We start from the raw sequence: 144,179 nt of genomic DNA on the forward strand, positions 1-144,179 counted from the left end.
ATATATAGTACCATATAGATATCAAATAAGCTTTAAGGGGTTGTTATATAAGGGCTTTTTTGCACCGAAGGAACCTTTTCATAGTCCCTGAACTAATTATGGAATGACCCACTTTTGGCGTTTTTGCACTGCAGGAACTAGGTGCGATTTTAGTACCAGACTGCCTTTTTCGATAACCAAATTATCTCGTACTCCGGAGGAGGGTCTAACCAGCACAACTGGCACTAACTCTGATGTACTGTAAGTAGACATTGATTGGCCAGACGCGTTCGAAAATGGCCTCACCCGCCATGATTTAAAACGCCGTGCAACATACTGTAAACATTGTCTACTTATTTCGAAGTATGATGAACTGCAATAAATGTACAGATGTTGAAATCCAGGCACTTGTAGCAAATGTAGTACTGCCAGTTGTCTTTGGAGATTCTTAACCCTCCTTTCCGTTCCTTCAATCACTTTACGTATACGTTTACATTCGATGTCCATTATTGTGAAACCCGCAAGGCGCAACAAAAACATAGCTCCGATCTTCTTTGTTGATTGTTGTTGAACGGTGCGCCCAAATGACATTGCCATCGACCGGCTTTCATCACATCCTAGTACACACGGTCAGTGCGAATGCAACCCTTTAAATGGTACTGGGAAATAGTTCATGCAAAATCGTACTGTACATTTAGTTCTGGAACTAAAGTGGTGCGAAAAGCCCTATAGAAGTCATGTTTACATGTCATATACATGTCCAGTGGACCCTAAAATGTATTTGGATTCTGGTGTTGCACTCAAAAAACCTCACTGCATTAGATCAGGTGTTCACAAGTGTGCTCGTATTTGACATATTTTTATCCAAACCTTCTTTGAGCCTTATAAATATAAATATATGTTTGTCTTAATTGAATGTTTGTGTGGAAAAAAGTCTTTACTGTATAATATTTGTGAAATATTATGACATAACATAAACACTGATTATTAATATTATCTGATATTTCTAGAAATAGCCCATATATGTGATATCATGTTTATGAAAATGAAATACATTATTACAATGTTATACACACACACACACACACACACACACGTATCTATCTATCTATCTATCTATCTATCTATCTATCTATCTATCTATCTATCTATCTATCTATCTATCTATCTATCTATCTATCTATCGATGTGTGTGTGTGTGTGTGTGTCTCTAATTTTATAAATACACACACACACACTCATTAACTTTACTTTAAACAGCTTTAACCTTGTGATTTATGTGACACAAACATCAATCAGTGATCCACCCTTTGAGGATTATGGAAAATTGTAGATCCCGTTACCTGTTTGTGTATGTGGGTGTCTTTTGTAACTTTGGACCTGGTATGTGTTGTCTATCTAATAAATTTTAATGTGATATACCATGGTTTTCATTTCTTCTATCTGTATGTATAAACCTCTGTGCAAGTAACCCCACCTAATAATGTTTAAAGGCAGACCAATGTTGAAGATGGTAAAGTTCAGCAAGAAATGCTAATTCTGTCATTTATTCACTCTCATAACCAAACCAGTGTGATTTACTGTATTCTGTAAACCACTAAAGAGTTTTGCATAGAATGAATGTGAATGATGATCAGGGGAAGCTCAAGCTACAGATAAATAATTTTTCAAAATACATTTTCAAGCTGTTGCATATCTTTAAAATACTTGGAGCGTAAGTGCACATAGTTGTCACTTTTATTATGCTTTTAAAAATAAATGCTTAAAAATGCTTTTACAGTCACCATTCAGTTTAATTGTATGGACAATAGCAGCATGAATATTCTGCTAAACATCTCCTTTTCTGTTCCATGGAAGAAAGAAATGTCAGACAGGTTTGGAACAATAGGATTCATTTCTAAGAGATTTTTCCTTGTGACTTCTGTCTCTTTGTGCTTTGCGGTCCGTATGTGTAGTATTAAGAAAAGGAACTGAAAGTTCACAAAGTGGAAGGAAAAACAAAGATATAATATGGTTACATCAACAAATTTGTTTACACTCCAGTCACGCTCCCCATTAATAACTTCAGTCAACACACATGCACACACACACACGCTGGCACTATGTTTACTAATGTAAGCGTACACACACAGAAGGTTCTGGCTGTCTGGAACGACTCCGTATCTGCGGCAGGAGCACATGATATTTATGGGAGTCATCATGAGGGCCAAACATCCATTAGAGCTGAAAGAGCCGCTGCGAAAGCAGGCGAGGGCTCATAAAATCGAGATCAACTGAGGATTTAGCCTGGATAATAAACAGGTTTTATTCGGGGAAATGAGATGCTGAAATTGAAGCTCATCTGAGGAGTTTTCTTTAGAGGTTATTTAGTTATTTTGCTTTATGGGTGTGTACTGTATGTGTTGATTCAACAGTCTGCATTGACATGCAAACACGTGCGCAAGCACTTTACACTCTGGCTAAATCTCTCCTAACCAAAGACTCATGCCTCATGGGAGGAAAAGAGGAAGCCAGCACAATCAGCCTCTGATGAGTGGTGGGCTTTTGGAGGGAGTTTACAGTTAAACCAGTAAGCCACCAGTCTGCCCACCTGCCCCTATGCCCCCTTGGAAAAGAAAGCAAAGAATAGCCAGTAAATAATAGCTGTTTGAAGCAGGGGAAGAGTCGGGCTCAAGTCATTATTTGGACAACTGTGACTAAGGGTTATTCTGTATATCTGAGTGCATGTGGATTGTACCATCTGGTGAAGATAAAAGGGGTGTGGTGATACAGTCTGCTCTAGACATCCAGTCATTTCCTCTCTTATTCATGTTCTTTCTCTGTTTTCCTGCTTTTATCTGTCATGCATCAAAAATGGCTAAAAATCCCCCTTGTGCATCACACTATGATTTAATCATTAAAAAAGCCTTTGGGAATATTTAAATTTGAAAAAGGTTGAAAGAGGTTTGAATGGTTTTGAAAAAGGTTTGCTTACATTAAGTATTAAATAATATATTTATCAGTCAATGCATTTAATCTACAGTTTTCTGTTATTAAATTTAAGCATAATAAGATGGTTAAGGGCAAAACCAAAACATTTATTGCCCAGTATCCGTGACCAGCCACAAAGACATAAACCAATTTGTTTTTGACAGAGTTTTCGTAAAAATTCAGATTCATTTTTAATTCATGAGCCCCATAGGATGTTGAATTGAATGACAGGAAGATAAATTTACTGAATTGCTATATATACATACTCTATTTTTGTAAATAAGGCATAACAAGACTAGACTTGGCAGATTTTGCTAGAGTTCTTCTTCATATTGTTTTCAGATAGATAAAACAGCATCAAAATTTTGAGTAAAGTATTTAATAAAATGAAATGTATTAAATATAATTAAATATTTTACTCATACAATCTGATGTTTCTAGAAATACCCTGAAAGTTGTTACATATATGATAGCATGCTTATGAGTAATTCATACTTGAAAAATTAAATGCATTGTTAAAAAGTACACTTAGAACAGTTTTTTAATTAGTTTGGCTTTAATAATGTTTTATTCTAATTACATTCATATTAAACATTTAGTTACATCAATTCAAATTCAGTGCAAAAAAATAGAAATGTAATCAGAATTTAAATGACATCTAATTGGCTGACGGCCCTGTGCATATGCAGTGACATATGGCACAATTACCACAGCATCTGTTGCGGGAAAATATACTCTTGCAAACTGTCCTGGGATGGTGTATGTATTGTGTGATTACAGAATCCTGTTGAATAATTGATAGTATTGCGGCCAGGTCACTCGACAGTGGATGGAACTGGAGATCAGTCCGGTTCTGAAGAAACAGTGCACGCAAAGGGCAGTTGCCGTCAGTATGACGTTGATGACCCACAAACTACTGCCCTAACCTAGCAGTTTAACCCGCCTGCTAATTACCGTGGCATTTGGGTTCACCATTGTTATCACATCCCTGCGACCATTAGCCCAGAGGGACGCAAGGAGCACATGTCTGAAATGACTTCTTTCATTTCATCATCTCGCCGTGGCCTTCTCCGCTCATTCTCCTTGACCTCTTCTGTTACATGGGCTGTCCTCCTCCTCCTTCAGCCGTCCACCACCTCCTCTGGAGAAATGATGAATAATACATCAGGCTTTACATCATAGTTTGTAAGGCGACAATGTTAGCATGTCAAGGTGCGGTATTCGATCCGCTCTTCCAGTGACAAGATGGAATATGTAGGCCGGTATTGGTTTTCAGCAGGCACGACTGAAATATTGATGAGGACTGAGGCAGTTTTTCCACTGTGGTTAAGCTAGTCACCAGCCACTTCACCCTTTCCCCATCACTTGATACAGCCTGCCCGATCCTAGGCCACAGCCTGGCTACCATCAACGAGAGGGAGTGAGAAAAGAGACATTTTCCATCTGCTGTGAAATTAGAGCAGCTCATTATGGCAGAGTGCTCGGTGTGTGTGTGTGTGTGTGTGATGTATCCAACATTTCATTGCGTGAGAAGATGACAGTGAGAGGGACGATTCCCTCAATTCCACACCTGGTTTCTGGTGTTCACGTTGGATCAGTGATCAATGGGTTGGATCGGCGTTCGGTGTAACCCAAACGGCGTTACGAGGGATCACTAAAACCCCTCTCAGTGGAGCAGATGACTCAATGCAGCACTTTCTGAATAAACCATGACTCCAAATGCTCTTCAATAATGCAGAGATCTTCTGTAACACATACAGCCGGGAGAGCGCAAGGGTACAAATGTTGGATCTAACTTCGCAGACCTAGTTTAGTTCCACGTTACACTAATATCCTGAATGAAATGCAGACATTAAGTAGGGCATGCTGGGGGTTTCTTTCTTTCTTCGTTTACTCACCATCATTTAGAGTGGCTATTTGTCTCTGAGCCAGTTCAGGTCACTCCTCACTCTCTTTATTTCCATTCCTCTTCTCAGTCTCCACCATTTAATGCAAGTATTTGAATTGCTATATGTGCCTGCATACAATGAGTTAACAAAGTACAAAAAGTAATCACAAGTGTATTTATGAAAGGTTTTGTGGTCCATTGGAGCCCGGGGCAAGTTGTCACACTATTGACTCCAGTTAATGTCTCTCAGGGGAGAGTTATTTTTGACAACATCAACTTGACATGTCTTGGCTACAAAAACCTATTGAATATTAGCAGTGCATGTTCTCACAATGGAAACCAGCAATTAAACAGCCTTTGTAGACAGTAGAAACAATTGTGAAATATAACAATTTGTAATAGCACAAATTTAAAATCTTCGTTTTGGTTATTTTGATTTGGCGAAATCTGTAAAATCTATATAGATAGATAGATAGAGATTTATATATATATATATATATATATATATATATATATATATATATATATATATATACATGTGTATGTATGTGTGTGTTTGTGTGTGTGAACTATTTCTAAAAATGTATATTGTTTATTTATTTTTTGGCCCTCAAAATTCCTTGCTTTGGTTTTCCTGTGATTTTTGTTCTATATTTTCACTGCAAGCTAACAAGAGCTGAATATATTTGTGCATGTCACAGATGCTGTTTACTCAAACCGACTGTACTCGAAGACTGTACATTTTGTTTGTTAGATGCAGCTTTTGTTTGGACTCTCCGAGGCCAACTCTGTGAAGCACAAATCAAGCCTGGCGCATGAATTAACAGCTCGTCCTTGTAGAATAAATTCCTCCAGCACTTGCACAGGAGAAAATGTCTTGCTGTTCTTTTAATATGTCTCCACTCACACACCATGGAATTAAGTTCCCTCCGCCAGCCCCGTTTGATTGATTTCAAGGCCTCTCTGTAGAACAAAGTGCTTTCAATCCCTTGTAAGGAATATGTTCCAGCATATCTGTAGTCACATTTCATATTCAGCCATTGGACCGTAATGTGGGATGATTTTATTCTTTTATTTTTTGTGTGTGTCTAAAATTGTCAAGGCTGAAAGACACTGCCATATCTTATTTATTTGATTCCTTTACAGGAAGTTTACATTTAACATAAAGTGTGCCGGCTGCAAGAGAAAGACTTGTCAAAGGGTTCTTGAACCATAAAATAGTTACAGTGCTGTAAAATTGCGTTGGAATGCAAATGGCAGTCTCTTCTCACCTGTTATCTTGAATTGCATTGCATTTCAGGAAAGGTGATAGTTTGTTGTTGTTTTTTTACAATGGAAAACTCATTTGATTACAGCTGCTGGCTCAAGACCTAACCTTTAATCTGTTGCAGTCTGCTGTCTTCAGCATACAAGGTCTAAACCTCAATTAAAGTTTAGCTTGTGTGACTTAATGATTCCCCAATGGAAAATGAATGGTGTTTATCGCAAATTCACAAGCAGAGACCTGTGGCACATTTCCTGTATGCAATTCTTCAAAACTGTGCATGCTAAATCTATTACTTAATCATAAAAAATATGTTTTAACAGTTAAGTGGCAGAAAACTAACTTTATGGCATTTTGCAATGGTAGGTTTTCAACCAAAAGCTGAAATAAGTATGAAATGTTTCTGGGAATCTGTGCATGAGAAGGTGTCACATGAGGCGAAACAACCAATGCCCTCAACTTTGTGTCTTGCATCACTAAGTCGTTTATGATCATCCTTTTGGATGTGGAGGTACTTAATAACTGTTGTACATTTTCTTTGTACATGCTGATGATCTGTTCTGATAGATATGTGATACTGAACAGTATGTTTAGTGATGCTGGTGCTGCAGAAATGTATTTTTGCTTTAAATAATATTATATGAATGTTTATATTAAATATGTGATGTTGGTATGATATATTGATTAAACAACAGAAAAGAAAAACAGTAAGTTCTACTTCTTAAGCATCAGTCAGCTGCACTATTTTAAAGAAATTTTCTGTTTCGCTAAAAGTGGTCGCCTAAAAATTGATAGTTACTTAGTTTTACAAAAAAAAATATTTTATATATATATATATATATATATATATATATATATATATATATATATATCTTATATCCATGACCTGGACCATAGCTTAAACAATGTCAATTCTCTTATAAATGTGAGAGTTAGAGCTTGGGTAGAGTGTTGGATTATGTGTGTGTGTCAGAGAGAGAGAGAGAGAGACAGAGAGCAAGCTACTCCCATAGTGTCTGCTTTCTATTATAGTCATTAGCTGAGATGGCAGTTAGACCATGCTCACTAAGTAAATTCTGCCTTTGGTGCCAATTAGAATAAATTATCTTCATCTGTCACAGAGGAGGGAGGACGCTTCTTGGAATGATGTGGAATCAGTTTAAATGGTCGACTGATTCCGTGGGATGTGAGGGTGTTTAGAGGGAGAGGAAGAGAGATGAGGATTTTTATTCGTTTTTAATATTTCTGTTTCACTAACTATTTATTTGTATTTCCGTTTTAGTCATTCTATTTAAACTTACATGAGTATTTCAGTTAGTTGATAAGCCAGCATTCCAAGTTTTTTGAGTTTAGGTTTTACATCTACTATAATTTTATTTTATTTTATCTTATTTTATTTTAATTATTTTTATTAACAGTAACAGCACTGAAATGAGTAAGGCTATAAGCAATACATTTCTAAGAACTTGGCTCATGTGTTTTAAACTTTTTTTTTAAAAATGTTTGTTTATCATAAACTATTCAGCATTGACGCACATTCTCTGTCAAATTCTCTAATAGATCTGTCCATCACAAAATATTTAATTATTTATTTATTTATTTTTTAATGGGAAAAAAATGGGATAGGATCATGAGAAGTTTTTGTAGTATTGAATGTTGGCCATATTAAGCAAAATCACAATGGGTGATTGGTAACACCACCTGTCATTACTGTGGCAGGTCGGGTTAAATCACCTAGAGAATGTTTGTGCAGAATATGTGGCAAAGACCTGCACTATTTGCCTCAGATATACATTGATCATCAGCCAGCTAAAAAATTATATTATGGATTTATTAATTACATTTTGAATATGGATTTTTTTGGAAGTATCATGACAGGAACTATTTTCTCAATTCCCTTGCAATTGGCAAGTGTGTCGGAAAGTCACTTTGAGACCTTGTGTGTAAATAAAGCAGCAAATATAGTTTTTAGGGTACTAGTAGTAACTTCCTTTCCACTGTGGGTCCAAGCCAGTCTAAACCCCACAGTCTGCATTGGCGCAATGCAACGGAAAAGCATCAACACTTGTTCTACCATATCATCATGATACTCCATGCCAGTGCTACTGGTGATGATGTCATTGCCTCTGGGGTGCTTCTGCCGATCTGTCAGTTTGTGCAGATTTCCCACTTTCTCTCCAGCGAGGAGAAATCACTAATGACACACACTTGGGTTGAGAACGGTTTTGTTCCATTTGAGGAGATCATTCAAAGTTGGGTTCATGGACTGAAACGCACCCCTGCATTTCCATGCATATTATTAGAGCTGTGATTGAATTCATCCACTAAGCTGATTTTAGTCCTGCTGTGCAGAGAGGAGATTGTGCGTTGCGCTTGCCACTTGCCTGAAGTTTTCTGCTATTTTTAGAGAGGGTGAATTGTATGTGTTCCTTTATGGAACAGTGTGCAGAATGATGGATAAATTTCTTCACTTACTGAGGAAGAAATGACACCACAATCTCTCCATCCTGCAAAGCCTCCTTATTTAGAAGTTGCCTGCCAATCAAAGCAAAGAGTATGTGTGTTTGTTTATTCCTACTTTGGGGTAGATTTGTACCAAAATTTGAAGTGATCTAAATTTGACAAAACCTCATTTTGGGGACATCGTCACGTAAAAAAAAAAAAAAATGTAAATAGTTTTTATTTTTTATTTACTTAGTTATAAAAATGAAACATTTTTGACTTAGCGATATATAAAAATAAAGTCAGTAAAACTACACATATTTTCAAATAATTACCATTATTTGATGCACTGGGTAACAAAATAACAACCATTTTAGATTTTTCCAGTAATTACTAATCTAGATTATTAACCCAGATTGTATTAATCTAGAAGTCTTGCTCTGTGATGGTTTAGGATATCCCAAGCGGCTACCTCCTGCTTCAAACTGAAGGTCTGGATTTCATTGCAGCTTTCATTGGTCAAGGCCAACTACCAATCACAGTTCATTTGGTTCATCGCCACGTTTCAAGTCATACGTATTTTAAAGATTCTATGCTGCGGACTTTAAATATTTGACTAACATTTGAAAATTCAGCGTTTAGTTGATCCTGATAAGCACGTGTCGTCACAGTTGTAAAAACAGCAACTTTCTTCTTTCGTGAGGGGTTTGGTGCCACATTATCTTTGTTTCTAGGCGTAATATTAAAGAATGTGACACACATGTCTCGTGGAAATCCTGTGGAATTCAACCAATCCAATGACGACTTCGACACTCCTGAAGTGTTTCCACTTTTGTGTCCCATATGCATCAAACGATGGTCTGTGGCTGAGACTAACAAGGAAGTGACTAAAACTGCAATTCATCGACTTGCCGCTGGAGACTGGCTCCAAAAGGGAGTCAATCCTATAAACTACCCATGTTAAAATGCCCAACTTTACAACAGAAAAAACATGTTTAGTGCCTGGTACAAAAAAATTACTGTGAGGAGGGTGAATTTTTTTTTTATAACTCATCCGTTTGAATTACATTAAGCCTTAAAGTTCTGCTTAATTAAGGGCGTGGCCACTTGAGTGACATGTGGAATGCCGCTGCTGACAATGCCATCGCACTAGGTAGGCGTGGCTTCAGCAATCAGCTCCCGCCTTTTTGGCGATTTTCTATTGTCCGTGAGTCGCGCGGTGATGTGCTGCCAAGATGGCGTCGGCCCGCTCTGCAAACTTTGAGCTTCAAAACCTCTATTGAGGAGTCCTATGGGTGGCGTCACGGACACTACGTCCATATGTTTTTACAGTCTATGGGTGACGCGCTGCCAAGATGGCGACGGCCCACTGCGCACACTTTGCATTTTTCAGGATATAATCGTGTAATGGTTTTTATTGTGAACCACAAATTGTCATTGTGTGCCTTTAGTCTATTTAAATAGTATTTAGACTAATTATCATAGTTTAACTTAATAAAGTTATAAGTAACGACAGTACTTGTTGTGTTTTTTCACCTTACTGATGATACTGATACCAGTAAAAAGAGACAGATAGAGTGTAATTGAGTTTGTGTGATAGTTTGCACAAGTGTGTGTGAATGTGTGCATGTCCACTGCGGTTTGTCTTTGACCTGATTGCTGAAGTGAATTGTCAGACTGCGCCATTGGCTCTTCTAGCACTCTGTGGCGCCCACCTACTTTTCCAACTTCACTACAGTCAGTTGGGACAGTCTGACTTTTTCTCCCCCAATTCAGATCTGGGACATGGAGCTTTTTGAAGGCTTTTGAAAAACTGTGTGATTCTAATCCAATATGTGACCATTTGATTTAATGTTTTGTAAATTTTTCCACAATCCCAACAAAATATTCTTTCAAAGAGTCTTCACTGGTGTGAAGTTAACTGGAATGAAAAACAAAATCTCTGTGCTCTGTTTTTTTCCATGTCACTGTAGGGCCAGACCCCCCACTAAGTGTCTAAATGGTCCCTTTAAATAAACCGCAGTGTTTAACAGTCTCTAAATATTCCTCAGCTATGTGTTCAGAAAATAGGGCCCAGTTTCTGGCGAAATACAATTAAATTAATAAAAAATAATAATAAAATCTGAGCTATTTCTATTTTATAATCACCATCTGTTGTCAAGGTCAGTGATACTATTGTTATCCAATACTATTTTTAATTTTATTGTTGCTCATATTGCTCTTAATGAGAATTTTTTTTTTTTTTTTTGATAATTTGTGTGTTTATATATATATATATATATATATATATATATATATATATATACATACATGCATACATATAAGTGAAGATTATCAGTGAATAATGGTTTAAAATTTAAACTAAATTCAGAACACAGTGAATTAGTCATATTGTATTGTTTGATAGTGTGTGTGTATGTGTGTGTGCTTTTTTTATTTTAGTCCTCTTTAAGCTTGACACCCCATAGTCACTATAAGCTGTTATAAAAAAAAGTTAATTTAATTCTTAGGCAAGCTACTCTATAAGTTTCACTAGTGTATGGTGGATGAATCTAAATAACACTGGCATTTGCATTTCTCCGAATTGCAAGGTAATTTGAGTCTCTGGAGTCTAGCTCCAAGCTTTTGCTCAGTCTGTGTGATCCGCGTGTAATTCACATATCGCACATGCAGTTGCATCACAGACTGCAGCAGAAGTGGAAAGATCGGATTAGGCCATGGCATGATGTCATTGTTGCTACCACTGCCCTCCGCTTTGCCTAGAAAACCATTATGGATGTAGCTGAGAGTGCTGGCGTAATCCTGTGACGTGTGTTTTTGGGGAGCATGTGTGCTTCTCTTTAATCCCAGTGTGTATTAGTGTGTTTGTAATCTGCTGTGTGTCTATGTGCTTGAATATCTGCTTTGGTCCATTTGTTTTCCACCTCTAAAAAACTTTATGCCTCATTTAGATGCTTGTCCCTGTATTTTACACCTTTCTCTTTTTTTTTTCCTTTCTCCATGCAGGTGTGACTGCTTTTCCCAGGTGTCCATGAACTGTCACGCTGTGAATAGTAAAAAGCTCTCCATGTCACCTATGGAAAATTGATACAATCCTTCTGTGAATTGCTCCCATCCTTTTGAAAATTGCCTTAGACGATCAGAGATTTCTCTGAATGTAGAGAGAGCTACTTGCATCTGTTTTCCCCCTCATTGTTTGGCAATCACTCCTTATCAATGTCAGCATGAGCTGCTCTCCTTTGAGTTATGTAGCATGTCAGAGTTTTGAATGCTCTTAAAGGCCCCATATACTCTTTTCTGTCTAGCCATTAATTTTCCTTATGCATCGCTGCATATGTCAGATGTGCCACTGCACAGAACAATTGTCTGTGCAGCCTCGGAGCTCACACGTGTTGTATCTGTCTTGTAAGAGGAATGATTGCTTGGAAAGCTAAAACAGAAATATAACTACTCATTCACCAATTAGCTGCTCCTCATTATGCAAAATGCTAATGAAAAAGAGCCTTTTTAAACAATATTGAAACGTCTGGTTGGGAAACTCTTTTATCATAATTTAATCCGATGTTATGAATAATGCATGTTTGTTTATTGGAATGACACTTTTGGTTTTAAAAGGTTTTTATTAGTGCATTATTTTGGGTAATATTGAAATATTTTAGTCTGTAAAAAAGAAATACAGTACTTTGAGTTTTCCAGGTAGGTCTAGCAGTAATATTTAGATAAATAATTACTACTGAAACTATACTAAAAAATTAAATTCAACAGCAAAATAACAGTGGATAGACTTCATAGTAATGACAGCAGGTTTATTTAGCCTGCTGTCGCTTTAAGACCTCATGCACGAATCTAATATACTGTTACACATGCGTTTTAAATTCACGAAATAGTATGCATACCGACTATGTTTAATATAAACCAACTATGTTTATGTGAATATTCGCCAAGTTGGGCATTTTGACATAATTTTGTATGTATTTGGCTGTTTATGTGCAAAAAGGTGCAAAACATAACTCAATTCTGTAGTTGCGCACTGTTTCAGAGGCGGCTTTATGTGCGTGCAGTGCTTTGGGCGAACAGAAAACAGTCTATAAGAGAATGTGTGAGTACTGTGCCGAATTCTCTTTTGGATCTTTTTGCGCTTGAATGTTTAAATCGGCAAAACTTAAAAGCATATGCATCTGTCATTGCGTTGTAAGTGTGGAACCGAGTAGAAGCATGCACTATACCCTGCGAAATCTAGCGCTGAAATTCAAGTCCTGCTCTGGCTCCTCTGCTAATTCCTCGACTGTGAATGATCTGAGTGGCGTCCCTATGATGTCAAAGAGATGCTGCAGTCTTTCCAGGGATTGTTTTTGGTGTGGCGACCCACCACAGCAGAAAGAATGTAGCAGAAACAGTGAGTATTATTATTATTATTGTTATTAAATGCAAAATCATAAATACTGTTGATGTAAAATGACTATAAATAGAAGATATTCATTTTTATTAATATCTTATATGTGCATTATTTTGGGTAATATTGCAATTATCTTGCTGCTTAATTATTTTTATATATTATTATTATTATTATTATTAAATAAAATGTTAGATACAGTTGAAAATTGTAATTACTGTTGACAAATTTCATAACAAAATAGAAGATCTTATAATAGTGTAATAATCTTATTTGTGCATTATTTTGGGTAATGTTGCAATATTTTGCACTGTAAATATTAAATATTAGTATAAATTAAATATTTAATCATAATATAAATCACTTTATACTTATGCCTTTTAAAATATTAAATAATTTTCCTTTAAAATGCACCACTCAGAAACACAATATTTTTCTGTTTTACATTGTTTCTGTCTATAGTAGTTCCCCAGTCTTTATGGCTTTGTGTTTTTTTGGACAGCTCTGAGGTGTCTGTGTGTAGTAATGTTGGAACATTTTGACTTTCTTGTGGTCATAAGCAGTTTTTTTCTGTGTAAAAAACTGAGCCAGTGGTAAAAACCATGATGTCATATGTTTGCCCGCATGTGTTTGGAGGAATGGCACAAATGCGATGATGTCAACACAATACTTGTGTGTGTGTGTGTGTGTGTGTGTGTGTGTCTGTGTCTGTGTCGTGTGTCTGTCTGCAATTATTTGTTCATGCATGTGTAAGAGAGGGAGTTTAAAATGATGACGTAATCAGAAATACAGGGAATTGCAGCTGTGTGCTGATTCTGGGTGCAGAGTAAAGCAGGCTTAAGTTATGTCATCCGCTCTGCCCTGCTCTCTGCTCTCCTGTGAGGATGCCACAAGCACACACAGCTCTGCTCTGGACTGAACAGCACCAGAGAACACTGTGTGTTTGTAGGGGGTGGGGAGGAGGTAGTCATGCATAAACAAGCATTTACTATATTATTATGATATATCTTGAAGTAGTCTGCTGATATTCAGTACAGCATTAATTATATTAATGTGTGTGTATTTGTGTGTATATATATATATATATATATATGTATGTATACAAATGTTTTTTTTTTTGTTTTTTTCAAAAAAGTCTATTGTGTATGAGTTAAAAGCTGGTTTCAGTAATATTATTTCAGATACATTTGCATATTAGAAGGAATTCTGAAGGTTCATGTGACACTAAAGACTGAAGTAATGGCTCCGAAAATTCATTGCCAACCCAAGGAATAAAAATTGTATTTTAATATGTATTCAGATAGAAAATAGTTATTTTAATTGGTAAAAAAAAAATGACACAATATTATGTTTTGATCATTTTGGATCAAATGAATTCAGCCTTGATGAGCAGAAGAGACTTCTTTTAAAAACCTTTTTAAAAATCTTACCAATTTAAAACTTTTGAATGGTAGTGTGTGTGTAAATATAAATGATTAAAACAATTAAATAAATATAAATTTGGGATTTAAACTCTAGTTTAAAATTAAGATTTTGAAACATTTAAAATAAAAGAAATGTTTTGAAACTACATGAATAGAATTATATGTATATAATACATATAAACATTCTATTTTATATGTGTGTGTGTGTGTGTGTGTGTGTGTGTGTGTGTGTGTGTGTGTGTGTGTGTGTGTGTGTGTGTGTGTGTGTGTGTGTGTGTGTGTGTGTGCGTGTGTGTGTGTGTGTGTGTGTGTGTAAATATCTAATAAATATCTATCTCAATAGATATTTAATAATAAAAAATAAATATCTCAGATTTTGCTCTAGACCTTCAAAGATTAGTTTTTGCTGGCCGTGTGTTTTTGCGTTCAGCTGCAGCTTTACAGCCGACATACTCGACAGCTGAATTTAGCAAGGTTTGATGTATAATTTAATTTGTAATATTTTCTCTCATTAGTAAGTTTGGTCACCAACCTCATGATTGTGGTCATGTTGAATAATAGTAATGTTTTATGTATTAGATGCTGATGGCTGTGGCATACTTCCCCAGCAGGCTCTGTAATGAGGTCTCCCACAGTTGCAGTTGCGTAATTATTCTTACACTTTCATGGCTATTTATGGCATATTTCTTCTCCAGGCAATCTGTCTCTCTGATTTATTCATCTCTTCTCAATACACCTGGGGTCATTTATAAAACTGAAAGGAAAAAACACCAATATCATCTGACTGGACAACCGGTCCCTGAGATTGATGTCTTGTTTAAAAGGGATATTAATGTAACTGCCATATGAAAACTTATTTCATTCTGCCGGTTAGACTATTATTAATGTCTGTTTACATAAGGAGGGTTTTTTATTTGTTTCAACACACCATTGGGCACAGAAAAACAAAACCATTGTAGAGAAAGAGCTTTTTCCTGTCCCATCTGCAGATTATCTGGAGTATTATGAATCATTTATGAGTTGATAATTAATCATCTTCGTATGAAAAACCAATTCACTCCAGCTGGGTTATTTGGACTTGGTTGTTTGACTTACAATGCATTATGTTTGGCTTTTAATTTCATAAAATAGCCTTTTTTTAGTTGTTTTGCATTCATATTAAGTGCATTTCACGAGTATATTTTATCAGCGCATATATTACATTAGCATATCAAACTGCTTAAGCTAACAAGAAAATCCAAAGCTTTGCCTAATTTTGGAATATCAGGTTTATTAAAAATGCTGCTGAATTCATCATAAATTTACCATCTTCAAATGTTTTTTGTTTACATTTGCTCCCCTGGCAGTCCAGAGAGTATTTGTATTTGTATTCATGTTCAGCTGTTTTTATTAGGATGACCGTCTGTATTTTACAACTCGTTATAGGCTTGATCGTTTTTTGTTGCTCTTGTCAAGTTGTACGCCACTTTAGCTGGCCTGATTTACCACAGACACTCATTTGTAATGACAAATCAAGATGGCAGTGATAAGTACGTCCCCGAACCTCTGTTTGACCCTTCCACTGTGGATTAGGAGAGAGAATCTGCGTAATGGCTTTCTCATCTCTGCCAAAGCCACACATAATCAAACTGCCACTTATTCATATAGATATTTACAAGGATACTTTTCAAGTTTTCTACAGACTCCAAATCAACCTCCCACACTAGCATAAAAGCTAAAGCCACTGGAGCTGTAACACAAACCCCAAAGCTGACCGAAAGGTTTTATTTGTGTACAGAACGCTTGGTGACATTTACTAAGGGTTCTGGTTGGATATGGCAAGATGAACGGTTCACTTCAAGTCCTGCTTGAAGTATTAAGTGTTACATTCATAAATGGATTGGAATACAAATTTAACATTATGAGGGGAGTTTTTGGGGTCTATGTCTCAAGTTTGCCAGGGAAACAGCCAAGCTCCAATGCACCCAGCATTTATTCAGAAAGGACTATAAATACCATTGGGTAAAACACCAAGTAGGTTAGCTCTTTCTTGGTGTGTGTGCATTTGTGAATGTTAATTGTGGATGTAAATGTCTATAAATTTGCTTTGAAACTAGTTTTTCTCTGAAATGAACAAAATTGCTAAATTCTGTCCAAGAAATGGCATATAAAAACAACAAAATAACACATACAGACTGAACCAGTGTCATGATTAAAAGTATTTAAATAGTTGTTTGTTAATTAAGATAAATCGGAAATAAAATACAAACATTAGCTTAAAAACTTAATACAAATGTAAAAAAATAAATAAATAATAGTATTAAATAAATAATTACTAAAATTACTAGCTAACAAATCGCATAATCAGTTCTGAAGTGATTCATGATTCACTGAAATTAATTTTACTTCTCACCAAGAATGATAACTACAAAGGTAACTATAATTACAATTCTATTAATGTCCACATCAGCACAGAATATTCTGTTTATTATAAACTTGCATTGTCGTTTTGTCATCTATCACTTTTAAATTATCCTCATCTGTAAGTCGCTTCGGATAAAGGTGTCTGCTAAATGGATAAATGTAAATGATCAGATTATTGTTTCTTTTCTTTTTTTTTTGTTCATTAGCAGGAAAAAAATGATTCCAACGATATTGTTCCTCTGTTTTATTATTGTTATACAGGTGCATCTCAATAAATTAGAAAGTCGTGGAAAAGTCCATTGAATTCAGTAATTCAACTCAAATTGTCAAACTTGTGTATTAAATAAACTAAATGTAGACAGATTGAAGTAGTTAAAGTTTTTGGTTCTTTTAATTAATAAGATTTCGTTTCACATTTAACAAAATCCCACCAATTCACTATCTCAACAAATTAAAATACTTTATAATATAATATTATAGGTGCCAAATCTGGCTGGAAAATGAAATCAGCATCTTCAAAAAGCTGGTCAGCAGAAGGAAGCATGAAGTGCTCCAAGATTACTTGGTAAATGGGTGCAGTGACTAGTGTTTTCAAAAACCACAGTGGACCAACACCAGCAGATGACATTGCACCCCAAATCATCACAGACTGTGGAAACTTAACACTGGACTTCAAACACATTGTGCTATGAGCTTTTCCACCCTTCCTCCAGACTCTAGGACCTTGGTTTCCAAATGAAATACAAAACTTGCTCTCATCTGAAAAGAGGACTTTGGACCAATGGGCAACAGTCCAGTTCTTCTTCTTCTTGGCCCATGTAAGATGCCTTTGATGTTGTCTGTGGTTCAGCAAATTCCTTGACACGTCTGTGTGTGGTGGTTCTTGATGCCTTGACCCCAGCCTCAGTCCATTCCTTGTGAAGTTCACTAATATTCTTGAATCAATTTTGTTTGACAATAAGGCTGTTGTTCTCCCGGTTGGTTGTGCATCTTTTTCTTCCACACTTTTTCCTCCCACTCAACTTTCTGTAAACATGATTGGATACAGCACTCTGTGCGTTTGCGGCTTACCCTACTTGTGAAGGGTGTCAGTAATTGTCTTCTGGACAACTATCAGATCAGCAGTCTTCCCCATGATTGTGTAGCCTAGTGAACCAAACTGAGAGGCCATTTTGAAGGCTCAGGAAAGCTTTGCAGGTGTTTTGAGTTGATTAGCTGATTGGCTTGTCACTATATTCAAATTGGTTGTGATTGTGAATTGGTGGGTTTTTGTTAAATATCTGCCAAAATCATAAAAATTTCAAGAACCAAAGACTTAAACTACTTCAGTCTGTGTGCACTGAATTTATTTAATTGACAAGTTTCACAATTTGAGTTGAATTTCTTAAATAAATTAACTTATTGAGATGCACCTGTAGCTGTAATATGGACTTTCCTGTTTTTAGTAAATTAGAACAATAATTAATACTTTATAATTATCATTATTGTTGCAGCCATCGTCCTTGGTGTGAGCATGCTTTAAATCTGTTATTGCTAAATTACTGTTATTGTGATATGGAAACTGTTAATGATTTCCACATCACCAGTATAATCATTGCAAGTGTGTTGTGTATATGCAGCATCTTGCCATGGGCAATGGTTTCTTGTGGTTTTAACGCAGCATAGGAAAGTTATCCTGGAGGTGTTTTCCAAAATATAAAACAGTCTTCTGACTTGTTTCCTTCATTCTAAAAATCTACTGTCAGATCTGTTTAATGTCAGTGAGAAAGCAGTTAGCACCTAGACAAAGAGAGAGAGAAGAAACATTGCTCACAGTCTTTTTTTGTCACCTTTGGCCTTCAGACCTAGTATGTCAAGCTGTGGCCTGTACTGGTGTGAAGGATACGCCTGTTGATAAGTGTCAGTCGAGAAGCTCTGACAGCCGACATGTCACTGTGATGTAAACTTAAATTACCCCCCCCCCCATCGCTGTCACACCATCCATATTCATCAGTTTGGTTTGTACAGTAAAAAAATCATTTTGTAATAAGTATTTTGTCTTATTTTAGTCTAGCCATACTAGACCTACTCTGTGTCTACACCGGACACGACAGTTATCGTGTGGTGCCACGCCACATCAACTAAAGACTGTTTACACTGGACGCGACAAAGCGACCGTTGCAAATCATTAGAAATTTCTGTCAGCACGACATAAATACAACGTGACAGTTTACTGTCAGGGATTTGTGGTACCACACCGTGCCTTTCAGCGCTGCATCACTGATTATACTGAGTTCTATTGACTGATCTGGGCCTATATATAATGAATCTCTATAGTATATTGTTGCGCCGCAGCACTAGCATCCGTTGTAGACACGGTGTTGAAATTGTTAATTGTTTTATCTTACAAAGATTCATGATTCGGGCACACCCCCTAACTTCACATCCCACCCCCTACCTACCTCGCCGATGTCACAGTCCATCGCGATGTTTCACTGTAGTCAACGTCCGATGGTAAAATGGTAGACATCGCCCAACCCTAATATCTATAGCTAAATCGATCTGTTTTCTGAGAATATAGCTTGAATTAAATAAACATATATACACATAATATATATAAATATATATATATATATATATATATATACAACAAATATATACATAATATATATAAATCTTTATCTAAAATCTCTTCAGAATATATAATGGAAATGAAATAAATATTTTACATTATTTACTTAAAGAAAATGCTTAAACGCTTTTTCTTATGCAATGTTCTTACACAAATATTTTAATGAAGTTTACTTAATATAGTGAAATGTACACTTAATCAAAAATTGGCAATGTCTTGACTATATACTGTTTTCATGTGTGTATGTTTTCTGTTTATGAAATTCAAAATTGCAGTGGGTACACCAGACTGAGGGCTGATCAAGCCATTTGCCAATCAATTATTTACGCCCTCTTGGAACACTCTAATTCATCCTTTTTTGCTAAATGCTATGGCAACACAACAGGAAGAGTCCTGTAGCAGAGGTTTTTTCTTGAAGAGGGAAAAGAGCATCTCAACCCAGATTACACTCTTTCTGGTATAATCCCGTGGTCCTCAACTGGTGGGTAGCAAGCATGTCCAAAGAATAATCTTAAATTATGATTAAAAATTAGTTAAAAGTCACTGGTTTAATACTTTGGCTGCTTCTGTATATATAAATGTAAATGCAGCCTTGGTGCACATACGAGACTTCTTTCTAATGTATTAAGTATTATTGAAATGCCAATAATTATTTTCAAATTACTAATAATGTATTTTTGAATAAATCAATTAATCTGGACTAATAAAAGAGCGTCATAATTTCTTGACCACTTGGATTAGACAAGAAATAAAACCATCCATCTCATATTCATTCAAAATCATGTTTAAAGTTTAATCGTTTGTTAATGTGCATTTGTGTATGGAGGTGCTACTCTAATGCAAATGCAGTTCTGATTTTATTAAAAGAAACCTGGAAAACTGTTCATTTCCAATTAGGTGGATTTCAATTCATTACGATTACCCATTCCAACATGATGATTACATATTCAGCGTGAGCGCGTGCTCTGTTTATGAGTGTACGTGTGAAATCTGCTGTCTTTCAGTCCAACAGCATCATCCTTTGAGTCCATCACAGAAACACCTACATAGAGCAAACTGTGCCTCAAAACATGCCCACATAAACAGCATTATTATTTATCCATTGCAAAAGCCAAGATGGATTTTCATAAAAGAAATATTATAATGCGTGCATACAAAGTTGGCCTCAAGAAAGAGCGACAAAGAGTATTAGTACGGCAGAACTGATTGATAGGTAGAATGAGCGGCTCTGACATTAAACCCCCAAGTGAAAACTCAACCCTGCAAAACATTTTTCCCAGCATGCTTTATGCACACCTCAAGGGTGTTATTTTACAGGTGCCCCACTGTTGGCATAAACCCATTATCTCCAAGGAGTTAGAATAGAAATTAATATTGCCATGCATTAGTATATATCAGATTAAATATTTTAAAATTCACAGCACAGCTCATGCTAACAGCTAACACAAGTCATTTAACCTGTCATGCATGCATAGATTTCTCTCCAGACATCCTCAGAGAGCTTTAAAATTGCGCATAGATGATTGAAAACTCCATCGGAAGTGACTCATAAAGGCTTGAAAGCCTCTTTTCCAATCCACATTCGCACAAATGTGTGCCTGCGCAGTTCATTGTGCACCAATGATCTGACGTCATGTTTCCATGGCTCAGTGTCAGGTGAAATGGGAGCCGCTCCATCGGAACACTTTGGTTGTTGTTTGCTGTGCATTCGCACGTGATGCCACCTCAGATGGTGTTCGGAAAGACACACAGTCACACACCGTGGAAATGTTAGCGACACTGTAAACCTTGCCAGCATATTTGCTTCACTTGTGAAAGACGATCCGAACACACCATATTACGTGTTCTACCCAATCAGAAGCTTCGTAAAGCTTTGTTTCATTATGTTCCATACACTTTAGAGACTGAAGATATTGGACACTGAATCTGATAGGGTGACACAGGATAAGGCATGAATAAGCTAGAAGCCAATTTATAGACTTAAAATAAAATGTATACCTTTTCTGAAGAAAGCGAAAGAGGCGCATACTATGCTAAAAAATTAATTAACTTATTATTTATTTTCTATATAATTTAAAAAACGAAAGTGTGTTATTTTATTTTTTTATTTATTTTTTTGTTGAGGATTTTCCAACTGGGATACAGGATTTGCAGTTCAATTAGGAGTTAAATTAAATGTTTTGGTTGCATTTCTGAGACAATTATTTACTGCTCCTATCAAAAGAAGAGCAAGACAAGTGTAAAATGAATGATTTAAAAAATATCATGTGGTGTAACCATCAAATAGTAAAGTAATAATCATCAAATAAAATAAAATACAAATGTACACATTGAATATGAATACAGTCCTTTTTTCCCAGATTTTTTTAAATCATGAATTATTCATAAATAAATGTCCTTTTTTTCACGTGTACCACATGACATTTTGCAATAATTTTGCAATAATTTTGCAAATTTTACTTAAGGTCTTCTTAACGATAATTTCAACCATTTCTCAGATTATATCAGGACACTTACCTTATTCCCCCTTCAACTATATCAAAGTTTTCATGCAGAAATTAAAAATATATGTATTCAAGTGATTGCATGTTTAAATTGCATTTTAATGTATTTTTTGAATACATTAATTGTTCCAGAAAAAAAATAGTGTCTCGTCACTGACCAAATTGCATGTCTGTGAATGTAAGAATTAAAGTAGGAGACAAAGAGTCTCTTCATGTTGAGCAAAGCTGCTGATGTTTGCTAAAAGTCAAGCAGTGATGCCTCACCTCTAATCCCTCTAAATATAGGGACCCCTGTGACATCATCTCAGTCTCTCCCATTTTCTCTCTCCCTCCCTTGCATGCGTAAAGGCGCATTAGCTTATCTCCTCAGTGATGCATCCTCAGGGATTCATCTCTTAAAATGATGCAATAGCACAGGGATTTAATAGTCTGCTAGTCACAGTGCTATCAGTGCCTGCCGTGCAGGGACACGGTGTAAGTTATTAGCCGCTGACTGCATGAACAAACCTCATCGTTTTACTGTTCGCTTATTTATTTGTTTCTCAGCGATTGGATTTGATGCATTGGTACCAGATAAAAAACGGGGTCGGTGTTAAGCTCTACCACCCTTATGGGTTTCAGGACAGTGTGTTGAAAAAACCTTGGCTGAGAATAAAAAAAAACTGTGTTGATAGAATGTCATTAAATAGACCATAAACCTTTCAAAACAAGTGTATAATAAGCGATTACATAATAGCGCAGGACTTGTTAGTTTGACCAGATGGAACTGTTTTTCATTATAGGCCTTAGGTGGTGCTCCAAGTATACAGGGCCAGGCTTCTGCTAATTTGAGACATGGTTTGAAATGTTTTGAGCGGAAAATATTGGGAGTAAGTGCAGCCGCTCATAAAAACCTCCCAACTACTGTATCAACAGCACACGCCTCACAGTCCGCTGGAGAGTATTTGCATGTAAAAAAAGGAAATGCTTCAATATATATTTTACTGTTATATTTGGTCATGCACAGTGCAGTGTTTTTGCATATTTGTAAAAATATTTAAAATAGACACTTTATTTTTTTATCTAAGTATTTTCAGGTCATCCAAGATGTAGATGAGTTTGTTTCTTCATCAGAACAGAAATTTAACAGATTACCTGTGGGCCTCTGCAGTGAATGGGTGCCGTCAGAATGAGAGGTGGTGTGATGTGGTACACTGACTTGGGCTCTACAGGAGAGTGACATGTCCCTAACTGACCTGGGAACAGTGGATGCCTGATATCATCACTGTGTTTAATTCACACAGAACCCCTGCTCACCCAGCCGTTGCCATGGCAATGTTGATGTAACATTCCTGTAGAAAAGTTCAGCTGAAAAGAGGAAGTGTGTGTGCGTGAATGATCCAAAGGGAGGGCTGAAAGATATTGCATCTTGAGGCAATGAGACGGGAGAACAGAGTGCTCTGAGACAAAAAGAAAGAGGTGTGTGTGTGTGTGTGTTTGTGTGTGTCTGTGTGTGTGCAGACAAGGAAAGCTACATTTCAGATTCTACTTTAGATTTCAGCTGTAAAACACAATGACATTTCATTAATAAGAAACCACACAGATATGTGAAATCAATGCATGTGTGACATTTACATAAGAGGGAGTGTCATACAATAAAAATAGGTCACCTTTATTTATGTAGCACTTTATACAAGATAAATTCTTTCAAAGCAGCATTTTACAGTATTAAACAGGTTAGCAATGTAATCAGTAATTGCCAACTTCATCAAATATAAGAAAAATCCAAATTCTGCTGTAAAGCAGCTCTGAAAAAACAATAGTGTTACTGTTCAGTTCCTGTCACTGCATTGGTGTACAAGTGAAGTAATTCTAAATTTCTCCAAATCTGTTCCAAAGAAGAAAAAAACTGATTACATTTTCAACAAATTTACATAAAATAGTGTTCCTGTAGCTCAAGTGGTAGTGCATTGCCCCAAGATCGGGGGTTTGATTCCCCGGGAACACATGATAGGTAAAAACTGATAGCCTGAATGCACTGTAAGTCGCTTTGGATAAAAGTGTCTGCTAAATGCATTAAGTTAATTTAATTAAATTTTAATTTTAAAATTTTATAAAAAATAAAAATTGAATTATGCTCTATATTAGTAAAAAAGAAAATTATGTTTCCTTTCAATTAATATAGGGCATAATTAGATATGCTATTTTTTTATTTGTTTATTCTATATCTTATATTGGTTAAATCTTGACATGACAATAGTGTAGAATAATTAATAGAATAAACAAAATAATGTTTGCCTTTGTCATATTGACAAACACGATTGCAAAAAGGACTTCTGATAGGCTTATGATCAATTATTTTGAACTTAGGTTAGGCATTAAACAATATATTGACTTGTATAGACAATTTTTGTAATGTCTATTAATGCTTTCATCTGCAACAATAAAACAATGTGCTAAATTAGCTTCATGTGGGAGCTTGAAACTGACAGGTACTGAATAATAGCTCTATTCTCTTTTCAGAGCTGCTTTACAGCAGAATTTGGATTTGTTTTATATTTGGCATTAAACTTGGCATCACTGATTGTTACCTGTTTAACACTGTTAAGTGCTGCTTTGAAACAATTTATCTCGTATAAAGCACTGCATAAATAAAGGTGACATGATTTTTTTAAAGCAAAAAATACATGATTTACTGATTTTTATTGTATGACACTCCCTCTTATGTAAATGTCACACATGCATTGATTTCACATTTCTGTGTGGTTTCTTATTAATGAAATGTCATTGTGTTTTACAGCTGAAGTGTAAAGTAGAATCTGAAATGTAGCTTTTCCTGTCTGCAGTGCTGACACATGTCCTCTTTTTCCTTCAGACACACGCACGCACGCACACACACACACACACACACACACACACACACACACACACACACACACACACCTCTTTCTTTTTGTCTCAGAGCACTCTGTTCTCCCGTCTCATTGCCTCAAGATGCAATATCTTTCAGCTCTCCCTTTGGATCATTCACGCACACACACCGTCCTCTTTTCAGCTGCACTTTTCTACAGGAATGTTACATCAACATTGCCATGGCAACAGCTGGGTGAGCAGGGGTCCTGTGTGAATTAAACACAGTGATGATATCAGGCATCCACTGTTCCCAGGTCAGTTAGGGACATGTCACTCTCCTGTAGAGCCCAAGCCAGTGTACCACACCACACCATCAGGCAGAAATGTTCCACATGATATGTGTTATAGATACACAGATTTTTCTCAATTTTATAATAATTTAAAATAATAATTTTAATAATAATTTTTATGTTATGGTTGATAACCAATAAATGGCACATTATTAAAGTTCTAAAAAAAGTTTAACTGGCACTGTGTATTGTCATGTCCACTTAAATATTTATTTCTGTATGTATATAACTTATATCCGCAGTCCCACAAGCATTTTATATTTTCAAGGACATCCTTGCATATTTCTTTGCAAATGTGCCTTTATTATTAAACATGCATCTCTACCTTGCCTACTTGATTGCTTTTGAGAATTTCATTCTTTGCAAGGACCTGGCAGAATTTTTTTCTTCATCTTCATCTGTAATATAGTTACAATACCCATGCGCTCTCATGCGCTGTCTCTCTCAGACAGGCTTCTTTCACTTTTTCATTCACACTGACACACAAGCTCTGAAGGAGCTCCTCAGTGGCTCTGAATTTCAGTTTGCATTGAAGAAAAAATAAATAAATAAATAAATATTCCACCCAAACAATGAAATGAAAATTTGCTGAAAATTTACTCCCCCTCAGGCCATCCCAGATGTGGATGAGTTTGTTTCTTAAAGGGGGGGTGAAATGCTTGTTTTCACTCAATATCCTGTTAATCTTGAGTACCTATAGAGTAGTACTGCATCCTTCATAACTCCAAAAAGTCTTTAGTTTTATTATATTCATAAGAGAAAGATAGTCTGTACCGATTTTTCCCGGAAAAACACGAGCGCCTAGAGGCGTGACGTGTGGGCGGAGCTAAAGAATCACGAGCGCCAGTAGGCTTTTGAGTTGAGAGCATGTGGAAGCTGTGACACAGATCCAGAGGCTGAAATTTATCAAGAGCAGCATCAGCAAAGGCGGTATGCTATGTGGTATGTACTGAAACTGTATATATTTGCTTAGCGGTTTTGGAAAATGACTAAGTTCCACTTTGTCGTCTTTTTTTTTTTTTTTTTAAGCTGTACATGTGGAAAGTGCAGTTTGATGACAACATCGCATGTTGTTTACTTGATGTGCTTACGCGCTGATAGCTAAGTAAACAACACAGAGATATTTGAAGCAGTTTTACTCGTGCAGTTTGATGACAACATCGCATGTTGTTTACTTGATGTGCTTACGCGCTGATAGCGAAGTTAACAACACAGAGATATTTGAAGCAGTTTTACTCGTGCAGTTTGATGACAACATCGCATGTTGTTTACTTGATGTGCTTACGCGCTGATAGCTAAGTAAACAACACAGAGATATTTGAAGCAGTTTTACTCGTGCAGTTTGATGACAACATCGCATGTTGTTTACTTGATGTGCTTACGCGCTGATAGCGAAGTTAACAACACAGAGATATTTGAAGCAGTTTTACTCACTGCATGCGGTTCCAACACACGATCGTGACCCTTTTTCGTTGTGATTGCATTATCCTTAGGAAATAAACGATGTGCAAATCCAGCGTCAACCTGGGCCTTGTTTGTAAAACAAGCATCTTCGAAATGCAGGGGAACAAACACAAACACTTGCACAACTCCGTTGATGCTCTGTAAAAATAAACTCCATCCACTGGTCCCTTAATGCTGTTTCTCTTTTGGTAATCTGTGCAGGGTTGTCTTGCCCTGGCAACCAAAAACACACTCCTTTTGTGACATTTCGCGACGCTCTCGCTCTGATCAGTGATTGTCTGTGCTCAGCCTCTCATTGCTCTGCTATACGGGAGTGCGCGCTCTTCCGGCAGACGCGCCCTTAGCACCCATATAAGTAAATTCCGCTCCATCTAACATCACACAGAGCCATACTCGAAAAAAACTTTCAGAAACTTGTGACAAACCGGAAGGAGTATTTTTGGAACAGAAATACTCCTTCAAACATACAACTTAATTTTTGAAACTTTGTCCATGTTTAGCATGGGAATCCAACTCTTTAACAGTGTAAAAAACTCAGTATGCATGAAATAGCATTTCACCCCCCCTTTAAATGGAAATTTAGCATTAGATCAATGGATGAGTGAATGGATGACAAACAGCTAATAAAAACATCACAGTAATCCACATGACTCCAGTCCATCAATTAACATCTTGTGAATTCAAAAGCTGCATGTTTGTAAGAAACAAATCAACTCTTATTCTGACGGCACCCATTCACTGCAGAAGATCAACTGGTGAACAAGTGATGTAATGTTACATTTCTCCAAATATGTTCGTCTAAAGAAGCAAACTCACCTATATTTTGGGTAGCTTTAGTACATTTTGAGCGAATTTTCATTTTTGTGGGTGGAGAATTCCTTTAATGCAGCACAAAATGCTGTGTAGGCAACTGATTCTACTTTATGCAGATGTCAGTTATTAACACTACTGTGTCTTTTGGACACTAGTGTTAGTTATAATTAGCTCTGTCTGTTTGTAATTTGTTTGGTGGTTTTCAGGGAGTGCCCTGTGCGTGTGTGTGTGTGTGTGGGCATGTTTTTGTGACATATCAGGACACAACTTTGTATAATGACATGGGTATGACACAGGTATTACCAGGAGAGGGTGACTTATGAGGACATAACCCATGTCCCCATTTTTCAAAACGCTTATAAATCATACAGAATGAGGTTTTTTTTGAGAAAGTAAAAATGCACAAAGTTTCCTGTGAGGGTTAGGGTTAGGGGTAGGGTTGGTGAAGGGCCATAGAATATACAGTTTCTACATTATAAAAACCATTACGCCTATGGGATGTCCCCACTTTTCACAAAAACAAACGTGTGTGTGTGTGTTTGTATTTTGACAGTATCAATACACACAGACTGCCAATCAGTCATTTACATATCAGGAGAAATCACATGTATGTCGTATCAAATGCTCATGCTCAGCTCTTTTCTTCTGTTTCTTCACAGCAGGTGCATGCATATACACTCACATGCACACGGGTGGTACATGTTGCCTGCCTACCATGCTGGGTTTGAGATGACTGTTGCCATTCATGTCCTGCATTGACTCCTCTCACCCTGGGTTTTTTTTTATTAATATCTCAGACACCGTATGTTTTCAGTTCGAGGGCTTGTTTAATTTTAATGAGCCTCAGGCATGTGTCTCTTAGTTATTTATAAAATGATTTTTGCTCACAGGCATTACAAACAGCACCAAATCCCATATCAGTATTCCTTTCTTTCTCTCTCTCTCTCTCTCTCTCTCTCTCTCTCTCTCTCTCTCTCTTTCTCTCCCTCCTACACCTGCATTTAAAGAGGCAGATGGAGTGTCCTAGCTTGTAGTCTTTGTTTATTCTTGATAGAGTTAGATAGATTCTTGAAGAGGTTATGAATTATTACAGGTCGGCTAATATTCCAACAAATCATTCACAACTAAAGCCAAACAAAAAGTGTTTAACAAAATGTGTAATGCAAAAAATTTTTTTTTTTACATAATACATTTACTTGATATAAAATTGCATATGCTAATTAGATGTAGTTCAGTAAAATCTAAGAGGTGAAAGTCATATAAATAGTTTTCTTTTGTTTAAAGAATAAAACTAATATATTTAGTGAGGTTTATGCTTTAATCAAGTAAGAAAAATAGAAAACATAATTTAACATATAGAAATCTTATTTTAAACAGTTGTGCAGAAAGAATTGTTTGTATTTTTATTTATTTATTTTTAGTAAATGAATCTGTAGGTTTAAATATTTCATTTGGGGCAAAATGAGAGACGCACACACACTCACAATCAGCTAAAAGTTTGGAATAATTCAGATTTAATTTTTTTTTTTTTCAAATAGGGATGGCAGGGGAGCAAGTGTAAGAAGAATAGTAGGTCATTCTAAAGACGTGACACTTATTTTAAGGACTTGTGACAAAAGTAACTGCACGGTGAACCTGGGGATTTTATTAAAACATTCCATTCTACTTAGTGTTATGTTTCCCAGAGACTTGATCATGTATAAAGTGATGAATTGTGAGATATTAAAATAATGCCTGTGTGCTCAAAGTAGGTTCCATCTTGCTGTCTGCAGGTTTGTGTGGAGGAACTGAATCAAATTTAGGTCAAGATGGTTGAATGATGGTGTCTGACCCTTCAGCTGTCAGGCTCAGTCACTTCAGATTAACACACGTCTGTTTAATATATTTTGCTGATAATAGCATATTCTGTCTATATGAATGACATGTGTAGGATTGTAGAAATATACTGTGAGTGATGTAGACAGGGCCGTTGCTAGGAATTCTGGGCCCTGTGTACTGAATTTGCTACAGGCCCCCCTCAAAATCATGTTCAGTAAAATGTAGCATTCAGGGTTGAACTGGGGTTCCAAATTGGCCTTGGAAAAACCAAGCCCATCTGGCCCACAAATTCCCCCTTAAATGTTTTGTTGGGGCATAGGGCCTTAAATTAGAGTAAATAAATGAATAAATAAATCAGGACAGAAATGAATACTGATAAATATTACTGAATTCACGACAAATGCAACAAACTTAATAATGAAATTATTTATTTATTTATTTATTTCACATAATAAAGCACTTGACAGTAAAGCACTGACTTTGATCTAGACTGTTGGAAAGTTACTGCTAATAAATTCTGTCATCATTTCCTCACCCTCATATGTCATTCCAAACGACCTTCTTCTGTTGAAGAATGTTACCAAACCATTTTGGTTACCCTTGATTTCTACATGGACACAAATTTCTTAAATGATGTTCCACAGAATAAATAAATTTCCCCTTTTCCCCCCACTAGAGATGCCCCTGGATGTGGATCTGCCCAATATGGTGAAAAAAGATAATTCAGCTCTGAAGTAAAAACCTAACTTCTGACAAATATTATATCACTGGTTCTTTAATTTGTTTGCTTTAAATATTTTAAAAATGTAATACCTTTTCGACTCAATACAGTACCAAAATTGTTAATCATATGAAAATAAATAAAAAATATCCTTTAAATCAAACATTTAAAATTGATTAATATTATTATAAAATGCTCATCCCCAACAATATGCAAAATGGTTTACATACGGTTTGAGTGTTTGGTTTTAAAATGTTTTGGCAATAATAATCTTTTTTATTTTATTTAAATATGTATTTTAATAATTGACAATGAAATAAATATGCCTAAAATATGCAAAGTAATGAATACACAGTTTTAATTGCGCAAAGGTTATTACAGCTAAATAAAACAAAAACCACAAAACAATAACATTTAACTGAATTAATTAAATCATTTAACATTAAAAAGTAAACAATTTCAGTTAGCTGTCCAGGCAACATTTCTTAGTTTTATTTAGTTTAATTTTATTTACTAAACTAAAATGAAATGAAAACAGAAAATATAAAAATAAAAAGTAATTCTAAATATGAATTAAAAATATATATTGTAATATCTCAGTTATACTAAAACGACCTTTTTGTGTCAAGCAACCAATTAAGCTACAGGGGCTACAGTTTTGGGAACTGTCTTGGGAACTATCTTTATAGCCTTCAGCAGTTTTGATTCTCTATTAGCCCTTCCATGTCCATTTCTGCTGCTCCAGTTTCCCAGTATGCAACTGGAGTTTAATTTAAAGCCATTAAGTTCAAGGGCATTGGCCTGCCAGAGTGTCACCTCCCAACGGTCACTGTCATGAATCATATGAGACCTTACTCTTATCATAACCAAACAGATTGATTTGGGATGTGTTTGCCAGCCAGGTGAATCATGGGTAATATTAAGAGATTCATTCTTGTCGTTCATTAGTGATCTGTCCCTCAGTGTTCAGCCCTGTTGCACAGCTATGATTCATCTGGTGGAGACGCAGGGGAAAGGGTCATGTGACACATAAGGTGACTGCACCGTCTCATTTAAGCATGACAGCTGAGAAATTTTGCTTTGGAATTAAATTTGGAAGATAAAAAGGAGCCTTATTCCCTGAGTTGAGGTTTGATGGATGGGGCAGTGGTGGGCAATCTCTTAACACTAAATGGATCTCCAGGATCAATTTCCCCCAGGGTGACAGAGTTAACTAATCAGTGTATGCAAGTCTTGATTGCATTTTGTGACCAAGTTTTGCCACAGGGGAAGCACAGGATAGGAACACGTTCACTCTGGGACCCCAAGCGAGGGCCATTATTGCAGTACTTGTCATTTCAAGAGCAACACGTCAGAATGTTGAGTCTATGACGCTCTATTGAGGGACCGGTTACTATATGGTACAATAAAAAGGATATACACATGCAGCATGGCCTCCCCACTGCACAGACATGCCACTGAGTTGAGCAGACAGGATGCATCCTCCTCTGACCTTTCTCTTAATCGCTCCCCTCCATATTCGTCTCTCTCCTCTCCCAGCTGATCCACTGTGTTTGAAGTCGGACATCAGAAGCCTTGAAAGCTTTTCCCATCCTGTATTGTTCATTTATTCATTCTTTTGTTTTTCATTATGCATTAACTCCTGAATGCGTCACCAAAGTGTCCAAACTGCTTTGCGCAAACACGCCCCCACATACACACTTACTGTCATGCAGGGAACACTGTCGGGACAAAACTGAGGAGCAGTAAACTAACTGAACTTTTTCTGTAACAGGCTACTTTACCAGCTTGTAGAGTAACAACCAAGTGCTGTATCTCAGTTCTTAATGTCAGAGCTAAAAGAAAAAAGACACTCTCCTAATCTGTGATTTCTTTCTCTTATATGCAGTCCTTGAAAGTCTGATTCATTCTAGTGAATCAGTTCATTATAAATGGTCCTTTCTTTCGCATCTAGCCTTGGAAATTCTGATTAGTTGTAGTGAATTACTTCATCCTTTTAAGGTCTTCCATCTTATACTGTATGTAGTTTAAGAAAAAAAAAACTGTTTCATTCTAGTTAATTGGTTCATCCTAAATGGATTTTCCCTTTCAAAAGTCTGAATCGTTCAAGTGAATTGGTTCATTCTAAACTGTTCTTTTCTTTCATATTTGGCGTTAGAAAATCTGATTTATTCTAGTGAATTGGTTAAACCTCGATGGCTTTCTCTCTCATATGCAGTTCTGGAAAGTCTGAATGTTTTTTTTTTTTTTGTGAATGAACACCTTCTTTCCATTATATTTAGTGCCGGAAAGTCTGATTCATTGTAGCGAATCAGTTCATCCTAAATGGACCTTTTCTCATACTGTATGAAGCATTGGAATGTCTGATTCATTTTAGTGAATCAGTTAATCCTAAATTGTCCTCCCTCTTATACTCTATGTAGAGTTGGAAAAGTCTGAATCATTCTAATGAATCGTTCATCCCAAGTGGACCAAGTGGAAAGTCTGTCTGATTGATTCTAATTATAATCGTTCATTTAAACAAACATGATTCACAAGTTGAAGTTCTTGTGCAATATATTAGGATTTTAACTCAAGTATGCAAATCATTGTGTTTTATTGTATTTATTATTGAAGTTTGATACTGTTCCCCTAACTGAGAAACCTGTCCTTGTCCTTTTTTTATGTCTCTGATATAAAAATAAATTATAACACATTGTTTCAATATAGTTTAGGTAAATACTTCTTCAAAATATGATTAGCTTGTAGCTCAGTAAGTTACACTTTCAAAGTAGTTTCCATAACAGTGCCTTTAAGTTACAGATGATATAATATGAAGGTGTTATGTCTGAGGGTACCCCTAAAGGTAAAATTCATGCATTTTGCTGAGGGTACCCCTAAAGGTAAAATTTTTGCACATTTTATCTGGCACTTTACTCCACGGAGACTGAACTGATTCTGTCTCTGCCATCTGGCCAGTTTCTGTCCATCCAAAGGATGTTTGCAGGAGCCATATTACCCAATGCCAAGACTTATATAATCACCTGTACCAAGATAGACAGTTGGTGTATCCAAATAATCAATGTCATATTTTCCTAGATTTTAATATCTATGTATTAATTTATGATTATGATTATTGTAATAATCCTCATAATTGAATGCATGTTTAAATGAGGCGTTTTAGGAGGGCGTGCACTTTTAGAAAGAATATCCCTTTGGGTTTGAGACTTTAGTCTTTGCAACTTTTGGGATCTTATCTCTGCATGAACAGCTTGTCACACTCCAAAGAAAAAGGAAAATTAGAAAATTGCATCATATGACGCCTTTGAAAATTTTCACTTAATCATTTCACTCTCACTTCATTTGTTATTCCTTCTTCTAAAATTGATCTCTGACATTTACTCGACTGCCTGGATCACACTGCATCAGTGATGGATCATTCGTTTCGTCCCCACACTACTGACTCGAACGATCCATGACCTCCTTGCCACAGCTGTGCTCAGGACGTGCTGCCTGAAATGAATGGGTGTTTTAGGGGGTGTGAAAGTTTTACTTAGATGGAGCCAGTGAAGGGGGTGGGCAGTCGTACCTGCTGGTATCTGAGGGTCCTGCCTCGTGGGTCCGCAGCATTCCAAACACCTGTGTCTCTGAAGATAAAATTCAGCAGAAACACTTACAGTAAGTGTTTTTCCATTGTTTGAATGGAACACCCGAGACTTCTTTCCATGTAAAAGTAAACATTGTCTCTCGCTCACTAGACAGATGTACAACACCCCTTGCTGTTTTATCAACGTTAGGCCAAGTATCTGTCTACCGGTTCAAATTAAGAAATACAGACATGTGGTCTTGCAGTAAGTTTGCAGATAAACCATGCGCTCACATCAAGGCCACTCAAGAGTCTGTTACTCTTCCTTGCCAAGCCCCGGATAGATGATACAAATATCTTTTTCTAAACTAGGGTGGTCATTTCCTTTTCTTTATAAATTATAGCTGCCTCCATTTCCTGTTTTTAGCCGCTTGGACCTCACGTTCATTTTTTTCTATTACCTTTTACGTTTTTTGAAGTTGAGAGGAGATGAGGTCGTGGAGTTTTTCTATCCCACTTCATCCTCAGGTTACTCACCGTTCTCATTCATTATTTGTTGACTGTTTTATAATGAATGACCAGGTACAATGCGCACGGCTGCTGAAGCCACCATCAGCCCTGCCTCACAGATCTCTGACCCACATAGAGATGCGTACATCACAGTTGAAGATGACCACAACAGCTCGATTTAATGAAATTTCCAAGTGGGTGGACATTGGTAATTTAGTGGATGTTTAGTCTGTGCCTACTCTCAAATGCCATTGGGAATGTGTATAAGGAATTCCTTATCCTTTATGAGTCAGTGTCCATTTTACACAGTGTAATGCATAGCTGCGCAATTAACTGTAATACTAATATATTTAATTTTGCTACATTTAACATCATAAGATTTTAACTGCACTATAATCTCACAGATAATGGTTCCTTTTTTCCACAGTACCCTGCACACAAGACTGCGTCAAGTCATCTTCTTGAGATTATAAGTAGTGTTCAGAAGGTTGGTGCAATCGTTTAATATCCATTTTTAAGCTGTTTTACCATCTATCTATAATTAATATCCAATAAAATATTTTCTGTGACTATTACCCATTTTTTATGTGTTATGTATTTTGCAAGATTTATAATCAGGCTATGAGGAAGAATTTTCTATAGTTTAATTCCTAAAAGGCTCAGTTAAAAAAAAAGGCAAAAAGTGAGATCAGTAGGTTTACAACTGGAACGAAAGGTGTGCTGTTATTAGATTGCATAGTGACTATTCTGAGTGGTTACATAACTGTTATTTTGCAGATGCTGAAGGTGAGGTCAACAGAGACAAACAGAAAGAGCATTGTGGAGGACAGAAATGGTGGCGCTCAATGTAAGATGAGGAAGATGTTGATTTGGATGCATGCTTGATCTACAGCGAGGACTAGTGTCTGCTGGGACACATCATTGCATGTGTCATTTACTGCAAATCTTCAGCTTAACATAGATATTGTATTTTAAAATGTCTTGTTTTCTAACTTTTTCTATGTTTTAGATTCGATTTATTATTTCCACAAATAAAGATAAACAATTCATTATTGGTTAAACTTCTTTAGGTGGTGGGGGTCAACCAACCAATCAAGTCACTCACCTGGAAGGGTTTTTGGTGGGATATGTTTTGAATGTAACTAATCAAGTCACTTTGCTATAAGTCTTTTGGACAGGATAAATTTTAAGTTTACCTATTACATTTTTTTTTGAAGAAAGTCTGTGTGCTCAGCTTTCTGATTTGGGGGAGGGTTTAGTTTCACAGCAACCGATCCAGTTGAAGGTGAGGGAAGGGTACAATGGCACACAGGTGTGAACACTAGAGTGGAACACTTGTCATGTCAACCAATGGCCACTGCATGGAAGAATACCTTAGTAACATACATAACATCCAAATTGGTATATATTTTGCATTAAACAGACTATACTGTGGTATTTCCCAAATGTGATGCCTATTTAATATGTCATGTGGTTTTTAATGCAGGTTCATCTTATTTATGCTGTAGAACTGATTGTGAAAGAGCCACCCTGGCTGTTATATGTCCTCAGAATCTCGTCTCTTGTTTACTGTTAACTCCACTGTTGTGGAGAAAGAACAGGTTTGTCTTCTTTACAACAAACACAGAAAGAACACAGCCATCAAATTCTCCAGCTGATTAGCAGCACTCGCCTTCCTTACAAACAAGATTTCTGCCCTTATTTAGGCCTTTCTTCAAGCCGTTTCTTCAGGCAAAGCTCTGGGTAGTGTAGTTTTTGCCGTCTTTCCACAAAGTTTGACAGGCTGGAGGTTCTTGTTTGACAGGAGGATGTAAATGACCATTGGATTCCAGCTGGCCTGCATCACACAGCCAGACGATCAACAGAACGGGAGCTAGTTTCAGCCTGCGCCGTTTACACTCACCATCGCCATGACCAAGTGGCAACATTATGGCTTCTGGGGGTTAGTGATGGAAGAATGTGTCAGTTGTTGCTGTGAAGCATAGTTTTTTTTTCCATCATGTACAGTACATAGACGCTGCTACTGGTTTGAATAACCAGAATAACAAATCTTTAGTCTTTTTTTTTTCTTTACATGATTTTTCATTTGCACAGCAACCAAAATAATATTGACACTTAATGTTTTGTGACTATTTAGGCGTGAAAGGAAATGAGGAAATTAAGTCACAGATATTTGCTGTCAAAAAGGCTGGTTTATTTAAAACTTGTGTTGCTTAATGGATATTAATGGAACTGACCCATAGTATCTTTTCATTCGGGTGTTAACCTGAAAATCTTTTCTCCGTGTATGATGAAATATGTTTAACCTGTTTTAAGGTTTGGCAGTGACTTTCCAAACAGGGATGTGTTTTTTTTGTTGTTTTTTTTTGTCTTAGTGCTTTTACACCTTCAGGGTGTTTAGGCTTGTGAAATCTGGATACATCGTGAAATATAATGGAAGTATTGGTGAAGTATTTTCAGAATAATTAAATTTTATATATATATATTTACATTATAAGAACCCTTATTAAGAACCCCTATGGCAATATTTATTTTATTCTTTAAAATTCTCGAAATTACGTCTTCTTGCTCTTAAAATTTTTTATTTTAAAAAGTTGAATCAAAAAGAGACCATTAGGTTTAGCAACTTTATGACATCTGAACTTTTTTGCCATGTATGACTCAAGATGCCATGTAAAGGACAGTGATTTATCATTCCCCACATGCTGGCCAAGCAAAACAAAAGGGCATATACAACAGAACCAGTATGGTGGGTTTACAAATCACCACTGGCAGCCTACGTCTGTTTCGATGCCATCAGGTTACCATTATGAACATCCCAGTCCAATTTTCTGTCCCAGAAGATATGATGGATTCTAACAATAACCAAACACTGCAAAAATGCTATTATTAAATATAGAACCCCAATCTGAGGATGAAAACAGTCACCCATGCTCTGAACTTACTGCACTCAATGCTGTATACAAATAAAACAGAGTAAAGTATGTAAATGTATGTAAAGTGTATGTAAATGAAGTAACTGATACAAGGAAACAAAAGCAAAAATAGAATAGCAAAGAAAAGCCAGCAAAAAGGGCATTTATAGTGAGTGGGGGAAATTAAACCGGTTACACATCTAAGATTGGCCATGATTGCAGTCTAAATGTAAGAAAAAAAATATTTATATATGGGCTAACATGAAAGTATCTTTTAATAAACTGCTCTCAGTCATTAGGTTTATTTATACCCACAGTGCCTGGGTAGCTCCGCCCACAGTTAAATCCCATTGGTCTAAAATCATGCTCCTCATAGATGTATACTAAATGGTTTGATTGCAAGCGTACCGAGTCAGTTTCTTTTTCTGATGTGGGTCTACACTGTTTTTTATTTTTTTATTTTTTTATCACAAGATATTATAATGGCACAATAGAGTGCAGATATGCTGAGGGTTGGCATGATTATAGTGTAAATTCAAGCTCCAGTTGACTGTATTCTCTCTTTTGTAGTAGAATCGCTGATCCTTGCTTTGTTTCATTCTAAGCTCTGACTGGCCCATGAGATCACAACCGTTGAGCATCGATAGGAAAGAAGCTACAAATCTGAATTTCTGAAGAAGAATGAATCTCTTTTTAAAGTATAGGCCATCGTTTGGCTACACTAGTAGTCACTTCTCCTGTTCCAGTGGTCAGAGGTAGGAAAATTTCAGCTCTTAAAATGGTTGTGGTCTAGTTTCAGTGCTGTACCATTTTTCACTTCACTTTCCACTTTCTCCCTGCTCTGTTTATGGGTTAACCACATGGTTGCTCATTCATTCAGCACAGCACAGTGCATGTGAAGCATATGTGTGCCTCAACACTGGAGTTAAACAAGTTGATTACAATGGCAAGGTGTGCATCACAACGATGTAGAGATTCGAAAAGTAACACTCCATCATATGACTAGAAATTGAGAGAATTGTAACTTTTTCTGCAACAAGCTAAAAAAAAGTGCAGTCACATTTACAACACCTCTGAGGTCAGGAGGACCATTACCTGTTACAGATGAGGGGGCATGTGTTTGTGTTACTGGACTTTAGGGTGTGAAGGCCCACTGTATTACCCCATTTCCTCTTCTTCTCTTTGCCCTTTTGGCTCACATCAGGTATAAAGTCCATGGGAAAAGGAAGAGAGCGAGATGAAAGGGCGCCTAGTTCCCACAAGAGCTGTTCCGATTCACAACAATCCATAACTCACTTAACCAGTTCAGGTCAGTCAAGGGTTTGCTTTATTTTTCTGAGTTTTTTAACACTGGAGCCAGACAGGCAATTTGCTAACAAAACAAGGTGAAAATGACACATTAGTACATCTGTTTCAAGCAATTTGGTAATACAGACACTGCCAACCTACAGGCTCTCCATTTAAACATAAACATATATATATATATATTATTTATATATATATATATATATATATATATATATATATATATATATATATATATATATATATATACAGTATTGTTCAAAATAATAGCAGTACAATGTGACTAACCAGAATAATCAAGGTTTTTCGTATATTTTTTTATTGCTACGTGGCAAACAAGTTACCAGTAGGTTCAGTAGATTCTCAGAAAACAAACGAGACCCAGCATTCATGATATGCACGCTCTTAAGGCTGTGCAATTGGGCAATTAGTTGAATTAGTTGAAAGGGGCGTGTTCAAAAAAATAGCAGTGTGGCATTCAATCACTGAGGTCATCAATTTTGTGAAGAAACCGGTGTGAATCAGGTGGCCCCTATTTAAGGATGAAGCCAACACTTGTTGAACATGCATTTGAAAGCTGAGGAAAATGGGTCGTTCAAGACATTGTTCAGAAGAACAGCGTACTTTGATTAAAAAGTTGATTAGAGAGGGGAAAACCTATAAAGAGGTGCAAAAAATGATAGGCTGTTCAGCTAAAATGATCTCCAATGCCTTAAAATGGAGAGCAAAACCAGAGAGACGTGGAAGAAAACGGAAGACAACCATCAAAATGGATAGAAGAATAACCAGAATGGCAAAGGCTCAGCCAATGATCACCTCCAGGATGATCAAAGACAGTCTGGAGTTACCTGTAAGTACTGTGACAGTTAGAAGACGTCTGTGTGAAGCTAATCTATTTCAAGAATCCCCCGCAAAGTCCCTCTGTTAAAAAAAAGGCATGTGCAGAAGAGGTTACAATTTGCCAAAGAACACATCAACTGGCCTAAAGAGAAATGGAGGAACATTTTTTGGACTGATGAGAGTAAAATTGTTCTTTTTGGGTCCAAGGGCCACAGGCAGTTTGTGAGACGACCCCCAAACTCTGAATTCAAGCCACAGTACACAGTGAAGACAGTGAAGCATGGAGGTGCAAGCATCATGATATGGGCATGTTTCTCCTACTATGGTGTTGGGCCTATTTATCGCATACCAGGGATCATGGATCAGTTTGCATATGTTAAAATACTTGAAGAGGTCATGTTGCCCTATGCTGAAGAGGACATGCCCTTGAAATGGTTGTTTCAACAAGACAATGACCCAAAACACACTAGTAAACGGGCAAAGTCTTGGTTCCAAACCAACAAAATTAATGTTATGGAGTGGCCAGCCCAATCTCCAGACCTTAATCCAATTGAGAACTTGTGGGGTGATATCAAAAATGCTGTTTCTGAAGCAAAACCAAGAAATGTGAATGAATTGTGGAATGTTGTTAAAGAATCATGGAGTGGAATAACAGCTGAGAGGTGCCACAAGTTGGTTGACTCCATGCCACACAGATGTGAAGCAGTTTTAAAAAACTGTGGTCATACAACTAAATATTAGTTTAGTGATTCACAGGATTGCTAAATCCCAAAAAAAAAAAAAATGTTTGTACAAAATAGTTTTGAGTTTGTACGGTCAAAGGTAGACACTGCTATTTTTTTGAACACACCCCTTTCAACTAATTGCCCAATTGCACAGCCTTAAGAGCGTGCATATCATGAATGCTGGGTCTTGTTTGTTTTCTGACAATCTACTGAACCTACTGGTAACTTGTTTGCCACGTAGCAATAAAAAATATACTAAAAACCTTGATTATTCTGGTTAGTCACATTGTACTGCTATTATTTTGAACAATACTGTATATATATATATATATATATATTATATATTATAATTAAAATCTGAATATGATAGTAATTTTTCAATTAATACACTATTTGGCCTAGGTGTGTTGATTTATATAGGCCACTTTTTCTATGTAAATTTGCACTAGACTTTTGAAAGGAATATTCTGGGGTCAAAAGTTGACATAAAAATGACATAATTTGTGGCATAATACTATGACAAAAAAATAAAATAAAAAAATCACACTTTCTCTACAAGACAGCAAATTTGGGTTACAGCAAGGCACAAGTGAATGGGACCAATCCAAAAAAATATTAAATAAAATACAAACCTAATTAGAATTTTTTTTAACATTAAATCACATTAATGTGTATTGTTATATATATGTTAGTGTAAAAAAAGTTACTAAACATTTTTTTTGCTAAACTTATATTCTCCCAAAAAAATAAAAAACAGACCTCATTTACTTGTTTTGCCTTGCTGTAACCTTGATTTTGTCTCTTTTTAATGAAAAGTGGGATGTCAAAATAATTTTTTTGAGCCACACATTCTTTTCGACTAAGCTTCACTTGTATTGAACCCGGAATATTCCACCCTCACTCTAAATATCCATGGTGGTTAATTGACCTTCTTTGAAAAGGCCTTCTCCTTCCATTACACAACATACACAAACACACTCAAACATGTCAGATCTTTACATGGAAATAGTTTGGTTTGGAATCAGAGGATATTGGGGCACTTCTGTAGCCCTCGGAATTAGGGATGTCCTCTCATATATATACGCATACACACTGGGCACTTCAGGTAAATTATTTTTTGCAAGTGGAAACTCCCCCCCAACCCCCCAGAGGCCCGGCAGTCAGTCCAGTGCTGACTAAGAGCGTTGTCTGTGTTTTTGACCCCAACATGCCCCCCCCAATCCACCACACACACACACACACATGTACACACTGTACAGCTGTAGTCTTTCTCCACTGGGCCATACACCTCTGAGCTCCTGCTGTAAATTCCACTGCAAACACAAACATACCCCTGCTGAAAGTGGACTAACATCTTTCTTGCGGCCTTATTTTTCAATGTTATACTTTAACATATCCATAACCCCACCCAGGATGCAGTTATACTCATTGACGCATCATCAGACTCCATTATGTGTGCTTTGCGGGACACACTTTGAGCGAACGTTATTTCTACCCTCTCATGGAAAATAAGCCAGCACTGTCGCTCTGTCAGTGAGGGGAGTTTATTGTTGACTTAATTGAGGAGTCTTACACCACACAAACCCCATATTCACCCCCATGTAGTATTTCTGAGAAGACACAATTATTGTAATTATAGCTGACTGATGACATGTTTGGTATAATGAATGTTTCTCATTAAGTTTCTCTAACCCCAAACAACCTGCCCCAATAGAAAACCATGCCTGTTTCCCATTCTGCAGCAGTAGCAGCGTCTGATAGTGGGAAGCCCATATTTATAGGATTTAGATCATTTGAAATTGAAATAACGTGTCTTGCCAAGAAACATTGCTTTAAGTTATATGTCGTCTGGTATTTTATTATACAGTGGCCCCAGAAAGTGTTTGGGCACAATTTTATTCAATTAGATAAATTATCAAACAGTGTGGCATTTATTATAAAGAAGATATGCTTATACAGCATAAGCATTCTTGTCAAGCCAAATATGAAATAAAAAGAAGTTTGTACGTTTTTTGATGTATCACTACAACAGTACACTACAGCAGTACATATGGAGTTTAATATGCTTCTTTTATTCTTCCGAGGCTGCATATATTTGATCAGAAATACAGTCAAAACAATAATATTGTGAAATATTATTAAAATAACAGCTTTCTTTTTAATATATTTTACATTTATTCCTGTGTTGCCAAAGCAGAATTTTCAGCAGCCATTACTCCAGTGTTTATTGTCACACGATCCTTCAGAATTCATTCTAATATGTCTGAAATATTTTGAAACATCAATGTCTTTACTGTCCCTTTTAACCAGTTTAATGTTTCCTTGCCGTGAAAATCTTATTGAGCTTAAACTTTTGAACTGTGACATAACTTTTCATTGTCAAACATCAGTGGAACATGTGACACACTAGCAAAATGACTCAAAATCGTGACGTTAGTTTTTAGAGAGAACCTTTAATGTTGTTTATTTGGATGTGTCATTTTGTTGGATATTTTATCTACACTGATCTACACGACCAAATGTATTTATTTCAAGTTTGGCCTAAGCATCCATAAACCTTTTGAGGCCACTGTACTGTATGTATATTATTATAATGCTAAATATAGTCTGACTTCTGTCTTTTCTCTCTGCTTTCTCAGTCTTTTTTGTGTCCCATCAGAATGAAGGAAGCTCTGCGCTGACATTGTGGAAAAAGCTGTAGTAAGAGCCAGATTTCTGGAGAAGGGAGATTGGTGAACAGAGGAAGTAATAATAGCGTGTGTCCTGACTGATAGGGTACTGGACCCTCTTGTGTAAGTCTGTTAATGAGCCATTTCCACTGTCCTTTCACATTGATTTGAGTCAGCTGACATTCCGTGACAGCTCTTTTGTCATCTTTTGGAGAGTTTCAGCAGTGACACAGTAAAACTGTACTACAGCTTCATTGGCCGTCCTGAGGAATTTTTCCTGTCAAATAAGTATTTGAGACCCAAGAATGCTTTGTTGTTCACTCCGAACCGCTTTTCAAGCAAACACTCTTATCTCAGATCTTAATAAAAGGCAACACCGCCACAAACTTCCCTCTTCTGACATAACAGTTTGTGTGGACTACTGTCCAGCAAGGTCTTACATTAGTATTTGTGATAGATAGATGGATCAACATATAATTATATAAACCAACTATCTATCTATGTATCTATCTATCTATCTATCTATCTATCTATCTATCTATCTATCTGTCTGTCTGTCTGTCTGTCTGTCTTCTGTCTGTTTTAAATTTTATATATATATATATATATATATATATATATATATATATATATATATACTAAAAAATTTAAGAACTATTACTTATATTTCTAAAAAAAATTATAATAATTCTGCATATTTTTAATAATTGTGTATAATCAATTGCATATTTTTGTGTAATAAAGTATTTGAAATACTAATTAATTATATTACATCTTAAAATAATAATATAATATTCAATAACTTTTTAATTAATTGTATGTTCATTTATGCAGACAAAAATAGAATATAGTATTATATGTTTTAATTATGTATTTGTATTAATGTTAATATAATTTAAAATATAATGAATACCAATTAAGCTGTAAATTTACTGTACATTTTCTTGTGGTTCTATGTTTATGGAAAGTCCAATGTGCATTTTAAATTTTAAAACATACCTTAAAACCCTGAACTTTAGTGAATTGTTGAACAAACTGTATGTATTTGTGTATAAGATAATATGTTTAAGGAATAAAATAAAAAAAAGATGGCTGCACTTGCACATCTGTGCGCTGCTGGGACATCTGCTCAAGGGCCAGGCGTCACTTTGTGCCACCGATGAGAGAGGCTCCAAATAAAAATCTCAGAAGTGGAAACTGGAACAAATAAAAATAGGATTCATGTCCTCTCCACTTCAGAGGCTTTGGAAGTCTGAGAGGAGACTTGTTTGTCAGCCTCTTGTGTCTAAGCAAGGGCTATCTATTTGTTACTTTTAAAAGTAAATATGGTGCAAACTAAAGCAGTCCGGGCTAATACTCCAGAGATACCTACAGCAAACATATGCATCACATGCTCCACATTTACAAGCTGCTTGCACTAAAGCTGAGCAATGCACACTAACACCTCCCCTCCCCGCACCACACTATCTGATTGAACATTAGCAAACCTTTGAGCCTTTGCGTAACTCAAGTTAAAATTACATGGTCTTAAAAAGTCGAAGTTTTGCCGTATATCAAAACCCAATGCTTGAAGAGGGTCTTGTGTAGTGATGTCCTTCTTGTTAATGATAAAACCCATTAGGTGGAAAGATCTTGTCTGTTTTTTCCCCAGCAGGTTGAACAGCAGTCCTTGTGTGATTGTAAATCCAGGAGCTGTCCTGGTCATTGGGTACCCAGAAAATTATAGCTACTGGATGGTGAAGAGTCTATAAAGGGTTAAACACAAAGGTGAGAGCATGAACCTCATCATAGTGGAATGACTGCCTAATCAGCAGAATTCCTTAAAATCAGAAAACCTTGAAGACACAGCAGTCACCAATACCTGAATCATAACACCCTACCATCTGCATACTAAGCTAAGTTTTATACTCAATTTAATTGAAATAATAATAAATATTATTTAACAGTGTGTGTGTACTGTGCCTAACAAATACTAGACCACCACCCAATGTAAGATTTGTACCACAGCTTCCCTAATCTAAAAGTATTGATGATTACCATATTTTTTAACCTATTTTAATATATATATATATATATATATATATATATATATATATATATATATATATATATATATATATATATATATGTGTGTGTGTGTGTGTGTGTGTGTGTGTGTGTGTGTGTGTGTGTTTCTGTAATGGTTAATTCACACCAGTATGTCTAAGATCCCTTTCTAATGCTAAAATATAATAATATAAACATTGTTGGGATTTAATTGATTAAATATAAATGTGTTTATATATATATATATATATATATATATATATATTAGTCACATATGCAGTCACTTTAAATAAAACTCCAAATGACTGCGTGTAAAGGTTAGTGGAAAGGTATCAAAAGAATGAAAAGAATGAAGATTGTGATGCGGCTCCTTCTGAGACCTTCATGTGGAAACCCACAACATAGTTCCACTTTTGGCATCATCTTTCAAGTGCACCATGGTAAACAAATGACAACATTGGTTACCATGGCAAAAATGAGGCAGTGAAGAAAGAAACCACAAACAGTAAAGGGGATTTCTCAGCACATTTTAGATGTCAGGTGTGAGAAAGCAGTTTTCTGGTAACATTGTGCAGTTATGAATTAACAAATTATGAATATATAATTTCGGGTAATTTAACATGTTTAAAATATTTAGCTGCTAAGTTTGCTGTATGTTCTCTTATCTATAGCCTGGATGCTTTTACGTTTAATTGACAGATCATTCACCTGTACTGTAGTTGAATTAGAGTTAGGCAGTGGTTTTGGAAAATTAACTGTCTCATAATCAGTAATATTTAATCACATTTGAAATAGATTAGATCAGATTGTTACACTGCAAGACTTGCAGGAATCCACCCGAGAAACAGGATATGCCATGATCTGTATCATGATTAAAGGAAGCTGTGGTCTCTGTATGCAAAATGATAGATACCACAGCAACGTAAGAATTTTTATGTTATTACAGATTTTGTTTAACCTAACCAAGGATTTTAATTGGCCACTGATACATGTAGTCCCTGACATGAGGACTTGGTATAATGTTTGTCACACAGAAATGCTCCGGGCTTGTACTGCAATTTTTAAAGAAAGATGCCAGACTGGTTGCTAAAACAAGTGCTTCAGTGGACAATGGGTTTGATGAAAATACACAGAGAGAGAAATGCTGGTGATGCAAGTTCACTCCATTAACATGATAAAGAAAGAACAGAGGATTGCACAATGTTTTGCACAGTCTGTCTGGTTATCTTTGTGATAACCTCAACCTGATTCAAATGACCAACAGTGCTATATTAACTAAATGACAAATGTTTAATTCATATTCTTGGGAAAGCGAGCATCCAGGCTGCAGAAAGCATTAATCCGGTTCAGATCAGCTGTAGCAAGTTGTTTCTACACACTTCGAATCAAACACACATCAGAATCGAGGAGAGAACGGAAAACGTCATGGAAAAAATGACGTCAGGTTTAATTAGCCGGCGGGGAAGACTTGTCCGTGACTGTGGGCGGGGATTACAGAGCCGGCTCGTGCTGAAAGCGTGTCATTTCTTAAGTTAAAATAAATCACGAAGCGGAACAAGTTATTTTACTCCTAACCGCTTTCAGGAACATCTTTATAAATTATGTTAATGCAAGCAAACGCTGGGCAGAGAGTGCGCATAGCGTGATTGACATCTGGTCTCAGCCAATGAGGATCCTCCTGCATGTCAGCGGCCGTCCTCCTGACGCGCGTCACATGTCTCAAGCGACGCGCGGCCGTGGGAGGGATTTCTCTGCAGATTGGAGGAGCTAGATAGACTGCAGAGTGAGTCCGAGGGAGACCGAGAGAGTGAGGGGGATCTCTGAGGCACCGTTCGGAGAGCATTGTGAGGGTAATTTCACCATTTCTCACATGCATGTTTGTGTTACTGGCGCGTTTCAAATGCACCGTTTTATTTCGGTTCCTCTCCGCTGACTGTCTACATTCACCGCGCTGTCCGTTAGCTTGCGTTATTATCAGCTAGCCAAATTGGCTAGGCAACTCCTGCTAGTATGTAGCAGGCAGAGAAAGGAGCAAGAAGGTAACCAGGCTGCTGTGCGTTTTTAACCCACACCTGCCTTTTGTCACTGCAAGGGGAGGGGTGTGTGGAAAATCAATGGGGTTTTAATGTACCGCACCATGTTGAGATGCAGGGATGATGTGTAGTGCACGCTGGAAAGTTGCTTTTTACGTATGAAGCTTGCGAAATGTTTTCGACCGCACGCTTCGCGTTTCTACATATACGATGACGCGACACCGCTTATGTTTTATAAATACTACTAATACAATAACACGATTTTATTATGAAATAATGATATAAAAAAATAACAAATGTGCTTTGTATATTTAACATCCTTTACGATATATATAAAAAATGAGCTTAAACATTTTATGTGTTTTTTTTGACACGTTATCCTAGACAGCGTGACCCTAATGCTATTTTAAACGCCGTCAATGTTTTTTTTGAAAGCCGCCAAATAAAAGGCTCGCGCTTGTGACCGTTTACAGATCCGTTGACTGTCGTTCGTGGGGTCCCTGCGATAAGAGCATTATAACTCAGGTGAAACTACTGTTTTTTTATTTTAATTTCTGACACGAAGCGACAGTTGATTGTTTTACATTGCGTTTCTTGACGGTTCGCTCTAGCGAAATGCGGCCAAACGAGCTAACGTTAACTTGTTTCAGCTAAGCGACGGTCTCTATCAGTTTGACGGTCGGTGACTTGTGACTTTAGCCGGGTGTTTTTAGGGTTTTACACGAAGACTACTGTTTTGAATTGCGACGGAGACCGTTTCAGTTTTGAGAAAGGTAACATATGCTGGTCTTGTGTCATAATCAAGACCAAACCAGTAACGTTACACTCCTTTTTGACAGGATGACTTGAGATGAGACCGCTAGCAGGCTAAAGCAAAATGTATGTGAAGACGCTTCAGCTGTCAACTTGCTTTTGGACCCGTTAACCTCATCTGCTCGTCATTTATCGCATTTCGATGCGTCTTTGACAACAACCGTTTAAGACAGCGTTCAAAAAGCTTAAAATGTCACTCTGGTCATCGTTTAACGTTACTCCCCAAATATTGCTCAAAACCCGCGTGCCTTTCCATTCACTTTCATTGTATGGGGAAACTGGCTGACTGCACTCCGTAAGGTGTGTGACAACATTAGGGTAAGTGATTTTCTTGCGGTTTGGGTGAACTGTCCCTTTAAGCTTGGAGCGTTCGTGTCAACAGTTGTAGTATACAGTCCTAATTCCTCCTGTCGTGTGACTCGGGATGAGGACTGGAACAAGCGCTGTGCGACACGTCAAATTTGCCTTCATCGTATTTGAAGGAGCAGATGTGCAAAACACAATACTGCCAACCTAATCGGCGGACTTTTGTCTACTGTCTGCCTAATGTGTTGAAACTGAATAGGACACCTAGAATTTCTAGATAGACCCCGGTGTGGTTTAAAAAGCGTGTGGGGTCTGTTACTCTTTGGCGTACATCATTCGCTGCCATGTTGCTGCTTTTGCTCAAGCTTTTATAGCTCCTGATAAATACCTCGCTGTATATGACAACAGTGTTGAATTTGACCTTGAGTCTACAGTTGTATATTCCGATTTCTCTAACTTGATTCGTAAGGATGTATTTGTAAGTGATCTTCACAAAATGCATTAGGCGTACATTGACCTTTTTTGGTGTAGATCAATACCCAAGGGGTTTGAGTTCTAAAATGTGTTTGTAAGGAACGTGTGATGTCATTCCTGAGAAAAAAATTCTCCAAGACAAATATGGAGTACCCTAAATACTGTCAGTTTTGAACAAAATCGTAATCATTGCAATTTCTGAGCGTCAACCTGTCTCTGTTAAAAGAGAGCTTGGCCAAGTTATAGATTTAATAGCTTGTTTTGACCAAGATACTAAAATGCAATAAAATATTCAGTTTCTAGTGCATTATAGTAGAATTGCTATTAGGTCACAGTGGGAAGAAGCCTGCATTCAAATGACAGTTACAGTTAGTATTGTCATGTTTATATTTTAATATATATTAATAGTGTTATTTTAGCATCTTTTAGATGCTGCTATTGTTATTAAATATTTAGTGTAGAATTAGCCCCCCCCCCCCCCCATTTAGATTTTTTATTTTAAGTTTAGTAGTTTTCTTATTCAATTAATGATTATTCCCCTTGAAATTGTGATTATTAATTACGATTATCACAATTTATATTGAATGATGTTTATACCATCGTGATGCTAGTGCATTAGGTCTGGACCAGAATATACGATTATTCAAATATTTATTCAGTGGGTTGGCTTTCGATTTTCAATTTTTTTGTGAATTTTTTTTTAACACCTGTCATCTCCCATGAAATGGTTCTTATTCGCCCTTGAATACGAGTCGCCCACGAGTGAACGTCACGATTCTGTTCATCTGGAAGAGGAGACAAAAATGGCCGAATACCTCAGCTGTGTGGGAGCACTTTAAATTGAATGAGGTCAAGACAAAGGCAGTGTACCTAACATGCGATTTGAAACTGGCCACAACAGCTGGACCTGTGTGCACGAGGAATTTTGATGCGTGTGTGAATGAGTGTTGGTAGAGTGTGCGAGAGAGTTTGATAGTCTGTGGGCAAGAGTTTGACAGTGTGTGCGATAGATAGCTTGATAGTGTGTGAAAGCTTTAATAGTCTGTGAGAGGTAGTATAGTGGTGAATAAGAGAGAGTTTGATAGTGCGTGTGAAAGCTATGATGGTGTATGTGAAAGCCCTTAAAGTAATGTTTGATAGTGTGTGCGCAAATAAAGTTTGAATGATGTCTTGAATGGCCTTTCATAGATTTGAAACTGGCCTACCACAACAGCACACAAAGTTTGAAAAATCATCTGAGGTCTGTAAGTAGTATGCCTATAGTCTATTACTGGTGTCAAAAAAAGAACTGCTTTTATCCGGCTTGTTTATCAATAATTTTTCAAATGATAAAAACTTGCACTTTATTTGCTTTGAAAATACTTGCTAATACGGCAGTCTTAAAAAAAGTACAGTAACCCGGCCTAATAATAATTTGTCTATTAAAAGTATTGCTCATAACAGACCTGTGTGTTTTGTATCACTAGTGCAGTGTCTGTTGTCGGAGCATATAAGCCCTGCCCGCACTGTTCTGTCATTTATTAAAAGTTTATTCATTCTGAATGTGTCGCGTGTCCATATTGCACCAAAATGTGACGCTGCACTCCTTTGGGTCCTCAGCAACACACCCGCCATGCGTCAAGTCGATTGGATGAACACTTCTTGACAAAAATTCAAACGGACAGACAAACACGATTCTTGCCTTTCTTACACCGTAAGACATACCATCTTACACATACCAAAGCCTTGAAACTCGAAAAACGGTATTCGGACCAGCCTTTTTATTTTTATAGTATTAAGCCTCAAATGTCAACTAAACATCGGATCGATTTCTTCTTTAAAATTCGACCTATAAAAAGTAAAAATATGAATGGTATTATGTTATACTAAAAAGAAAAAAAAAAAACTTAAATGATAAATTGCTAAATTGAACGATTAAGTAAACATGGCATCCATAATTGTAATCGCGATTAGATTAATTGTGCAGACCAAGTAAATGTGAATGTTTTCCATGCTGACTGGAATGGAAAGATGGTAACTTAGCCCCTCTCTCTAGTATTGTTTATGTAAGAGGCCACTGCTTTGGTGTCACATTAATCTGAGGTGACATTCAACCCCTCATAAGCTATTATAAACAGCTAAAAATAGAGTGCTGTGCTATTAAGTAGTACATTTGTATAATGTTGCAATTTAATTACTCTAGCATCATGGTTTATGCCTTAATCAGACATCAATGACAGAGATAAAAGTCATCTTGGGGGTAAATCAGCTTTCGGTTTGCAATATAAATTAGGGCTGTAAATAAGAACAGTGTACACCGTTATTTTCTCCAACCTCTGATGACTGGGGTAAATTACCACCTTCAAGCGGATGAAGGATTGCTGTTCAGGCTCTGTTCTCATTAAAATTTGATTTGCAATCAGATTTATTATTTGTTTTGATGCAGTCAATTTGATGCTCTAAACAGTTAGTGAAATCCCATTTCCCCACAAAGGAATGTGTAAGTGGTACTGTGTGACTGCTGCTTACAGGTGCTGTCTTTTAAAAAGTGTGCATCTAAATATGAAATGGATTGTGTTTGGACAGAAACAGAAGCTTTAGTCATGTCAGTTATGGACACATCCATTCACCAAGTGATGTTCAATGAGTTAAGCAAATGTAAATTCTGAAGCCTCATCAAGCCCATTATCCCATCACTTTAATGGTTTGAGTCATCCCTGATTTACTGTGGAGTGTCAGACATGGAGGCAGGGGTCGGAGCAAATGGCTGGCTTGTGTGCTGTGAATGGCAACCATAACAATCAACTTAAAGGCTCCTGTTTTTGAAAATCACTTCTTTAGATATGCTGCCTTAGGTCCTGGTGAGAACATAAAAAGCACTGAGCTTTTAAGTATGTAGCTGTTTGCATGTAATATTTTTCCCTACTGTGCTCATCTAAGAAAACAGAATTAGGACCCTATGAAATCTTATTTTTTCAGAAGTTCTGTTTTCAGTGAAATTTTTTATAAATTCACTTTTAAAGGTTTTTAATAATAAAAACGGATGTATATTCTATAGAATTTATTTAACTAAAGTGAATTTATTAAATGTTAACACTTATAATATCCTACGAAATGGTAATATTTTCTGTAATTTAAATTTCCATGTTTAAATAGAAGGTGAGGTTTAATATTCACAAGAGGTTGCGTCTAGAACTGAATACTAAATAGATATTTATTTTGTTTTAAAATAGTTCTTTTATAGTATGAATATGGTAGCATGAGTTGAAATTAGAACGTACTATATTCGTCATGATGTAATTGTCATGTGACCTACCAGCATCAATTGCGTTGCTTCACTGAAAATCACAAATCCTCTCCAGAAAATACATTTTTTTATGACTGGATTCTGTGATTTGTATTAGTGTTTTTGTATCACAGAAATCAAAGGGTCCTAGGAATATAAGGTGTTTTATATTTAATGGGCTTTTTTGATTTTGGAGGTGTCATTTAGCTTCTTCTTGTGGAGTTGTGCTTTGTGTGGTTGAGTGGGCAGCAAGCCGGTCGGCTGCTGTGAGTTGGCTGGATCAGTGTCTGAGGGTATAGTAGATGTGCCCAGTTGGTGGTGTGAAGTGGCCTTAAGTGCACTGAGCCATGTAGCATGAGGAAGGTGGGGTGTCTCTGCATTGTACCTTCCACAAAGAAATGGCCTGACCCATTTCAGCAACAGCCAGCGAGGGGGATGGGGAGTGGGCTGTCTGATACTGCTAAAAATACCCCATTACCTACAGCTCCACTGCAGAGGGATCCCTGGAATCTCTGTCCTTGACTAGCATGAAGTTGGCTTGTACAGTATAGGGTCTCCAATTGCCAACCAAGACCGTAAGGGTTTTCCTTGAGGTTTTCTTGCAGCTGCATTCTACTGCTTTCATATGCATTGAATTCTGTCATAGAGGAGTTCTCAGACCTCATGTGAACTTGCCTATTTATTCACAGGGGCATATATAAGTGTAGTTTTAGGGAGGATAGAATGGTGGCAAAATGTATGGCATTACACCGTACTATAAATGCAGGTTTCTTTGTCAAAAAGATCATATAATTATATATGATTACACAGGCACTGGTCTAAAACTGACCTATAGTTTGTGTGGCAAGGGTTAGCATTACAATTGCTCAACCATATTGCAGTAACCGTTAGTTTAAAGATCCAATCACATTGATTTTCCACTGTTGTGATGTGACCTGCTCTGCATCCTGAAACTGTCACTGCACAGAAAAGATTTGGCACGTCCCTCATCGTGGTCGAGCAGTCGCTCATAGATGATAACTGGAAGAAAAAGAGCTTGAATGTGCAGGACAGAGGTTATCTTGCTTGTAACCTGCATGATGAAATGCATACCATGGTTGCTTGAGATGACAGTCATTTCAGGAAGTTCTGTTAAACCATCGTTGTTTTTCAGACACATTTTAGGACCAGTTGTTACTTCAAAAAGGAAGAGCACAGTTAGCTGTTGCAGTGTCAAGCTGTTGGGCGTTTCCCTTTTCACTTCCAGTTTTTAAAAAAGATAAAACCGAGTTTGTTTACTATGACGTGCTTGAGACTATTTGCCAATGCTAATTATGTATTTTATGGTACTTATCTTTGGTTGTGCAGGAAATGTTCATAAAAAGTCCAGAGTTCCTGCACCTGGAGAGTAGTTTTAACTGAAGATTTGTCTGCAATGTTTATGACATTGGCTGTGGGAGAAGTTGATTGCCCAGCTGGTAGCCTGTTACGGAGCAGCATGCTGTTTCACGCTCTGCATGTGCTGCCGCTAGTAAATCAGTCTTGCAGGGCTACTACACTTTTTACTTCTGCTTGTAGAGAGAAAGAGTTCTTAACAACACCTTCTCATCCTCACAGTTTGAATTTTCACAAACTCATGCTTTTGACCTCTTGTCCTTCTTAAACCTGTTTAGAACATCCCTACTGCTGATATTTCTTTATTATAATTTGATGATTATATAATATAATATTACATAATATAATTAAATCTTGCTGATAAAGGCAAGGACAGTGGAAGTACTGTCAGCCCTACTAGCTATTGAAATGATCCCAGAAAAGCTGTCCATTGGGGTCAAATGAAGTCTGATAGTATGTTATTTGGTTTGAGGGCATGGTATAGAAATAGATTTTTCTCTTCTGTTTGTGTACATGAAAATATGGAACATCATAGATTAACATTGTCCAAGCAGTCCAAGGTCTCATTGGGCGTATTTACATTGCCACACAAGTGTAATCATTTAATTAGTATTTTTGTTCGATACTTTAATCCGAAAGGAATTGATCTGCATTCATTATATGTAGGGCTGGGCGATATGGAGCAAAAAATATATCTCGACATATTTTGCTATATCTCGATATACGATATATATCTCTATCTTTACAGGAAAAATAACCCCCAAAAAACTACTGCAAAAACAAATATGGCAAATACTACATGTTAAGGGGCCTATGAAACATTTTATTTTTTTCTTCACCATATGTTTTATTGTTACCTAATTCTGTGTTTTAGCATGTGCAATTATTTAAATGCATAAAAACAACTTAATTAGTTAAAAACAATTCTTAAAATAGCCTTATGTGAAATGTTTTTTTCCCTTCAGAAATTCTGTGTATTTACATTTTTCTGATTATCAAATGAAGGCATAAAACATTCATTTAATTTATCTTTTAATTATTTAAAATTAGGCAAACTTTATTTTTTGGTAAACAAAGGGGATTTACTATTAAAAATAAAACATGGGAGAAATGTTGTGTGATTATTCCTTCGTTTCATTTTAATAGTAGTAGCAGTGGGCTATCTACATTCTGCTGTACAATAGTAATAGATTTCTGTCAAATACTTTTATTTTGACGGGTTTACCTTTACAGTTCTGTGTATGTGATACCACAGTCTATGATGTGATATGAGCTAGTCTTACTCAAATCAAACGGTCAGATGCTCATGAAGTGACTCTCAGTGCAGTTCTGGAGATGTTCCTCATGTGTTCACGTGTTTATTTAGAGAGAGGAAAGACAATGAAATCAGCGCGAGCGCAAGCGTCTCAGCCGCGTGGCGTGTCGGTTTTTAATTCGGCTCCCATGTTAACAGGTTAGAGCTTACAGACCGCCTGCGTGAGACGCGCGTCTCAGGCGCGGCTCGAGCCGCGCGGCAAACGCTTGCTTGCTAGAAATAGAACCGACGCCTATTTTTACCGCGACACGCGCGCGTGTTGGAAGCTTTTCCAGGCTAAATATAATAGGAAAATGTGTTTAAATGTCATTTTGTACACAAATACATATGATTTCCTGATATTTTGATATTTGAAAGTCCATAGGTTGACATAAATTCAGATATAAATGTAATAAAAAAAATAATAATAATTATCGATTTTCAAATATTGCACCTGTCAAACATAATCTATTTCGTCCTTTATCAGTAGGCGTAGGTGTAGGTGTGTAGAAAAAAGTATATATTGTTGTAATGAAGACTTGAGCCTGGTCTGTCAACGGTCTTCCTCTACAGCAGCAGCGCGCCAGCGCCGCGTCAGACACGCTTCTGGTGTGTAAAGACACAGAATCCGCCACGCTTCTGGGACGCTTCAGACACGCGGCGCTCACGCCACGCATCCAGTGTGTCACCGGCCTAATGAATGAAGGCGCGCTTCTGCGCCATTCGTTAACACAGACACACAGAACATGCAGGATTCATATTTAAATAGACTTTTCCGGGTTAATATTTGCAGATATTAGTCCATTTCGCGATTTGATGTAAGTGCATGACCGACTTTTGATTAATTCATTTAAAATTTGACCAATTCCGTGACATTCCGCGTTAAACTGTAAATTCCATTTTTATGACTGGATTCCGCGATTCCGTCCGCGTTTCATTGGGCCCTACAGTAGACATCTGCCTGCCGTTCGCCCTACGCCTTAAAACTGAAGTATCTCCATATAATGGAGCCAGTTGTCTTTTTTTTTTTGACTAGTTCTCTACACGCGAGGTGAGAGGGGACAAAAGCAAGGAGGTGGGGGGCGAGCGAGCGGGGGGGAGCACGGCACAGGGAAGACAAACAAGCAAAGTGGCGGAATCAGAATATAAACAATATATCGATATATACGATATGTCAAAATCCATATCGTGTTTAAAAAATATCTCGATATATTTTAAATATCGAGATATCGCCCACCCCTATATATTTGGTCTGTTTATACATTCTGATGACTGAGAAAAATTGCCTGATAAACCTGAATTAATCTTACTTTTTATATGTTGGTGCTTAATTTATTAATGATAATCATTTCGTAAGTTAAATCTATATATTAATAATAAATGTACTTTTTTTTTCAGTTTTATTCTCTTCCATAAGTTTCCAGTTCCAAAGCATTTTCATGTTTCTTGAAAAAGCCTTGTATAAGTTTGGGAAAAAAAGCTTTTTTGTCTCACATAGTTAAGATGGCAGGTCAGTTCCCACGCTACTACTTAAAAAAAAAAACGCCCACATAGTTCTGCCTGTAAAAGTGGGTAGCATGTCACCTTGAAACTCAGCCAGTGAGTATGTTCTTATTATTTCCAGGCCAGATGGAGAGATTTCTAAACCTAAGGTGTCTGTTAATGTTTTGTTTTGAAATTAACATGCTTATCTGCTCATCTATGCATTTGGGTTTTGCATGTATTATTATTATTAATAAATCATTCCTTTCTTTTTTTTGTAGGTCTCCTTGGGCTGATTGTGTGAGGTTTCATTCACAATGAAAGCAACGCCACAGGCTGAGAACAATGGCTTGTGAATTATCCCAGTCCTGCCACCTGCAGTCAGGCATCCTCCTCCTCCTCTGAAGGACGTCAGTTGTTTATGGGAACTACTTGCATTGGTCTCCTGCGGATTTAGCTCTCCTTTTGGGACGCCATTTTTCCACCCTTGCTGAGACGTGGTGTAGCCAGGAAACATGGCTAACAACGCATACAGCGGGGTGAAGAACTCTGTGGCCGAGCCCAATCACGATGGAGAGTTCGGCTGCTCGCTTCAAGATCTGCGCTCTCTCATGGAACTGCGAGGGGCTGAAGCCTTACACAAAATCCAGGAATCTTATGGGGACGTAAATGGACTTTGCAGCAGACTGAAAACATCGCCTGTAGATGGTACATAATCATTATTTTGCACTTACTTTGCTTTAGAGAAATCGAAATGCAGTTCCTGGAGGTAAAGAGGTGGAAGCACCTACTCTTTGGATGGTTTTAATCAGCGTTGTTGCATCTCACTCTAAACATATAGCTGTTAGCCATAGCAAGCAGATTAGTTACACCTGAATGGTTTGCTGCATTTTACTGCATCTGCAGTCTTTTGAGAGGATTTCTGCTGCTGTCCCGTTGCTTTGACTCTGGCAACACATAGACAGTGTGCTGACATTTTAGACTCTGATTGAGACAAAGATCTGTTTTCCTCATTGAAGGGTAGCTTGTGCATTTTCAGTGTTTGACCATTGAAATGAAAGCCCTTAATGTCAAACACAAATGGGTTTACTATCCCATTTTACAGTCTGTGGTACTGCAGTTACTGCAGGGATATTACAGCTTTTACTATAGCTTTTTTAGACACTTTCTCTTTGTCCATATTTTTGTACTCATTCTTTATTTGCCCATCGCTTTAATTGTCTCTATTGCGACTAACATATGTTTAGATTTACTGAAGTATAACAACATAACAGCTGCTGTTAGGATGCACTCGATTAACTTAGAATTGATAACATTTACCAATAAGAATATATCAGCAATATAACAGCATGTAAGCATTGAAGAGCACATGCAATCTGTCTGAGCACCTGACACTACACACCACACCATACATTTATGACTACATTTAATATAAAATCCTTCCAGTCTTGGACCGCTTGGCTCATGAATTTTTTCCTCCCAGTTAAAAGTCCAAAGTGGCTTTATTGACATGGATTTTCTCTGTGGCCACATTGCACATCAAACAAAATCAATTGTCAATTATTGTCATTATGGATTTTTGTTGTTGTTTGGTTATTTGTTGCAGCCCTGTTTATCCCTTTTTACTCTCCTATTGTTTCGCTTTTTCTTTCTCTCTTTCATCAGAAGGGGTGTGCGAGCAGGTATATAGTATTTAAGGATAAGATACAGAAAAGTGCAGAGTCAGTGTGCAGCCCACAGCTGCAGCTCCAGTGGTTTATTACCTCTCTGTAGACATTAGGTTTAATCGCTGGCCTGACCTTGATTGAACTCTTGGGGGAAGGGATTTTCAGTTTGATCCCAGATTAAAACGGCACCATGTCCATAGCAATACTCTACATGCTCTTTGAGATGCAATTCTCTCGTGCGTGAGCACGCAAGGCCCAAAAACCAATATTTCATTGTTTCATCTGGGTGCTTTTGACCAGTCTTTCCATGAGAATACTCCGGTTATATATTTAGCATGCAGGCTTGAACAGCAGTAATGCGTTTTTGGTATTGAAAGTCAAAATGTAGCACACATTCCTGATGGGAGAGCTCCTAAGGGACCTGTCCTCTCCAGTGTTAGTGTCTTGACCTTAATTAATTCTGCTTTTACATTGAAGAAAATGGGGTATTATGGGTGCTTGCTAGGATGTTCTGGTTGGTAATCTTTCCAAATTTGTGATTTTCTGGTAGATATGGCTCGGGTTCCTCTTTCAGTGTAAATCTATGTACTGTTATGGCCCATTTTACTGTCCAATCAAATTGCTTAAAGTGGAAGTAAAGTAGTCAGTTAAGTTAACATTATTTAGGAAAGTGATTTTTATATTAATGCAATGGCCATCGGAGCGAACCAACCCCATGATGTCACACACGGTGATACTGCAAGCTGGCACCACCAGCAAGAAAACAAGCTTTTTTTTCTTTTAAAAATGGTTAATTTAATCGTTTGAGATGTGTGTGAGTGTGTCTATATATATATATATATATATATATATATATATATATATATATATATATATATATATATATATATATATATATATATATATATATATATATAATTGGAAGTTATTTTCCTAAATAATGCTAACTTGACTGGGTTGAGGTATCATCCATGCCTATACCACAAAATATGTCAGTATGATTAATAAAACTATTTATGTGTGCATTAGCATTAATGTTGCTCCTAGGTCTTAAACTGCATTAACTGTATCTGACACTTGGCATTAGGAATAATATATTTGGCACTGCACCAGAATCAATCTTTCTTCATAATGAGGTAATTCAACATGTCTATGTACGGCATGTTTGGATTTTTATATGTATTGTCACCTGCCCTTCCTGCCCTCAGGGTCTGACTTTTATTAGCAGGTGATGAAATATTGAGTGATTGAAACCAAAGCTTACTGTACTCTCTGCAATCCAGAGCTATACCTTTGTCATGGTGTCAGTGGAAACCATAGCATCAGTGGAAATGTATATTTCGACTTGACAGCTCAAATAATGCGGTCAAACTGATAACATAGATATGACCCCTAAAAATGTGTGCTTTGTTTTCTGAATAGACTATATGGAACATGGCCCATGCTGTGCCTGAGCTTTATATAATATGTAAATTGTGCATTAGTCATAAAATAATAGTCTGAGAATTTCCTCCCTAGATATTCTATTGTGGCCACACCGATAGAGGTCCCTGTCGCTTAGCCATTCTCGCTACATGGCTAACTAAGATCGGAGCCCCACAGCGATCTGATAGTTTAGCTCTGCCCTGTTCCCTCTGCTTCACAATAGTACACTGGCAAGCAGCCCTGCTGTTATGACACATTTTACAGCTTAATCAGATCACTCAGCTTTGCCATAGGAAATTAAGCAGTCATTCAAGATTACAAGAGCTTTGACAATTGAAAAGGGATTTCTAATTAGTAAGTAGGCCATTTCTCGATCAGCCCACCACTGATCTTTCTACTCTTTTGAATTGAACTAGTTACTTTTTACTGCTTCCCTCTTTCGGCTTCATTTTTGAGTTGTGACATTCTTTCCAAATTATTCGGGTGAATCTGTTGTTTATTTATATTTATACTATCGTTTGATGCAACTGCATGCCGTATTTTTATATGAAGAAGCGGGTTGGCTTTTTCAGTCCGATCCGCGATTTCTTACGAGGGAAGGGGTGTGTGATATGATTTTTTTTTGATTGAAGATCAGAAAAATGTCTCCCCGATCTGCTTTTGAAGAAATATCGTTGTATTATGCTGCAGCGCACATTCTATCAGCTGCAGTTCTGGTGCCAGGGAATGAATATACTGTGACAGCCGACACGTCCAGTAACATAGACATGGGTAATTAAAGTCCAGTACCACTGCTCCCACAGAGTACACAATCGGGCACCAACTCCCAGGGGGGCACCATCCCAGCTGCTTAAAAAAAATATATATATATCTTTTGTTTTATATGTATATTAACGAATACGTAAACATAATTATAAAAAATGTTTCACGGCGAAGACCGTAGACAGGCGATGCACACTCCATTCCCACATCCACGCTCGTGCTTGCTCTCACCTCATGTTTGCGGTTGTCTGCAAATGATCATAACTGATGGATAACTTTGTCAGGGAAAAGACAACAGTAGACCGGCGCCGAGATAAGGAAAAGGAAATAAGACCAAGATGAGGCCTGTGCATCACTTTTTTTTTTTTATAATCCTGTTAAACTTTTTTGGATTTTGATAACATTAAGTTAATAGCGTGTTTTAATGCTGCATCTGATTTTAAATACTCTATTACAGTTTAAGTGTTCCGTTTTATTCATTTAACTCAAATATCCACTTAATCTTTCATTTTTGTCCACCTTTTTGCGAATTTCTTAATTTTTTTTTTTTTAGAATTACTAGCCTGTAACTTCTTCAACAAAAACATATGGACTTCACAACCCTTACGAAAACTAATCCTTGTTTTTATTCAAGTAAAATTTTCTTTTGTGTCACTTCTGAATGCTTGAGACTATAAAATTAATCAGAGAAAACTATTAGTAAAATAAAAGCCATAGGCAACTGTCTAGCTACAATTGTAATTTGTAAATGATACAATTTAATTACAATTTAGTTATTTACACTTACATTTTATTAAAGGTCTATTTTGACCCCTATAGTAGGTGTTTTTTTTTTTGTTTTTTTTGTTTTTTACTTAATTTTCGGGTGGAAGATGATATCGGAATCGGTAACTAGCCAAAGCGGTGACATCAGTATCAGAAGTGATAAAGTGGTATCAAGACATCCCTAAGTATAACATAAGTGAACTTATAATGAATAATTGCCACTTTGAAAGATTATATCCGTAATTGTAATCGTGATTAGAAGTTATATTAAATGTGCAGCCCTAGTCGATACGAGGGACTTCTACTGCAAATTTAAAGGCGAGTGCTCAAGATTTGATTTAACTCATGGGATTTTTAAGTGAAAGAGCTACTAAAATATATATGACCCAGCCTCTCATGTACCCCGAGGACAAACAGAGTTGGGGGCGTTAAGAGTATTAAGTTAAAATTTGCTAAATGATTATGAAATAATTTTCTCAATGGCGATTGTGGCGTCCGATCTAAAGGCACAGAAATGATCGACTTCATCTTTAAGTGTGGCTACACTTGTGAGATATCCTTCAGTCTTAAGCACTTACTACAGGTAATAATGAATGAGATCTTTGTAAAAAATTCAATATTATAATTTTCAGTGCAACTAAAATTTATCCAGCATACTAAATAACAAGCTCAGTGGAACAATGTGTTAAGGAGCTAACAAATTATCAGCGATGTTTTTCATACGTTGTTGCCTGTATATTGAATTGATTGAGCATATTTATTATTTAGTGTTTTCTCTTTCCTTGTCTAGCTTGTTAAATATTTCTTTCATGGCTTAATGCATTGACGATAAGTAAAACATTTTATTTTCCATAGAGGCCTGTGTTTTTGTTGCTTTCTAGGTCTCAGGTGAAAGTAGAAACGGTCGTCAGATGATTTGGTCTCCTTTGGGAAACTACAAAAACCTTGGAGTCTTTGCAGCAACTATTGCTAGCAGGAGTTTTAGGTTCACAACCTAAAACACATTAGCACTTCCAGCAATCACGATAGCACTTCTGCTCTCAGTGAAGTAGCATGCAAATGAATAATTAGCTATCTAAATACCTGTTTTCTTACAGGTCTTAGAAGCCCCCCTCCCACCTTCTGTTGAGTTTAATCTTCCCCTCAGTGATGTTTCTGAATAGCTGTGTGCATGATTTGGACTAAGAATGAAATGGAGATGTATATAGCAGAATAAATTCATTTTTGACAGAGCCATACGACTTGACTCATCTGCTCCTTAGCCCGCTCTCCAGGCGGGGACACTGAATATAATCCTCAGCCTCAATTCCCATACTACACAAGCCTAGATTTAGTGCACTGGCGTTGGAGCAGCAAGTTTCGTTTTCAGCAGTTCTCAGCTGTGCTTCAATCAAGAAGCAGCTTTTCTCATTTACATCAATGCGTTTGGAACATGCTTTTATCCAAAAAACTACTTAAATTGCATTAAAGGTGTTCATTTTAATAGTTTATGCATTCCCAGGTATTGAAGCCATGACACTGGAGTTGTTAGTACTCTGCTGTTTGAGGTACAGGAATGCTCTTATCTCTCAAATGAATTCATGCAAATCTCGCAGACAGTGTACTGTAGTTGTCCAGACATAAAGCTATTTTTTTGTGTGTGTTCAGTCAAATGCCATGTTAATCCAGTAGCAGAAATGTGCTTTTGTAGACTGAGTGCTAGTATGCAGTGAAACCTTCAGCTCAATGGAAGAGGGCAAGAGTTGAGCAGCTCAATGGCTTTGCTGTGTAATGTGGAGGACATTGTCATGACAATAGGCTCTGCTGACCAAGCTGCTCTCTGGTCTGGCAGGCAAGCCATCCTGTTCAGTCATACACACACTCGTTCTGATGCCCAGACACTAGATGCATAAGCACACATTGTATTCATGCATGCTTTTCGTCCACATGGCTCATTCACCGCATCTAGCCACCTTTTATTTTTTGTCTCTTAACATGAGTGTGAGTGGACTGAATGCACACACCATGATGACTTTGATTACTTGGTTTGAATATAGAGAGTTATTCAAATGGGCAAACCAGAGAACCGCTGTTAAACCAGTGCATTTGAATGATTCCTGAGAATCTAACAGTTTTGGAATTCCCTTTTTGGCCCAGATTAAGTTTTCACACCCAGGACATTTTCATGATCTTGTCAAAATCCCACACGCTTTACTGCTGTAGTGCCAGTATTAATGGATTAGCTGTGCTAGTAGCTCAATATCAATTCAATACAAAACAGTGTAAGCCCTTTTGTAATTGTAATTATTTTATGAACCAAGATTTTAGCCTGGACATGGACAGACATGGCTAAAATTGTTACTAGCTCTGTCAGACACTTGTAGACACATGACTGTTATTTTAGTTGCTCAATGAATATCATAGATTAATATAAAAAATAGTTCAGTGCTGTTCAAAACTTTGGGGTTAGTAAGATTTGACAATTATTTTTTTTAATCAAGGAATATCTAAATTGATTCAACAAATTAACGTAAATGTTACAATTTTCTAGATCATATAAATGCTGTTCTTTTGGTCTGTCTTTATCAGAGCATCCTGAAAAAAAAATGTTAATAACCATTTTCAACATTGGTTTAAGAAATGTTACTTTGAGTAATGGCTGCTGAAAACGGCTTTGCCATTACATTAATTACATTTTACAGTATATTGAAATGGTAAACATATTTCAAATTATCAAAAAAATGCAGCCTTGGGGAGTAAGTGACTTCCTTTTATAAAAAAGAAAAAATAAATAAATAAAAAGTTTGAAAATCTTACTTACCCCAAATGTTTGAACGATAATGTAAATATAAATAATATAATAATAAATGGACTAATTTCTAAAGAGGGTCAACAATTCTCTGTTTGATTTGACCAACTTTGTAAAATGTTTACCTAAACAAAATTACTTTATTTATTTTTATCTATTTGTAGAGTTAAATCTTTAATTTTAATCATATTGCTTCTGTGACCCATTGATCTTATTCAGAAAGTCTTTATCTTTAAAAACTACTGTTGCTGGCCCACAGGTCCTTTCTTCCTCATTAATTCTGGCTCTCATAGAAACCCATTAAGCATTGTATGCTGCTATGTAAGAAGTATTTACTTGAAAATATTAATGTTTTTTTTTTCTTACTCTTTTCTTCCAGGATTAAGTGGGCAGCCCTCAGATATTGAAAAAAGAAATGTAGCATTTGGACAGAACTTTATACCTCCGAAAAAGCCAAAAACCTTTCTTCAGTTAGTATGGGAAGCATTACAAGACGTAACATTGATCATTTTGGAAGTGGCAGCAATAGTTTCTTTAGGCCTTTCTTTTTATAAACCTCCGGATTCTGAAAATAAAGGTAAGTAACCTATTTATTTACTTCTGCCTTATAGATCATCATCTCAATTTCAGGTTGTTCTGAGCTGAGTTTTTGTTTGTGTTTGTGCAGATTGTGGGAAGGCAGCGGGTGGAACAGAGGATGAAGGAGAAGCTGAGGCCGGATGGATAGAAGGAGCAGCTATCCTTCTATCTGTTGTTTGTGTGGTGCTTGTGACGGCCTTTAATGACTGGAGCAAAGAGAAGCAGTTCCGTGGCTTACAGAGCCGCATTGAACAAGAGCAGAAGTTTACGGTGGTTCGGGGAGGGCAAGTCATTCCGATCCCTGTGGCTGAGATTGTCGTCGGGGACGTTGCACAAATTAAATACGGTAAGCCAACATAAAAAAAAAAAAAAAAGCACTGATGTTTCATTTGCTTTTTAGAGGGAAATACAAAAAAATGAGTGTATATAGTGTTTAAAAAAAAAAAAACCTACCTGTCTGACATTTCACTGGCGTTGATTGATTTACCTTTTCCTGTATAGAAATAAATTCAAAAGCTGCTGACAGTAATGTAAATTATTTTAATGGGATACATTCTTCATCAGGTGACCTCCTGCCTGCTGATGGTGTTCTCATCCAGGGGAACGACCTCAAAATAGATGAGAGCTCTTTAACTGGAGAGTCTGACCATGTGAAGAAATCGCTGGAGAAGGATCCTATGCTGCTGTCAGGTGGGACATAAAGAGACCGCAACCCTTCACTAGCAGAACAAACCAAAACACATTTGATTCACATTCAGCAGCACAACCCTGTAACATTTTAGCATTTTCTATGTATCCTGTCTTAACTTTACCCAAAAGTTCAGCCAAACCAAATAAATGTCCATCTAGGGAGTTCAGATGTTTGCTATGTAGGACCTGCTACCTCTCAGCGAGGCTATTGCACATCTTCAGCTAATCCCATTTTATGAAAGCCAGTTGATCCTCTGATAGAATGACATTGCTGTGTGCCATCCCAGAGGAGATGAGGGGGGATTTAAGTGGGCCCTTCTCCAGCAGAGCCTGTGTTAGCATACCGAGTCTAACCCAGCAAAAACCTCTTCCTGACTCCCTTCTCAAGCTTAAACAATTATTGAGGGCTATATTTGCCAGGAAGAAAATGGCAACTCATTTCTGATTTTACCTTTTGGCTGGTGCTCAAAGAGCCCAATAATGTCATCTGATTTGAAGACCCACCTGTTTTGAGTCTTCATCCTGTTCCAAGAGTCCCTCATTCAAAGGGATTATATCAAATATATATAATTTTAAGAATCATTCTAAAGTTATAGAATAACAGAGTCTACACTACAACTTTAACAATAATAACAGAATAACAACTGCTGGAATTAATTTCAAAATAATTGTATCCAGCTGATGAATGACGAAAAACACTGACAGCCAATCAGAATCCATTCTGCTTTGAAGCACTCAAACATTTAAAGTGGCAGATGGCATAACTGCAGCACATGTTTATAATAAACAGCTTTATTGCGCTTTGGTGTGGACCAGGGTCAGAAATGAACTGTTAATATTTAGGGTCAATATTTGCATAGGAATTGATTTTCAGGGACATTTTATGTCAAATATTTAAAGTCATCTTTACACCCATTTTTTAAGAGCAAGTTTGGTAAACCTGTTCTGTGTGGAGGGGAAAACTGGACAACTAGTTATTTGTCAAACTTAGCTTTGCGTGAATGTTTTAGAACCAGTGGTGAATGCATTGGCACCAATATGAACGGCATGTGACCCTTATTCACATATCCACTTCCTCTGTGCAGGTACTCATGTCATGGAGGGCTCTGGAAAAATGCTCGTCACTGCTGTTGGAGTCAATTCCCAAACTGGAATCATCTTCACGTTATTGGGCGCAGGAGAAGATGATGAGGATGAGGAGGAGAAGGAGAAGGAGAAGAAAGAGAAAAAGAAAGAGAAGAAAAGTAAGATGTCTGTATTGTTTGGTGTCTTTTTAGTCTGCCTCAGAAACTAAAATAGACCAACCGGTGGCCTTTTCAGTCTCTTCGATCTACTGTGGCTGCAGAAAGATGAATTGAATAGACTGCATATGTGTGTTCCAGCTTTCATGAAAGTGTGCTTTATGTCAAACTCAGAAAATAGATTTTTTAATTTAGCAGTATTTTTCAGTCTGGTAAAAAAAAGTGTGAAGCAATGACTCAGAAAAGTGTAATGATTTCTTGTGCGCTCCATTAACTAACTGCCATTTAATGCATCTCTGCAGCCCATGGCTCACGTGTTGGGTCTCCAAATGAGTGCCTGCAGATACATGAATATTTCATAACATGCAGAGGTTGGGCCCCAAGTTGCTGTTCAGTGCACCTCATTGCATTTTGTGCATTTGTGGTCTAGCCACGGCAGTGGATTTGAAAACCTCATGAGGTTGTGGCACACATCTGGTCGTAAATATTCAAGGGCCTTTTCTCATTCCACTAAATCAAAGAGAAGATTTGCATAATTGGAAATATGTTTAAATGTGTGCTGCAGAACCGTCGCTTACATAATGGTGAATAATGAATAAATTAGTGAGTGTTTGTTATGTGGCTTCTCTTTCTCTCTCTTTCTACAGATAAGAAGCAGGATGGCTCTGTGGAGAACAGAAAGAAAGGTGAGTAACCCTGTTGACTTAATGACATAATGAACACCATACTGGCTTAAAAGGACACCCTCTTACATGCTGCAGCCTGCATTAAAAACATCGCCTTAACCCATTAGTGCTATTAGATCTTCATTAAAGCTTATCCACACTAGTGTGAAGTGTTGAGAAGATAGCCTTTTTTTTTTTTTTAAGTATGATTATTACTCTACTATTCAAAAGTTTGTCAGGTTTGAAAGAAATGTATAATTTTAGTCCGCTATGATTAATCAAAGACTATAGAATACCAGACATGTCACTTGTATAGTTTTGAATGGGGAAAATGCAGTGCTCAATATGGCCCCTCAATCGCAGGAAGCCCCGCCTTCTGAATGAAAGAGCCAATCGCTAATCGGTAGAGTCAGCCCGTCACTGCAGCAGCCGTTTGAAGTCCCGAGTGCTATAGAAACAGTCAACGCTCTGAGATGTGTTCTCAGGACTGCACATGCACACTGGCTGATCTAGCCTAAGAAACAAGCTTTTTATAATGCTATTTGAAACCATTGTTGTCAGATTTCTTTGGTGATTTCAAAAATAAACATATAATTGTAAGCTTGGTGAACCGAGACTTTTGGAGTTTTGGAGAATTTGATGTTTCCCCTTTTAAAGAGATAGGAGCTGCACTTGGATGCTTGAGAGAGATGTTTCAAAGATTATTATTATTATTATTATTATTATTATTATTATTAGAAAATGATTATTTTGATCAAAAGTGACGGAGGACATGTTACCAAAGTTTCTGATTCAAATCATTGCGATTCTTTTAAACTTTTTACTCAAAGAAAAAAATTACATTTCCCCAAAAAATGATTAAACATGTATTACAATGATTTCTGAAGGATCATGTTCCGCTGAAGACTGGACCATCGGAAAATGTAGCTTTGCCAACACAATGAATTATATTTTAAAATTTATTAAAATAGATTTGCACCCGTCTCTCTTCAAACCTTTTATCATCTATTTTAAAATCACCTACCCAAACAGGAAAAGACTACTATTACAGCTCTGTGAGTAGAGCGCAGCTATACGTCATCTCACGCCGGCCCCTTACCCCCTGCTAATTCAAACGCAGTTGAATTACCTCACATCACACACCGGTTAAATCCTGCACACAGGCTGACTGCGTCATGCTACAGCAGCGATAGACGGAGATGCACTGCTGTGTGCTTGTCTGTATGATTGCACGCATGCTGAGATCTTTGTTTGTGTGATGTCTTCTCACTGGTAGACTGTACTTTCAGCACGTAGAGTGCTGGCCTTGAGATCAGAAGTATGTGCATGTCTTTTATATCCAATGCTGATGAGTGATGGACTGGACATCGGAGTGTGGTGATGAAGTATTATGTCTCCTAGGATACTTGGTCACATGGGTTTGCATGTGGCTTCAAAATGTGAGGATGATCATGAGCTGTGTGTTCTCGGACTGTAATAAAATTATCATGCATTTATAATCACTATTATAATTTAATTTATCTGGTCACTTAATTATATTTGTCACGTGGGGGAGCCACAATTTAATTAGAAAAGGCTTCCTGTAGTCCGGGTGTGGAGAAAGTCAGTCACCAGCACAGAGCAGCAGATAATATACTCTGATTCTTGTGATAACTGCATAGTCCAGGGATGCAAACTCTTCATGGGTGAAAAAGGTGACAATATGCTCTGCTTCTATGTTCGGATATCCAGGTATACCCCCTAATTAAAACACATTTTTTAAAGACTTAGATTTTCAACACTTTATTATTATTATTATTATTATTTAAGTTGTGTAGTAAAATTCACTTTAAAGATTCAAATTACATTGAAGATGACATGTAAAACAAAGACTTGTAAGATGAAAATGACATGAGAGCCATTATAGCCAATAGATGGCAGCAGAGGATCTTTGTTTTGGATTTATTACAAAATGAGTGCAGGACGTCCAAAGTCTCATGTCATTTAAAAACAAAAAAAATCATAAACAAATTTGCCCAGACCTCAACAGCCTAGAAGGGTTAAATTCTTAACTAGTTAGCTTCAGATTAATACAATTTGTTATGGTACAATAAATAATAATTTTATTTAATTTAAAAACTACTTTTTTTTTTTTTTTTTTTTTTCAAACATTGCCTTAAGTTTTCTTTTAAGCATACAAGGTGCTAAACACACTTTTTGCTGCAGTAGTTTTGTTACTTTGTTTGTTAGTTCATCCCTGACATTCACAATTTTCAATCTTTCTATTTGTAGCTAAAGCCCAGGATGGTGCAGCAATGGAGATGCAGCCTCTAAACAGTGAAGAAGTGGCTGAGGGTGAGGAGAAGAGAAAAGCCAACTTGTCCAAGAAAGAGAAATCTGTTTTGCAAGGGAAACTGACCAAATTAGCGGTCCAAATTGGAAAAGCAGGTAAGCGTGGTTGCTTTGAGATCATTTATTATGCTAGTGTCCTCTTAGCACTTTAGGGGGAAGATGCATTTATTAAATTTATTAACACTTTTCTGGCGAAACTGGCTAAATATATTGATAAATCTTTCCTGCATTAAACAGATTATTGTCCAAATCAAATGCTCTCTAGAATGAGAAAATCCCACCGCAGTTACCTTCTGCAACTGACTCTGTAGGTTCATCGAACTCTTTTAGCAATTTTAAAAAGGTTGTCTTGCCAAACTTCTGGTTTCAATAGGAAGTATGTCAATAAAGGACAGAAAACTGCATTTGTCAAGCGACTTTGTGAAACTAACAGTCAATTTCACAATTCTAATGGCTTTTGCTGAAAACTCTGATGTGTGCAGCATGGGCTTTAAAAGTTTAAGCCCAAAGTAGAATTCAGCTGTCTGCGTTCCACTCCCTCGGAAAGTGAAGTATACCTAGGCCTTTAATGTATGTGTTCCTGCGCAGGTCTAGTGATGTCAGCCATCACAGTGATCATCTTGGTGGTGCTGTTTGTGGTGGACACTTTCTGGATCCAGGGACTTCCTTGGGAAAAAGAGTGCACTCCCATTTATGTCCAGTTCTTTGTCAAGTTCTTTATCATTGGTGTGACTGTGCTGGTGGTGGCCGTCCCAGAGGGTCTTCCGCTGGCTGTAACCATCTCGCTGGCTTACTCTGTCAAAGTATGACCCTGCATCTTCTGTTTAAATATCCATGCCCTGTACCGACCATCTTGTGACAAGGCCCTTTGTCTATGCTTTTGTTAGACAATGTACAGTACATGTTGATCTAATAATCATACGAATTGCCATATCTTTTTGCATCTATTAACTTCACCTTGTTGCTTTTATAGTGATGTAATTGGGGTTTAGTGGACTGTTTATTATTGATTGGTCTATCACCCCCCCCCCCCCCCACCCCATTCCATAATTGTTTTTTTTATTGTTTTACTTTGCTGCTATATTTCAGAAAATGATGAAAGACAATAATTTGGTGAGGCATCTCGATGCCTGTGAAACCATGGGCAATGCCACAGCCATCTGTTCAGACAAGACCGGGACTCTGACTATGAACCGGATGAAAGTTGTTCAGGTTTTTATCGCTGATAAGCACTACAAGAAAGTCCCTGAGCCTGATGTCATTCCTGCCAGCACCATAGACCTGCTCATACTGGGCATCAGTGTCAACTGTGCTTACACCACCAAAATCATGGTGAGTCCTTAGGCAAGCATAATTCTTTTTTTTTTTTTTTTTTTGGAAGTTAATAAATTTCATTAATTTAAAGGAAAACATTACAACCTTTTATTGAGCATTTTTAACTACACACTGACTATTGACCTATCAGTCTGTAATAACTTGAGGTAAATCTCATCAGTGTTGTTCTTTTTAAGAGGCTTTTAATAGGTTACGAATGTTTTTTAAAGCTAAAATAAATATTAAATTGAAAATATTACCTTGGCAGCTAACTGAAATAAGCAGGTTCAAGTTCAAATATTAAATTTACTAAAAAAAAAAAAAAAAAAAAAATATATATATATATATATGTATATATATATATGTAAAAGAAAAAACAAACTTTAAAAATGTCGAAACCACAAAAATCTCAATTCAGAATATTAAGAAATACTATAATGGCATATAAAAAGCACTGATTCTCACAAGCTTCAAGTACTCAGCAAAGTTACAGCTCCTAGTTCATTTGGAGTCTGATATTACTGAAATTAAATAGCAGCAGACCAGTATGCAGCATCTTTTACTACGGTTTATTTGACAGTGGTGCCTAATGGGCTGTATTGTCACAATGGCTGAATAAAATACTGTACAACTCAGTGTTTTAATGCATATATTAGTTTTTTTTATATCTATAATTTTTTTTTTCAGTCCCCCGAGAAGGAGGGAGGCCTGAATCGTCAGGTGGGCAACAAAACTGAATGTGCCTTGCTGGGCTTTGCCATGGACTTGAAAAGAGATTATCAAGCAGTCCGCAATGAAATCCCTGAAGAGAAGCTTTACAAAGTCTACACCTTCAACTCTGTTAGGAAATCCATGAGTACGGTGCTAAAGAATGCTGATGGAAGCTACCGGATGTTCAGCAAAGGAGCCTCTGAGATTCTGCTGAAGAAGTATGCCATCCTCAGTCATAAATATTTGGTTATTGTTAATGCCTGACATAAGTTCAGGCCGTAACATCTTATATCATAAGTAAAACACTGCAGTCTTTTCCTTAAATAAGCATGTGAGCGGTTTCTCAGCAAACTTGATTGGCAGATCAAATGCTTCACCTCCCCCTCCAAAGCCCCGAGGCTGTGTTACTGATAGATTTCCCAGGAGAAATTACTTGGATGGCTCAGTTGCTGTGTGCTGTTGGGTATCTACAATATCTTACCTGCTCTCTCCTCCTCACACAGGTGTTATAAAATCCTGACAGTGACGGGCGAGGCAAAGATTTTTCGGCCCAGGGACAGAGATGACATGGTGAAGAGAGTGATTGAACCAATGGCCTCTGAGGGCTTGAGGACCATCTGCCTGGCTTACAGGGACTTCCCTGCCTCCGAAGGTGAACCAGACTGGGATAATGAGAGCGATATCCTGACACGACTCACCTGTGTGTGTATCGTGGGCATTGAAGACCCAGTTAGACCAGAGGTACAAGCCTTAGACGTTTGAACAAGTTTAAAATGCATTTCTTTGTAAACAAACTATTTTCAATAGCAAGAAAGACTCTTGCGTTTGCATGTAATGTCATATAAGCAGCTCTCTTGGTCATACTCAGTTCTTGTTTCTTGCTCAGGTCCCTGATGCCATTAAAAAGTGCCAGCGTGCTGGAGTCACGGTGCGCATGGTAACCGGGGACAATCTTAACACTGCCCGCGCTATAGCAACTAAATGTGGCATCCTGCAGCCAGGAGATGACTTCCTCTGCATGGAAGGCAAAGAGTTCAACCGCCGGATTCGTAATGAAAAGGGAGAGGTGAGAGGCACAATTTATTAGTAGCAAGACTCACAGAAAATCACAAGCTTATAATTGAATCCCTTTTTTTTCCAGATTGAACAAGAGAGGATTGACAAAATATGGCCTAAACTCCGGGTGCTGGCGAGATCTTCTCCGACAGACAAGCATACACTAGTCAAAGGTGCTCAGAATTACTCGCTTATGCTGGAGGAACGAGTGTCTGTGTTAAAACTAAATATATATTTCTGCTCTGTAATGTCTTGATGAATGTCTTTTCCTACAGGTATAATTGACAGCACCGTTTTGGAGCGGAGGCAGGTTGTGGCGGTAACAGGAGACGGTACCAATGATGGCCCTGCCTTAAAAAAGGCTGATGTTGGGTTTGCCATGGTATGTGGGTCTGCCTGAAGTGGCTACGAACAAATGATTTCTCCAAGGATTCTATGTCCTAGATTTACTTTTGAATGGCCTTTTTAATATAGCATTCTTTTATTCTCAGGGCATTGCCGGCACAGACGTGGCTAAAGAAGCCTCCGATATCATTCTCACTGACGACAACTTCAGCAGCATCGTCAAGGCCGTAATGTGGGGGCGGAACGTGTATGACAGCATTTCAAAATTCCTTCAGTTCCAGCTCACTGTCAATGTGGTGGCTGTGATTGTGGCCTTCACTGGAGCTTGCATCACACAGGTATCACTATAAAACGCTCTCTTCTACCATGAAGCAAAATGACGGAGCTGTTAAGCTAAATAGTGCAGCTTTACACAAAAGATTGCGTCTTAACAGATGCACCATGGTGGCTGATGGAAGCAGCTGATTGCTACCCATCTTGTGTGAAGTGATTGGAAATTGTTAGTCTGAGGCAGGAAGACTTGCAGGCAGCATGGGGTCTGGGACTGCTGTCCACAGGCAAACCACCAGTCCGAAATGAGCCAGCTCTCCTCTGTTAAATGGACTGATAGTCTGGCTGATTGCACTCGAGGTCCTGTATTATTGCATAATGAATGGGAGGATTACATTTGCGCTTTGCATTGCTGTCAGTAGCTAAGGCTGGATGTGGCCTCAAGCCTCAGGTGTTCTGCTTGTTTCGTGTGTAATTTTCCCTGGATATTGCTCATGAGCAGGCCCACTCCGAATCAGACACCACCAGAATTTATCTATTCTGTTTATCATAAATCTCGTCTAATCTGATCATTTTTTTCAGCTCAGGATTCTCATCTTTAAATTCATTATGCAGAATTCTTTCCCCAAAATCAGTTCAGAAAATGCGAAAAGAAAACCTCAGCATTCAAATGAGTACTGAATGCTTCACTAAGTTGAGAGGTGTTTTTTAATGTTCTGAAGGTGGCAGCAGTGAATGAGGTCAGAACGGTCACCTCCTGTTATCTCTCACTCTCCTAGGACTCTCCTTTGAAAGCTGTACAGATGTTATGGGTAAATCTGATTATGGACACATTTGCCTCTTTGGCCTTGGCCACTGAACCCCCCACTGAATCTCTTCTGCTGAGGAAGCCTTACGGCCGTAATAAACCCCTCATATCCCGGACAATGATGAAGAACATATTGGGTCATGCAGTCTACCAGCTCACCATCATCTTCACTCTACTTTTTGCTGGTAAAAACTAACACTTGTGATTGAACCAAGTCATGCTCATTATAATAGCAGAAAGCAAATGGAAATTTCAAGTTAAAATAATGTAAATAATAAGAAAGTAATTTATAATAAATAGTTTTGTCACCTTGCACCTTTGCTGTAAGATTCAGTCAACTGTCCACCTTATTTTTGCTGTGAGAGCGGGTGCAGCCATTTGTAAATGTAATGTCTGGCTTCCCATCTCATCTGCTTCAAGCTATTTTTAGCTGTACAAAACTGCTTGTTTCGGTGCTTGATACTGCAAACTGGTGTTGCGTACTCTATTATTTTTAATATATTGTCTTAATTATAAACGCCAGTTTGTAACCGTTTTACCGTTTACTACACTTGATTATTTTAGTCATCGTTTCAATACAGCAGCTAAAGAACTGGAAAATTCACGTAAAATGGCTTACTGAAAAATATGGTGGATAGTTACTCCAGCCATATCCTGTATTCCGTAAGAATGCCACAGAAGGCTGTATCTTTCAAGGAAGTCTTATTTCCAGTGCTACAATGTTTTACTTTCTGCTCCTTTCTCAGGTGAGAAGATATTCGACATCGACAGTGGACGTAACGCCCCTCTTCACGCTCCTCCTTCAGAGCACTACACCATTGTCTTCAACACCTTTGTCATGATGCAGCTGTTTAATGAAATCAACGCCCGGAAGATCCACGGAGAACGAAATGTTTTTGAAGGCATTTTCAACAATCTGATCTTTTGTACAATCGTCTTTGGGACTTTTCTTATTCAGGTGTGCGGTCCTACAAATTGCTGTGTGCACACCCATAATCATAGCAGATATAGAAGATCGTGTGACCTAAGCATGTCATGAACAAAAATGATTTATAATTTTTCTTCCCCCACCCTAGATTGTGATAGTGCAATTTGGAGGAAAGCCATTCAGCTGTGTGGAGCTGAATATTGAGCAGTGGCTGTGGTGTGTCTTCTTAGGCTTTGGAGGTCTTCTGTGGGGACAGGTGAGCATCATTCCTTCCTATATTATACAAAGCAGCTTCTTGTACTTTGTAACTTGCTCTCAAAACACCAATCCAAACCCCTCAATTGTGATAGAGCAGTGCCCCCTAAAGGCAGAGGACTGATTTACTGGGCTGGGAACATTTAGTTTTTCGATTTGTTTTCTGTATAGAATGGCCACTTGATGTGTGTGTGTGTGTGTGTGTGTGTGTGTGTGTGTGTGTGTGTGTGTGTCCACACCCTCATTCAGATCATCTCTTCGATCCCTACGAGCCGGCTGAAGTTCCTGAAGAGTGCTGGTCATGGAACGCAGAAGGAAGAAATCCCAGATGAGGAGTTGGAGGAGCTGGATGACCTGGAGGAAATTGACCATGCTGAGCGAGAGCTCCGCAGGGGACAGATCCTCTGGTTCAGAGGCCTGAACCGCATTCAGACTCAGGTAACCTCTCGAAAACCGCACAACTCTGCAGTCCAAGCTCAGGAACCCAAACCCCCACCTTTCTTAATTTTCTCTGATTATGGTTTGAGTTAGTACTCCCACCAATCGATCCGCCACTTATGGTGACCTTACACTGGTGGAAGAGGGTTTATTAATGCAGTTTGTCAGTGCAATAAGCGGATCAATGCTAAAGGCAAATGTCAGGTCAGGTTCTTTTAATTCAGTGCCTTTTTTTCCCCTCTCTCTCTCAGCTGCTCTGTCACTGTCTTTTTTTTATGGGTGCCCTTCTTTCTCTATCCCTATTCTTTTCACTTCTTCCTCTTTACTCTGTCTGTCTCTCTCTCTCCTGTGCGTTCTCTGGGCCTATCACACTCTCTGATTCCTTCCAGATGGATGTTGTGAGTGCGTTCCAGAGTGGAATTTCCTTTCAGGGGGCCGTCAGGCGCCAGCCCTCCAGCAGCAGCCAGCAGCACGATGTAACCAATGTTTCTAGCCCTACACATGTAGCCTTATCTCCTGCTACTGCCTTCAACACCGCTTCTGCCGCTGTCGGGTGTGAGTGCGTGTTTATTAGTGCATGACAATTAACATTTCCTCCTCTCGCCTAACGGTCTTCATTCTTCTCCTAATGTCCTTCCTTCTCTGTTTCTCTCTCGCTCTCTTGTCCGAAACGAAACGTATCTCTAAACATCTTCCACATTGCTTCTCAATGTTAACGGCTGTGTATCTTAAGTGTTAAGGTTGAGGTATCTATGTCTGTTTGATGGCTTTGGCTGGGTTCTCACCGATCAAGAGTCGTTGTCTAATCCCGTCTGGTGTGTCTGCAGACCTGCGCGTGCTCGTCAGGCTCCTAGGCTACTGCGTGTAAATGTTTTGAGTATACGCCCATGGTCACTGATAACCCAACCAGTCGCACCAAACTGGTCTTGTGAATGGGTTTGTGGGACATTTTTGTTAAGGCAGTGTTTTGGTAAGTATCTCGGGTTTCTGTAGGATCGAACGATATAATTGAGATGTTGTGCTGTAGTTTAGACAAAACTGAACTTCCTTTCCTCTTTCTGTAGTTCATTACCTTTCCTGTAGTGTCGTTTTTTGCTCGTTCACTCATTCTGCAACACTGGCGTTACTGTCCAACCTGGATTTCTCTATCACGCTGTCTCATATTCTACTCAGTGCCAGTTTTATCACCCTCTTTTTCTCTGTCTTTATTGGTGTAACTTTATTATTTTACAGGGAAGATCTGCGACTGGATGAAAAGCTTGTGGAATCATGTCATGTCTTTCAGCTCGATTCTAACCACATCAGTATTTCCATCTTTCATTAGGTCCTGGCTGTCCACAACCCCTTTTTCTCTGTTCAGGGCACTATGTATTGTTTGAAAGACTCTTTTGGTGTAGTCTTGATTTACTGGACATTGGGAAACAGGGTACGGAATGCTACAACACTGACTGCCGCATATTCCTCCTTAGATTCTGTGAAATGTGTCATGGGCTATACTCAAAGGTTTACCTCTGTTGAAAAACAAGGTAGCACTGCTCTGCATGGGCCCCGTCTCTAGACCGTTTGTGAATTTACTTGTGCTGGTTAGCTTAAATCGCTTGGCTGCTTTTAAAGTTTTGCGTCTCTACTTCACAACATAATCAGTGATCGATCCCCCCCCCTCCAATACAAGCATGCCTGAAAATATTAACCTCATGTGTTGAGCTGTGTCCTCTGGGGTTACCTTGGCCTCTCTCTTTTCCTGTCTCTTCTGTTCTCTTTCTTATTTACATTGTGAAAAATTGGCTTTCTGTAATTTACAACAGAGAAGACACCCAAGTTCTTTCCAGTTTGGGACATCTGTTATTTCTCAATCCTAAGAAAAGAGGACATTCTGTCCCTCGGTCAGAGGATAAGCTCACCGTAACCCAAGCATCAGGTTTTCAAGAGTTTGTTCACTCTTACTCAATAGTTGCACGACATCTGACCGCTCACAAACACTCTCAAACGGTTTTGGTGCGCTAACTTCACTGCTATCCACTCATCAATTAAAACCAGCCCATTTGGCCTTTGGTTTAACCTGTACCTAAAAAAAAGTGATGTTTCACTTTGTATGCCTGTTGTGTACATGTGGGCAAACAAGTGTTAGCTCTCTGTGAGTGGCAAGGCTGACTTTACGTCCTATTCTCCTGCAGATCCGAGTGGTGAATGCATTCCGCAGCTCGCTGTCGCCCTATGAGGGCCTGGAGAAGCCAGAGTCTCGCTCCTCCATCCACAACTTCATGACCCATCCAGAGTTCCGGATAGAGGACTCGGAGCCCCACATCCCCCTCATCGATGACACTGATGCGGAGGATGACGCCCCCACTAAGAGAAATGCCACACCCACTCCTCCTCCCCCACCCTCACCCAATCAGAACAATAACGCCGTAGACAGCAGCATCCACCTCTTCCTGGATCCCAGCATGCCAGCCACACTCTCAGCTCCCGGGAGTCCCATGCACAGCCTAGAGACGTCCCTTTGATCAGCTCCGCCCCTTGGTATGACACACAACACCTGCTTGTCTCCACAGAGACTAAAGCCTGGAGAACTCGTTGGATGAGAGGGGCGGAGCCAAGGAGCTCAGCTCTTAGCTTTTGCTTCTCTTCATCTGGATGTTGTACATTTTGTTCTTTTTGCCCTTTTGCTTATTCAAAAACTGATTTCTGAATCATTTGGCTGTTAATATTTTGAATTATTATTTATGTTTTTGTTTATTTTTTGGAAGACACAGGTCTGTTTACAAAGTTTGTAGATACTTTTTTTTTTTTCGTTGGTGGAAGAGCTTCCTGATACAGAGAAATGGGGACAAATGAATCGAGAAATATTTCAGATACTGCTGTATTTTCAGGAAAAAAAAGGTGTTTCTATGAAAACCGAACTATTTTTGCCTGCAAGTTTTATTTGTTATATATTTGTAGATGCATAGAACCCTCAAGCCAAATAGATAACACTAAGGCTTGTATAGAAGTGACAGAGGCAACTATTGGACACTTTTTTTTTTTTTGGTTTGTTTTTTCATTCAACGGGTGACTGGAGGAAACAGTAGACAAGAATCTCTGTCAATAAATCTCCTCTCATACTACTTCACCCCTTAAAGACTTTGTTGGGTTTATTTTTAAGTTCCTGTTTCGTGTCTCATTCTCGTTTGAAAGTGAAGGAGTATCTGAAATGCCTAGAGTCTTCACGCTTTTAATGGTGTGATTTTTTTTTTTTTTTGAAGTGGAGGTCACACCAGGTCCGCATTTAAAAAAAAAAACTTTGCTTTGGTTAACTGAAATGGTCCACAGTCAGTTCATTAACATCAAGATATTAAGTTCCTGCCAATGTATCATAAGTTTGTTTACTCAGGCTTTTGATTATTTGAAAAAAATGTTTCCTGTGTTTTGTTTGATCATTTGGGGGAAAAAAATGAAGTTTGTACTTTATATTGTCCTTCATATTCCATAAAGATTGCTGTCAGCTAAGAAAATATTGCTGCAATTGTTTGTAGAATATTTAAGACCTGAAATACTGGAAACACAAAGCAACCAACATGATTAATTTAAGAAAACGTGCATATAACACTGGTATCACAGCACAGGGTACTTCATTTCAGATTCCCAAGGAACGTTTTGATACAGACCATATAAATTATATTTTTATGAGGAAATGACAACATCTCAACCTGCTGAACCAGACCTACAGGGATTTTACATAAATTATATTCAAGGGGAGGGTGGGTCGTGATTGGTTCTCTAAGTAATATAATACTCAGGGTGGCTCACAGCATGAAACTTATGGTCAAAATACAAACATGTTTTGGTGTTTTTTTTTATTTTTATGTATATATACTTAGGAGTAGATTGAATTTTTTTAGCAGCAGGGTTCCAGTTCAGACTGTTGCTTATCTCCAATTGTTGGTTAATTAAAGGTGATATAAAGGAGAAGGAAGAAAAATGGAGAAAGGGATTTGCATTTCTTCAGTCATCACAACTGCACATTTTTTGGTTCTGTTCTTTTGAATAAGTTATTTCGTTTTTTCAAGTTTATTAAATACAGAAAAACTGCTTAAGTTTGCAATTTAGAGCAGATATATTAAAAGAATCCATAACTTTTTTTTTTTCTATAGCGTCTTCCTATAACGGGAATGAATGTTTATCCATCTGTTTTAAGAATTTTTTTTTTATTATTATTTTAAAGTTTGGAAATAAAAGAACATGTCTGTTTATCTTGCGCATTGTAAATGGATATCGTGATTTAACTTACATTTTAAACTTGTCGAGTATCGTGTATGGTTTTTAAGAATAAAAATTGATATTTAGCGTAAACTGAGGGCCATGTTTTCCTTCATGTTGAGAAATCGTTAGATTAAGGAGTATAAATGCAAGACAGTGTGTTGGTCCAAAAATGACCAAAACAAGCATACAAAAAGCAATCCATTGCGTCCTTCATATGGCATACCAAAGGAGTAAATCTGTCTCTAGGTTTAATATAAGTTACATGTTAACACAAATGTCATTTAAATAACACATTCAGGCAATGTCAAAATAGAAGTTGCATTCAGTAACAATGCAAAACTTTGCTATATATGTGTGTGTGTGTGGGGGGGGGGTATATTTATTTATATTATATGCAATTTATTAAAGATAATTTAAATCGTATGTCGATCACTAACTTTTGAAATATAGTGACCCTTCCAAAAAAAAAAAAGGATAATAACCTACACATTTGCAAGCCAACAACACACACTGAAATGATATAAGCATTACCTGTGCATGAGCAGATCTCCATCAGTCTAGTCGTTGTCTGTCCACATGCTTCTGTTGACTGGGTCTAACACTCCTCACACATCTCTCATTCTGTAGAAGAAAAAAAGACAACATTTCTAAATAGCAGTTAATAATTACACTGAACATTTTCAGAGACTTACAAATGTGTCACTTGTCATAAGTGACAATCGATTCCTCCACTTTATCACAGTGTGTGTCGGCTGTATTTGTTTATGGGCTGGAATATGTGCTGTTGAGTGACTGCAGGATTTGTACTTCAAAAAGTCTTCCTCGTGTCATGACGGCTTTCATGATGCATCATGTTGTTATATACATGATGCATTATATTTTAGTGCAAAACATCACACATACTTTAACATTTTAATACCATTAAATGGATATATAATTTTTTTTAATTAAATGTCTATAAGGCAAATGACAAACAGCTGATCATCGGCTCTCTCTTGTGGCCAGTGCATGTCAAGAGCTTCATGAAATGACAAACCCAAGTGGACTTTACTTAAACAGTGTGTCTCTGTTGAACCCCTTGTGTACTGTAGCGGAGCAGCCGGTACTCAAAAGTTTACTTTCATTAGCTCATAAAAGAGTGTGTTAAAAATGAGAGCAGTGAATAAAAAGTGTGCGAATGGTGCCCCTAGCAGAATCTGTTCTTGAGGCAGAACACCTGCAAGGAAGAAGTGTGGATGGATGAGTGACGTATTATGTGTTTCTAGCCTGTTGCTTCTGGTGCAGTCCAGTCCAAGTTGGGAGAAATGGCATTTCGTACCTGCAAGTCAAAGCATCACCGAAGCCTGCTCTGGTCCAAGCGTGTTGGCAAAGCTAATGCAGACACTTTTTCTATTCAGTTAGACGCCTGGTTCCCAAAGTACTCATCGGCACCCACGATCTGCTCAAACCTGGTCAGTGACAGAGACTGGCACAAATACATCGAAAAGCATTTTGTTTCAAATTACAAATACTTGTAAAGAAATTTGAAAAAATAAATAAATAAATACAACAATATTTACAAGCAATCATTTAAAGTGCAAGAGACAGTGCCATTACATTTAGTAATATACTGGAGTTAGACAAACACATACAAGGAGAAGTGCTTTCATTAAACAACTTATAAACTGAAGAAAAACTTTAATGTTCGTTTTTAACTAAAATAATGATACAATGTTAAATGTTATGGAGAAATTCTTTGCATTGTAATACCTCTCCACACATCACCAAACACTTGGGTTCCTGAATCCATAGGCGGAGGGTGAACCAACTCAAGGGTAAGGCTATAAGCAGCCATAAACACGTCTTTTTAGGCAAGGACCAGGGTGTCCTGTAGGGTAAATAATTTTTTATTACGATTTAAAGGATTACAATTAAATAATAACGTCAGAAATGTATTATGACATAATGTTTCCTTTCCACGATTATTCAATACACCGAATAAATTATAGGCTATACATTATCACTAACATTGATCAATCGCGAGTTTAAGCACTCTAAAAAAAAACTATCGTTGTGATCACTGAAGCACTTACACATCTGCGCTTTATTGTTTATGATGAGGGAATTCGCAAGAGTCAGGATTTCAGTCAGCGAACGCGCACAGCAAAAGTGATGAGTTTCAGCGGACTCATCTTAACGCTTCTGGTTTGTCATTACATTCCTAAACTCAACAGAATTGTGTGTGATTAGTTAAAATGCGCAACACTAAAAACGCCTGCTCGCACAAAACCGGACGCACGCTCAGATACACGCTGTTCTCGCACGGTAAGACTGCGCGCACTTGGCTTTCCAGAGCAAAGGAAATCTGCGCGCGAGCGGAGAGACTTGCGCTAGTGGATTGTATTAATGTGCTTTAGCGCTACAACAATGCGCTCTCTATATTTTTTTGTAAAATAACGCATAATGTTCACTTTTTATATATATATTTTATTTATTTAAATAACGCATAATGTTCACAGGCGTAAAAGATTATATGTTTGTGCAGGGGCATTTTTTCCAATTAAGTGGCATTTTTGCCCCAAGTCCCCCGTGGCCAGCCTTACACGCTCCGCCTGTGCCTGAATGTGTTTTACAAAAATTAATAATAATATGGTGTACAACTTATTTGTTACAATTATGATATTGATGAGAATATCAAAACGACAATTCTTCTGAAGGTCTGGCGGAGTTCAGCAAGGAGCAAGCAAGCATCAGCATGGCTACACAAACAGTGATAAAGTTCGGTAAAACTGGCAAGATATTGACAGATTCGACTTTTCCGGATCAATAACTTGCGAGCAAAACGTTTTTAGTACATTAATTAGGCCTCTTTTCACCCGTAGTGATGTAGTAAACGACGAGCTACAAGCGAGTGAAACCAAGCGTTCCTCCGCTCTGTACTACATACGTTAATCTCAATGCGCTGGCGTCTGAGTCGACGTAGGCACCGTCTGCAAAGTGCGAAGCGCGAAAAAAAGGCTACTAATAAAATACTCAATAACTTCACAGTAACGCACTTGTAGTGTCACCAGATTCAGTTCACACATCACTGCTCTCCTACTGGTTCTACTACAAAGATGATTTTGGAAATATGTGCTTTTGCACATATAGTTAATTACATTACTGTAAAACACTGTACTTTCACCAAATTCAGTTCACACATCACTGTTCTCCTGCTGGTTATACTACAACAATGGTTTTGAAAATAATTGGTTTTACACATTTTTTATGATTTTCTTATTAAAAATGTTAATAACATTACTGTAACACACTCAAATTCAGATCACACATCGCTGCTATCCTGTTGGTTATACAACACTTTTCATTTTAGAAGTAATTGCTTTTGCACAATTTTTTGGATTTTTTGAACTTTTCTGTAATGCACTGTACTTTCACCAAATTTAGTTCACACATCACTGCTGTCCTGTTGGTTATACTACAACTTTTATTTTGCAAGTAATTGTTTTTGAAACATTTTTTGGATTTTTTTTTTTTATTATGAAAAAGTTAATAACTGTACTGCTGGTTATACTACAACACTGGTTTTGAAAATAATTGGTTTTACACAGTTTTTATACATTTTAATTATGAAAGATGTTCATAACTTTACTGTAACACACTGTACTTTCACCAAATTCAGCTCACACATTACTGCTCTCCTTCTGATTATACTACAACTTTCATTTTGAAAGTAATTGCTTTTGCACATTTTTTTTTTATGAAAAATAGTTAATAATTTCACCGTTATTGAACATGACAGTTAATAACTTTACTGTTACACACTGTACTTCCACCAAATGCAGTTAACACATAACTGCTCTCCTGCTGGTTATACTACAACTTTCATTTTGAAAGTAATTGCTTTTGCACATTTTTTATGATTTTTTTATTATGAAAAATAGTTAATAACTTCACCGTTATTGAAAATAATGGTTAATAACTTTACTGTAACACACTGTACTTTCACCATATGCTGTTCACACATCACTGCTCTCCTGCTGGTTATACTACAACACTGGTTTTGAAAGTAATTACTTCAGCACAGTTTTGTGATATCCGGTTCACGAATGAATCATTCGATGTAACCGGATTTTTTTGAACCAGTTCACCAAATCGAACTGAATCGTTTTAAACGGTTCGTGTCTCCAATACACATTAATCCACAAATGACTTAAGCTGTTACATTTTTTTTAATGTGGCTGACGCTCCCTCGGAGTTAAAACAAACCAATATCCTGGAGTAATTCATTTACTCAAACAGTACACTGACTGAACTACTGTGAAGAGAGAACTGAAGATGAACACCGAGCCGAGCCAGATAACGAACAATAGACTGACTCATCGGTTTTCGGATCACCAGTAGTTCTTTCGGACAGTTCGATTCAATAAACCGGTTGTAGAAAACGGTTCACCAGTTCTTTTGTGCTCGACGTAATGGCGTCATTGGCGATGATTGCCCTTCATTCAAGCCTTCAGTTTACCCGTGCTCATAACCCTAGCACAGAATCAGTTCAGAATCAATCACCAAAAGAATCAGTTCAGTTCAGATGCTCTGTGTGTCAGTCTGCTTCACACTGAATCACATATGCGCAGTATAATCAGTCTTTCTGGACATGGACACTATACCGTACACACAGTTTCAATGGAGGGACTAGGATCTAAATCTAAAATATCTTAAACAGTGTTCTAAAGATAAATGGAGGTCTCACGGGTTTGGAACAACATAAGGGTGAGTTATTAATAACATAATTATGACTTTTCAGTGAACTAACTCTTTAATAACTTTACTGTAAAACTCTGTACTTTCACCAAATTCAGTTCACACATCACTGCTCTCCTGCTGGTTTAACTACAACACTCATATTTAAAATAATTGCATAGGCACATTTTTTTATGATTTTTTTATTATGAAAAATGTTAATAATTTTACTGTAACACACCGTACTTTCACCAAATTCAGTTCACACATCAAATCATAAAAAATGTGCCAGAGCAATTATATTCAATATGAGTGTTGTAGTTAAACCAGCAGCGCCGCAGATATGTGTGAACTGAATTTGGTGATACTACAGTGTGTTACTGTGACGTTATTGAGTATTTTATAAGTAGCTTTTTTTCGCGTTTCGCACTTTGCAGACGGTCCCTTCGGACGCCGGAGCGCATTGAGATCAACGTATTTTGTACAGAGCTTGTAGCTCGTTTACTACATCACTACAAGTGAAAAGAGGCCCAATTCGAGCACTCAAAAATATTTGCTCGCGTGTTATTGATCCGAAAAAGTCGAATCTGTGAATATCTTGCCAATTTTACCGAACAGTCAGAGTTCATTTTGAAGTTTTAAGTGTCCGCACACAGAAATGATGCAACACAACGCACTGTATTCGTAGTAGACTTACTGATGAGTCAAGTGAGTGACACTCGGTTCCTTCACTTCATCGAAGTTTGTGTCGGTTTTATTAGTTTATGGGCTGGAATATGTGCTGTTGCACCTTGCGCGTGTTGTTGGTTGTTGCAAGCCAAGCACACGAAGACATCAGAGATCACACTGAACCTGAAACTCGCTTTCGCCGCCTAGTGGAGCGGATGGAAAACTGCCTATCTCGTTTCGACAAAACCAGTCAGATTTTACATTGACTACATTCGTCAGGTCTCCTGCATCAAGTTTAGCTTTGACACCAAGAGCTCTGTCCACTGGACCATCAGCATCTCACAGAATTAACTTTGTAGCACTAACTGTATGTGCATTTATTTTGCTAATCAAATTCAAGTCCTATACAATCAGTGCATTTTGATACATGAATCTATCGTTAGAATTGTGTTGCCCTAATATATATATATATATATATACTGCTTATTATTCTACTTTATAAGATTTATGGGAATTGCTTCCTTAGATCCATATTCCTAGAATATTCAATTATACAGAAAATGTTAAACCACGTGTCAGTCGGTTGTGTCCACAGATTTCCTATACACTTGCTATACTTCATACTTCAGGTAATAAAAAAAAAAAAAAAGTGTTATTTTTTGTTATTAAATATTTAAATAGTTTTATGATGATCATAATAAACTAAAACCATAACCTTAAACTTGAGACCAAATGACAGATTTGGCTGTCTCATCTTTGTCATCCCTAATGAGTTTGTATCTCTGATATATTTTAAAACAAATCTATGATTTTAAATATTGAAAATACTAAAATATTTGATTGCACTGGTTGGGGCATTCATAAATAGCCTACTTACAATGTTCCTTAGATAACAAAGTGAACTGAACATAGAGAAATATTTATTAAGAGGATAAGCTCCTTGACATGAATCATCTCGTTTACGAGGGTCCTAAATGAACTCCACACGGCCAAGCTGTGACAGAGCAAGAACAGAACAATCTATCCCATTATTATATATTATTATAACATAAGAAATCTTTAAGAACCACTTTTCTCTTTTTTCCTTACAGGAAACTAGTGCAGAGATCCACCATATCAGTTCTAGATGAGCATGCGAGTCATTATCCACAGCTCTAGGATCCCACTGGCTTCTTTAATGCCTACCTCAGTTTTATTAACTCATTCTGAGATGAGTAATGAGGGAAACTGTATCTCAAATAAGTTGTTAGAAAGTATTCTAATCCATTTAACATGCCACACAGAGTGTGGGAGAAATTTCAGTCATGTGTTTAATGCATGAAACCGAAAGTATTGCAACAAATACCCAGTCATTACAACAGAGTTTTCTCAAATACAATGCCATTACTTGTAAATAAATTTGTGTTCAATGCATGAATGCTTTTATTCAAATAAAAAGGTCTTTGTATGAACAGTCTCAGGTTTTGTGTTGAAAAAAAAAACACAATACAACACAAGTTCTGTACTCTTTCTGTTTTATTATTGATAAATGAAAAGGTTTGTAGTAAAGGACTTTTTCCCACCGAGCCGTGAAACATGGTCTAAACAGCTCAAATACTAGAGAAACAATGTTTATATCTCTTCCACTTGAAATAAAGTGGCACAGTATTTTAGAAATCTCTCAGAAACAGAACAGACCAAATACAGAAATGGGATGTTTCCGAGGACCCATATCAAGCCACAAAGATAGTTGAGAGAAACATTATAGAGCTACTATATAGAGATATACAATGACCCAGATTGATTGGCATGTGACCAGGTCACTCAAACATTACTTATTTAGCCGACAGAGGCCAGGATGACGTCAACCACGTTCTCGTCTGTGCTCCTAACAGTAACTTGCATAGTGACCCCATCAGCCAGAGCCAGACGAGCCCTCACCAATACATCATGACCTCCCCTAAACACACCTTCAGAAAGACGAAACCATTGCTCATGTTAAAAAAATAATATCTAATACACATTTTAAGAACTAAAAGTAGTACATACCTGCTAGGAACAGAACATGGGAGTTCTTGTTTTCAGGAACTTTGTCCGAGCGCTCGCAAGGCTGCATGCCCAAGAAGCTGATAATGTTATTTACTGCCTCTGTGAAGACAAACACAATTAACAGATGATCATTTCACATTCTGTTATCTTGCAAACATGCAGCTTTTAACTTAAGATGTTAATTGATGAACTGGAGTCCTGTGTATTATTGCAATGTTTTTATCAGCTGTTTAAACTTTCATTCTCATGGCAGCCATTCATTGCAGAAGAGAAATTAGTGAGCAAGTGATGCAATGTTAAATTTCCAATGAAAAAAAAACTCATCTACATTTTGGATGGCCTGAGGGCGAGTACATCAAATTTTCATTTTTGAGGAAACTATTCCCTTAAGCAAACTTACCATCTAAAGTTTTGACTGTGGCCAAAGCAAATGTCTCTTCCTTCTCTAACTCATCTCCGATCTCCTCCCACGCGGCCCCAAAGTTTGGTTTCAACACCTTCTGTATGTGGTCGGCGACTGTCACCTCTAAATCTTCCAGCTTAGAAGCAAAAAAGACATTGAGTGAGTAATGGCCCCCTTATAATCTTCCCATTTTCATCAGTGTGGATTGATTTAAGAAAATTCACATACCACATATTCATCATCGTAACCGTCATCTTCAGGGTCTCCCGTGTTGGGATCGCAGTCCCGGACCAGATATTTCATTGTACAACTGAACGTGCAAGAGACTAAGACAAATGCAAACAACAAAACAGAAAATCATTAAGGGAAACTTAACATTAAATCTGCCCAAGAAAGAAAAGTTGACCTCATACTGCGAATCAAACATGTCTGACCTGCTGTGGGGTCATCCTCTGGTAACCGGACCAGACTGTAGCAGGAGTTGGGCTGGCTGTAGGGGAGGTTTGGTGCAGGAACATTATGTAGCACCTCGTACGACTCTGACGGCTCCATCTGGACCTGAACCCGCTGCAGCAGCTGGTCGTTCAGCGTGTTGGTGCAGTCGAACTGGAAGATCATGTGATTTGCGAAAGTGTGTTTGATACAGCGCACCACGTACTCTGTCTCTGCTTCGGTTAACTGAACCGGCTCGGACGACTTGAACAGGGGACCCAGGCCCTGGAATTCTGGGATGGCTGCAAGTTGTTCTGAGGGAGAAAAATAAGAGGACCAGCTGAAATGTGCCACAGTTTGCTTCAGACTCTGGTTTAATGATGCATTGTTTTGCCAATCAGTTAATCTTCTTACCTTGGTAAATATCTTGGCGGGAAGGTGCAAGCCTTTCAGGCAGTTTGCTTGTAGCCACGGGTGCGATTTCTGGCATGAAAGAGAAAAGTGAAGTGAACTTGTGCAATTTGAGCAAGCTCTGCGATTTACCCCAAAACCAGGTTCAAGGCATAAAATGATTAGCATCCAAAATTAGAGGCCAAGCAATGGTAGAACGTAAACAAAACGTTTTTTGAGTGTACATGATTATGAAAATATTCTCCAATGGATTACGATGAGTAATTAAGTTATTGGCCTCTGGATCATAAGCAGCTCAGGTTCACACCTGTTTTCTGTTCGGTGATGGGTGCAGTGGCCAAGGGAACTGTCTTCATGTCGAACGGTTTCTCAGAGGGCTCCAGTGTGTACTGGTGGAGAGATTTCTCCAGTCCGGGAACAGACACGGACAGACCTGCATTCAAAACCATTCAATCACCCTTGTTCATCAGCTAAATCAAACCAAATATGATATCAGATACACAGTAAGAATCTATCCAGAACAACTGCAACACTTCACCATTGAAGATATAAGCGGCATTCAATGCCTTCTGCTTCTGCTGAAGGACGTTCATGTAGAATGTGGCTCTGTCTCTGACCTCATCATCGCTGTCCATCATACACCTGTCAGACACACAAAATATTTCTCTCTTCACATGGGCAATAAGCAAGATTATCATGACAATATTCTAACATTCTGGTAGATTAAACTATTTTGTGTAAAAATTGTTAAAAATAACAAAAAAGTTATTTTTGTTTATTTATTTTAATATGTACTATATTTTTCCATGTGAAACCATTTACATAAACCGATTTTCTCTTTTTATATATAAAAAAAACATTTATTGCTCGCTTTGCATTATTTAAAAAATTTTTTTGTTTTGCACCTTTTTTTTTATCAAGTAGTTCAGGAGTTTATCAAAAAAAAGTTTTATTTCCTGCCTTGAATTTATTTTTCTAAATGAAACTGTCTTTCATTGAAAAAAATATATATTTTCAGTTTTGCATAGTTTTAAATCCTGTCAAATAAATCAAGTTTTTTTTTTTTTTTCTTTTTTTTTAAACAAACTTTTGCATTGATTTCCAAACACATCCTTGTTGATTTCGTTACTCTTATACTCAAATCACCAGTATAAACACTCACTCCCTTCACACACACTTCCTGCTGTTGAAGGCCTACCTCTGCATCAGAACCAAGACGCTTGGCAGCAGGTCGTCATTTTGAGCCCCAAACTTGGCCAGCGCACTTACAGCAGCTTTGAAGAAAAACGTGAGAAGAGGGTCAGAGCAGAAAAATGCGGTTCAGCTTAGTCTCTGGAATCAGATTATCAGCAGGTCTTTGAAAGCTCACTGCAAGGAGGTTAACACAAGATCGCTCACCTGCCCGCACAGCCTCGCTCTCCAGCACCACACGGTTGAAGATGAAACGGATGTATTTGGAGGGAGTGGGGGTACGTGGCCCCTCTTTCCCCAGCATGTGGAGGATCTTAGTGGCCAGTACGGTGTGCTCACAATCCTCAATAAACTCACATAAGTGAGCCAAGCCGGTCTCCTTACTCTCTGGGTTTTCCTCGATGATACTGATGATACAATCCACGATGGCTCTCTTGTACTCAAATCCACCCTGCAAGAAAATACAAATTAAACCTAATAGAAAAAGTAAACGTTTTTCATCTTTTTTTTTTTTGGCAATAATAATTAAAATACAGCTCTGAAGTAAACCAGGTATTAAGGATATCAAGTGTAAATCTGGCGGTGTGGTTTGGCTCAAGAAAAGAGATTACAAGACTCCAGTGTAAAAACAGAGGAACAAACGTCCTTGAATGAACTTACATCATCTCTCAACATGTTTGAAAGGAAGCTCATCATCACGCTGTGCTTTCTGGGATATTTCTGGCACAGAGCACTGATGGCCTGGACCACAACCACCTGGAAAACAAACAAGCCGTTTGCTCATGAATACAGGAACATTATCACTGGACAGATCATTTAAAAAGTATAATATACATACTGAAACATGACTGAATATGCATCTGAAGCATGTGTTTGTTCTCTAATCGAGTTGAAATTCAGTGTCTGGGTCATGAAGTCACCTTGAACTCGTCCGAGATCTCCGAGACGAAGGAGGAGATCTGCTTCATGAGGCGGTCGACGCTGCTCTCGCTGCCGGTCTTCAGCAGGGTGGTGATGGCCAGGGTGGCGATGCTGCGGTTGGAGTCCGTGATCAGGTTCTCCAGGTCCAGGTTGCATGCGGTCACTGCTGACGGGTGCTTCATTGCCACCTGTGGATTTGATTTTTCAAATCGGTCACATCACCTCCTTTTCATGCAAAAATTCTGAATTGTAATGCTTCACCCTATTTAGGATTACACTATTGCGTGATAAAAGCATGACTCGCATGTGTTCTTTGGTGTCTCCATGTGGTCGTTGATAGATACTGCAACTAGTTTCAAACTAAATCCTATTCAAACCAACCTTGTTTAGGGTCCGTACAGCTGCATATCGCAGAGCTGCTTTGGGAGAGCTGCAAAACAGCTGGAGAACTATGGAAAGAGAAAGAAAGACCGAATTAATTTGAACATCTAGTGTACTACTCTGTTGTGTGTGCTGGTAAGAAAGCAAAGAAGAAAGACTAACCGGACACAGCAGGAGCCAGCTCACGAGCGGTACAATTGGGCATGTGGACGATGGCAGAGGCCGCTTCATAAACCACCATCTCATGTTTATTCCTCAAGCAGCTCTCAATGAAGTCAAACATTGGGCTATCGTGCCTGTTAAAACACATGTAGATAGACTAGGTAAGTATAATCAACTGCATCATGTTAATAACACCTAAGCAAAAACTGATGTCCCACACACGTACCCTGCCTCTGTCTCCTCCAGCAGTTTACTGGCAATGCGAATCATCATGCAGTAAGCAAATGGAGACTTCAGGCCAGATTTGGTGAATTTGTTGAGCATCTTTGTCACAGCCAGGCGGTCATTCTTCCTCAGGTGATACAGGAGACCCAGCGCATGGTACTGTGGAGAAAGATCCCATTTCATTAGAGAAAGAAAGACCATCAACTCATCAGACAACGGATGCAAACAACTAACCTGCACCATGATGTTATCACTGGAAGCCGCCTCCTGGGCTTCATTGACCCAGCGTTTTACCACATCAAAGCTCATCTTCACCATGTGCTGAAGAACAGATACACAAACAGAGCTTCATTATCCTGAACCATCATGGGGGTAAGTGTAATAAACAGTTAAGTGGTAAACAGACTAGTTTATATTAACAATGACAGTGTTTTGGACAATATTATACTGTTTATGAAAATTACACTCATCACCCTTTGAACTGTCGTTAGCAATGTTGTTACTGTTACTGAAAACTAAAACTGTAAAAAATATTTTCCCCTTAAATGAAAAAGACTGAAATAAAATAAATTAGATGAACTTAATGTTTAAAGTACTAAACTAAAAACTAGTAAATATAAAAATAAAATAAAAACTAATTAAAATGTAAATGTAAAATGTATACATTTAAAATATTGATAAGTACTATACTAGTATAGATCAGTCAAATAATACTAGCTTGTGATCTTACCAGTGAGGAGACCAGAGCAGAGCTGGAGACGCTGGGCACTTTGTCCACAATGGCCTGTTTCATGTATCGTTCAATAGCTTGCAGCATGGTGGTCTGATGGACAAGATATACACAGTTGGCAAGATATAGACAGAGATGAATGCGTTTTCAAACAGTGGAGACTCACATCAGTGATCCTGCAGAGAGCTCTGATTGCCGGCCCTCTGTACACATCCTCTTTGCCAGTCATGTCCTTTGTCAAGCTGAGACACAAGCCAAACATTAATCAGTGACTTTCATAAGGTTATGTCGGCCGCACGTGCAAAGATTCCCATTCCTGACCAGATGAAATGTTTTTACACTACACATATTAGGAAAAAAAATCATTTTAGATATCTCAAATAAGAAATCCGCTGCTCTGGCTACATGAACTGCTCACCTGCTTGTAACAATGATCACATCCTCTGAGATGTTGGCCATCTCCTTTATAGTCAGGTAGCACATTCTTCTCAGGGTTTGCTAAAACAAACAATTATTCGTTTATTTATTTATTTTTTCCCAGTTAATAAGTCAAATTGAAGATATCTCAGGTAGTTGCCAAGGCATTTCTAATTTTTATTTAGTTTAGGTTATGAACACTTTTTAAATATTTAAGGTTTTGGTTTATTTCAATGAACCAATTATTATTATTTTTAATAGGAACTGTGTGTTATTATAATTTTTTAACAATAACCCCAGAAATAATAAACCGATATATAAGCCAGACTAATATTGGCCAATAACTGTCTGCTTTGGCAAATTTGGTGTAAAAAATAATGGAGTATAATTTTTGCTGTCATTAATTAAATTATACATAATGCAATATGTAACACTAGTAAAAAGCAGTTAATGGGGCTGTAAAGTTTCTTACATCATTAGACTGGAACAGTCTTGTCATGGCAAAGAAAGCTTCAGTGGCCTCCGTGGTTCCAAAGTGCTCACCCTGAAAAACAAAGGACGTTAGTGATGGAGCAGTCCAGAGCGAGAAAATAAAAATCTGTAGTGGAAAAGTAAGACATAATCATGTACCTGGTTGAGCAGATAGATGATCTTTGTGAGGATGTGTAGACATTTTCTCGGATTGATTGGTGTCTCGTTGAAAAGCCGAGCCTTTGAAACATACATGCAATGTAACACACAATACGAACGAGACATTTATCTGATTTGAAGATTCAGATGCATCAAACTCACCTCCTGTAGAACAGCGCTCTTCTCCAGATGCTGAAAGGGGTTTGAGCCACTCCCTTAACACACAAAAAAATAGATCTATCTATCATCTAAATCTATGTGTCTTCATTTGGGTAATAAAACTACCTATAAGTTATTCAATTATAAATAATAAGATACGATTTCTTCTAGAAACGCACTCATAGAATGAGTTATGAAAGGAAAATAGCAACTATATGTGACTCTTTGTCTGAGTTAGTTCATTTTAAAACAGCAATATTAATCACACATATGAAATGTAAAACCTATATGCAAAGTAAACTAAACCCAGAGTTAGATTTTCTGAATCTGAATTGTCGGAAGATTATACATTACGAGCATTAGAGGAGAGAATAGCATATATGTGGCCCATTTATATATACACAGCTTATTGGGGGAAAAAACGCGAAATGTAGTAGGATCTTCGATTCATTACCGATCTTCGAGTTACTGCAGATAAATACAGAGAACTGCTAGCACATTAGCTTCCATAAATAAAGATTAAAAACACGTACTACAAGATACTGCAGTATCACACATTTAATCCGCGACTCAAAGACAGAATTTAGTATAAAACTGGAACATAGACAATTATTTCTACAGTTAAATAAGTTAGATTGACTATTACAAAAGTATTGTGGCCTGCAGACACTCTTCCTTAGCAAAACAGCCGTCATCATAATTTCAGCCACGGAAATAAGTGGTTAATAACAGAATACTGAATATATGACGTGTCAGCGTGTATTTAATATTGCTCTTACCAGACTCCTCATCCTTCTTGTCAAATTTCTTGATCATTTTGCGAAGTGTTTGTGAACAGTAGACGAGAAGATCATACAGTCATTCACGCACTCTTCCTCCACGTCAACTAGAGTGACGTATGTCGTGAGCTGGCGGAGGTGAAGATGGCGCCCACCGCTTCAAAATAAAAGTTCATGCTTAAAAGTCGGGGTGAGGCTATATCCAGACTATTTAGATCAGTCATCACTTGTGTGTGTATTTATATATTTATATAAATACATATATATATATATATATATAGTAATCAATTGTAAGATAATAATTATTATTTTTATAATATTTGTTTTGAGAGACTAATTTCTGTCTTCACTAAGATGTTGATTATATCTGCAAAAAAGTGATCAAATATATATTTATTATTCAACACTATTTGGCTGAAACATAAATAGACTTCACAATAATTATTGCATTGACTAGTCTGTACTGAATGTAGCTGCGAAAAGTTTTGAGTCGTGTTTAGAGAGAGAGAGAGAGAGAGAGAATGAGAGAGAATGAGTGTGTGTGTGTGTGTGTGTGAGAGAGAGAGAGAGAGAGAGACTCTCATTTCTCGAAATTACCTTCCGAATGGACGCTTTGTTACAATTGCAATGATTTATTTATTAAACGATAAAACAATTGTTTACAGTACAAAAATATTAAGCTGTCAACCCAAAGTTTTCAGAACTTTACATAATCTGTAGCCATCCAGTCGTGTATCTTATAGAGCAGTAACTGTTTATTAATCAGGTCAACTTTTTACTGATATGTACAGATAAATTATGTTAATGAAAAGGGAAAGGTGTACGAGCATTGCAAAATATGTCATAGGCTAATTCACTCTGAGACATATGCTATAGGCTATTCCAATCATTATGTCTCTTTAGCTTGAGTTTAGAAACTGACCAGTCTTGTTGACAATTGCCATAAGTCTCAATTATCTGTAAAACAGCATTAAATAACAAATGTGACAAGCCTACCATGACCAAACCATTATGCGTTTAAATCAAAACTAGTGTTGTCAAATGATTAATCGCGATTAATTGCATCCACAATACAAGTTTTTGTTTACATAGTATATATGTGTGTGTACTGTTTATATTATAAATACACACACATACAGTAGGCCTATATACTTTGAAAATATTTACATGTATATACATTTATATATTTAGATTTTATATAAATATACTTAATATATAAACATAACATTTTATATATAGATATATGCATGTGTTTGTATTTTTATATATACACAATAAATATACACAGTATACACACATATATTATGTAAACAAGAAACTTTTATTTTGGATACGATTAATCACGATTAATTGTTTGACAGTACTAATCAAAACTCATTTGTAACCTGTTAATACGTATTGCTAATTTGTTATGCAACTGGGAAAAACAACAACATTTAGGCTACTACATTATTACATTTGAGATAACATGCCTCAGTTGTTAAAATAAAAAAATAAAATAAAATAAGATAAAAGGTTAAAGTCAAATTAGTGACATAAGAGTTCACTTTCTCTTTCCAATCTGCGCCAGCAAGCGTGCGTTGTCGTCCGCCTTTGCGCGCAGGTTCTTGGCTTTGGCAATGCTGAAGAGGATGTTCATAATGTTGGTGGGGACATCAAGGGATAGGGTGACCTGGCTGCGTCGGTCACTCTTCGCACTGTTACGGTACAGTTTACTCCTGAGCTGCGTCTGGCTCAAGTATCTGTATTTGGACGCGGGTATCGTCCTCCTCTCGCGCGGCTCCTCGGAGGAAAACGCGTGTGCCGATTTGTACAGGAGGTTTAGACTGTCCAGCAGGGAATTTTCTGATTGCCCGTCATCATTTGTCTCGGAGAACACTTCACTGTTGCAAAGAAAGTTGGATACGGAGTCGTACGTCGGTAAGCAGATGCTGGAAACCGGTGCGCAAAGAAGTGCCAGGGCGAGGAGGGTCCTGGCGAGCCGCATCGTTGTGCCCTGTTGAACGGAAGCGCGTGGTAATACGTACAAGGCTTTTAGATTAACATGTTATGCGTAATGATTGCTTTAGTAAAACTTTTTGTAAGAAAGATTGTATAAAAAGTGCCCTGTGCATCTTCACATGAAGTAAATGTTCAACATGAAAATAATCTTCTATTTTACTAACTCGTGTTTTTGTGTGTGGTTTTGTGGTGTTACCCTGTCATAAGTCACTTTGTATACTACGATACTAATTGCGTACAGAAAATAATGTAGCCTAATATTCTCGTGTTCCAGAAATAAAGTCACGTCATGTTTGGGACAACCTCTGTGTAATTTATGTCAGAATTGTTATTTCTGAGTAAACTATTACCTCGAATCTAATGCAAAAGCACCTTACCTGCACTGTTTCAATGAGCAGAGTCCTCTGAAGTGAAGCACTGTTAGGTCAACCAGAACTTTTGGATCGTGAATCCAAAGTGTTATTAAAAAGGCGAGCAAGTCAACAACTCGGTGTCGACTTAATGTCGCATTGAATCATAAGAGGGATTTAGTGGGTTTGATATCTCCCTGGCTGCTCATAATATCCACTTGGACTGTTTGCCCATTGGATGTGCATTCATTTAGGATAAACCCAATTACGCTGCAGTCGTACGCCAGCAATAACGTCATTTATTGGGATCCTCCCAGTAAAATGAGGAGGTGATTGATGCGTTCGCGCACTCAATGCGCGTTTACAGTCACCATATAGAACAGTCTACTTTGAGCCAGCCTGTGATTATGTGAAGGAAAGAAAAAAGGCCAATCATATGATGATGTCCTGTGTCATACAGCTAAATAAATAAATATGTTGAAAATTTCAGCTTATTATTGTAGCACAACCCAGAACCCAGTCTCGCGAGAAAACTTTCACAAGGTGGGAATTTTTCGTACTAATTTGAATGAGTATGATAACGCATGGATGGGACTGTATAAGTTCCAACAAATAAATCATCAATTTGTCAAAACGTGACATAGTTATAAACTGCATAAAGACAAGGCCACCAAGTGAAATGGCTTGGACTGACTAAAAATAACAAAAAAAGACAAAGACAAAACATACTTTTAGCCTGCAATGTAGAAATCAATAGGCCCAGGAACACGACAAATACTGTAACAATACTACAGTGTTAATATAAGATATTATTAATCTAATAATCTTAAATGAACTAGTCATCTAATATATTTAGCTACAAAGTAACATCATTCTTTGTAAAATAGCAGGCATAATGACAACTTACCCATTCATCTAAATGCTTTCAGTACCATGGACAGTGCATCGAATTATTTAGTTTGCATCTGAATTAAGCCATTTATAAAATTTAAAAGGGTCTGTTTTATTGCATTCTCAGTTTTCACGATCAACGACCATATCAAATGTTTGTCTATTTTTTCCCCTGTGAGTTAATTAAACTGCATTTAATGCTTATAAACTTAATGAGTTTTCTTCCCAACTCGGTTTAATGATTGATTGCTTTGCTATCAGAGGATCAGAAGTTTGGCATTAATGATTACCTTTATACATTCTTAACATTGTGCAATGGCCTGGATGATAATATATTTATTCCATATCACATTAAAAGGAAGTTCATTAAACCTTAAAAACTACAAGCTACATTTTAAAGCAGGTGTAAAGAGCATCTGTTCTCTGTGGTGTACACACTAAAGTTTAGCCAGGGATCCCCTTAGAGACTGTACCACAGTCTCGAATCTGGACTATGGGCTTCCTGCTAGACGAGCCCCCTGCCACTGGGACATATGTAAAGAGTGAGAAACCTCGGGAAGCAACAGGGAGCAGCATGCTTGGGGAATTATATAAGACAGAACAGAATGAATGTCAAGGGAGGGTAAAAATAATGAGGAAGGAAACACATACATTCACAAATGTGCACATATCAGCCACCCACAAATGCAGCTAGTCTATTTGCTTAAGAAACACACACAAACTTTCTCTGCCTGCCCCCAGGAGACACCGTCCAGACACGACTCAACAAGCATTTCAGAGGAAAAGCCAATATGGCAGCATTTATATACACAAAGCTCAGGCCAAGCTCAGAGAACATGGTCCAAAATCAGAGGTCACGATGTGAAAATGTTCTCACGCACACACCCACCAACCCACAGCAAGCTAAATGGCTCATTCAAAAATATATCAATTTTATTGTTTTAATTGTCTCCCATATTAGTTTAAAAACAGTCAAATTAAGAACATTTTTCAAAAAGAACCATAAGTGCAAAATGATAAACCTCTTGGTAAACAGCTCATAAACACATAGCTGGTTATATTAATAGCGCATTAGAATCATGATCTCACTTACTAAGCATCAAACTATTTATAAATAAAAACATGCCATATTTGTAAGAAATTCATAGGTAAGCATGTATCACTACAACAGTGTGTGGTGCTATAGAAGTAAACTGCTTATATACCACTGCAAGAATGCAATGATTAATCTAACAAAAGTTCCACTTTTTAATAAAAATTTATCTTGGATTTCACTGTCAGTCAAATGTTCTGTCTCCATCGTTTTTCTTTTTCAATGTCTCACACACATACTTGAACAGGCTTCATGTAAGCTTACACACTTGCAGAGCGATGATTTGAATATCATTTTTTATCAGTGGATTAATTCTGCTCTTCTCTGTCTGTTTCCGTTCCTTGTGTCTCATATATACTGTGGATGTGACAGAAATAGACCGGCGTAAAAAAAATTGCGCATAAAATAATCTTGGCCTTGTCTAATGCATTGCGTGCGCTTTTGGTGCTAGGACCATTACGGTGTACTACTTTGGACTACTTTCCTGGACATTAAACCAAAATTCCCACTGCAAAACCTTTTTATTCAAGGACCAGGTTTAATTTGTAAAAAAAAAAAAAAAATCTAACTATGTGAGTAGTTTCGGTTGCTGTATTAACGTGTTAAAAGCACTTGGAGCAGCAGTCAGCAGAGGACGATGTTCTCCTCTTTTACTCCACACATACCTGAGTGGCGTTCGAGTGCATGTCTCTTTTCTTCCTGCTCTCCATCTCCCTCAGTAGTGGCTCCTGAGTGCAACTGAAAAGCATATATACATACAGATTTTACATTTAAAGGAATAGTCCACCCAAATTTGCTAAAAATGTACTCACCCTCAGGCCATCCAAGATGTAAATGAGTTTGTTAAGATTTGGAGGAATTAAGCATTACATCACTGGCTCTCTAAATGATCCTCTGCCATGAATGGGTGCCGTCGGTATAAGAGTTCAAACAGCTAAAAACAAGACTACAGTCCATCAATTAATGTCTTGTGACATGAAAAGAAACATGTTTGTAGTAAACAAATTCACCAAGATGTTTTACCTTTAAACAGTTGCTCCTGGCCAAAAATTGAGTCCATATTCTATAATAATGCTTCTTCCAGTGAAAAAGTCTATCCCCTGTTGCTTTCTCAAATCAAAATCCACAGACATATTTGTTTTGGACTTGGTGCTTGTTTTCTTGATTCAGACAAGACTTTCAACTTTTTCACAGCATAAAAAAATATTATAGATAGAGGACTCATATTTTAGTCATAAACAATGATTTGAAGCTATGCATGCAGACATTGATTAATAGACTAGAGTCGTGTGGATTACTTGTGGATTCTTTTGATGTTTTCATTAGGTATTTGGACGGCACCCATTCTCGGCAGAGGATCCTTTGGTGAGCAAGTAATGTAATGATATATTTCTCCAAATCTGATGAAGAAACAAACTCTTGGATGACCTGAGAGTGAATAATATTTTGGAGAAAAAAATAATAATTTTGGGGTGAACTACTTCTTTAAAACCAGGTGCAGCATGATGCAGAGTCATTGCACAAATATAATCACATAGGTTTGTACGTGTTACAGGATAACATCTAGAAGACATCCGGATGGGGTTTATTTCATAACAATGGTGGTATATTTTTCTTATATTGACTATTTACTAAATTAATTAAGTACACTGATATGAAATACTGATCTGAGTTGACATGATTTTATTAAATAAGAAAGATGCCTGATTAACCTTTGCACATTTCCAAGCAACACAGACACACAGCAGTGGCAGTAGCATCCTAAATTAATCAAATGAACTGTTTTGAATGAATCGGTTGAATGAATGATTCGATGACTGGCTCATAAAGATGTTTAGTTGTCGCCACATATGGCCTAACAATGACTGACTGTCTGAACCAAGCACAGATAGATTAAAAAAATGTATAAAATAAGAACAAGTATTTGTGTAGTAGTGGAAACGTTATCAGTCAACACTGGTTTTGGAAATTTCTCGTTTTCCTCAATTTATTCAATGACATAATTAATGATGAGAACCAGTGTTGCTGCAAGATTGCCTGATAAGTCTATTTCATTCATTAATTCTGTTTCATCCATCTGAAGTATACACCATATAATAATGTAGCTAGCTAGATAACCTGTCTTGATTTTGGTAATTGAAATTAACATCAGGCTGCCATGAGCAATTACTATATGGTTGGAAGTAAAACAACAACACAGATTTTTATTTTTTTGTAGTGTGACTCAGTTGCTTAAAATAACACAGAAGTAGACCATGCAGAACCTTAGCGTATGACTTTGGCGTATGATTTCCTGTTTTCCATCAAGGAAAAAAGAACTGAATGGTGTTTATGGATGAATGAACTCGTGTACAAAGATGCCAGATCAAGACTAATGTTCATAACAAACAGCAGAAGTTAATTTGAACAAAAAACGGATTATATAAAGCAAGAGTTTCCCCATCTAAACCCTTCCAGGCACTAAGCACAAAATATAGGGATGATATCATATAAGAGACAAAGCATGTAATAACATATTGGGTCAAAGCAGGAATATACCTACTTGTAACGTTGCCATATGCTAATGTTGGCTCAGACTCTGAAACAGCAGGATGAACTGTAGTGGTCTCGTCCTCTAACTCTTCATCCCACACTTTGGGGTGGATGAGCAAGAACGGAGAAGCAGAATCTGTTCTTCTCTTTTCCCTTAGGATACTCCCATCATCTGGATCATTGGAGTATTTCCTTTCCTTTAGTTAGAAACATGACCATGCTTTAGGCAAATGTCATTACGCTTAAATCCTTAATTCATTTAATTTCATTCAAAAAGACAGTAATTCAATCATTTGATTATATATATATATATATATATATATATATATATATATATATATATATATATATATATATATATATATATATATATACATACACACATATTTTAAAACCAGAGACGTCATTGCTTCAAAGAGATAAAAATAAAAACAGCCCAATGTTTTTGTTAATTTAGTTCTCGCATTCATGAATGACTTCAGAACATGGAGTTCTTGACAGTTTTTCTTCGGCAAGAGAGCCCATAAAAACACAACAGATGGTGGAACCCATGGCCTCCACAACAGGGGCGTCCAAACACATATACTGAAAGACACAAACGCAAACAAATACACAAAATCACACACTCCTAAACACCCACATACACGTGTTAATGAAGCTCTGTTATTCAGTTATAGTTTCACTTCAATGGACCGCAACAGTGCACAACTGAGTAGATCTTTTAGGAGGTAGAAGCCATATTGAATTGAATGGGAATAGACAAATAATCTATTCAGTGGGATGTATTGTTGTATATCTTGACATTAATTGTTTAGCAAACAGTCTTATTGGATGCGGTAAGACTGAACACACTGCAAATATATATATATATATATATATATATATATATATATATATATATATATATAGATAGATATATCTCAGTATTTATGTCTTCTGTCTTCAAGTACTAATATCTAAACATTGTCAAATCAAGATACATTTACTTTAGAAGCAAAATGACTCGTCTTGTTTTCTGAAAAATTATCAAAAGTAAATGCTTTATGAATTTTTAGATATGTTTGTACATATCTAAGCAAGAAATAAATACCATGTACGATCTTTAAATATTTTGATATCTAGATCCTCAGAGTATTTTTTTTTAAATTTTTTGCTTTGTTTTCATTTGGGGTCAATGTAATTTGAAACCCTTTCTGGGGTCCATTGTGTGTTTAATATTTGTAATTTGCAATTTGCGTACACATATACACACCGCACTTCTCAACCACCACCTTTGTCACCAGATCCTTAACTTCCTCCACCTGAACAAAGGGAAAAATATGAATAAGTATTAAATCACATATCTGTAATCCATAAGGATATACGGGAGGAATTTTTTACAATTATGTTTAATTGATCAATTTTACTTAATGCTTTAAGTACCATGAACAAATGGTCACCTGCAGTCTACAATATTTGTTAATATAAATGTATTCTTTAAATTTATGCTTGTTTGAACTGTTGGGTCAGACACATGCAGATCCACATCCTTACAAATTTACAAATGTTATGTTTGACTTGTATATTGTATTATTTTATTTTTTTGATACGGTTCTGATTTAGTATGTTTCCTGGTAATACTGATACTAATCGATTTAGCATTTGGACAAATTAACATTAGTTATTGTATTATGAATGAAAGTTAATTTGCGGTGAACAATAGTATTTTTACAATTATTGTTGATTATCAACTTAGAATAATAAATACTGAAAGCATTGCGCTTTATTAGTCTAATGCACTAATGTAATCTTATCAAAAAATCATTCATAGCGTTACAACTGTGTGCGTATATGATTCCGGAAAAATTGTTTAAATTAGTAAGACATTTTTTTCCACCATAATGTGAAGTGTTGACAATTTTTTTTTTTATCTCTAATTGGCAGGAAAAAAAGTGTCTGGAGGAGCTTAAAACAGAAACAGTGCGACTCAGTCTAGATTTCTTGTGTCACAACACACTACTCACACACACACACACAAACACACCCATGCATGCACACACACTTATTTATATTATACACAAACAAAAAAAATTATATATTCACATAATTAGTGTTAGGACATGCAGTTAATGCAAAACTAGTAAAAGACCATCCCTAATTTCATCAACCTTTACCTACCTCAGTGAAAGAGATGGTCTGCTGAATCTGTGCTGAAGTACAGCCCACCTTTATCTAAAGAGACTCTGTGAGAGCAGCTTGCTGAACACTCTCCATTCTTATCAACATCAAGAGATGCCTAATTGTTGCTAAAGGCGGCCTTAGTGCAGTGTTTGGTTTGATAGTTCGAATCTTCATCCCAGCAGAAATAGCTCCTACCCCCGTCTCTCTCTATCGCTCTCTTATCCTGTCTTTCTTGGGGTTAATTAGGGCCTTGTCCTCCTCCACGATTCCTCCATATAGAATTGAGTGAGATATGAAGATAGCCATAATTACACTGGCTTGACTATTTAGCCATCTATCTGATGAATCACACAGACATAGGAATAATAAATTCAGCTCTGTTGTTGTGTAGATATAATTGTCTAAGTGTAGGTGGGTCGGTCATATCTTTGGTCTCACCGGCCCAGGCCAAACCCAGAGCCCCATTAGCTCCTGGGAAACCCTGGGAAAGCAGGCAAACAATGCAGAAGAATGGGTTAAATAAACTATTCAGATGATTTAAATGAATTCAAATTAATCTATCTAAATAAACGCCGTGCAGTTATTCAGTCCTTACCATGTCTCCTCTGTGACAAGGTACACCTTTGTCACCCTGTCAGTTAAAAGGTTTTGCCTTTATTAATTTTTTCTGTAAATCTGTGAATCTGTCATACGGTTATGTTGAAGAAAATAAAGTGATAATAAAGTGAAAGTGATGTGACATACAGCCAAGTATGGTGACCCATACTCAGAATTCGTGCTCTGCATTTAACCCATCCAGCCTGCGGCACCCGGGGAGCAGCTGGAGGTTCAGTGCCTTGCTCAAGGGCACCTCAGTCATGATATTGCCGGCTCGAGACTTGAACCCACGACCCTAGGGTTAGGAATCAAACTCTCTCTCTAACCACTAGGCCACGACTTCCCAACAATATCATTCACAATTCATTGACTCAGATTGTGACGAGTGTGTATATCTGTAAAAAGAAAGTGCTGTTCACAGCAATTTCAACCATACAAAGACTGGCTTTAGCAGAGAAAGATTTGAAGAGAAGGCACTGGCAAGTCAATACAGAGAGAAGAGGGGCTCTGTGAGCACAGCAGTGCTGTCAAAGCTGCCTATACGTTTTTCAGCTCCAGAAAATTACCTTGGCAGAGTTGGCCTTGTTATTAATATTTACAGCCCTTCAATCCTGTGAACTTGTTTCAATTTTAAACTGAGATGGGTTAAAACCGACACTCCCCTTTACTCCGTTCATACCCGTCAATGCCTTTAGGACCCTTAATTAAAGAGAAAGGTCAGAGAGAAACGAGAAGTTAACACATTGTACAGAATCATGTCATCTTACGTTATCAAAACAGTCTGTTGACCCATTCTATTAGCTGACGCTTTTATTCAAAGTAACTTAAAAACGTGAAAAAAAAGTCTAGCTGAGACAGATAAGAAATAAATAATATCAAATGTGAGATCACTTGAGATCACAGAATTCAGCAAGTTTTGCCACGGGTTCGTTTCATCAATATTATGTTTCCTTAAAAAAAAAAAAAAACATTTATTTCTTTTACCACCTTTTAACCTTTTAAGAAGGTAACCAGATTATATTTCTATACACTATACCATCAATATAGTAATTCGTCTATTGTGTTACGCTAAGTAATCAATAAACAAATCAATAGAGAAAGAACAAATACAGCAAAAATAAAAAAGTTTTCACCGCGTTTTTTTAATCCCCAAAAAACCTAAACAGCACTGTAAAAAAAATAAAAATAATAATAATAATAATAATAATAATAATAATAATAAATATATATATATATATATATATATATATATAAGGAATTTATCTGAAAAAAAAACAACAACAACTATTAGGTTAACAGTAAGTTCCCATACTTTATACAAGGAAAAACAGATCTAACCAGACATTTCATGTCATTTTACAGTAAAATGCTGTTAATTGTACAGTTTTTAGAAGTAAAAAAGTAAAAGAACAATCAACATATATTCTACAGTCAAAAACAAAACTCACATTCCCACAATTCCCTGTGTGACATATCACATTTGATAGCATTTTTAATAATCACGTTTTTAATAGTTTTTATTATCAGTTATGTTTATTATATTATATATTATATTATAGTTTTATGTTACTTCTTCTGTTTTTAATGAATGTTTATTGCGTTATTAAAGTGTCATGTGTTACCATGATGGTGTTTTGTGTTTGCATGAATGATTTCTGTATATAAGCATATACTTTGGCTTGTGGAAAACTTCTTGTGATGAACTTTGATTCTTCATGTGGCATTATCTTTTATCACCTGCCTTATGGTGGCTATCAGAACATGTCAAAGGTGCAAAACAGGTTTTAGTAGCAGTGTGTGTAGTTGACTTTACTGGTTTACATTCAGCTGGCTCACCCTAAGCACATAACATTCAAATGTTAGGTAAGCAATCTCTGTTCTTAACTGTGTTTGGGTTTATGTTGGTATTCTCAAAATTAAAGAGTTTGGTGACCCCTGCTCTGGGGCATCAAAGCAAGTGAAAGGGTACTGCTGTAATTCCACCCACTCAGTCTGACTGACAGTAAGAGTTTCCTAACATTGTGAATGAGGAGGCGGGGATGTGTGGATGAGCTGCAGTCCAATCAGAAAGCAGGCATGATTATCCAACAGACTTTGATTTAGGAACACACAGAGCTTAGTCACTAAGAAAAGCTGACGGAAAATGGCTAAAATAACATTATTTATCAGGGTGGGACTATCGTGCTTATTAGCAAGAACAGATAATTCTGACTTATAATGAAAAAGATTGCCTAGGGCCTGGTTTTCCATCTTCACCTGGAGGTCCCTGTACAAGAAAGGAAAAATGCACATGCAATCAATGCACAATTTGTTGATTTACAGATGTAAATACCACACTGAAAATCTGGGATTCAAAATTGAACTGTAAACATTAAAATAACCATGTAGGTCTTCAAATATTCAACATGGCCTCATATGATATGGCTACCTTCAGGTAGTCACAGTGGTAAATATGGGGCCTATGTCTTCTTCTCCATCTGGTTCTCCCATCCTCTCTCCCTCTTTATCTTTTCTCTTTGGCTCTCCCATTCCATTTTTCATCTCTGTTACTCTCTCTCTCTCCTTCTTTTCCTCTTGCTCCATCTCTATCCCTCTCTCTAGCTCTCTCTCTCTCCCTTTCCAATTCTAATTCTCTTTCTCATTCCAGTTTAATGTTTCTTTTTCCATCTCCTTTCTCTCTCCCTCCCTCTCTAGCTCAAGTTCTCCTCACTGTGCCCGTCTCTTCATCACCATCACCTGAACTGTATTCCTTGGTCTCAGTCACACCATCTTCTTCCTCCATGTCCCACTGTGCCTCAGTTGTCTTGTCCTCTTCAATCACCCTTTCCTTGTTCTCAAGGTAGACCCTGTTCTTCCCTCTCTCTTTCTCTCTTACTGACAGTAAGAGTTTCCTAACATTGTGAATGAGGAGGCGGGGATGTGTGGATGAGCTGCAGTCCAATCAGAAAGCAGGCATGATTATCCAACAGACTTTGATTTAGGAACACACAGAGCTTAGTCACTAAGAAAAGCTGACGGAAAATGGCTAAAATAACATTATTTATCAGGGTGGGACTATCGTGCTTATTAGCAAGAACAGATAATTCTGACTTATAATGAAAAAGATTGCCTAGGGCCTGGTTTTCCATCTTCACCTGGAGGTCCCTGTACAAGAAAGGAAAAATGCACATGCAATCAATGCACAATTTGTTGATTTACAGATGTAAATACCACACTGAAATTCTGGTATTCAAAATTGAACTGTAAACATTAAAATAACCATGTAGGTCTTCAATTATTCAACATGGCCTCATATGATATAGTTACCTTCAGGTAATCACAGTGGTAAATATGGGGCCTATGTCTTCTTCTCCATCTGGTTCTCCCATCCTCTCTCCCTCTTTATCTTTTCTCTTTGGCTCTCCCATTCCATTTTTCATCTCTGTTACTCTCTCTCTCTCCTTCTTTTCCTCTTGCTCCATCTCTATCCCTCTCTCTAGCTCTCTCTCTCTCTCTCCCTTTCCAATTCTAATTCTCTTTCTCATTCCAGTTTAATGTTTATTTTTCCATCTCCTCTCTCTCTCTCTCTCTCTCTCCCTCTCTAGCTCAAATTCTTCCTCTATCTCCTCACTGTGCCCGTCTCTTCATCACCATCACCTGAACTGTATTCCTTGGTCTCAGTCCATCTTCTTCCTCCATGTCCCACTGTGCCTCAGTTGTCTTGTCCTCTTCAATCACCCTTTCCTTGTTCTCAAGGTAGACACTGTCTCCTCTCTCCTCCTGTACTTCCCTCTCTCTTTCTCTGTACATCTCTGTCACAGGCTCAAGGTCTTTGTTTTCTTGAAAATGTGAAAAATTCATTTTTAATTTTGAGACTTGCTATAAAAATGCATTAAAGTGTTATTAAATTAATAGTGTTTTATTAATTTGCTGTACTATTAACTGGTAACACTTTACAATAAGGTAAATCATAAATCATTTGATAGCTATATATATTTTACAGCATTTATTAACCTTTGTTAATGTTCATAGATCAAAATATTCACGTTCATGTTAATTCATCAGCTAATTTGATTAGTTCCATCAACTAACATTATGATTAATAAATGCTATGGAAGTATTGTTTATTGTTAGTTCATGTTAGTTCAAGTGTTACCAATTAACTTAATAATCTAAAATAGGAGGAAATGAGCATAAGCAATTACACACACACACACACACACACACACTTTAAGAGCGACTATGGAGAATAATTAATGTGTCAATCTGCATTGCAAGTGCACCAACCAGAGAATTCATGACTAAAAAAAACAAATGCAGTGCATGCTGGGATCCCAGTGTGTCATGAAGGTATAATATTAGGTATTCTTGAAACTCACACTTTAAACACTAAAGTTGTCAGTTTAAAATGCATTTGAACTTATGCAAAATATTGTTTTCACTGGTGAAATTCACTGATGAAGTGAATGCTATTTTGTCATGCAAAAAAATAAATAAAAAAAATAAATAAAAGGCATTTGATAATATTTATGCAAATTAAAATACTCTAATTAATTAATTAATCAGTTGATATATGCTAAAACGTCCAACAAAGCTCCAGACTTCCAAAGCTCTAGTTAGTTTGTGCTTTAAACTAAAGCCACATGCAAATCTCAAGAGCAAATTAATGCATGAGCTGTAGAACATGAGCTGTGAAAAGGCAAAAGAGACAGAAGCTCTTACCTTTTGTCAAATTTGTGTTGTACTTAGCACTGATAATGTGGTTTCAGGCCACTTCTGTAAAACATATCAAAGTACTGAATGTGTATCATATGCCGTAAGCTGCTGAAATGAACATTGGGTCGAACAAGTACCTGCTCTGTGAATTTTGATGAAAGCAGGGGACTCGCTGCTGTTGTGTGAACCATCTGAAAGCACATTGAGATGACATGTTAAAGTTATTAAACAATAAATTACGAATGAAAAACAAAACAAAACACACAAACTATGCAAAATATACCGAAACTACTGTTTAAAAAATTTAGGCCAGTAAAAGAAATTAATAATTTTATTCAGCAAGGATGCATTAAATTGCCCATAATGGAACAGTAAAAAGACTTTGACGGTGTTACAGGGTATTTATATTTACAAAAAAAAAAATGCTGTTCTTTTAAATATTTAATTCAAAGAATAAAAAAAAAAAAAATCCTTTCCAGTTGTACTGTATGTGTGTTTATTGTGATTTGATTTGGTTTTAATAATACACATCTCCTCCCCTTCGCCATTCTCCTCTCGAGGGGGAAAATGCTCTTCCGTGGGCACCTCGTCCTGATATGATACAAACAAAACATTACAAAATCAGTCTGAAAAGTTCATGAAAAAATGTGTTCGGTGTGTAAAACATTCCCTTGATTAAAGATGCAAACGGAAAGCAAGTGATGAGAGATTATGAGAATAACTACTCAACATTAATTAGAAATGTTGTGATCACCGTTTCTTATTTTGGCTGTGGAGTGGGCGTAATATATGAAGGCTCTGTTAAGTGTGACGTGAACGGTGAGATTGGACTCTCCAGTGTGGGTGTGAGTGAGAGAGATACGAGGTAAATTCAGGTGATTAGCGTGGGGTGACGTGTCAGGTCCCATTCAATTTATTATGAATGTGTCAACACACTACACACAAAATCTGATGTACTTTGCAATATCTTTTGAGATTATGAATCACATCAGTATATTTGCCATGATCGAGGTGTCTTACATTAGATTTCACAATGTGACAGACTTACCCCATATTCATATTCCTCATCGTCAGATGATGCTTTCTCAACATCTTCTTACATGTTGCAGTAATAAGAGGAATGATTTCTGCCGTCTAATGACCAAGGATAATTAGACAGAACATGAGAAAGTTTGTTTTGACTCTGTTTCCACAAAGAACAAACAAACAGGTAAAACTGTCAGTGAGAAGAGATTAGAAACCCATTTACTATTAGACACCATTAACACAGAGCAGACTAAAATATCAATATCGATAAACATGCTTCATGGAGGAATTAAGTAGTTATAATTACAATTCCATTAAAGCCATACAGGTTGAAGGTGACAGAATATTTGTTTATTCTTTGTTCTTTTAGTGGGAGTATAATGACTGGTTAGAGGAATTTGCAGCATATTTGTTCGATTAATTACTGTATGTGCAAAAAACTGGTGCATTTAATATTTGATTTAAGCGTATGCTTGTAAATCATTTAGGGTTTGTGCTTTTTTAATGAAATATTTAGTCCATAATATATCTAATATATCAGAATGCACAAAAATGTAATAGTCATTACATTGAAATTTAGAATTAAGCGTCCTTGGATGTAAATGTCAGGTAAGGTGTGAGGATAAAACATCTACCAAACGTTTCGTTTGTTGTTTTTGTTGTCCATTATTTCCCTTGCCCTGGTTGAGAGTTTAGTGGTTGAGAATGAATATAATTTATGAGAAGGCTTTAAATAACAATCATCAAAAATATTTAGAGACATTCAGGAGGTTAGTGGCCATGACATTTAATATTTCGTTATGTAATAATGTTTCAGTAATGTTTAGTTCAAATTATATCTGGTTAGGTTTTTACTATCACTGCACAGATTAAAATTTCCCCCAGTATAAATACATTTGTCTCTCTCTCTCTCTCTCTCTCTCTCTATCTCTATATATATAGGTAAGCATTCCCTCTTAGAGTAAGTGTTGGTTTGGAGAAATTTCAAAGGTTTTACATCACTGAAGTTGGTGTTCACAAGTTTCTTATCTTCGACATCTACCAGTTTGTCTTTGTTTTACTCAGGTCAGTTTTTTTTTTTTGTGTGAATAGTAGAGATGTTCAAAAGTGTAGGACCCACTTCTTTTTCTACTTCAGGCTTCTTACAAAACTAGACAAGACACTGAAGGCTATTAAAAACAAGGACAATTGTATCGCTTGCAATAAATGTTGTTTAGAACACTATATCAGAATGGATTCTGAAAAATGATGCTGTAATTACTGATACGGGAACGGATGTTTGATTAAAGGACTCTTACAAGCCCCTCTTCAAGATCAGACTCTTCCTCAATGATAATGAATCTTGTGGGTGACACTTGTGAGTATCAGGAGGATACTCATGGTGATGATGTGTGAGTCTGGCACCTGTCTGGCTCTTTTTACTTTTTCTGCTGGTGCTGATCTCATGAAAAAGCTCCTCCATTGCATCCTTAAGCAGCCTGTCAATCAAGGCCTTCAGTAGCGAGAGCTGTGAAAGTTTTTTTTTTTTTTTATTGTAAATGTGGCAATGTTTTCTTTAGTGAAACAACAACCCAATTCAAAATGGTAAGTACTCATGCTAATATATAATTCAAGATGACAATAAAATGCATATAATGCACTACATACACAACTGCATCCTTATTTCATGATTTTCATTTGTTAGTGAGTAAATTCCATTTCAAGACAAAAAAAAAAAAACGTTTAAATTATATACAGTATGTAATGCATGTAATGGATGCCTCCATTGAGAATTTTGCCGTTATCACGTTCCAAGTGTTCCAAATTTATATATTATTTATAAAACGTGTTTTTAGCATAAATATTAACTATTTTATCAAAAGTTTAATATTAACAGTAAATAGTGCATGCAATTAATATTAAAGTGAAATACCTGCGGAAGTTTGAAGTAAAAGTTAATCTGGCAGCCAGTTTTATTAGATTCTGTCATTAGTTCATAAAACACCTATAGAACATTTAGTATCAGTAAAAATTATATAGCCATTCAATTTGGATACAAATATTCAAGTCACTCCATTGCATAGTGTTGCCTCTAGGATACAAAATAACCCTTATCCCATAATTATTTTTTTAGTAACCGTTTAGTCCATTTTATGTAAGAAAATCAAACATTATGCTATCAGAACTTGGTTAAGAGCAAACTGTTTAATAATACAGGACACTTAACACCATATGAATCAAAGACACCTTCAATTTCCTAATAAAACATAACAATATATTTACACCACATAAGATCAGTTTTGTAATGAAGTAAATTATGTATAGGCATGGACTAACCATGAAAATCTTCATTTCAACAGCTCTCCCCGGTGGGCCAGCATCACCCTGTTAAATAATACAGTGCCAGCGATCATTGCTTCTGCAGCATAGATTTATGGAGAGAACTTGTGGAATCAATGAGTTGTAGAAAGCTTTGATACCTTCTCTCCTTTCAAACCCAGTTTCATTTCTCTCCCTGCCAACCAAAGGAGAAAAATTAAATATTGCCTGAGAAACTTTTCATTTCTTTATGGTTTTTTGGCAAACTATATTTTACCTTCATTCCAGGAGGACCCTGCAAACACAGAAAAATTCACACACATGTAAGACCTGAAATGGATATTAATGGATAATGGACTACCTCATGAAAAACATGAAAGCACATCCTTTTTATGTTGATTTTTTTGGTAAAGAAGCACATATTCATGCTGCCATTAATGTGTCACTCACTACCATTCCAGGGCATCCCAATGGTGTGGCAAATGCCTTTTTGATGCCCTCAATTGACATACCATGAAAACAAACACAAATATAATTTACCAACAGTCATGGTTAGAAATAAAGTTTGCCTAAGCTCAAACAAACAAAGAAATTACCTCCTGAAGAACAATATAGGAGAACCTGGCAACCCTGGAGATCCTGGCTCTCTTTTTTGACCTTCTTATCCCTATAGGCAGTTCAAATGGCAATAATGAGAAACATATAATGAACATAATAGATATAAACAAACCATTTATTTATACCACAGTTAAAATTGTATTTAAAGAAAGTATTGTTGCATTAATACATGTTTGATTTCGGATTATCTTACATTTGCACCAGGTTCACCTTTTTCAAACTATGCATTAAAATAAAAAAGGATGTTAGCCAAATTTATTTCTGCTGAAAGGAATAGTTCACCCTAAAATGAAAATAAGTTTAAAATTGACTCACCTTCAGGCCATCTATGAGTTTGTTTTTCTATCTGAACAGATTAGGAGAAATTTAGCATTGCATCACTGTACTAGACTAATGGATCATCTGCAGTGAATGGATGTTGAGAGTACAAACAGCCGATAAAAACATCAGAATAATCCACAAGTAATCCACATAACTTCGATTAATGTCCTGTGAAGTGAAAAGCAGCGAGTTTGTAATAAATGATTTAATCACAAAGATGTTTTTAACTTCAAACCATTAAGTCTTCGATGCATAATATTGTTTTCTCCTGTGAAAACAGTCAAAAACAGTTCTTCACTAATAAAAACACAGCTTTTCACTTCACAAGACATTATTGATGGACCGGAGACTCTGTACTGGTGTGGATTACGTTTAGAGGATCAGTTGGTAAGCAGGTGATGTAATGCTGTTTCAATAATTAAATAACTTCATCGACTTCTTGGATGGCCCGAGGGTGAGTACATTTTCACCAAACATTTCATTTCTGGCTCAAATAATCCTTAAAATACAATGGAATAGTAGTTCATACCAGTCTGTTGTCCTGCCTTTGTCCCTATATCCCCCTTTTGTCCGACCATGTAGAACTACAATCATATATTATTACACTTACATCTTTTCCAGCTACTCCACGTTTCCCATCAACAACAGGTTTGCCCTACAAAAAAAGAGATCGCCAGATAAGAAAAAAAAAGAGTAAATGAATAGCTTTCTTATAGTGTTTTGATGGTTTATATCTGCTGTAAATGTCACTATACTCACAGGTGTCCTGGGTAAACCAGGCACCAGTTATCCCAGAAAGTCCAGGTTCTCCTTTCTCTCCTTGCTGTTAAATGAAACAGACATGCACGCACACACAAAACCCTGAAAAGCACAGCATTAACAACAGCTACTTTAATTATGATAATAATCTGCCCTTCAAGAACTAAAGATAACTTTAAAGTGCATAAAATTTTTCTATTATTATTATTGTTTTAGCTAACTTAATTTCAGATGACATTAAGTAAAATGACAAAAGGTGTTCTACAGACTCATTAGCAGACATTGTGTAGACATCTGATGCACTTTAAGACTGTACACTGGCCGCACACCCTGCAATTGAGTTAATGTCACTGACATTTAAAACATGAATCACATGATAAATTATCACTAAATACTTTTTATTAAGCCTACTCCCTGGTCCTGGGTCACCCTGCGTGCACACACACACACACAAAAAAAGATAATTGTGACTTAAAACAATTACAGCAACACATATGAAGAGAATGATTAGCTGTTTGAGAAAAAGTTGCACAAATCAAAATTGAAACAGAAGTAGTCAAACCTTAGATCCAGGCCTTCCTGGTAAACCATCCACACCATCTCTTCCTTTACTAGATCCAAGCTGGAAGTGAGAAAAATAATGTTTAAGTCTTTCATCCGCCAATAATTAAAAGGCATGCCACCTGAAACACTGTCAAAAATATGCAGAAAAAAAGCACCATAATGAATAAAAGTATCATTCTGTTTTATTAAGTATATATACTGTATAGTACATCAAAAGCGGAAACCACACTGACAGGTGGTCCAGGACGTCCTGTCACCCCTCGGAGTCCTGGTTCACCAGGTTCATCCTTTCAAGACACCAAGCAAGGTTCCAAGAGTTTTTTTTTTCTTGTAAATTTTGTCTAGTAAATTTGTATACATTTAAAATGCCGTCTTTTCCCTTAATGGCCTGGGTGAGAATGGTGTTGTCTGACATTAATTATTGATTGGGATAACCCTGAAAATAGTCAAATAAATGCTACAAAATAAATAAACAAAAAGAGTAAGACAGGCTTGACAGCTCTTGACATGTGTAACAAAGCAACCAACTGAAAATAACATGATTACATGAATATTAATTTATGTTGAATAGCTTGATTATAATATCCAGCAAGGAGAGTAAAACTCACTTGAGTTTCTCCCGGAGGTCCCGGCCTTCCCCGTAGAGGATAAAATATTAATATGGTGACTCTTCTTCTGTTATGTGAGCACAGAGCATGACTGGCTCTTGAAATACTGGTTCTGTCTTAAAAAAAAAAAAAAAAAACTAGCATAAAATTAAAATATGAGCATGTACTGACTCACCTTCCTCTCCTTAGTATCCCTCTGGACCCTGAAAAGTATGGGCATTCATTATCAAACAGTACTGACTACTCCCTTCTATTATGGTTTGTAATTCATTTGCTCTCTGGAAGTGCTTTAGAGAAGTATTCATCAAATACTGTTTACAAAGCTGCTTACTGGAAACAATAATTTCCCAGGACCGCATTTTCCCCCAGGGTCACTGGGTCATCCTGGAAGATCGAGAGGGCCCTGACATTAGAGACAAGGAGAAGTGTGAGTGTTATAGACTAGCCTGAGCTAGAAACATAACTAGTGTTAGGTATAGAGGATAACATGTTTTTAATTGGAAGGGTTAAAATACAAAGGCAGATAGAGAATTTCTGACTTGAACATAGAGAGATGTTAGATGAAGACCATAGAAAAAAATTGTGGGAGACAATAAAAGAAAGCTCAAAAGACAGATGGAAAATGTAAGAAGAGAGACAATACCTTGAAAACTCTTTCTCCAGACTCTCCCTGCAACAAAAATATATATAAATACAACAACAACAACACCAAAAACAACCAATAATTAATACTTTAACATCTAAAACAGCACATGTAAACCCACCTTTTCACCTTTATTACCTTGATCTCCTTTGATAACTTGTGGTCCTGGTGGCCCAACTTGTCCAACATCTCCCTTTTCATGTAGTCAAAGGGGAAAAAAGATAACCTAGCTTAAATATCTTTGCTTTTCCACCGTTTGAAATAATATGAAACCAACCAACAACCAATATGAAAGGTGTCATCGAGCATAACTTCTAATGAAATGACCAATTTGTATAGATTTTACCCCTGGAGTGTTTTGGGACTTGCATCAAAACTTTGCATTATAAAACTGTATTTTTTCCTTTGTGTGTTCATTGACAAGCAGACCCAGGGTAGCTCTTAGTTTCATATTGGTGCTCATGGCAGTAATTAACCATGTTTAAGTTGTCCAAGAGCTTGTTTTCATCAGTGCAGTTGAGGAAAACCCAAGGGGAAATAACTGTCAGATTTCATTCATGAGCTTGGATGTTAAACACAAAGGTGACCTGGCTTTGGTGCAGAAAGTTGTTCACATATTTATTGATTATGTTACCCTGGCTCCCTTTTTCCCAGGAGGACCAAGTATCTGTGAAATGTGAGGGGAATTATTAGCAATACTCTATTCTTAACCAAAAACAAGGCACTGAGGAATTCTGGGACATCAGTATTACCCCTTTTGCTGGGTCACCTGGAGGGCCACGATGCCGCTGTGAATCAAACACAGAAATTCAAATCCAACATTGTTAAATTGTAGACAGCTATAAAGGCGGATGTGATAACCTGCATATGTTCACATGCTTTAATTGACTATATATACTGTAACTGATGCTCAATGTGAGATCAAATACATTTACATAACAGGGCAAACAAATGGTAGGTTCGGAAACATTGGCTGATTGCATTGCCTTATGTTAGATTATACACACTTATTAGTTTTCAAGTGTAGTTGAAATAAGTTAAACTCGTTATTTAGAAGGCGATGTCCACAAAGATTGGGCAGTGTAGTTTATTAGATGTACTAGATATGGTTAAATAAAGAAAATAGTTTAGATTCACCTCATCGCCCTTTCGTCCTGCAGCTCCAGGGAAGTTTAAAAAGAGAAAGCAAACTTTCCCTCTAATCACTGCAAAAATTATGAAATTAGTATTCAGCAAATATGAATGACCTCAGGTGCTTTGAGAGATGTTAGATCTAGTGTGGGCTCTCTGAGAGCATCTTTTAACATTTTATCCTGCCATAGTGTTTCTGAGGGAACCGAGGGATAATGAGGAGTCGAAACGTTGGAGAGTGTCCTTGATCTCCTCTCTGAAGCCTTGGGTTTAATAATGACTGCGGAAGTTTAATTAGAAACTAACTGAAAATCTGAATTGCCAGAGATGGACACACAGTGGCAAGGTTGCATGTGAAGGATATAATATAGTATTTCTTAATGTTTCATTCGTGTAATTCTCTTGCCATCTCATTATTAGGTCAAAACAGCATTCAGGTGTTTCTCTTTTTAATCGGGTCGATAATGGATCTTTAGCTTTGACGTGTATTTTGGAGTCCAGCACTGGCCAGAGAGCAGCGAGGAGGCGTTTTCCCTTTTTCTTAATCGACTTTCAATTTCCCCAGAGATCTACAGCTCATCCTTGCTCTTGACAGAACTTTGACTGCACCATACAGAGTGGGAAAGTTTGAAGAGCGAACAAACTAATAAGAATTTGACTTTTTAACAAAGCATTTGTGTAGTGCAGTGGTTTAAATCCATTTACTGGTTCATCACACACCTGACCTTTTCCAACAGTTGCTTTTTATAATTTTTTTCAGGGAAGTGAACAGGTAAAATGATGGACTTACTGCAACTCCTGGAGGCCCGCTAGGTCCAATTTCCCCACGTTCACCCTGTCAAACAAAACAAGTTGCTGATTAGGCTGAGGGATTTATTATTTGTAGTTTATGTAATTGAAAACAAATAATGCCCACATGCAAATAATAATGCACCATCAGACAGCCATTATTGTAAAATAAACATGAGAAGATGGTCAGGTCTTGTATCATCCTGAACAGGTTTATATTGTGATAATGACCAGCTGACTATACATTATCCAACTTAAAATATGACTGTTTACCAAATATACAAATCAATGAATATGAAATATTGATTAGAGGGAGATTATATGATTATATACACTTAAGTATGATAAAATAAATGTTTGACCACAGAATGACAGAACTGACCAATCAGAATCCATTGTTTCACAAAGAGAAAGCAAGAAGCATCTCATGATTATGTTTAGTGCATTTGATGAAATATTCCATATTTCAATGAGGGGAAAAAATTCTGACCACAAGACCAGTGATCTGAACTGATTGTACATTTGTGAACATGTTGAAAAGTCAAGTAGGATGAATTATGGATCAGGTTATTAAACAGAGAGCAGCAGCAGCACTAGACAAAAGCATTGACTGAAATAGCAAATCGATTTAATAAAACAGAGGGGGAAAAAATCATGTGCAAGACTAAATTGTGTAAAATCATACCTTGTCTCCTTGATCTCCTTAAAAACCCTTCTTCCCCTAAACACAGACAAAGACACAACAACAGTGAAATACTCACCCATTATGGAGCACTTAACATTTTTTTTTTAAACAAAATTGTATCTAAGGCTGACATCTATTAAAAGGTTCAAGTTGATTCTCTGTGGAAGACATAATTTAACAGCACAAATTGAGAGATGAAACACTATGATGTGAAATGGTTGTGTATAGTAAATATCACCACCTACATTGTTTTTTATATAGTGAGATGTAAAAGAGACACTTACCATGTGACCAGGAATTCCAGGTGCCCCCTGAATCAGATTAAGAGATTGTTTATGCAAATTCACAACTGTAATATTCTAAATAATCAACAATAATCTTCTTGATAAGCTACATTTGCTACAGATTTTGCCATATTGAACTGAATTTTGTTAATTCTTTGTCTAGGAGAACCAGGGGGTCCAGTTCACCCCCGGGATGCCATCCGTTCCGGGGAAGACCCTGCAGAGTAGGAATAATACAGGCAAAAGCATTTGAATTTGTACAACCTTGTATAATATACACAAATACACAGAAATTGTTTGATACTCCTCATATACAACAGGACATCTTCAGTGCACATATTGCTTTGAAATCAAATATAGAGCAATATGAATCCACGCATTCACATTGATGCATATCACAAAAATAAATAAGGAAGCATCTATAACAATGCTGATCTTGTTAGCAAGACCTGTCACATTTCATTTGTTATTCAAAAGAGTCCCTTTGATATGACAAGCGCTTTCATGTGTCGCCTTCTCAAAGAGATAACAGGAAGAAAAACAGCAAAGTATGAATAGCAGGGAGACAGATCTGTGATATTAATACATTGATTTATTCCTTTAATCTACTAAAACAACAACCGAGTCATAAAAACTAATTCATCATTTACAGAACGGCTCGGTTCAAATATTAAATGCTCCAGTAATTAACATACAAGTCAACATGTAATTTTGAAGAGAATGGCGGTGTTTATTTATGTTTAAGTTTGTGGAACAGCGTGAGCACTTCAGATGTTAGATGTACTCAACCATTCAACCTTCTCCCCTTTGACCTTTGGAGACAATGAGTTATAATGCACCGGGCCTTGCTTGAGTCTCTATGTAAATAAAAAAAACTGAAAAAAAATAAAATACTCTTAAAACTGCTAGAAAGACACTATATTTTTATGTTTTTGTGTGTGTAAAACTAGTGTTATAATTGTTAACTAAAACTAAGACTATTAAAAACATTCTTGTTATGTGACTATACTGAAAAAATAAAATTTAATGATAATGGGAAATGTTGACAACTAAGTGAAAAACATTTAAGCACTAAAATTACACACACACACACACACACACACACACACACACACACACACACACACACACACACACACACACACACACACATATATATATATATATATATATATATATATATATATATATATATATATACTGAAATAAATAAAACATTAGACAAAAAAAAAAAAAAACATAAAAATGACAAAAGCATGTAACAAAATTACTAAAAATTAAACAAAAATTAAAATACAAACTGAAAATATACAAATAAATATGATTAAAAGCTCTGGATGCAAAAAGGACATTTTAGCCTAATCTATCACTTTTATATATATATATATATATATATATATATATATATATATATATATATATATAGTTTTATAAGTTGCTCCTTTCACTTCTGTTAAAGGGGTGGTTCACTCGAAAGATTCATAAGCTTGATTGATTCGGTTTAGAGAGAGAATTTGATTTGATATTTTAATTTGAAAACTACATATAAAAAAGTTTGGCTAAAACTATTGACTAAAAGTAATGAGTAAAAGTTGTCAAAAATGCAAAGACTTTTCGTCGACTAAAACTATGAAAGACTCGAATGACTAAAATGTGACTACGACTATTAATCATTATCGTCTCAAAACTAATACTACAGTAAGACTAAATCAAAAATGCCTGCCAAAATTAACACAGCTATGTATAAGCAATAATAATACTGATGCTACCTTAATAAACACCCCTAACACAGAGAGAAAGACTGTCTGTCAGAGGTCAAACAGAACTGTCTAACATACCAGGCCTCCATGACCAAATCCATCACCCTGCAGTGGAGAAATTAGATTTGACCATGTTTCCCTCGGAAGTGTTTACCTCGCAGCTAAGTGGACAGGGCACTTCTGGTTTACTGAGAGCTTCTGGGTCACCTGTAGGGGTGTCCAGTTGAGCAGACTAGGACAAAGACAAATACTAATCTGAATTATGCAGTATGTATAGTGAAAATTACACCCATAATTCCACTCGGATCTGCACAACCCACTTCATCGTGTTGTTCGAACTCTAGTTGTTAGGCTTCGCTACAGATGCTGCTAACACACTCTCTCTTGATGATCGGTAGATCGTCAAAATCACCGGCGAAGAAGATATTCTTGTAAGTGGTAGGAGAAGCGATGGTCTTTAGCTCCTCAATATCTGCATGAGCGATGCAGATGGCCAACACACCTAACACACAAACTCATTTATTCAGCTTTATACTAAGGTGTCACTAAAGCATGGTGCAAGAAACCTTCTTTACTTTTATCACTGTTAAAAATGGTTGTGTTGATAATATTTTCACAGATAAGGTCTTACAGATCCTTTAAGTGATAGTTGTGAGCGGACCCTCTACTTCCCCATAAAGTGGTCTGATGGAAAATAAATAGGTTCTGCCATACAGGAGATCACTGATCTTATAGGAGGTGAAGCCAGAGCTCAGCAGATCAGAGGAAATAACCACCTTTACGCAGAACGTGAAGAGAGATATTTGCTATTAGGACAAAATGTCAGCATCTATGTGATAAAACAGGTGTAGGAAACAAAAAATAAACTGGAACATCTGGGAGAGTCTATTGACTGCAAAATCACTCAAAAGTTTAGATTTCAGATGAGGAAAACTCTTTTATGTCCGTTTAATACATTTCAAGCACACAGCGAGTTCTAGAATCTGAATTATGTGTCGTATGTGTCAAAAGCTACAATAAACGTCCAGCTTTAAATTCCTTATAACCGTCATGTTCGTGCAAAGCACACCCTCATTAGAAGGCCCCGATGATGTCATCAAGATAACACGAATGAATCACAGATCTCTTCATGACATTATCTACACCGTCTATTCTCTTCTTCTTTATGTCTCGCATATCAGACAAAAATGGCTTTTGTGAGAGGAACTCTTATTACTAGCTTATCTGAAATGAGTTTTTCCCCGCTATTTAGCAATATTCATTAACAAATGACCGGTCAGCCTCATTGTTCTGAAGCCATCTGAGCAGCATTAGCAGGTTAATCTATGGTCATAAAATAATACATGAAATATAAACACAAAAATCACATTTTTCCATTACCATGGATAATACAGAATATCATTTATATATTTGCACATTTAGGACATTTTGAAAGCCACGTGTGTAAATGAAGACGCAGTCTGCGTGTAAATGTGGCTTTTTATGTTTCTGACCGGATATATGAAGGATTACAGTCCAATATGTAAGACATTTTCGAGTCAAAATGGGTTACATAAATCATCTTATGGTATTAAATTACAGTTTTTATGTAGTGGTTGAGTGCAGTGTAGCCGCTTTCTGCTTTTCCCTGTGAAGCTGTGAAGATGTGCTGATAACAGTGAAGCTGACAGCAGTGAAACAAACACACACACACACACACATGCACACTGAGCTTCAGTAAAAATACTGCTCTATACAGCTGTGGTTGCTAAAGATGGCGGCTCAAACACAGGAGCTGTCTATCAATCTCATGATATCCCTCAATCCCACTGGAACAATGGGAGGAACATCTCCATATCCCCGGACCCTGACTGTCTGAAGTGCCTAATTAACTGAGCATAGTTTTCTTCTTGTGGCTTTGATAAATGACATGTGCCTGTCGACCGCTTGTCCCTGCAAGAAGACACACTGCCGAACAGAGCAGTCCAACCAAAGAGTCAAGATTAGCTGGTACAGCTTTCCTACAGAATAAGAGGAACAAAATAACATTTTGCTGAAGACAATATATAAAACAGACAATACTAAAAGAGTACCAGTACGAAGAGGCCGTAACTGTGAAAAGGTGAAATTAGTAAAAATATTCAGATGTAAAGCTGTTTAGGGGTTTATGGTTTAGGGAGTTACATTGTCATGGCAAGAAAGATGTAAAATCGGATATAACTTTATACATAAAAGGTTAGAAAGTAAACACATTTTAACACATTAAAACATTTGAGACTCTGGACCACAAAAAAACATGTTTTACAGTCTTAAGCTTTCCACTGAAGTATGGTTTATTAGGATAGGACAATATTTAGCCGAGATACAACTATCTGAAAATCTAGAATCTGAGGCTAAAAAAACCCGCCTCAAAGTACTGAGATAATCGCCTTTAAATTTGTGCAAATAATTATTTCTGTCTTAATTTTTAGCAATGCATATTACTTATATTTAAGGTAGGAAATGTACAAAATATCTTCATGAAACGTGATCTTTGGCATAAAAGAAAAATCAATCATTTTCACCCATACAATGTTTTTTGGCTATTGCTACAAATATACCCCTACGACTTACAGTAAGACTGCTTTTGTGGTCCAGGGTCACATATTGTTTATGTATATACTGTTGAAACTGAGTATTCTAACATGTTTCATTTTAACCCATTTTTGCCTTTTTTTTTTTTTTTAGAAGATGTGCTATACATTTTTAAGTAATCAACATTATGCCACAAATACCATTCATTGAGATTAATTTATAAAAATGTACAATATTCCATTATATTGGTGTCTTGAGACAGAAGGACACAGTTAACAAACCCAGAAACAATACAAAAATACAGCTGATCTTTTTCTGTGATCTGTGATGAAGTTCCTGAATATTTTTTTTTAAATCATGCATTATCATCCTATTTTAAACTCTGCACTTACCCTTCTCTATGTGTTTCAGTGAAACTGGTTGCAGTTGATCATCTGTCAGAATGTGTTTATCAAGGAAACATGACAGGGTGTCGGGTTACTCACAGGTCCTGAATGTAGCGGTGATGCCAGGACCAACCGCAGAACCAAAGAGAACATAAAGGGAAAGCACATACTCCGTGTCATAGACCAGATTCTTCTAAACATACTAATTTTGCAATTCAAAGCCATTTAGAATCAACTGCCTGGCCTGATCTCTTCACAGGAACTCTTCACATACTTAAACACACACAAATAAATATACATAAATAGCTCAAATAGTTTACATCATCCAAAATATGCATTTCATTTTTTTTTTACATATGTGTTTGTTACTTATTTTTGGTGACATAAAATAAAAACATTCTTAACAATATTAATAATTATTATATTATTATATTACACACACATACACTTTGCATGTGTGTGTATATATATATATATATATATATATATATATATATATATATATATATATATATATATATATATATATATATATTATAAAAATGTAATTTGTATATAAAAAAGTATTGTTTAACAATACATAAATATATGTACACTTATTTAATATTTTATAAAAATACATTGATTGTCCATTCAATTGTCCATTCATATTTAATATATATATATATATATATATATATATATATATATATATATATATATATATACATATATATATATATATATATATATATATATATATATATATATATATATATATATATATATATATATATATATATATATATGAATTACTTTTTAATTAATAATTAGATATCTTTATATATATATATATATATATATATATATATATATATATATATATATATATATATATATATATATATATATATATATATGTGTGTGTGTGTGTGTGTGTGTGTGTGTGTGTAAATAATTTTATAAAATATTATAATAAATCTTACTTTCATGTTTCAAGACTTTTAAAATCAATTTTAAAATACTAAACATGTTACGTTTAATTAGTCTCTCTTGCCCTCCGTTTCTTTCCACATTCCCCATAAACTCAGACTCTCTAGATGTATGTGTCAGAGCGTGTGGTATGAGTCACAGAGCTGTCTTTCATTAGAATGTTCTTCCAGGTCGTTCTTTTAAAGCAGGTGCCCGCAGCCCATCACAGTGACAGAAAGGAGTCACTTTCAAAGACTCTTCTTTTGGAGGTGCTCTGAGGTGACATCAATTCATTTCTTTCCCAAAGTCCCGAACTTACACACACACACAGACACACACGCACAAATTCTCTTAAACACACAAAGTTGACGGCATGAGTCATGAGGCAGCACAATGACACCTCATGTTGTCACCAACCTGTCGCTTCCATAAAAAAGAGACTATAAGTCAGAGAGAGGGGAAATTAAAAGTGAAACAGACTACAAAGTGAAACTGGAAAGTGGTCAAGTGCAGGACAAGGTGTCAGAAAAGGGTACCTGCAGTAGGACCCCAGGCCAGTCTGTATACTCTAGCTCCAGGTAAAGCGTTCCACAAGGTAACAGTGCTGCTAGAGCTCACAGCACATGCTCTCAGGGTCTGTACTGCACTGCTTTCACTGTGAAAGAGCATCAACATCCTCATATGTGGCATGATTTATTAGCAGTTCTGTAGCGTTTTGCCCTCAATCTTCACTATTTTTAATGTCTGGCTGTTTTTAAGACACTGAATCAAGTTAAATAACACATTGAAACCCTGATTCCATTGTGTTGGCTCCAGCTATTTTGGAAAGCAAGCATGCATCCTGTGTGATCGGCCTCTTACAGTTCACATGTACTGTAGCACTGTGGCTCATCTGACAGATGATCAACTGCAAACAGTTTCACTGAAACACATAGAGAAGGGTAAGTGCAGAGTTTAAAATAGGATGATAATGCATGATTTAAAAAAATATATATATATAATTATAATTTTTTTACAGAACATAAATTAGAAACAGAAAATAGAAAATGAAACATATAAATAAAACACAAGAGAACGTGTTTTATTTTTGCATTAAAGGTGTGATGATGTGTTATACTGCCATCAAGTGGTTAAACCAGTAACACACACGATTAATCCAAGCCAAACGATTTAATATAACATTTTACTTCAATTATTTGTATTTTTATTATTGAAAATAATGCTTTTTATAAATGGTAATATTATTAAAATAATTAACAAAAATAAACTATTTAAAATAATAATAATGGTAATTATTCCCAAACCATAAATACCATTTAAATATATATAATGATTACAATTATAATAAAATGAAGACAGACTTAGAGACAGTGGCAGATTCTCCAATGCGTCCGGGGGTAGATGGCATATAAAGTGAGAGAGCACTCAGTCTTAGGACTTGACCCAGTTACTTGAGTACAACTAATATCTCCCTTCAGATCAACCTGAGAAACAGAAAGAAAAGAATATATTCTGAACTAACCACACATGCTCACTCGCAAATACATAGTAAACATATTAGCTTATTGTCACATGAAGAAATCTGGTCTATGTGCAGCCTTCCATGCGCTGTGCTGCATGGGGTGTACATATGCTCAGGTGACTGTGTCTCACCTGTCTCTGCTGTGCTGGGAGCAGATGGCCCTTTGGAGACAGAGGGGTGATGAGAAGCCTGTAGACGGTAACGTCTCCTGTGGCCTGACTCCAGGTCAGCTGCAGAGAGCTGTAACTCTCTTTAGATCCTGCTATCCTCTCCAGCACCACAGCACACAGGATAAGAAGAAAAGATAGAATTATAATCACTGAGCCCCGCTGCTGCCTGGTATATTATTAGACAATATTTATGCTTTTCTGATGCAATTCAATGTAGTATGTGTGTCTGTGGAAATTATGAACATATATCTGGAATCTATCAGTCTGTGCCATCTAGTTTCATGACAGAACTTTGTATATCTGTACCTCTGCCCTCAAAATGTATGTTATTTGATGTAATTATTATAAATAGGAACAATAATTGAACAAAACTGCATTACCATAGTGAAAGAATCGGTCAAATTTTACACGTTGTTGACTTTAATCACTATTGATAAAAAGAAAGGGGTTTAAAAAGAGAATTCATATGCAATAATATATTGATTAAACTGCACTCACACTTTTCGATGAGAACAAGATTTGAGATGCATGGATGATGACACTAACATTAACAGTTATTGAACTGAACTGAACCAAACCAACACTCAACTGTCTCGAGCTGAATAATGACACTATTGTCTTCTGTAGAGCATCTTCTAGCTGAATTGAAGTCGTTTAATAAATGATGAGCTTTGCAACTTTGGCAGTTTTTGAACTGAATTGAAACAACACTGAACGGAAGTGAGCTGAATAATGACACTATTATCTTCTGTAGAGCTGCTTTACAGCTTAAACTGAACGTTTCCAGATTGATAAATTAACACTGGCATTTTCCTCTTGATTAATGTGAAGCTGCTTTTGAAACAATATGTAAAAGCACTTTATAGATAAATGGGAGTTCACTTGTTGTAACTCTTTTCTCCTTTCGGATTCAGACTGTTTTGAGAATTTCCTCGATTCAGCATTTAATCATGTTCACTAATCATTATTGCAGATTTCCAACATTACTATTTAACACTGTCATAGCATGGAGGCCTGTAAGGTGCAGTTGATGCTTAACAGGTGTGTGTGTGTGTGTGTGTGTGTGTGTGTATAGAAATGACCATTATGTGTCTCGGAGCTGCTGCAGTGTCATCAGACAGTGTATCAGCTGTAAACTGATGTTGAGAGAACGTCATGCTGCGTCCCCTGTGCTGCTGTACATGTGTCTCATAGATGTGTCAAACATCTCTCTGGGAAAACTGATTAGAAATGCAGGGCACGGTGTCAGTATGTGTGTGTGTGTGTGTGTGATAAAGGGGGCAAGGAGGAATGGGTTTGATGAAAAATTACAGCAATTAGTCAGCCACCAGGTAATGAGCCATAATTATTTCAGCACTCTGGGCGTCAAAACAGAAAGTCAAGGAAACAAGGCTAACACACACAAACATACACATCAGAGCCGATCCTAGACTTAAGGGAGCCTTGTGTTGTGTGTGGTTATAAACGAATGAATGAAACATATTTGTCCTGGCTCGGTACACTTTCAACACGTTTTTTTTTTTTTTTTTTTTTGTCTCTAGCAAGACTGTACGACATTCACATTACATGATTTAACTGACTTTTACGTAGAAAGTGCACACTGCATTAATAGAAATAATATTTTTTTTCAAATTATCTTTTTCATAACAGCTGGCCAAATTCAAAAACGAAACTAAAATTAAATCATCTTTTTAGAGCAAGGGGGCCCCCTGGTGTTCCAGCTTGCGTATTTTGCGTAAAGGGAGGAACGGCTCTGATACACGTTTTATGTCTTACAGCATTCACCAATAATACCATTCAATAAAGTTACTCTGAGCCACACGTCAAAACATGAAGAAGTGCACACAGACGTGTCATGCCCGTTTAGACTACAATACAAACACTTCTCACATGAAGAACACCAAGATTTCAACTCATCCACAGCAAACAGGGCAATGTCTGTTACAGCTTTAACTGGACTGTCCTCTGGATCATCCGACTGACCTTTAGTGATCAGAACAGCAATCTGAGGCCAGAAAGAAACATAATGTGATGAGCTAGTGATCCCAACATGCAAAAGGGTGGATCTCACACTCAAATATGAGCATCACATAAAAAAACAAAAATAAAAAAAAAACGTACAGGTCTTATAGGTTAAAAATGTGCTTTCTTTTTGTCTAATATGTTAATAATAGTTATAATAGTGTTCTTGTAGCTCAAGTGGTAGAGCATTGCTCTATGAAGCGCAAGGTTAGGGGTTCGATTCCCCGGGAACACATGATAGGTAAAAATTGATAGCCTGAATGCACTGTAAGTCACTTTGGATAAATGCATAAATTGAATATCTTAATACTGGAATCTCACAAAGCCTGTTGAAGCCAACTTGTATTTAACCTCAAAGGAAAAAAGTTGTGTTTAATTTTACAGCACTTACAGTTAAAGTTAGTTTTAGAGTTTAACTTATTATAGTATGTAGCACATACACTGTACATGTAGAAAAGAACTCAAGTGTTGATGGAAAAAAATAAAGTATATTTGGAAAACAGAAAATGAGGCCAGTTTTCATTACTGAAATACATCATCATATACTTTTACTATTCTGATTATTTTCAACAATGATTCTCATTAATGTAATATATTACCATAATACATTACAGCAATATAAAAGGTGAAATATGCTTATTTGTCAGGAAAAAAATAATATCAAAAATTTAATGCAAAAAAGTGTTAAGTAAACAACATTATATTCTTTATGCAGAACATATTTTTATTTTTTTATTTTGGTGCTAAATATGACTGGGACTTTTTCTTGCCAGCTTTCATGAAATCCAACCGAAAGTGTGAATTTTTATTTAAGGACTCAATCTAACATTAAGAGCATCATGCTAATACCAATGCCCTTGAAATCATGCGGCATGAATTATCATCTTATTGCATACATAATTCCCCAACTGCAGCAGATCCAAACCTGCAAAATCACTTACACTCACAAATGAGTATTCTGAAAAGGAAACATCTCCTGGGTCACCTATAGTTCACCAGCAGTGGCTGCGCTGCATCTGGGTTCATCTTTATGCACTGAACACTAGCATGCCATTACAGTGCATGTATGTGATGAGAGTTTTAATAAAAGGTGAAATCTCTGCAGTTTATTAAAAATGCCTGTTCATTTCTCCACACCAGGTGCTCTACGGCAAGACCAGCAGCTGTGTGCAGTTTGGAATCCTAATCAAACTCTAAATTAGGATGGGTGGGACACTGCGGAGCAGAGTGTGTGCACTGCAGCACAGGACGTGATGTCCTGACAGAATCAATGGAGTCATTGCAGGTGCAGCTCTTTGAGATGTATAATTAGAAAGCTGTTCAGTGTATATGTGAAAGGATGTTTCATCTGGAAAATTGCCATTTCAAAACTTTGCTGCAGTTTTAATGATGAACAAATATCACTGATATTTAGTTTTGTGTCCTAACCAAACAAGGTACAATAAAATGTTAAACAATACAAGCTTTGAGCACAACAAGCAGTATGATACTGTCGTTTGACTGATTTTCATTTATGCACCATCATGGGACATTCAAGGGACACTCTTTATTGGCAGGTTCCATAAATAACCTTTAACATCCATGAACCCTTTCCATATAAAAAAGGCCTTAATAAACTCTTAAAAAACTATAGTTCTTTATTGGCATCTAAAGTCACCCATGGCAACTTTCTATTCAACAAAACATTCTTTGGGGGGTTCTGATAATTTAAATGTTCTTCACACTAAGAAAACAAATGGTTCTCTGAAAGGTTTTTTTAGGAAACCAATAATTGTTCTTTTATGCCATGCCATAGCCTTTTGAAACTTTTATTTTTAAGAGTATAGTGGAAAAAGGCTCTTTATATATATATATATATATATATATATATATATATATATATATATATATATATATATATATATATATATTTTTTTTTTTTTTAAATGGTCTTTACATTTTTTAGAACTGATAACTGAAAGGTTCTTTGGGCAAACAAAATTGTTCTTCTATGGAATCCTTTTGGAACCTTTATTTTTAAGTTTATAACCCCACTCACTTCGAAATGTCCTTGTTTCACAATCCTGATCTTTATAACTGTACATTAAACATCGAGTATCTTCTGATTAGCTGTGATTGTGTCATATATCGTGCAGCAGTTTGTCGTCACTGTGGACAGACAAATTTCTTGTCGGGATCTTTAAGGGCAAGTTAGGGTGCTTGAGATGTGCTAAACATTTCTGAGTTAATATGCAAAGCTATTTTAAAATCTCTGTCATGGTTCTAACATGGGTTTGGTTGTGTGTGAACTTATCTTTTGTATATATAAAGCACTTATGATGCACACATGCGCGCGCACACACACACACACACACACACACACACACATACACACTCACACACACATATTATTTTTAACATGTATTATTAAAAATATATAAATTAACAAATATGTCTGGCAATATCCCATACATTTTGTGTATGATAATGAAAAAATAATGGCAACATTTTACATTTAGGTTCCATTTGATAACATCAGGTAATTACAAATACTAACATTAAATAATGAGTGTGAATGTGTAAATGAATGTGAACTAACAATTAATCATATTCTTTTACTAACAATTAAGAAATACTCATTGTTATTGTTATTGTTAATGTTATCACATTAATTAAAGTGTTACCACAATCAGTTGTTCTAATTGCATTATATTTATACTAGTATGAAATTAAATTACAGTTTAGCATCATATTTCCATTAAATTCAGGAACTGAATTGGCTCTTAAAACATTCACAGTTAAATTTTGATCCATAGATTTTTTTTTATCAAGGCCTTCTTTTTCACACCCAGCCACAATGTGTTCGGCCACCATTAGAGGGCAGTGTAGACTCAGAGAAAATACGGATTTTTAGACTGGTAAATTTATGCTAAGTAACCTGCACTTCGGAAACCTCATTAAACAGGAAAAGCAGCTGCGGACTCAAAAGTCCTGATCCAGTCATGCCGTGGTTGTGCTATGGTTTCATATGACCTATAATTTCAGGATGCTTCTTACACAGCATCAAAATATTAAAGGGGTCATATGATGGGATTTAAAATTGTCCTCTCTCTTTGGAGTGTTTCAAGCTCTTGGTGCATAAACAAGATCTGTTAAGTTGTAAAGACTAAAGTCTCAAATCAAAAATGATATTCTTTATCAAATTTAAGTCTCTGCCACGCCCCCCAAAATGGCTCATTCAAACACGACCCACATGTCTACGTCACCATGTGGAAATATTTGCATAATGCTGCCCAAATGTTTACACAAGAAAGAAGGTTTGGTTTCAGTAACAGTAGTTAGTGTTGAAGCAGCCATGTAAGGGAGATGCTGTGTGTATCTAAGCAAAGCAAAAGCACTTTATTTGGCCTTCCGAAAGTAGATACATTTAAGAATCTTTAAGATTACTTACAACAGAACAGCAACGCATTTTATTGGACAACCGTTTTTTTGAACCTAGGAGAGGAGGTCATTCTGATTTTGCTACGAAAATTTGCATCTTCTGAATCAGCTAGTGTATGTATGTTTTGTTATTAGGTTAAGTATTTGCTATTGAATGTTAAAATGCATAGTTTTGTGCGTGTGCGTGTGTGTGTGTGTGTGCGAGAGAGATAGAGAGAGAGAGAGAGAGAGAAAGAGAGAGAGAGAAAGAGAAAGAGACACAGTGGAGTCAGCTGTCTTAACCGTCCATGGCTTGTGTACTGCAAACACATACGAGCTTCATCGCTGTGTCTGTCACGTGACTCTGTTCCTCTTTTGGGCTTGAGCTAATGGTAAAACTAAGGACATTATTAACTGTCTTTATATTTATTTTGAAAGATGAAGCTCACGATTATGGAAAGGGGCGTTACATTTCCAATGAGTGCTTGCGGTGTTTGGCCAATCACAATGCACTGTGTCAGTTGGCCAATCAGAGCAGCCTGCTCTTGTTAAAAGGAGGGACTTTGTAGAAAAGACACTGTTTGAGAGAAGCGGGGCATAGAGGACCTACAGTAATGTACAGTATTTGAAAAATAATGTGGTTTTTTTTGGACATTAAACCATGTCAGCATATTCTGTTACACCAACTACACCAAATAATGATCTTTAAAAAATCATCATATGACCCCTTTAATTTAATTCTGTTTTTGATTGCTGTAAATTGCTAAAATTTGTGATGGCTAACACTAAGTGGACTGCAGATGTCCTCTTAATCAAATAATTCTCTAAAGAAAGGTTGTTTTAGGCAGGAGCTAATCAGTACTAGATTAGACCTAATAGAAGAGGACAGTGATCAGAGAAGATAGTTATACACACCTACACCTGAAATTCAACAAAACCGAAGGAGACCAGTACATCCCAAGCTTTTCAACCCCCCCTCCCAATCCCAACAGCACACCAAATAAGCATACCATTTATTATTATCTGCAGAGTGAACTTGTGAAATTACATGATGTTTCAATGGTCAATGGAAACCAAAATCATCATCCCTCTAAGGGCTGGATTCAAAATCATACTGAAAATCATTGTCTATTCATGCTCCTGGTGAGATGGAGGATAGTTTTCCTTGAAGGGGGGGGGGGGGGATGCTATTTCATGCATACTGAGTTTTTTACACTGTTAAAGAGTTGGATTCCCATGCTAAACATGGACAAAGTTTCAAAAATTAAGTTTGAAGGAGTATTTTTGTTCCCAAAATACTCCTTCCGGTTTGTCACAAGTTTCGGAAAGTTTTTTTCGAGTATGGCTCTGTGTGACGTTGGATGGAGCAGAATTTCCTTATATGGGCCTTAAGGGCACTTCTGCCGGAAGAGCGCACGCTTCTGTATAGCAGAGCACTGAGAGGCTGGGCACAGACATTCATTCACTGAACAGAGCGAGAGCGTCGCGAAAAAGTCACAAAAGACGTGTGTTTTTGGTTGCCAGGGCAAGACAACCCTGCACAGATTACCAAAAAAAAAAAAAAAAACAGCATTAAGGGACCAATGGATGGAGTTTATTTTTACAGAGCATCAACGGAGTTGTGCAAGTGTTTTTGTTTGTTCCCTGCATTTCGAAGATGCTTGTTTTACAAACAAAGGCCAGTTTGACGACGGATTTGCACATCGTTTATTTCTTAAGAATGATGCAATCCCAAGGAAAAAGGGTCACGATCGTGTGTTGGAACCGCAGGCGGTGAGTAAAACTGCTTCAAATATCTCTGCCTCCTTGTTAGTGCATCCGCCTCCCATGCCGGAGACCCGTGTTCGAGCCCCGCTCGGAGCGAGTCGTTGCTGCTGCTGCTCTCGTTCAGTTTCAGCCTCGGGATCTGATTCTGGATCATAAATAAACGGCTGAATCTGACTGTAAGCCATGGTTTGTTTGGATGTTTTTTCCCTCACGATAATGTCACAGCTTCCAAAGCTCTCAACACAAAAGCCTACTGGCGCTCGTGATTCTTTAGCTCCGCCCACACGCCACGCCTCCAGCCGGTCGTTTTTTTCCGGGAAAAATCGGTACAGACTATCTTTCTCTTATGAATATAATAAAACTAAAGACTTTTTGGAGTTATGAAGGATGCAGTACTACTCTATAGGTACTCAAGATTAACAGGAGATTGAGTGAAAATGAGCATTTCACCCCCCCTTTGAGGATCTTCTCCCAGACCTGGATGACTGCTTCAGTGAGCTTCTTGACTGTCTGTGGTGCTACTTGGCAGACTCAGATGCTCTGATACATAACCCCCCAGAGGTTCTCGATTGGATTCAGGCCTGAGAAATCAGTGCCTTCATAAACCAGAAACTACCTTCACACTCAGATCCCACTACAGGCCCTCATGGCACCCTTATAGGGTATATATCTACATTGTGGCCAAAAACATGCACACCAGTAGCCGGTTGGAGGTCATTTTGTAGGGCTCTGGCAGTTCCCCTTCTGTTCCTCCTTGCACAAAAAATCAGATACCAGTCCTGCAGCTGGGATTTTGCACTTCTACAGCACTATCTAGCCTCTTCTTCTTGTATAACAGACCATCTCCCGGTATCTCTTCCAATGCTTTTGAGACTGTGCTGGAAGATACAAAAACCTCCTTTCATCAGCACGTAAGGAAATGCCATCCTGGAGAAGCTGTACGACCTGTGCAACATAATTTGTGACTTTACAATGCTTCAATGTTGTGACTGTACATCTCAGCCGCAGCTTGCAGACCGTGCAGTTGTGTGTGTAGAGGATAACACTAAAATCATCTGCTGCTGGATTAAAATCATCAGTCTGTGAAGATGATGTGGTTTAACACGATACAACTTAGTATAGCTCCGTTCAGTGCTGAATCATAAAGTCAGTGAAATAAGATTATTAAGCAAACATTTACTTAATTCTAAAGCAACTGCAACAGACTGGCTACCATTACCATGACTACAAGGCCCTGACAGCAATGAAAAATGACTGCCTGTGTATTTACAGTTATAAGGGCTGATTACCGGGGTTAATTGCTCACTCTTTTACATTTAATACGAAAGCAGGACGTGACCTCAGAAAGTACATTCTTTCCATTTCATAGTCAAGTGTCTGTCACTGCAAACAGTCTTTTTGAAGAGGTTGGGAAAATCATAGTGTTTCAAGGCATTAAAGCCTCAGTCAGTAATTGGTCCTGACAGACTCCTCTAAAACCATCCTGCGTGAATTCAATATGTTTCACATTCTCGCTCTTTCCCACTCTGTCTCTCTCTCTCCCTCACACACACATACACACACATTTACATATACTTTTTCCTTTAGGAAGTTTTCCTTCTTTTCAACTTTTAACTCACGTCCAAACTTGTATATCATTGTGTATACTGAGATTAACTCAATTATAGTTTTTGCTCACCAAATTTTACCCGCATTTTTAGTGCGTGTTCATTTTGGAGCCTGTCTGGAACTTTTCAGAGTGGGATTGATTGAAGGGCGGGATATTGGCAGTTCACTGGGGACTGAAGAGGCATGATTGCATGTAGATAAAGCGTGAGTCAGCAGTCTACCTTCAGCCTCTGCAGTGGTGCTTTGATAGAAGAGAGACAGGAACAAGAAGAAGATCCACATGCCGCTATATCCCATTTTCTCTCTCTCGTCCTCCAACTCTCTCTTTCGTTCCCTGTCCTCCCTTCTTATCTCTTTCCCAGCAGTCCTGAGACAGGCTTGTTCTCTGCTTTATTTAGCTGCTACACTCTCTTCCTTTCATCTGTAAAACAAGGGAAGAGAGAGATCGGTATCATCATACATATGCATATACACACATTCAGAATAATCGTTTTGATCTATTCTGTTAGTAGAGTCAATGTAATCACTAAATCTTTGCTGAAAATCATCCTGTCAGATATGGCTGTGCAGGCCTGCTGAGCTGCGGTTAACAAATGAATAGCACTCAGATAGAGACAGGTTTATTCATATATATAAAAAATAATTGTTTAAAGGTTAAGAAAGTTCGGTAGTGCACAGTGAAGTTCTACCAAGAAGTTTATTCCTCTCAGGTGTCATGTAATAAAATTCAACAGAGGAATCTACTGTACAATAATAAAGAATAGTTAAGCTCAAAATGATTATCGTGTAATTTTTTTTACATGTTATTCCAGACCTGAATGGTTTTCTTTCTTCTGTGGAACAAATAAAGAGATGCTTGACGGACATCTTTTATCTCCATAATGAAGGTGGATAGTAATCTCAGGCTGCCATGGACCCATTGTGAATTTATGTGTCATAACTCATTGTGTGACTATGTCATAAGTATGACTTTATATCTCACAATGTGATTATCATAACTGTGACTATTTCTTGTAATTGTGACTTTACATGTCACAATATCAACTTTATTTCTTGGGACTTTATTTTGACTGAGACTATTTCTTGTGCTTAGTATTTTTACAATGTGACTTAATATGCCATAATTCTGACTTAATGTCTTATAATGTGAATTTCTGTCCTTTTATCTCATCATTTTAATTTAATATCTCACAATATGACTTTATGTGTCACAGTTATGGCTCCATTTCTTGTGTTTGTTTTATAATATTGAATAACTGTGACTTACTGTAGCATGTCATGTTTGACTTAATATATAACAATGTGACTTTATAAATCTTATTTTTGACTTCAATATCTCACATTGTCACTTTATGCGTCACAATTGCGACTTTACTTCTTGCGATTGTGTCAAGAAATATCCTACGATGTGGTGTAAAAAAGGCCTCTATGTTCTGAAGTTGAGGAGTTATGAATCCTGGACCAACAGAATACAGATCCGAAAAACAAAATCTCCAAATATCTGACAGGCTTTTAAATATGGAAAACTCTCTTCATCCTTTGAAATCACGACTAATCCCAAACTTTAAAAGCTCTTCATGCAAAATCCAGAGGGATCATACAGGTGAAAGGCTTCCTTGGCAAATAAATACTGTCATTCCAAATACTGTGCTAAATAACTACATAGTCTTACAGTCCACCAAATGAATGCAGCTGCAAGGGTTCGATGACTTTAACAAACTTCTCTGGAGTGAACCTGGGAATCTATAAAGCATTTTTACATAGTGCTAAAACTTTATATCATGATCACAGACACTTCTTTGCAGGTCAAACACCTTTAGCACACAAAGTTAGCATAGAAAGCATGTTTTCCTATCAGATGCAGTGGAACGCAGCCAGATTTTTTAATCGAGAAAATTTCAGGGCCATGAGCTCTAAACATAAAATTCAAACTCAGTCCTGTTTGAGCATGTAACCTCAAGCACTTCTTTACCACAGTCAGTTTACATGACTTTACATGGACTCCAGTACTCTGGACCGGGCAGATAAGACTTTATGAATTGCTGCACTTTAGAAGCCGCCGTCTGATTGTGTGATATATGAATGAATCTGATTGAACAAGCGATAATTCGCATCAACGTACAGGCCGGAAGGTGCTACTGCCTTGACTCAAGGAATATTTTTCTGATGCCTGCCACACAGCAACTTGCATACAGCAAAGAATGTAATCTCATGAGCGCAGGCCGACCGGTGAAGTGAGCGTGCAGTTGGATTGTACCCAAGCCCCTTTTCACTCTCGCTACAAACCCTGCTGTTTGTTTGTCATTTCTGACTAACATCCCACTTCGCAGGAGATTATATCTGTAGCTCTAAATTAAGAGTTAGACGTGCACTGGGGGAAAAAAAAACATTTCTTAAAAGCATCCAAAAACACACTAGCACACACAAAGAGATGGCAATTGTCGTAGTCCATGCAATTGCTGCACAGAACACAATGGAGAATGCACAAAATCAAAAATGAACACAAAGTTCAAAAGGGCCCATTCATGAGCCAAAAACTTTTAAATGTTGCTTCAGCAATTTTTTTTATGAAACAAGAAGAAATGTCCTCACAGAAGATCAATTGTAGCAGAAATATCCAAATGCATACTCCCAATATTCGTTTGCTTACAATAAAAGCTGGAAAGGACGCTGTTTGTGGAGGCTTATCAGCTGCAGGAAGAGGCAGGCCGCCAGCATGCAGTAATGAAGCGACTTTATGCGGTTTATCTATGACATCACGTCTAAAGCAAAAGTGCCGCTCAACTTCGAGGAGCTTGTAAAAGCCTGTGCGTGGAGGAAAAAGCTATCAGACTGGAGACATCACCAACAAACTACCATTTTGTTCAAGGCTTTTTAGTTGCATTAGCGGGGCTATTGAAGCCTTCAGATGTGCCATTAAATGGAGTGGAACGGCATACGGTGGATGGAGTGTCTGATTTTGTTCCACAATTACCCAATCAAACAATGCATTAAACAAATAATTGAACTAGGGTCAAATCATGCTAGTTTTGATCAACTATGTTTGAGAAAATGAACTTTTAAAGAGCACTTACATTAGTTTAGAGTAGTTTTTCAGTGAAGGGTCATGACCCCAAAATGGTCTGTTGTGATTGGATTGTGGTGAGTAGGGAGAAACAATGCAAATTGATAATGGTAAAATACAAATATAATTAGGATAGCAACATTAACAGACATAGAAAACATTTCCCACGTTGTTGAAGTCAAAAGTCGCACATACAAATGAATGCCACAATATTGTAGAGTCTATTCATCTGTTGCTTGGTTGAAGCTATAGCCAAATTAGACAGATGCCAGACAGGCTTCTTGGCTTTGCTTCATCCTGAAAAATCATGAATAAAACAAGGTAAAAGCCAATGCAACTCAGATTATATTAAATACTGATTCTATGTTAAGTGTTGTGTTAAATTGCCACCTGATGTCCAAGAATGTCTGGATCATGAGTAAAACCAGTTGAGAACGTCTCTGAGAAAATGGCCCACATTTTTTTAAGCTTTGCTGTAAGAAATGTCCACCAAATAACATTTGAGACTTATTTTAGAACTATTTGAGAACTATTTTAGCAAGGTTAGAGAGTTTGTAACCCGAGTGGAAAAAATATATATCATAGAACTTCCTGTACAATAATGCTGCTGTTATTGCATCATCAAGCAATTATAAGCATTGAGGAATATGTGTTGAACAAAGCTGACATGGCTAATCAGCCTGGGAAATATTAAACAGGCTTGTCTTCATAATTTAGCAGCTAATTGCTGTTTTTTAATACCTATGAATCCCCAAAGTGGTTCATAGTGCAGCTAAAATGTGTTTTGATTAAATTCAAGCTTTAGGCTTGAGTGAAAATAGCAATGTACACAGGGATCGGCATGAGAGAAACAAAGGAAATCTCTCCTGTCGGTCAAATATTAGGAATTCACAGGGCTGGGCTGAGTTCATCAAAACATCATTGACACGTGGGTAATTGCCCCACTGGTACGTTAGCTTGTTTTTACAGGCATGCGGTCCATTTTCACTGGCCGTCACCTTTTGTGTCTGTATACCACTCTAGTCAACATGATTTCCATCATACATAGACCTCAAATGCATCACGTCACCACAAAAGACCACCGTTTGCATGTTTTCAGCAGTTATGAATAATAAAGAGCTCCTGGGAGAAATAAAACCCAATTGGATGACGTATATGACGTATAGATTTAATGTAATGCTGAAATCTTAATTATAAGTTCATTTTCTGTGCTCCAGTGGCCCCAACAGTTCATTATTCTGCCCTGCAGTGCCTTTCCGACTCCACTTTAATTGTGTTTTTGTCATGGAAAGTGTTCAAAGTCCATGTTTAAATAATGTGCCTGCCTGAGTTTTGCTTTTGGGGGGAAAAGTATTGATTGATGTAATATAAAGACAAGTGCCTCATTTAAAGTTATGGAAATGTGTCTGCAGAGAGAAGAAATAAGGAGAGCTGCGGAGAAGTAATATGGCGTTTGAATATTAATATGACATTACAGTTGTGTGTGTGCATGTCCGTGGTCTCTGGCACAACTGTCTGGTTGTCTCTATCCAGGAAATCACAAACTTGTTGCCTACGGCAATCAGAAACAAAATGTATCCCCTGCTGGCAGGTACGGGCCACAGCGGCTACCTCAGTCTACAACAAAAGGCCTGAAGTATGCTAATCATTGACAAAAAAACACACCCACACACCTCTAAATGACATGCACACACTTTAAACTAACTCAGAGAGTGTGCCCACCCACACAACATTGTATTATTTCAGAGGTCTTCAAGCAATGCTGTAATTCACTCAGATATTGATCAAAGATGTAAATGGGGGACAGGTTTGGAGAATTTTACATTACATCACATGCTCGTCAGTGGATCCTGTGCAGTGAATGGGTGCCGCCAGAATGAAAGTTCAAACATCTGACAAAACATGATCCATAAGTAATTCACACAGGTCTCCAGTCCATCAGTTAACGTCTTGTCAAGCAAAAAGATATGTGTTTGCAATAAACAAATCCATCATCATCATTGGATTAGTGTGATGTTTTCATTCACTGAAGAGGGTCATTGTTGAACAAGTGATGCTATATTTCTTCAAATCTGTTCCAATTAAACCAACGTATGTACATCTTGGATGGGCCAGTTGATCAATTAAAACAAATACAAATGTTTTTGTAACACTTTATTCTGATGGTCCCTGCACCTACAGTATTGTACATGCCAACTAACTCTCATTAGACTGTCTGCTTAATATCTGCTAACTATTTATTGTGACTGTCTTCCTACTTACTTTATTCTAAGCCTACCAGTCTACCAATAACCTACTAACACAAAAGAGTTACATGTAGGTTCAACGTTACTTAAAGCCAACAGAATGTGAAATGGACCATCAAACTAAAGTGAAACATTTTATATTTATATATATATATATATATATATATATATATATATATATATATATATATATATATACACTATACAGTTATTGGTGCATGGACTGATCGTTTTGTAGTTCTACTCAGACCTACTGTAGCATACTGCTCTGCATGCTTAGCGGACTAATGATGCCTGAGATTATATTCCTGCAATGCAATTTAGATCAGGCAGGTAGCCCCCTCATTAATAGATCAGAGAGAAAATCTTTTTCTGGCTTTGATGTAATGCTCAGATGTTATTTTATTATATAATAAATGGAAATCTATTCACATATATGGTAAATTTTATTATTAGAAAATAATCTAATGAGGAAACTCTTGCCAAAAACGGCAGCTATATGAATGCATCTACTGTATTAAGACTGTATATAAAAAAAAAAACAATCAAACAATGTAAGTCTGATTATTTACAGCAAGTAAGCCAAATGCTCACATGCTAGACTGAGGAAGAGGAGTAGTCATATCGATTAAACACATCAGTCAACATTTTACAGCTTTTCGCCTGTATTCAGACTCATTTCAGTCTGCAAGCTATCTGATGTCTAATGAAGCCAGTCTTTGAACTTGGGTTTGATTTATGCTTTAATGAATATCAAAACCATGCACAAATATATTGCAACAGGAATGCAGCCATCTCTCGAATTCACTGAATGTGTAGAAAACCAAGAAAGCCTTCAATTTCGCCACTGACAACCAAATGCAGTGTCTTCTAATAAGAAAACATACACTTGACACTAAATCTACTACACCACTGATATACGAACTGTCTCCACATGCAGTGATGAACATTAGAGCAGAGCAAATTAAAGGAATCCTGCCAGTAAAATAGGGTTTTCCATATAATTAAAGAATTTAGCACTAGGTGCCACCATTAACTTGGAGGTCTATGTGTTCTTTATACAATGATGTAATTTATGAAATATGCTTTAAAACTGCCCTTCTACTCCTATTAGGATAAGTTCAAATAGGACTAAGCAGTGATCTTTAAAATAAGGAAGTTGTAGGTTGTTTTCTCATTTAGATCTCCATTACAGTTTACAACACTGCAGTAAACTGTGCTACCAATGATGGTTTCAACCGAATGTCTGTTTAAAGCCATTAAGTCAATGTAAAAATACTACTGCTGTATATACAGAAAGTACTGCTTTAAATACTAATTTAGCAGTCGTTTCTGAGTGTTGAGATGCTAAAGTAGTTTCACATGCCAGCTGTTCCTGTGATACCCAAGTGATATCTCAAGTACATTCAAATCTACCTACTGTTCTTAACTCCATCCCCCTCTCCCCAGAAAGGGTTAAATGGAAAGGGTAACATTAATTAATATACATTAAATACAACCCAGATCCAACACAAAGTTCATTGTGGTTAAAACAATTGTAATTGTTACAACAGTGAACAGAACGTCATATTATAGCACTATATGAATTTGAACTACATGAATTTGAAGTTGAACAGGCCAAAATCATTTAATTTAAGATAGGATACAGGCATCTGATGTGTTTAACACGTACATATGAGGGGTGACAAGCATTTTAACAAGTCTTAAAACTTTTTTTTGTCTGATAATGCAAAAGGGAGGAAAAGAACAAGAAACAGAACAGTGTGTGCGTTTGTGTGTGTGTGTGGGGGGGGGGGGAGAGAGAAAGGGAGAGTATCCCCTAATTAAAAGTATCAGAAATCTTCTTCCATCAGCATCGGGGGGAATTAATGTGGGGCTTCTGGCACACAAAGTCAATGCTTCAGGCTTCCTGTCTCCTAACAGGCAAACAGGAGGGGCATTGCAGAGAGCCTGTTGCCTTGGTAACAACAATCGGGCTGCATAGATTCCAAGCAGAAGCACTAGTGAATCCTCAGGGGTGAAGATAAACTACACCTTTAAAGATTAAATGTTGACTCAACACAACACCACAAGTGCACACCTCCGCCTTACGAGAGTAAGTTCTTACATTATTAAAAAAATAAGTCATTTATGGAGGACACTGATCTGTGTCAATGGAATTTGAAGACACAAATGACATTCTTCACTTCTGGTGAACGGCTGAAGATATGCATTTCATTGTGTGAATGTTTCCAGACACTTTTCCTCTAAAACACACTTTGTCCAGTTCAAAGGCTTCTGTCAGTGGCGTGCTTCAACAGCTGATTTATTTTAAGCACAGGAAACTTGTGTCTGAATGAGAGGAGCAGAATCCATCCCACTGTCAAAGAACTGACTCTATCTGAATGGGTTTACTGTTAGTTATCTACATCCTTGGATGGAAAATACTGATTATTTAGTCATTTTAGTCAGGGTTTTTGAAAACTGGAGCATTTGTGTTTTTCTTATTTATGTGATAATGCTTAAATATACTTCTATTGGCAGAATTAAGTATATAATGGAGATAAATATTTGCAACAGCTCCTATTTATAATCCACAACCAAGAACTCATAGGTATAAAATTCACTGAAGTACCGATTTAACAGTGTATCAAGAGCAGTCACAGCTGTTGTCCTGTAGGCCTGAGCTGACAAGCAGCTCTTGCAGCTATGCTCCACTGTGATTTAGCTTCTCTCGCTCGTCTCTGTGTGGAAAACATGATTTATGCCAGTTTCTTTGTCTCCCAGCGCTGCTCTGGAAAATTTAATGTGGACAGTTTTGTCTTTCTCTGAGATATGATCTTGGTTTTCAGAGGCCAGGTTATGGAGATGTGATATGTGTGAAGATGAAAGAAGAGAAGGAAAATATGAGTCAGCAGGTGAGGATCTCCATCATCTTATCAAAGTGTGTCAGCATTAGCTGATGGGTTACCTCTACATTCTAAAAAATAAAGGTAACAAATGTTTTTTTTTTTTCAATGACATAAAAAAAAAAAACTAATTGATTTCCCTAAAGAATGTTTCATGGAATACTTCTTAAAATAACCAAAAAGCCAGTTGACTTTTGACATGTGCACATATTTGGAAACTGGTCATCATTTAAGGCACTGAAAGATTCACTTGATGTCAGTAAGCATTGAAAATGCCATGTTTAGCGAGTTTGCAGGATTCTGACTCAACAGGACCATTGTGATGCTGCAATGAGGCATGACTCAGCATGAAGCTGCAGACGCAGTGGGGATATTTCAGTGTCATTGCCAGAGCCTGGAATAGGTTCAGAAGGTCTGGTAGTGTGAGTGGAAGGCATGGTGGAGGCAGACAATGGGTCACAACACCAAATCAAGTCTGATTCTTGACCCTGCATGTCCGTAGAAATCGTTTCATGCCTGCAGTCAGACTGCAAAATGACCTTCAGGATCCTACGGGTGCAAGTGTCCACTCAGACTGTGAGGAGACAACTTCATGTAGTTGGTTTGAGAGCCAGAAGACCAGAAGACCAGCATACAAACTGGTATATCTGCAGTGGACCACCGAAAACCACAGTTGGATCCTGAAAGAGTGGAGTACAGTGCTCTTCACAGATGAGTCCCGGTTCTGTGTGAACCTCCTAAATAGGCACAGTAGGGTCTGCCATTACCTAGGGGAGAGAAATTTGCCACACAGTGTTGTACAGCATGACAGTTTTAGCAGATCTTGGTTCATGGTTTGGGGAGGCATCTCCCTGGGTGAAAGGACAGAGCTTGTCGTTGTCGAAAATGGCATGACCGGCAAAAGGTATAGGGATGAAATCTTGAGACCAGTTGTGTGACTGTATGCTGGTGCAATGTGGCCAGATTTCACACTTATGGATGACATGGCAAGCCATTCCTCAATAGAATATCTAAAACCTAATTTCGAGCATGCACAGGCGACGCAAGGCTATGATCTGTGTCAGAATACTGACCGGTTGTTTCAATGCATATTGTTTTTTTGTTTTATTGTTCATGACTTGTTTGTTGTATTTGTAAAACCATGCAATTCATGCTAGTTTTACAGTGAAATCTCAGATTTTTGTATCTGCCGTTATATGTGCAATAACATCCTGTTTTGTTGAACTTAAAAAGCTTTATTTCCAGGGGGTGTGATCCAAGCTCTGACGCTCCACACAGAGTGACTACAATACAGTACAGCATCCAGTGCATCAGCATTATGACCATTGTGCTGGCTCCTTGAGGCACTACTCTGCTGCACTGCAGGCAATTATATTTAAGAGGCATTTCTAGTTCATTGTGACTTGAACCATGAATCATAGAAGTGCTGAACAACCAACAGTTTTTTTCTGGTGCACTATCGTCTTCACAAATGTGTCTGGGCACCATCAAAAGTGATGCGGCATGAAATTCCTTTGATTACAACATTGCTTAACAGCTGATTTATATGCAACTTTGATAACTTGATCCACTTTAAATGTTGACTACTGTATATATATATATATATATATATATATGTGTGTGTGTGTGTGTGTGTGTGTGCAATAAATTTAACCAATCCATTAATTCATTCTTCCATTCACGTAGGTATAATTTCACAATATTGAGGTCTGTAGAATTCGACTTCTTTCACACAGAATCCAAGTGTTGATATCTTCACATTTCTTAAAGGTTGTTAAACACAGTGTTTCATATAGTGAGAATGTGAGATCTATTAGAGTGATAAGATAGCGAATGTGAAGACTGTCTCTGTAAGTAGGTTCTGCCTGAGGGTTCTCACAACTGTCTTGTCTGAAACCACCTCTGAATATTGAGATCATTGCAACATGATGGACTGCCAGGTGTGTGTGTACAGTATGTCCATCACACACACACAGGCTCACTGCACAGTGATGACAGATGAAAGCGGAAATGAAATGCAACTTGTGTCACAAAATATCCTAATAACTGTCTCATTATATTTACTCAGTCTGTGTGTCGGATTGAACCATAAGACAAATTAATTACAAGAGTAGAGCCTCTTCAACAGCTCCAGCTGCTCATTTGAAAAGCAGCACATAAAGTAAAACCTTTGAGTTACACACAGATTACAACTTCATGTTACACATTTATTATGTAAACATAATTATGTTTATTTATGATAAAACATTCTGTATATTTTGCAACTGGCAGACATTTTGATCTGAAGCCACTTGCAATGAATTAAAAAGTTTGGGTAAGATTTTTAAAATGTTATTGAAAGAAATGCTCACCAAGGCTGCATTCTTTTGATCAAAAATACATAATATTGTAAAATATTATTAACATTTAAAAGATCTGTTTTTCTATTTATATATATTTTAAACTGTAATTTATTCCTGTGATGGCAATGCAGAATTTTCAGCAGCCATTACTCTAGTCTTCAGAACGATCTTCACACCATCCTTCAGAAATATGCAGAAATATGCAGATTTGCTGCTAGAGAAACATTTATTCTTGCTCTAATTATTACTATTTTTATTACTTACAAATATTTTTGAAGAAACTGTAAATATATATATATATATATATATAGAGAGAGAGAGAGAGAGAGAGAGAGAGAGAGAGAGAGAGAGAGAGAGAGATTCAGGAATCTTTGATAGAAAGTTCAAAAGAACATTTATTTGAAATATATATACATTTTGTGACTTCATTAAT

General features: G+C 37.0%; 3 protein-coding genes and 1 long non-coding RNA gene across 14 annotated transcripts; 1 reads left to right on the forward strand and 3 right to left on the reverse strand.

The window, feature by feature from the left end:
• The first annotated feature begins 37,375 nt into the window (after window positions 1–37,375).
• Window positions 37,376–78,859, forward strand: LOC127975219 (plasma membrane calcium-transporting ATPase 1). 10 transcript variants are annotated; one of them, XM_052579108.1, is made up of 25 exons: window positions 37,376–37,621; window positions 38,071–38,175; window positions 42,376–42,528; window positions 44,057–44,172; window positions 55,774–56,200; window positions 63,279–63,476; window positions 63,567–63,824; window positions 64,043–64,168; window positions 65,254–65,412; window positions 66,057–66,095; window positions 68,346–68,501; window positions 68,994–69,208; window positions 69,495–69,737; window positions 70,407–70,648; window positions 70,934–71,171; window positions 71,317–71,496; window positions 71,572–71,659; window positions 71,762–71,868; window positions 71,978–72,169; window positions 72,881–73,094; window positions 73,656–73,867; window positions 73,986–74,093; window positions 74,342–74,530; window positions 74,920–75,006; window positions 76,705–78,859. In XM_052579108.1, the coding sequence occupies exons 5-25, from the start codon at window positions 56,008–56,010 to the stop codon at window positions 77,032–77,034; spliced, it is 3,774 nt and encodes a 1,257-aa protein (XP_052435068.1). In that variant the 5' UTR covers window positions 37,376–37,621; window positions 38,071–38,175; window positions 42,376–42,528; window positions 44,057–44,172; window positions 55,774–56,007; the 3' UTR covers window positions 77,035–78,859. The 10 variants fall into 10 exon arrangements, with proteins under 10 accessions (XP_052435068.1, XP_052435077.1, XP_052435131.1 ...); XM_052579117.1 differs by lacking the exon at window positions 44,057–44,172; XM_052579171.1 differs by lacking the exons at window positions 37,376–37,621; window positions 38,071–38,175; window positions 42,376–42,528; window positions 44,057–44,172 and adding an exon at window positions 46,151–46,301 and having other exon boundaries at window positions 74,920–75,085.
• On the reverse strand, window positions 63,999–84,318 carry LOC127975315 (uncharacterized). Of its 2 annotated transcripts, XR_008157493.1 has the most exons (5): window positions 84,183–84,318; window positions 80,519–80,636; window positions 80,088–80,234; window positions 79,301–79,390; window positions 63,999–65,326 (listed from the first exon to the last, which is right to left on the reverse strand). It is a non-coding gene; the product is annotated as an uncharacterized LOC127975315 (long non-coding RNA). The 2 variants fall into 2 exon arrangements; XR_008157500.1 differs by lacking the exon at window positions 80,519–80,636 and having other exon boundaries at window positions 84,183–84,310.
• A 1,333-nt stretch (window positions 84,319–85,651) lies between these two features.
• On the reverse strand, window positions 85,652–93,169 carry LOC127975277 (coatomer subunit gamma-2). The gene is made up of 23 exons (XM_052579202.1): window positions 93,024–93,169; window positions 92,248–92,300; window positions 92,086–92,166; window positions 91,928–91,999; window positions 91,457–91,536; window positions 91,205–91,280; window positions 91,039–91,131; window positions 90,543–90,629; window positions 90,310–90,467; window positions 90,084–90,217; window positions 89,922–89,989; window positions 89,540–89,728; window positions 89,280–89,375; window positions 88,827–89,070; window positions 88,627–88,702; window positions 87,967–88,070; window positions 87,736–87,861; window positions 87,432–87,500; window positions 87,020–87,331; window positions 86,814–86,911; window positions 86,583–86,721; window positions 86,183–86,281; window positions 85,652–86,103 (listed from the first exon to the last, which is right to left on the reverse strand). Exons 1-23 carry the CDS (start codon window positions 93,058–93,060, stop codon window positions 85,973–85,975), a joined length of 2,622 nt encoding a protein of 873 aa, XP_052435162.1. The 5' UTR covers window positions 93,061–93,169; the 3' UTR covers window positions 85,652–85,972.
• Window positions 93,170–93,635: 466 nt separating this feature from the next.
• Window positions 93,636–95,672, reverse strand: LOC127975308 (urocortin-3-like). The gene is made up of 2 exons (XM_052579258.1): window positions 95,402–95,672; window positions 93,636–95,019 (listed from the first exon to the last, which is right to left on the reverse strand). Exon 2 carries the CDS (start codon window positions 95,008–95,010, stop codon window positions 94,567–94,569), a length of 444 nt encoding a protein of 147 aa, XP_052435218.1. The 5' UTR covers window positions 95,011–95,019; window positions 95,402–95,672; the 3' UTR covers window positions 93,636–94,566.
• Between the last annotated feature and the right edge of the window lie 48,507 nt (window positions 95,673–144,179).

This window comes from Carassius gibelio, chromosome A4 (genome assembly GCF_023724105.1).
Source record: "Carassius gibelio isolate Cgi1373 ecotype wild population from Czech Republic chromosome A4, carGib1.2-hapl.c, whole genome shotgun sequence".
In the NCBI taxonomy this organism is placed as follows: Eukaryota; Metazoa; Chordata; class Actinopteri; order Cypriniformes; family Cyprinidae; genus Carassius; species Carassius gibelio.

What these genes read in the sequence shown, in the direction of transcription:
- LOC127975219 (XM_052579108.1), top strand. Translation starts at nt 56,008, where the DNA reads ATGGCTAACAACGCATACAGCGGGGTGAAGAACTCTGTGGCCGAGCCC. An exon ending in TGTGGAGAACAGAAAGAAAG is followed by an intron (nt 66,096 to 68,345) that starts GTGAGTAACCCT and finishes TTCTATTTGTAG; the next exon opens with CTAAAGCCCAGGATGGTGCA. An exon ending in CTTCACTCTACTTTTTGCTG is followed by an intron (nt 73,095 to 73,655) that starts GTAAAAACTAAC and finishes CTCCTTTCTCAG; the next exon opens with GTGAGAAGATATTCGACATC.
- LOC127975277 (XM_052579202.1), bottom strand. Translation starts at nt 93,060, where the DNA reads ATGATCAAGAAATTTGACAAGAAGGATGAGGAGTCTG. An exon ending in AGATCTCGGACGAGTTCAAG is followed by an intron (nt 89,376 to 89,539) that starts GTGACTTCATGA and finishes TTTGTTTTCCAG; the next exon opens with GTGGTTGTGGTCCAGGCCAT. An exon ending in TGCCGCTTATATCTTCAATG is followed by an intron (nt 87,862 to 87,966) that starts GTGAAGTGTTGC and finishes TTTTGAATGCAG; the next exon opens with GTCTGTCCGTGTCTGTTCCC.
- LOC127975308 (XM_052579258.1), bottom strand. Translation starts at nt 95,010, where the DNA reads ATGCGGCTCGCCAGGACCCTCCTCGCCCTGGCACTTCTTTGCGCACCG.